This window comes from Lontra canadensis, unplaced genomic scaffold, assembly GCF_010015895.1.
Source record: "Lontra canadensis isolate GAN:19392208 unplaced genomic scaffold, GSC_riverotter_1.0 scaffold42, whole genome shotgun sequence".
Taxonomy (NCBI): Eukaryota; Metazoa; Chordata; class Mammalia; order Carnivora; family Mustelidae; genus Lontra; species Lontra canadensis.
Genome location: NW_022631036.1, coordinates 14,804,766 through 14,948,944, shown reverse-complemented (window position 1 = coordinate 14,948,944; position 144,179 = coordinate 14,804,766). Strand labels below are relative to the sequence as shown.

Below are 144,179 nucleotides of genomic sequence, written 5' to 3'. Positions count from 1 at the left end.
GGACTCTTGCTAAAAATGGGGTTTTAGGATTCTTCAAGAGGAAACATCAGTTTCGTGTATGGCTTTTCAGTCTGCTTAGTCTTTGGTTATGGATTCTACGTATATTACTGAATGGTTAATATACTTAGAACTGGGCATCCCAGTGACCAAGAGGGACTGTAAGAGTCTCTGGACAAACGTTCCTGCTGGGCCAGAAATGCTATCACAATTTTCTTAAGGAAAAATTATCTCAGTGTTTGTCTTTATTCTAATTTAAATCACACGGTGATTTGCTAAAGCTTCAAAATGCAATTTAATCCTGTTCAGTTTCCAAAGAGGGGTGAACACACAATGAAATGAATTAGCGAGGCCAGTCATAATCAAACACTGTAGAAAGCCAGGCAAACCCACCATATGCCAAGGGTTTTGTAAACAGATATTCTGTCTGGGAAAAAATTGACATTCTGTGTGTGTGTGTGTGTGTGTGTGTGTGTGTGTGTGTGCGCGCGTGTGTGTGAACTGGTGGAGGGAAGATATCTCTTAAGGAGCATTACCCCTTTCAGGAAATTTGTTCTTATGACTTTAGAACCACACCAAAATTGTCACTGTATTTTCTGAGTAGTTAAATTCTTCTGGGAGATGAGGACAAAATTTGGTCACTATGAAGGAAGTCTCTTCTCGTCTCATATCTTGGCTAAAGATGGAACCCTTATTCTCTCTAAAGGTAATTTGTTCATCTGATAGAATGTCATTGAATCAGCAATAGTCACAGTTTTCTAAATTCAAGTTAAGAAATGCTGCCTTCAAGAGGCAGCAGTATAGCATTTTGAGTAAGACAGTATAGCCCTGTAGGCTGGCTTGGCTACTAATTACTTATATGGCTTTGGGCAAGTGACTTAACTTCATTGAGCTGTGGTTTTTTTCATCTGTAAAATGGGGATAATAACCATAGGATGTTGATGTTTGGATTAAGTAAGGTAAATAAGTGAAGTGCTTAGCACATATTTACATTGTAAATATTCAGTAAACATTAAAAGTTATTGTTAATATTACTGCTGTTATTACTATAGCAGTCAAAAATACCCCAGCTTTTCTTCATGTAACAAATTGTTATTGTGCATTTACTGTGTGTCAAGCCTTACTAAATACTGGGGATTAAGAATCTGCATCTCTGTTGGTTATAGACAGTGCTTTCTGCTTTCTGACCTTAATTCTTTAAAGACAAAACTTGGAAGGGAATCATTCACTTAAACAGATCAACCCATTACCACATTAAAAAAAAATTAATACTAATATATTTTAGTGATACTTAATAGCAGCAACAAATAAAGACATTCAAAGGGTTTCTGGGTGGCTTAGTCGATTAACTGTCTGCCTTTGGGTTAGGTCATGATCCTGGAGTCCTGGGGTTGAACCCCACATCTGGCTCCCTCCTCAGGAGTCTGCTTCTCCCTCTGCCTCTCCCACCTCCCCACCCCCAATGTGTGCACACTCTCGTGCTCTTTCTCTCTCGCTTACTCTCTGAAATAAATAAAATCTTAAAAGAAAAATTCAAGTACACTTAAATGGACTTCAGTCTCAAATAAAATATTGGTAGTGGGGTTGCAATCGGGATTGTAGAAGAAATGGGCCCAGTATTACATGTCCCTGCAATGCTCTCACATGGATTATTATTTTTCTTTTTGCTCCCCTCCCCTTTTTAAGTCTGATACATGCTAAGATTTTCACATTCATAGCTACCACCTGCTAAGATGTGGTTTTGCCTTTGTACAAGCATGGAATCCCCGTGCCAGTTATGTTTGCTTGTGTACCTCTCGCGGGATGGGGAGTCCCATCAGGCTGTATGCAGGGTGTGAGCTGTCTGTCTCCTACTCTGGGTCTCCCCAGTGAGCACACTTTAAGGTCTACCTTTCTGGAGAATGTGCTCTACAGCAGGGTGGACTGTAGGCCAGGGACTTGTCTGGGCTTCCCATTAATCTCTGAAGGTGGGAGGGTAATCCCTTCACAAATATGGGGATGGGGGCTGCTCTGAGACTGGCAAATAATAAACAATGAGGGTTTTTTTTTTTTTTTTTTAATCCTGGATTCCTCCAGCCCTCCTCTCTGTGGTCCTCAGCAATAATTTAGGCCTTGTCTTCCTCTCTGAAGGATTTAAATGGAATGACCTTAATTCTTGCTTTGTTTGCACTCTTATCTTTTAAGGAGCTGCAGTGAAGACCAAGACAAACAGTAGATTAACAGTGGTACCTTTTATAAAGCTGATTAGGTCCTAAAATATGCTGAAAGGAAACAAAACCAAAAAGGGGGAAAAAAAAAAAGTGGAATCAGGGCTAAGACAGAAGCCTTTGTCGGTGAGTTTGAAACAGCTCCTTTCCTTTCAGTCGTTACAGATATTGACCTTCCAGTAAAATATTTCTTTTGTGTGTGAAGGTTTTGCCAGGATAGCATTTATAGTATTAAGCAGGTACCTAGTAAGTGTTTCTAAACAAATATTACTTTACTGCCTAATTTTTGGTTTAAGGGGAGAGTTGTACTGAGGATGAATTCAGAAAACATTTGATTAGGGCTCATGTGCTGCTCCTTGTAACAGGGGCTATCAAGTGGCTGACCCTGTCAAAACCAGAATTCCAAAGATGCTGTTCCATGTGGAGTCATTAAGAGAAGCACAGGCTCCTCGAATCTCTTTTAGCTCCTGTGGATTTGAAGGAATTTACAAAGAAACTTCCAGAACGCCTCAGCTATATCCAAATGAAAGCCAGAGCATTATCATGTGGCAGAGCTGAAAGTGTGTCTCTGGAAAGAAAAAATATATCTTACAGCTCCACAGAAAATATTTCTAGAATCAGCTTCTGTTTCCTTGAAGGGATGTTACTGAAATTGTTCAATTTAATTTAAAGTTAAACAAAAATGTGAAAGGCTAGGGTACATTAATAAGATGATCCATCTGTTTAGAATAATAGGATAATTCACATCTTCATTGTCAGAGCAGAAAGCCTCCGATAAGGTCAATCATTAAACTCAATATGTTTCATTCTTTGATGCCATCTCACTTAGATTCTCAGTGCCACTTGTCTGTCCTTCTTTTCCACTATGCACCTATATTGCAAATTTAGTTCCATTAGGTAGATGCTTGCACCATTATGAAGCCTGATTCCATCATGTTTAAAGTGCCAAGCCATTTAAATACGGTGCAGTCTTTGGTCATATTTAATCCAAACATTTACACACATCCAGCTCCTTCTTATCTTTTTAAATAGGATGCAGGGCTTATTTTTAAATTACATCCTCATTCATGCTTTATAAAAGCATCAAGAAAAATCATCCATGGGATTTAAATTCTGGTCCACACGTGCTGCTTCCAATTCCTGGCATGGCCATTAAATCCTAGCCCCAGTGTAATAATTCTCGGCATGACACTCGGTGTTGAGGCAGAAAAGATAAAATAGAAACAACCATTTTTTTCCCCTGCTCCTAGGAATTATACCACACTGAAGTGTGCTGTAGCTTTTGCTTTCTTCTCTATACCTAATTTAAAGAGCATTTTTAAATAAGCATCCCCCGAAAAGGGACGTCAGTGGAAAGTTAATGATGCTTGAAATGAAGCAAGTACTTACCCAAAACTGTGAAGTGTGCTTGATTTCTTTCACCATGTCAAGTTGGTTAGAGTTGCAACTATGTGGGGAGGGTTCTGTTGATGTAAGTCTTACCATGGCTTGGGTGCTAGGACTAATCCCAGTATATCCCAACAGTTCTGAATAATCCATGGTTCCCCTAAACCCTTGGGATTGTCTTTCCCACAGATTCCCTCTCTTGTCAGTTTCTAGTGTCAGTATGCCCGAAAAGATATAAGTGCTCTAGCTTTCTTTCTTCCATTGCTGTATGTAGATAATGGTGCAGTAAGAAATCTGTCTTGTCAACAGATTGGAAGAGCAGGTCAGCCAAACTACTTTGTACTTAGACAAGCAGACAACTTGGTCTCCACCTAACTTAACCTCATTGTGTACTTAAAAAAAAAAAAAATTCCTCACGCTGCATGAGGGTTGCTGGGGGCGTCTGTGTGCTAGAGCTCCCCAAATGATCAGAACCGTGCAGTTGTCCTGGGCGCACTTCTTTGTAAGGCTGCCATTGTTCCCACTCACCTAGAGAGCTTGTAGGTAGCCTAAGAGGTTTGTGTGCGTGTGCGTTTTAACAAATTTTCAAAAGTTGCCATGGGGAGAGAATAGAAAGAAAGCCCTTCAAAAAGAAAATTATTTTCAAAGCATCATCACCAGAAAAACACCCCTGCAATGGATATCTTTGAAGGTCGACTGCAATCTGAACTAATTGGGGAGGGAGGGGGCAAGCTTTCAGATTTGCTCACCTTTTGTAACGGGTCTCAGAGAAGTGATTGGTAGCCAAACGCTTCCTGCAATGAGTGGTTTGGGCACTTTCTAAGCAAAAAGAAAGGCTCCTCCAGTTTCTTCTTTCTCGTGTCACTGAGAGAGGTCACCACCTTCCCTCTTTTACTTGCCACTTCTGATTATTGGGTAGGTTCTGCTCCAAAAGTCATCTTTTGTTGCAAGGACATTAATCTTCTCCCCAGTGTTGAAATGCTCAGTAAGAAGGAGGGGTGGAAGCGGGAAAACTGATCTCAAAAGCCTCAAGATCACAGCCGAAGAGTGTTATTTTTAGACCTTTACTGAAAATCAACTTCAATCTGTGTGAATGTACTACATTAAACCAATAACAGACAACAAGCTTATGAATATTTGGCACAGTGATGAAATCGGCTGCAACCCTTCTGCTGTGGGAAGGGAGAGAAACACAATCTAGGAAGTGCTGGTACTCCTCCTTGGAGTGTGTCTGTTGTGATTGCTAGCTGGTTTCCACAGATCCTTGCTGAATATTATGCCATTAAACAGTATGAAAGAAAATCAAAATATATGTTTACAGAGTACTAAATGGTAAGTGCCCTTTCAAATGCCTTTAATGGCTAGGCTTTAAAGTCATCGTGGAGTACCCTCAGAAGGGAGAGCTGCGTGTTTCACAGATTTCTGTGGCTGTAAACCACTATGAGATGCTGGATGAAAGCAGGCTGAGATGTATGAACACCCCACACTCTGTACCCTTAAAGGCATATTCGGAAAGAGAAAACAGCTCTCTGCTATACATATTCTTCAATTGTAGTTTTAACTGAGAAATTGGTGATGTCTCAGCTGTATTTTTTCAGAACTTGAGTGTCAATCAATGTCTGCTTCAATGGAATAATGGATATTTTTCCTGGGACAGGTAAGGAAGGGATATATGTTTGGATGGTGAGTTGGAGTGAGCAGTGACTAAATACAGCAAAATACTTGCAGTGTGAAAATACAAATATCATTAAGAGCATTTAAGAGTAACTATGGTCCTTGTAGTATACTCTTGATTGTGTTTGTATTGTTATGTTAGATGGACTAGTACTCCATGTATGACAGACGCACAGGTCAAGGTACCTGAATAGGAAGTCCAGAAATAGACCAAAAACATAGACTTTAACATCTGGTAAAGGGAGTATATCAACTCAGTGAGGGGAAAAGATGGATTATTCCAGAACTGGAAATAGGATAAGTGGATAGCCATCTGGAAAAATCTAGAGTTGGATCTATATCTTATATCCTCCACAAAGATAAAGCTTAAATATTAATATTAAATATTTTAAAAAGGAAAACATTGAAAAAAGAAACCATACAAGTACTACAAAAATGCATGGGAAGGTTTGGAGTGGAGATGGAGAAAATGGACAGAACCACAAAAGGTGTGTATGACTACATGATCATCAGAATTTCTTTATGGAGAATACCTTCATATGCAAAGTTAAAAGACACATGACAAGTTGGGAAAAATATTTGCCCACTCATAACACAACAAATTTCCAAAAACATGAAGCGCTCCTAGAAATCAGTAAGAAAAATATCAGCACCCTAAAAGAAATATGGGCAAAGTATCTAAAGAGAGGTTTAACAGGAAAAGAAACACAACAGGCTCTAACATATATGAAAAGATATTTGACCTCACTCATAGCAGAAATTTCAATTAAAACTGTAGAATGGTACTATTTTTTAATCTGTTGGATTGGCAGAATTTCAAAAATTTAATATTATCCTTTGTTGGCAAGGTATGTGAAAATAGGTATTTTTGTACACTGTTGAGGGAGTGTAGATTGGAACTATTACAGAGGGTCATTTGACAATTTTCATCACATTTATAAATGCAAATATATTCTTTAATCTAGAATTTCACTTCTGGGAAATTCTAACTTATACCTGTGTTTGTGCACATAAAAATAACAAATATACAAGGTTACTTGTTATAAAAAGCAAAATATTGAGAACAACCTAAATATCCATTCATAGAGGTTGCTTAAATAAATTTTAGTACAGCTATACAGTGAAAAACTATGCTTTTTACAAAAAGAAAGGAAAAGGAGAAGGGGGAAGATCTTTGTGTTCTGATATGGAAAGACTATCTAATATACTGTTAAGTGAAAAGTGTAGAACACTGAATAGCATAATACCACTATGGAAAAGGTAGAATAAAAATCCCTATTAGTGTTTTCTAATATTTGCATAAAGAAATTTTGGAAGACTACGCAAGAATCTAACAACAATGGTTGTATGTAGAGGATTATGAGAGAATTAGATTTCAGGGGGTGAGAGGGAAACTTGTCAGAGTAAACCATTTCATCTCATTTAATTCTTAAATCACATTTTACTAAATGTTATCTACTTAAAAATTTGTATCATTAAAATAAGTGAAGTAGTTAAATAAAAATTAAACCATTCTAAAATCAAGTAAACAAAGAAATGAAAAAGTTTGTAGAGACAAAAATTATACCAATACTGATGAAAGTAATTACTGATTAAGGCAAGTATAGGTCTACCAAGGCAATGATAAAAGAAGATTAGGGGCAGTTTTTCATAGGAACTATTATTATTTTGGTGCCTATCTATGTACTATCCCTTCATTTATCATTTACCTATGACCTGTATCTTCCTTTTCTGGTTACAAAATGTGGAAAATTGAAAATTAAATTGAAGAATGATTATATTTATTTTGGTTGGCTTCAAAAACCTGTTACCTTTTGAATAAAAAGTTCTTTTTTATAGTCAGCTCTAATCTTTAAAAAATCACTTCCACATTCTCCAAGTAGAAATTAACTGTAGTGCTCTTAACCACCAAAAGAAAATTTGCCCGACTCTTAATTCTGCTTCAGTCCTAACTTCCAACTTGGTATCTCTGGGTTAAACAGAACATAAGGTTAAAGTCACAGAGCCTTGAGGATCAAAGAGTTGACGCTACAATTGTAGAGTTAAAAACTATATTTACTCTAAATTGCAAAATGGTAGGTATTGTATGTGATGTTTAAGTTGCCGCAATTGTTCTAGTAATAAATGTAATATTCAGCAGCATTTTTCATAGATTACTCAGTTCGTCATTAGTGCCATTTGCCTCTTTATAATAATGTGCACTTTCCTTTAGAAAGAGCTTGGTTATTTCTTTGGTTGGGCCTATTTGCTCCTTTTTTATGTGAGATTTTTCAATACTATGAAATGATGCAGAGCAAAAAAGGTCCATCCACTTCACTCTCGTGTTGCCTCCTGCGCTACCTAAACCACAACAGAACAATGACAGACAACAGAGCCTTTCTCCTCTCTAACAATTCAATCACCATGACAACCAGCAGAAGAACGTTGGGCCAGAAAAAAGCATTGAGCTTGAGGGACTAGACTAATCAAAAAATGGAATAACATGGCAACAATTACCCTGATGAGTGAGAGGGAAGCCGCGGATGCATTCAGACACCTATGGCACTGCAGACTCCACGCACTCAGCATTTTGTGTTTAGTGTCTTGTGTTTTTGAGAGCAGGTAAATAGACAAGATCGAATTGTGTAACAGAATGTCAGTGCTCTAGTTAAATAGAAAATTCCTTTCCTTTGGCTGTGCTACTTCAAGCGCATTGAAGAGGGTTTAGGGGAGATGAGGTTTTGAAGTGAAATGTGTAATAGATACAATATGAGTGCCACAAGGCAACGTTATTTAGTTTTAAAAAAGTAAACTTGGGGATGTTTTCCCCCCATACACACACACCCCCCTTTTTTTTTCAAATATGTAGGCACAAGTAAAGGGAGAATGGTGTTAGGTTAGTGGCTCACATGGTCTTAAATCCACCTTCATGTCGGGAACATACATGATTCATTCTTCTTAACATGTTTCTGGGCTGTATCGATTCCTTTTGACAAAATCAAGCACTGTGATTTCAGCAGTGTCCATTCTGATGTCTGGAGAAGGACGCTTAAAGGGCATGACAGTTTCGTGGGTCAGAAAGAGGAATATAGGGGTATAGCTACACGTTCTATTCATCGCCTGCCTCCACAGCTGCCTTGGTTTACTTCCAACACAATTCTTGCCATCCTGGAGGAGATGAACATATTGTATATGTCTCTTTCTTTTAAATGGCATTTATATTGGCATTACTTCTTGATTGCAGATAAGAGTAGTTGGATGGTAAATAAATTTTCCATTTGCTGACCTCGGCCTCAATTTCTCTGATTAAATTTTTCCCACAATTAATGATGAGAACTTTTCTATATGAATGAGTGAGTTATTCTCTTCATTTTGGTCTTGGTTAGGCCAATAATTTCCCGCTAGATCGCTCATTGGGAAGATGATTTTAGATTGTTTGCCCTGGGTTAATTTTCTTGTTGCGCAGGTAAGAAGAACAGCACAGTCAGAATAAAGATAGCCACTTTTAAAATGTTTCTTTACTCATAGTTCATCTACTTCTCAAAAAGAGATTGAGGCAAGTTATACAAGAAATGGAATTCTAACAAAACAGAGACTCAGGAGTAGAAGCTAAAGGGCAGCAAACAAACATGAAGTGATAGCTGAAGAGAAATTGGTATCAAGAAATCCTAGCCCCAAAAGAGTACGTCTTCCAACTCTGAGCTTTCTGGCAGCCAGGCAAAGAGAGAAACTCTTATGAATTACAGAGCCCTCCTTGGCTTATCATAAAAATCATGTTAGTTCTTTAAGAGAAACAGCCTTTTACCGTCTCTGAACTCCTCCAGCTGGAATTTGTCCTGAGAAGCGGTATGTGAGAGGCAGCCAGTGAATTTTCACAAGAAGTTGGCTTTCAGCAGCCCCCTGGAGGAGGATTTGTTGTCCTGACTTTGGCTGATATGCATCCTGAACCAGGAGCAAAGTAGAGTCATTTTTTCCCTCTCTGATCCGTGAGGGAAGGGAAAGGGAAAAAGAACAAACTCTTCTGGTCATAACGAAGGGTCCACATCCCCTGAAAGTGAGTTATAACTGCTTGTTTGGAAACCGAAGAGTAGAGGAGGACTTGAATTTGACCAAAGTGTTTTTGTTTTTGTTTTTTAATCAAAGAGCTTCTTACTTCAAAGGTGAGGCAGCTGGTGACCGGATATTTGGAAGGGGCTCATCAGCCGCAGTGGGCCTCCTCCCAGAAAAAGGCCAGTTGAGCTACTGCCAGATCTCATGCCACATTCGAATGAAAAACGAGGGTTTTTTATGAGATTATTGTGAAAAGGTGAGAAAACAACTAAATGGGCTTTGTAGGAGATAAACAGTGATATCTTGAGTAGACCACACTTTACAAAAGCCAGATCTTACTTTAGACAACATAAGCACGATCACTCTGTCTACACAGTCCCTGATATTTTACTGTGCTGCACAGAAAATCTGCTTATCAGTTTTAACACCCTTCTCTGAGTTGCCAGATAAAAGGCCACAGCAATCGAAAGAAATTTATATTTAAAATGTTTCTATTATACTTGGTGACAATGCCGTTTCCACTCAGGACTTCTCTAGTATGTATTTTTTTTCTTCCTATGGATGAAGCAGGAATCAAAAAGGACTTTTGCTCTGCGTCAGGAGAACAATACAGGCATGCAAACACGGAGCCGGGGGTTGCATTACGCTCTGAAAGTGCTTCAGGGAGCTGGTGGTGCTGTGCGTGTGCATCAAGGCAAGAAACTAGATATTCTCGGAAATGCATTGCAGTACAAATTTGTGTGGGGATCCCAAATGGAATTCATTCCTGTCTAGTTCTCCCTCTTTTTATTTCCCTTCAGTGGCCTTTTACATCCTGGAATATGTCTTAAGATGAGGCATCTGTTGAGGTTTCAGACTGAGGGAAAAAGCAGCCCCCTGTTTCAGTTTACCCTCCTGCACACTGTGTTTTCACTGCAGGATTATGAGGCTGACACTTACGGGGCATCTACACTGTGCAGATACCAGCTGTCATTTCACTCACCTCATTGCTAATCCTCACTGCAGCCCTATAGGAACAGAGAGTCTTGTGCCTGAATTCTTGTATTAACCTATCATTCACTCAACACAGTTTTGGAGAACCCATGCTACAGGCCAGAAGACCTAGTTGTAGATGTTGAGGACCGAGTGATAAATAAGATATGGCTCCCTGCAAAGAAATGGAAAAACTAACCAGCAAAAAAATTAAGGGACCTTACTAAGGAAAGTATAAAATCAGAGTATGAAGCCATTTGTAGAATTCTGAAGCTTATGCTGGTTCCTCCCCCACACCACCGCTTCTGTTTACTAGCTCCTGTCTTCTGATTTGTGACTTTCTGAGGTTAAGAGCACTGATTTGGGGCTCAAGGCAAAGTTTGCCACATATAACTGGATGATCTTCAGAAAATTATTTAACCTCTCTGATTTTTATCTGTAAAATAAGAATGCTAACACCTACCCCATAACTTTATTCTGGGACTTAAATGAGATTGTGTATATAAAGCTTAGCACTGGGGTGCCTGGGTGGCTCAGTGGGTTAAAGCCTCTGCCTTCGGCTCAGGTCATGATCCCGGAATCCTGGGATCGAGCCCCAAATCGAGCTCTCTGTTCAGCAGGGAGCCTGCTTCCCTCTCTCTCTCTTCCTGCCTCTGCCTACTTGTGATCTCTGTCTGTCAAATAAATAAAATCTTTAAAAAAAAAAAAAAAGCTGAGCACATAAAACACTTAGTAAATGTAAAATATGATCATCCTCATCTTCATTATGGCTTTCCCTTACACTGTGGGACCTCTGGGCCTGTTTGCTTTCACCCAGAATTAAAGTCTCATCCCTTCCTTCCCTGGCCAGCTTTGCCTCATAGCCTGTCACAGTTTTTGCTCAGGTATAAGTGACAATTGCTGTGATTTTGCTGGTTCGCACTAGGGGTCTACAGGAACAAAGATGGAGAATATCTGTGTGGGAATATCTGTGTGAACTTATATATTACCAAGAAGAGAGGCCCCAAGGGAAGAACTCTGAAGACTTGAGTTTTAGCATCTTTGATTCTTGAGACTCACACAGGAGTGAATTACCGCCCTCTGTCCATATGTCTGCCTTTCTCTTTCAACTGGGGAACATATTAAGGAAATGACATAGTCTTATTCATCTTTGTCTTCCTAGTGTCTGTCATGGTGCTTAGATATAGTAAGTGCTTATTAAATATTGTGTAGTAAATGAAAACCAACTTCAAAAATTCCATTTATTTGTTGCTTTAAGTTGGGTACATTTCTGCATTTCAGCAGTACCAGAAAAACATACCAAAATGTTATGTGAAACACTGGTTTTCTCCATGTGCTGGGATTTGGAAGTGATATATTTTCTTTGTGCTTTTAGAATTTGGTAGATTAATAACATTACCAGCGACTGGTGTTATCGAGAAAAGATAACACTTGTGAGATGTTTGGACTTGACTTGTGAGATGGAAGAGCATGGTATTTCTAGACCAAAGAGTGACTTGAGAGCTGGAGCTTCCAGAAATTCAGGGTGGTGGTGGAGTGCAGAATTGTCCTTGTGCTCTCACCAAATACTGAGCAGGCCATGGTTTATATGGTTTTGGAGTTCAACTTTGTCACTCTTTTATGGAGCTCTTGCCTCTTTGAAGCCACTATTGCCTTCAGCCTTCCAATAAGGGGCCAGAGTGACCAATCCCATTGGGTAGGAGTCAGAAAGTTTATGCTTTTGACCCAAGTTTAAGGTCCTACACTTTGCTCTCCTATAACCTAATCTTCTATACCATAGCTCAGAGCAGTGACATATACCCCCTTCCCCCAGTGCAAATGCTTACTGATAGGAGCAATTGACAGGAGCCAGAATGCCTAATTATATTTAGTTTACAAGTAGTGTCATTTCTTAATGGCTTGAGAAAGTTCCATTCTTTCCTCTTTCCTCTGCTGCAACTGATTCTCATAACTGGCTGTTTTCAGCAGTGATCTGCATGCTCTTACCTCTTCTTCACAATTAGTGAGACATGAAGGTGTGTTTTGTAGACTCAACTCTTCTGCTTCCAAACTGGGCTGTGGTATGGCTATAAAGGTTATGAGTCACTGAGGAACAAGTTCAAGTCAAGCATTTGCCGCTATGGCCTCACAGATTATCTTGAAAAATGCATACTGAATCATCGTGCTTTCGTCTGGGTCTGCACAGGTGATAGCTGTGGTAGGCTGGTAGATTATTTGACTTCCGGGGATCACAGGCACAGGCTAACCCTATCAGCCCTTTATAAAGCTCTTTCTCTGGTAAGAAGTAATTGCTGGAAATTCCACACACCAGATTAGGAAGAAGTGAGTGGGTCTCATAGGCATGAGCAATTTGATTACTGAGTTAGTCTTGACTAGATTTTGTATCTTTTTTTAAAAAAGATTTTATTTATTTATTTGGGCAGCAGGAAGAGAGAATGCACAAGCACTGGGGAGGGGCAGAGGGAGAGGGAGAAGCGGACTCCACACAGAGCAGGGAGCCTGTTGTGGGGCTCGATCCCAGGACCCTGAGATCATGACCTGAGCTGAAGGTAGATGCTTAACCCACTGAGCACCCAGGTGCCCCTAGATTTTATATCTCTTTAAAAAATTTATTAGTGGGGAGGCTGCTGGGAAGATGGCAGAGTAAGAGGACCTTGGGCTCACCTCTTGCCACGTGGCCGCCGAGAGAACACCCACATCGGCATAAATAAGCCGGAAAGATACCAGAAAGCTGTCAGAATAGACTCTCTGCAGCCTGGCGTAGACAAGAGGCCACAGTGAAGCAGATCCACCCACTCTGATTGCTCTTGGCAAGATCCCATCAAAGAGCAGTATCCCAAGCCTGGCAGTGTGTGTGCAGGCCAGACAAAGGCCAGCACCTCTCCAAACTGAATCCTGCTTCAGGGAAAGGGGAGGATAACCACACACCAGTCTGATTGCAAGCCCCGACCACCAACAAAAGCTTCTCAGGGGAATTGCCTGCAGTTTGGTGCTACTTCATCTCTTCATTCAGGTGCTAAACACCTGGTCTGACTCAACTCAAGCCCAAGGCAGCCCCAGACTGGCCCACTAACACCACAGGCAACAGACTCTGCCCACAATAGGCAGAGAGCCATCACAGACTGGACTGAAGGCAAACACAACTCCACTATAATGGAAGGACACCTCTCTAGCAACACATAGAGGAGACACCCCTAAGGGACCATTTACTGATGAAAAGGAGACATTGCACTACAGGACCTCTTCTTCATAAAGCCATGACTTTCAAGTATGGAGACATAGGTGACTTTCCTAACACAGAGAAACAGACACAGCAATAGACAGAATGAGGATACAGAGGAATATGTCCCAAATGAAAGAACAGAAACAAATCACAGCAAAAGACCTAAGCGAAATGGAGATAAGAAACATGTCTGATAGTGAATTTAAAGTAATGCTCAAGAAGATACTCACTGGACTTGAGAAAAGAATACAGGATCTCCATGAGACCCTCCATCAAGAGAGAGGAGATATAAAAAAGAACCAGTTAGAGCTATTGGACTCACCAAATGGAAATAAAAATAGACCACTTAGAATAAATAGCAAACTAGAGGAAGTAGAAGAACAGCTTAGCAACCTGGAGGACAGAGTAGTGGGAAATAATCAAGCTGAGCAGATGAGAGGGCAAAAATATATGCAAAATGAGAATAGACCCAGGGAACTCAGCAACACTATCAAGCATAACAGTCGCATGTTAGGGATCCCAGAAGGAGAAGAGCGAGAAAAGGGGGCAGAAGGTTTTCTAAAGAAATAGTAGCTAAAAACTTGACTCTGGGGAAAGAAAGAGAAATCCAGATCCAGAAGGCACAGAGAGCCCCCAACAAAACCAACCCAAAGAGGTCTTCACCAGGACAAAAAGTAAATAAGATAGCCAAAAGTAGTGATAAAAAGAGAATTTAAAAAGCAACAAGAGAAGGAAAGCACTGATATACAAGGGCGACCCCGAACTATCAGTGGGTTTTTCAGCAGAAACTCTGCAAACCAGAAGGAGTGGCATGATAAATTACAGCTGCTAAAAGGAAAAAAAAATCTACAGCCAAGAATACTCTATCCAGCAAGGCTTTCATTTAGAATAGAAGGAGAGAGAGAGTTTCCCAGAAAAACAGAAGTTAAAAGCAGAACCAGCCACATCCCTGGCACACATGATGTCACCTGTGGGTGCCAAATTCACAGTCCAGCCACCCTCTTGCCCGAGTCAGCATGTATGGCCTGTCACCTGCTCAGTGCCAAGTGAACACACCTTTACCTCAGATTGCCAAGGGCTCAAACTGACATTCTTCCCCTCAAATTCCAGTCCCTGTGTTCAAGTTTGTGCATGAAAGTGGGCATAATTATAATAGCAGAATGAAGGAACACAGTGATACTAATTCTGTGGAATATATAATGGATAAAAGGAGTGTGCTAGGCTGAGAATATCTCCAACAAGCATATCAAAGAACAATACATACAGCGTGATTCTGGTTAGTGAAAGAAACAAACCCGGGAAAAGTAAAACAAGATGAAATCAGAGGGAGACAAACCATTAGAGACTCTCAAGCGTAGGAAACAAACTGAGGGTTGCTGGAAGGGAGTTGGGTGGGGGGATGGGGTATCTGGGTGATGGACATTAAGGGTGGCACTTTATGGAATGAGCACTGGGGGTTCTATGCAACTGATGAATCACCAAACTCTACTTCTGAAACTAATAATACACTATATGGTAATTAATTGAATTTAAATTAAAGGTACCCCTCCAAAAAAACAATTTATTAGTGGTAGCATGAACTAGATTCTCCCACACATATAGTTTATTATTTGGTAGTAATTTAGGCAATTTGGTGAGATAAGTTAATGAAGTAAATTTAATATCTGCTAGTGCTTTAGCCAGCAATGTGTCATCTTTCCCAGGCACATTCTTTTGCTTAGCTAACTTGCCTCTGTTTCTAAGAGACCCTCAAAGGGTGATGCTAATGGTGGGCTTCCAAGTTCCTGAAGATATCTTTTACCAGAAGACACTTTGAGAGGCACCAAGTGCTCTCCTGGAAGGGACTTCTTCCTACCTGAATCCAGGAAATCATCTTTTCAGGCCTTTCAGAAAGTTCAGAGTCAAGCCCCCTGTTACTCTAGACAACTTAAAAATACATTCTGGAAAGTCTGTTTTTTTCTTTTAATATGGGAATAATTGAGTTTGCTTAACTTAATCGGCTCTTAGGAAGTTGTAGTGGTGTAGTGAGTTGAATGGTAACCTCTCAAAAGTTGTGCCCACACAGAACCTCAGAATGTGACCTTACTTGAAAAAAAGGTCTTTGCAAATGTAATTAAAGTAGGCAATCTCAAAATGAGATCATCCTGGATTGCTAGTTGGGCCCTAAATCCAATGATAAATGTCCTTATAAAAGACAGAAAAGGAGAGGACATGGAAACATAGAGGAGAATGTCATATGAAGACAGAGACATAGGTTGGAGTTTTGTTGCGACCAAGCCACGGAATGCCTAGAGCCACTAGAAATAGGAAGAGGTAAGGAAGGATTCTCTCCTAGTTCCTTCAGAGGAAGCTCAGTCCTGCTCATAATTTGATTTCAAACTTCTGGTCTCCAGCATCATTGAGTAAATAAATCTCTGTTGTTTTAAGACAGGCAGTTTGTGATAATTTGTTTTAGTAGCCCTAGAAAACTAATCCAAGCACATTCTTTGAGGTTCATGACCGTAAGTGCACCTAGGGTGGCAGAATGACTTGGGAATGTGTATTACTAAGCGTCATTTTCTGAGAGGTCTGGATTTAGTTGGTTTGTTAGAGTTACATCATATTCTTTTGGCACCTGATGAGGCATCAGCATATTTTAACTCACTCTGGAAAAGACCCCAAAACTAGGACACTAGGTGGCAATTTTTGGTAAAGGACTGATTATGAATGCAATAAGTTCTTTATGCATTTTTTAAGTAAACAAATAGTCCCTAATACCTTTTCCATTGGGAGTTCGCCTTCTTGAAGAACCTGAGGAACACCAAAGGTGTGAACAATAATTAACTTTTGATTGCAGTGTAGAGCCAAAAAGTCCTGTTTTGTTATCAGTTCTCTGAATCTCTAAGAGATTAAACATTTGATTAAACATATTTCAGCAACAGAAACTACTGAAATGGCTTTTGAACCATTTTAGTCACGTAGCTGTGTATTTACCATCTACGCAATGAAACAATATCCTGTACTCTGCCCATTTGTTTATGTGCTTGAAGGAACTGGGCTTCTACATCTATTCATTCCATCCTTTCTTGAACAACAAGGAAATGATTCAATTCAAGAAATATTTAGCCAGGGCCTATTATGTGCCCTGGACACTATTAGATCTGGTGAGTTACAATAAATGTGAAAGGCAAAGTGTTTCCAGGTTAATCTAGGAGGGAGAATGAAATAATCCTGGTTTCAAAGACACCTCAACTACCTAAGAGAGACAGCTGGAGAGACAAACAAGGTTCACTGCACTGCTGATTTTCTCCTTCTCTCTGATAGCTCCTTCTTGGTTTATTACCAGACCTCTACCTCCCCTGCCAGACATTAATTGGAGGAGTCCTACAAGATTTGAGTAGAGGTCTCTTTTCTTCTCTCTCTGTCTCTTCCTAGGCAAGAATGTCCATACCCACTAATGCTTCAATTGCTACCAAGTCCCTCAGATATAGATCTTCTACCCAGAGACTTTCTCACAGCTCTGGACTGCCACATACATGCCCATACAGCATGCCCATACAGAACTCACTCACTAGCATTGACCTCTCCCTCAGATCTGACCATTTATCAATGTTCCCTCTGTCAGAGAATGACCAAGACAGAAACCAAAGAGTTAACTTTGATACTTCCCTCTTCCATATCTTTATCTCTAAACCGTCCTAGAATCCTCTCAGTTTTGCCTTCTGGATTTTTCTCAGTTCTTCTGTTTCTCTTCATTTCCACTGTCACCTCTCTAATACATGGTACAACCTAGTTACAAGAGTGACTTCCCATCATTTTTGCCATATTTTGTTCGTTAGAAGCAAGTGTCAGGTCCTGTTCACACTAAAGGGGAATAGATTATAAAGGTACAACAACCAGGGAGCCAAGGTCATGGGGCCAACTGAGAATTCTCCCTATCATAAATCTCAGCTCCAACTCACTTCCTCAGGAAAACCTCCTCCAACCCCAGAATTGGGTCTTATCCCATTCTTACAAGTTCTCATAGTACCATATACCTCTTCTTCATAGCATTTATCACAGTTGTAATTTTAACTTAGTTAAATGACTGTTTGATTACTCTCTGTCTTCCACATTTGTTGGTCTCATGAGCTTTTGTTTTGTTCATAGTAGCACCAGGACTGGGACATTGTAGAAGCTCAAAACTGTTGAATAAGTGGACAGAAGAGTCATGGAATCTGTCTAGACTTTGTTGTCTTGATTCCTCATGTAGAAATCAGAGAAAATCTCATTTCTACGCTGTTTGCTTAATGGGTTGCTTTTCATTCTGGCTGAAAGAAGGATGTCTGTAATGGAGCAGTGGAAGTTTTTTGAAAAGGGGAGTGGAGGGCATCTGGGTGGATTAGTCGGTTAAACATCTAACTCTTGATTTCGACTCAGGTCATGATCTCATGGTTGTGAGATTGAGCCCCATGTCAGGCTCCATGCTGAGCATGGATGCTTCTTGTCCCTCTCTCTCCCCTAACTTGCGTTCTCTCATTCTCTGTCTCTCAAATAAATAAATAAATAAATAAAATTTTAAAGAAAAGAAAGAAATGGGAAGAAGGGGAGGGAGTGGAGGGAGTGAAGGAAACTAAGTTTTTATCTACCATAATGAAAACAGGCAAATCATGGTTTTTCAGAGTTGTAACCACAAATAAGCATCCCAAATTGACAGTAATGTTAGAGGCAGTCAGGGAAAGAGTGGTAACCTGGGATCACCAATAAAAGTTATTGAAACTAATTTATTTTTATCTTATTTTCTGGAATTTCAGATTAGCTTGTGTTCAGGGGATCTTTGCTAAACCATTGACAGATATAGGTTGATAGGAGAATTATGGCCAGATGCATGTTTGAGCCATTTTAGAAAACAGACATTTGCTTGGTTACCTGTGAGGTACCTGAATGAGCTTTCCCTTTTATGAGAATAGTGTTCTGACTTGTGGCCCAGTATCATAGGATCTTCCTCACCTGCTTCGTGAAGGTGGTTAGCACTACCACCTCCGTCATTATCTCTGGCAATTTGGAGCAGTTATTCTGTGCCAGCCCTGTGCCAAATACTTGAGGTGTGTTATCTTGTTTACTTCTTTTAATCCCTGTAAGTATGTAATGCCTACCATATAATAGTCATTTTCAAATTGTGACTAGTATCAGAATCTGCTGGAGGATGGTTAAAGCACAGATTGCTGGACCCTGCCTGTAGTTTCTGATTCAGTAAATTTGGTGTGGGGCCTGAGAATTTGCATTTTTAACAAGTTCTTTGATGTAGGTTTGATGAGGATGATCTGGGGACCACACTTTAAGTTCTTAAGTTCAAAGAACAGTAGTTCTTTGAGGTAAGTATATCACTCCCCATTTTCCTGATAAAGGAACTGAGGTTTAGAGAAGTAAATAAGGTTACATGGTCAGTTAAGTTATGCAGCAGGATTCAGATCCAACTTGAGTGACCTAAAGTCACCAGGCAATGCTGCCAGAACCAAACATACTTCTAAACTCATAACCAAAGGCCCAGCAATGTTGGAATAAATCAATCTTCAGGTAAATTCAAACTTCTTTTTTTCAGAATTTAAAGATTTTATTTATTTATTTGACAGAGATCACAAGTAGGCAGAGAGACAGGCAGAGAGAGAAGAGGAAGCAGGCTCCCCACTGAGTAGAGAGCCCGATGTGGGGCTGGATCCCAGGACCCTGGGATCATGACCTGAGCTGAAGGCAGAGGCTTTAACCCACTGAGCCACCCAGGTGCCCCAAATTCGAACATTCTTGATCACATTGGTTTGGCTAAAGTAACTACTTAATAAGTCTTAAACAGTTATGTCATTAAGTTTCAGTATGTTTAAAATCTGAAATTATTTAAGAGTTCATTAAAATGGCAGTTTGAAAATCTTAATAAAAAAACAGAGAAATCCAAAAATAATTTGAATAGGTTGACTCTGGAAGAAAATCTCTCATTCACTTCTCATGGAAGATGAAAGTAGTTGGCTAGGATCAGATACAAGCCTAAGCAAGTTCTTTTCTTGATGGGTATGAGAAAGGTCTAGCATGCAGAGACAAAAGCATACCCTCATTATGTTCATTCTCTATGCAAATCTATACCCGGAAGCCTAAAGTTTTGAAGTGGTGGATACTGTAAGTCAGAGGTAATATTCAGGTCTTGCTTAAATATGACCTGGACTGTGCTGTCAGTATTCACTTACTAGAAGTGGGTCCTCCTTTCCATTCCCATCTCCCATCTTTTTCCTCTGGACTTTGCCCCAGGTGCTAACTTTGTCCCAAAGGCTTCAGGCTGGTTTTCTAGCCCGAGGCTTTCCTCCCTAATGATAACCAACAGAGTAACGACTTTATCTTTCTTTAAACGATGTTTTTACAGGATGTTTTTCCCAACCTGCAAGCTTACAGAGTCATTATGTTCAAGATTCATCAAGACATATCCTTTTTTCTTTCTGTCCTTCATCTTACCAAACTTGCTTTTCATTGTTTCATAATGAAATTTTTGCACCAATAAGCAAATCCCCTCTTCCTAAGCCTTTATACATTTTATTCCTGCTTTCTTTCCCCCATACCAGTTACTATAATTCATTATCCTCAAACACCACTCACAATCCCCTTCCTTTAGGCATTCTTTCACGACTGACTTCATCTAACTCTGGTATTGTTCATTGGTCTTAATGGGCCAAGTTGGTACAAAATTGATTTTTTAAGTTTTTAAGTACTTTTTTAAGTTTTTAAGTACTTTTCAGCCATTCAATTAGTGTTTTCTATCTTTCCAAACAGATGATAGGCCCTTTGAGAGCAGGGATTGTCTTTATTTCTTTTGTTAAGTGCCCACTGGACCTCATTCATTCGTTCATTCATTCATTCATCATTCCTTATATTTTCATCAAGTACTTCATATATTCCAGACAGTGGGCTCATCCTCTTGCTTTCAGGAGAGGCCTGGTTGCTTTCATAAACCCTGCACTGCCCAGGAGCTCTCCGATCTAGAGCTTTGAATTTGGATGTGGTGGGTAGTTGTGAATACCTTCCATTTACTTTTTAGGAAAGTCTAAACTATAGGTCAGGAAAAGAGATAGGAGGAGGCTTGCTGGAAAGTCAGAGTGTTTTTGTGGTGGGGGACTTGGTTGGATAGGGTGAGGTAAGGGGAGTCTTTTGAGGAAGTTGAGTTGAGATCTGCATAACATTTCCTTACACACATCCTTTTGGCAAATACTAAATGAAAGGAAAAGTTAACTGTCAAACAGCTTTGACTAAGGCAGGGACAGAACATTTTATTTTCAAGAGGCAGAGGCTAAATAATGAAAATCCAAAGAGAGTGGCTTTCTGAATTCATCCACCTTGGGAATTTGATGACTTCAAGTAGTATCTTTGTTCCTGAGTCTCTCTCATCTTTTGGAAAAGTAGATACTAGAATCGGCACATTGGGATGTGTGGTTGGCTCAGTTGGTAGAGCATATGTCGATGTTGGAATTGGTACATTGGGGTGCCTGGTTGGCTTAGTTGGTAGAGCATGTGACTCTTGGTCTCAGGGTCATGAGTTCAGTTCCCACTTTGGGTATAGAGCTTACTTAGGGAAAAAAAAAAAAAAAGAATTGGCACATTAACGAACCTAGGCAATTGATAAAAGTAAGTTCCTTAAATGATTATAACATTATATATACAGGCATTGATACTGTCTGTACCTGTCTATATATGTAATGTTGTCTATCTGGAACAGTTACAAAGGCAAACAATTCACAGCTCAAGAATTGGTTATGTGGGGTGCCTGGCTGGCTCAGTTGGTGGAACATACAACTCTTGATCTTGGAGCTGTAAGTTCGAGCCCCACTTTGGGCGTCAAGATTACTTAAAAATAAAATCTTAAATAATATTTAGAAGAAAGAAACTTGTGTACATTGAACTAATGTATGTGTTAAAGCTAAGATAAAGAAAATGGGGGTATAAGAAAATTCTGTATTTTTGCTCATTCTGAGCAATTTTGTTTGGCAACCATAAAGGCAAACCATCCCAGTAGTAAAGTGCCAATCACTGCGAGGCAGTTTCAGCTCCTTTGTATCCTGTCTTCTTCTGTGGCTAGAACCATCAGGTTACCCCATCCCCCTGAGAAAGGGGCCAGAGTTTCTAGGTTTGGGTGGGTTTGTCCTGCATGGAGGGGACAAACACAGAGATGACTAAGAGCTGTCTTAGGAGTTAGAGCCTAGTGGTCAGCAGCCCTCTGGGCTGAACATTAGCTCCTGGAAGATAACTTTTTAAAGAGAAAACTAGGAAATCTCTCCCAATGTTTTCTCAGTGTTCATCTTTTTCTTTACTTTCCTTTTTCTTTGCTGTTAACTTCACCCTCTTCAACTTTGTTTCTCTGACCCAAAACTATGCCAAAGCACACACTCATGGCTCCTTCCCTCATTCCATTTCAGCTAGAGGAGCGTTCTCAACATTAACGCTTCCCTTTCCTAGAGCCCTTTATTTAACCCAACTGAAAGGCAGTTCTCTTTGAGTTATCCTGTCCTTCCAAACTGATGGAAGAAGGCAAAAAGCCTCATGCTGACAGAGGCAATAGGCCACCCCAGGGAGGAACAGGCTAAAGAATGTGACAGCCTCACTTTTCCTTTGTGCCCCCCAAGCAATGGGGAAGGCAACTGTGTGAGGTTTCCCCAGCAACCTAGTCCACAAAGACCCAGGGCCAACTGTTTTTAACATATAAGATTTATAGGCATGGTGCAGGGTAAGGACAACATATTTTATTTGGTAATCTTGCAAAGAAAATGATATTAACCACTAAGCCAACCTTGTTCTCTATTTGATGTAAATATTTTAGGTACATTATTATTAAGAGGAGAGGAATTTATTAAAATTTCATCAAGTTTGGGGCACCTGGGTGGCTCAGTAGGTTAAGCGGCTGCCTTCGGCTCCATTCATGATCCCAGAATCCTGGGATTGAGCCCCACATCAGGCTCCCTGCTCACTGGAGAGCCTGCCTCTCCCTCTCCCTCTGCCTGCCACTCTGCCCACTTGTGCTCTCTATCTCTCTGTCAAATAAATAAATAAATCTTTGAAATTTCATCAAATTTTTCAAAGTCTTCATGTTGAAAACTAATTTGTGGGGATTGGGGCAGGGATTAACTAGGAAGGAACATGAAGGAACTTTCTGCAGTAAGGGTAATGTTTTATATTTGATAGGGGTTTGTGTTACACAGGGGTCTGCATTTGTCAAAACTCAGTACATGTACATTTAAGATTTGTACAATTCATCATGTATAAATTTTACTTCAAAAGCAAAAAAAACATAAATATAGAACTCCAGTTAATGATATGCATGCTGAAGTATTTAGAAAGATGTGTACTGCAGTTTACTTTGAAAAGCTTCGGGGCACCTGGGTGGCTCAGTGGGTTAAAGCATCTGCCTTGGGCTCAGGTCATGATCCCAGGGTCCTGGGATCTAGCCCCACATGGGGCTCTCTGCTCAGCAGGGAGCCTGCTCCCCCCCGCCCCGACCCGCCTGCCTCTCTGCCAACTTGTGATCTCTGTATGTCAAATAAATAAATAAAATCTTTAAAAAAAAAAAAAAAGAAAGAAAAGCTTCAGAAAGATGTACCGAGGAATGGGTAAATGGGTAATAGTATGTGATAAGGCAAGTATAGAAATATGTTAATGCTAAAAATCTAGGTGGTGGGTAAATGGGTGCTCATTGTAAAAGTTTTAGAAATTGGATTTATGTTTGAAAATTTTAGTAATGTTGAAAAAAGTCATTGTTGAGAGAATTAAATATCATCCATTAGCCAACTGCTGTCATTTTGTAACACCCCAGTTATTCTGGCTAATAAAGCTAACATTATTATCCAGCTCATTAATGTTTTGTTTAAACAACATTTTAAATGTTGTATTTAAGAAATACCACCTGGCCCTGTGTCATCTCTGGATTAAAAAAAGTCTTTATGGAAATGATGCCTTTCTTCCATTGTATACACATTGATTGAGAACACTAGTTTTGAGGGGGAAAGAAGCAACATTTAATTGTCCACAATTCTGACCTATATTTTTCTATAATCACTGCTACGTTAATCCTACATAATTTTATCTGCTTAAGATATTTCTGTGATTTTCTTCTATAGAATATGAAAAATTTCCAAGGATGTGACAATATAGGATTCTGTATTTTTGATTCATCTTGTCATGTTTGTACTTTGTTTATCTTGTTTAGAAGAGGAAAGAGAATCCTATCTAGATCAGATGTCAAATAATAAGGATTTTAGATGTAAAACATATTACACTTCATAGTCTTTCAGTGACACCTCAATTCAACAGTCTCAGTGCATAGTTCATGTGGAGATTATACGTGGAGTAATATGTAAAATTTTGGTGTCAGATGTCAGTTCAGTGTCTTGGAAGATGTCAAATTGGGTTCTTGGAGGATGAATAGAAGTTCACTAAACATGAGAAGGAGGGAAGGAGAGTGGCTAGTTTCATTTATGTATCTTCCATAATACCTAGCAGAGTAAACACTAGATGAATGTTTAGTCCAAGTTGCAATAGTTTAAAGGTCAAGTTCCTAAACATATTGGAAGTGAACCAACGTGATTAAAAATAAACTGTCATTTTACTTAGTGATCAAATTTCAGTTAAGGAATTCTGAGACAATGAGAAACTTGGGGGTTTTCCCAAGATGTGTGACCCTCCTTGGAGAAACGAGATCCTCTACCATGAAACCAAATATTGTGGTTTGCTTGATTGCCTTAAAATAAATATTCCAGACTTAATCCATCCAAATAAATCAAAATGGTATCCTGGGAGACCTAGGTGTTAACAATTCTCAACAAAGTTTTAGAACCCCTTTCTTGGGGTGGTATTCAAAGCCTACACCACTTTCTCTTGAATATCTTCTAGAGAAAATAGATTTGATTTCTGAAGTAAGAAATTCATGTGGAGGCCAGCCGAATTGAGTGGGACTGGTTTTGGAAAGGGGTGCAGCTGTAAATTGATCCTGATTTTCTTGATATAAATTTGTTCTTCAAATTACCACAGAAGAATTTCAAAAATATTCTTAGGGTCATCAGAATACATGGATAACTACCTGCAGTGATTACTTTGAAAGGGAAGCTTAGAAGAAAAAAAAAAAAAAAAAAAAAAAGCTACAGTCCCTCCTAGAAGCCTGGGAAGCATAAGCACAGCTCCACACCGGGCAGCGCGGGCTCCGAGGGAAACAGGGGCAACTACACCCCCAGCAGGCGTGGGCTTCTGAGGCAGTTTGCAGGCGCTTCCACACCTTGCTCAGGGCCTGACTCTACAAAAGCAGTTCTGGAAATGTGGCTGCTTAACATTTTGCTTTGTGGCAAAGCACGGAGAGGAAGCGGGCTGAGCCCTGTGGTAACTTCAGAAATGCCCCCAAAATTTAGCAAGAAAGAGAAAGCTATCCTTCACCCTGGGGCCCTGGTATTCACCCAAATCCAGCTGGTACGGAAGAGCAGGCAGACGATGGTCCTCCGGGGTGAAAGAGAGAGGTGGAAAATGGAGGCAGCCTGAATCCTGTGTGCTCCACTGAGCTCTGAAGTAGCGGTGAGAGTGTATTGCGAAGGGAGGCTTGAGAGCATGGCGAGGTGTAGGATGAGGTGTAGGATGAGTCAGGACCAGCACCTTGAAAATAAAGAGGGTGTGAGGGATGGTGTGGGTGAGAGAGGGGGAATTCGTTAGTGGGTTGTTAAGTCGAGTAACAAAAGAATAGGAGGAAATCAGGGGCCTTGAACCTTCGGGAATTCTCCCCTGCTGTTTCTTCGCTCCTTTGTTATGAAATAACGTTTTTCAGAGTCTAGTTGCCCTATGCTTGGGCATTCTGACTTTTGGTTTATCCAGATTTATTCTTCTCCTTTAGTAACTGTTTCCCATCTAATTCCTGAGACGTAGCAATTTACTTAGTGCTTCATGTTTAAGTGACATCTTATCACCTTCTGTTTTCCAGACAAATATTATGATGTCCTCAATACCTCGAAACACCACCACCACCTCCTGTTCACCACCACAGCCCCTCTTGTAACCAGAAATTTGCAAAAGGTTTTCTCATGCTTAATTTTTTTTCTTTGCAGTTTCAGCATTTAAACTCAGTTATTTGAAAACACGACAGTTTTAGTGGATGAACTCCCAAATAATTGGCCCTAGTTCTGTCACCATTTCCTAAGGAATTCTCCTCCTCCTCATTCTTTCCCTTTCTTTAAGGATATTGTTCCTTGCGCAGGAGCTGACAGACATTAAGTACTCGATAAATATATCATGAATGAATAAATGAATGAATTGTCACTTGATAACACAAATCTTTATGAGGTGGTTTAACCACCATACCTTCTAGAAGTGTGGAGACAGCTGACTTTGTGAAGCCCCTTTAATTGATATGCCTTGAACATTTAAAGATATGTTGTCAGAGAACTTTGAGTGAAAAAGTGACAAACTGGTAGTCCACTGTCAGCATCATATGAGGTGAGTTGAGTAAGAAGGATGGTGTGTGTAAATAAATGTATGCGTGTGTGTATCCCACCATATAAACACACATAAATCTAACCATCCTTCACGTGGTATTTGTCAGAAGTTCTTTTATAATCAGTACTCAGCACACAGCTCTAAAGCATCCACATTTCATGAAGAATTTTATGCCTTTTTATTCATAAGTGTAATCGCAACTCATGGACAAGATGAAGTCATGGATTGGTTAGAGCTAGAAGTAGGGTGATCTATAGGAGGGTCTCAAGTTATGGATAAGGAGACTCGGACCCAAAAAAGTTCCATGGGCTCCCAAACCCACACGGAAGGCTGATGGCAAGGAGAAACCAGACTTCTGGGTTTCCTGCCTCCTCTCTGGCCATGTCTGAGCAACTTTTTTCTTATGGAGGATTGTCACAGTACTGAGAGTAGTCTCTCTTGGGAAAAGCTCCGAGGAGCAAAAACATAATAGACTATTTTCTTTTCACACAAGAGGGCTTAGTGACTTAATGGAATGGGAAAAATAAATAGAAAGATGTAAAAAACCAATTGTCAGAAATATTCTTTCTTTTAAACTGCCACAAGCAGAGCAGTATATGTGAAGACTACACATACCTAAAGAGTTAGGTGATGTTTTGTTTTGTTTTTTAGGTTAACTAACTTGGTATGCATTGGGGTTAACTATGGGTTCCCTTTTAATAGTAAATACTCTTGGGAAATGTCCCACCTTAAGTCTGTTTCAGTCACTGGCTCACACAAGGAACAAGAACACGAATTTAATAAACATATTGGAATTTGGAATATAAATTAGAAAAATAAGTTTTAAAAAGCATATTCAACAAGAAGGAAAAAAAGCAATTGACTTCACAAATTATTTCAAAGAATGACCTTTTCTTAAAAACCTGTTCCTATTTTTAAATGAAATTACTTTTTTGCAAGTTTTCCTATAGGGAAACAGTATTGTTTTCATTTCTATTGCTGTAATAAAATATTATAGCTGACCAGTTGGTGGAGCAATTACATTTCCATAGCTCTTAATGGCTATTTTGCTTAGGTACTAGTAACTTAATTAGAATCAAGAAACAGACTATTAATATTCTAAGGACTAACCAAACTGATCACAAACTTTCAGGAGAAATGACAGATAAAATCACTTTAACAACATCCGGCCCATTGAAGAAAACCCGTAATTAAATTAAAGTGGTAATTCCACTCATGACAGCTGGAGAGTCCCCTCTTAACTCACCTCCAAGAGGTAGGCCCCCTCTCTGCAAAGTCACAGTTACAGGTAGATATGAGGAAGGAATGCAAAAAGGTCAGCCTTAGTGCTTCAACCACCAGAAATGTGAGGTTAATGCAATTATAATTTTTAATGGCAAACCAGATACCCTTTTATAAGACCATCCAGTACAGGTTTTGATGTAATTATTAGCCTCTTTGGTTTAAGCAGCTGTCCTAGAGAGACTGCCTCTGGGAAAGCAATTTGCTCAAACCAGATTTCTTTCAAGAGAATGGTTAGCCGAATGTTTACCAATTCAGCATTTAAGTCTCCCCAAATCATTGTAGCTACTTAGAGTACTTGAAAACTTTATTCACTTGTGGTATATTCAAATGGAAAATATAAGTATAGTTATGATTATGTGAACAATATACATTTTTGGAATAGACAAAACACTATAAAGAAATATAAAATGCAAACATTGATTTTACTTGCATAGGGAGAAGTGATATTTTTCCTCATATTTTCTTTGATTTTCAAAATTTTCTAAAATAAATGTTTATGAGCTTACCTTAAGAGAAAACTATCTTAAGTTGTTGTTCAAAAGGTAAGAAATTAGTGCCAGTGAATTAGAAGGAATGATGATGTGTATAGATGTAAATGAAAAAATAGTATGATCTTAAAGCTATCTAAATGCATCCTTATCACAGACACCAGGCAATACAGAGTCTGGGTACCTCAAGGACTAACTTGCCCGTGTCGACCAAATTATGTTGCCTGGCAAGCTGAAGAGAGAAGATGACTGACTGGCACAGGTTAGGGTTGGATCGGATGTTTTATTTTCTAAAACCCAAGTTTCTTGCAGACATGTGTCAAATCCAGTTTCAAAACAAATATTTATTAAGTACCTACAATATGCCATGCACTATTCTAGATAGTAAAGTTAAAGCAGTAAACAAAATAGATATCCTTGCTCTCTTGGAGCTCACATTTTAGACTGGGGGAGACTAAGAATAAACATATAAACAAAACTGTAGTATTTTTAAAAAGAATTTATTTATTAGAGAGAGAGAGAAAGCACGTGTGTGCAGGAGCACGGAGTGAGGCAGAGGGGGAGGGAGAAGCAGACTCCTCGCTGAGCAAGACCCACCCTCGATGTGGGTCTTGATCCCAGAACCCTGGGATCTTGACCTGAGCTGAAGGCAGAAGCTCAACCCACTGAGCCACTCAGGTGCTCCAGAAGTGTAGTGTTTTAGATGGTGATAAGAACAACAAAGAAAAATAAGGGGGATAAAGAGTGTCTGCAGTGGGAAGAGGGAGCTCACTTTTTTAAAATGATGGCCAGGGAAATATCACCAATAAGGTGGTATTCAGCTAAGACCAGAAATAGCCAGCCGGTTGGTATCTGGGGCAAGAGTTCTAGATAGAGGAACCAGCAAGTTCAAGCATGCTGGCAGGTGTGGCTGGAGCAGAGTGTGAAGAGGGAGTATTTGAGAAAGGAGGTTAGTGGTGTAATGAGGTACTAGACCACTTAGACCTTGTAGACCATTCAAAGAATTTGAGCTTTTACTGAGAAGGCTGAAAAAGCCATTGAGGAGTTTGGAACAGAGGACTGACTTGATAGGATTTTTAAAGGATCACTCTTGCCGTTTTAATAAGAATAGACTTTGGAGGGAGAAAGCAGTGGTGGGGGCTAGGAGATCAGTTAGAAGGCTATTTAAAGTCAAGAAAAAAAATACTAGTGGCTTGGACCACAGAAATAGCAACTGGAAGTAGTGCAAAATGACAGGATTCTGAATAAATCTTGACGATAGAGCCAACATGATTGCTAACAGGTTAAATATGATACAAGAGAAATAAAGATGTCAAGGACAACTTCAGATTTTTGGTCTGAGTAGCAGAAAGAATAGAGTTGACATTCACTGCAGTGGGGAAGACTGAGAACAAATATAGCTATGGGTGAGGATTTGGTTTTGAATGTGTATGTTAAATGTGAGTTACTTGCAAGATATCTAGATGGACATATCATCATCAAAAGGCAACTGCATATACAAGTGTCAAATTGATGGGCGATCTAGGCTGGAGATATAGAGAAGCTGTCAGCAGGTAGATGGTATTGGAAGTCATAAAGGTACATACTGCTAACAAAGTGAGTATGGATAAAGAGGAAATCCAAGGACTGAGCCCTCCCACCCTTGGGATTTAGAGGTTGAAGGGATGAAAAAATAAGTGCCAAAAGAAACAAAGGAATGGACAGTGAAGTAGAAGGGAAAAAAAACCCCACAATAATCAACAACAACAAAAGCAGGAGAATGTGAATAAAATACAAGCTAGAGATTAATTGGTCCCAGACACTTAAGGAAATGCTTATCCAGTCATTAGCTGACCACTAAACAACTGAAAGGAGACTTCAGTGGCCACACATAACCAAGAATTCAGACTTTGCAAAATTTGTTGGGGAAATCACTAAAAAATGTTATATAAGTGAGCCAAAGATGGCCTCTGTATATCAGCCCCTAGGTTGTTTCTTTCTTCCCTGGAGGCTGAGATTTGTTAGCTCAGAGCCCACTGGCACCACACCCAAGTTTTTACATATCCATTTATTTTAGAAATGGCACAAACAAGCAAAATTTTGAACGATTTAGAACATGCCTGTTCTGCATTCTCTGCAAAACCTCACTGGACAGTCATTACCCATCAGTAAGATAGAGCCTTGTGGTTCTAAGTCTCCAAGTTACTACAACCCTGGAGCACCCTGACCCAGACCCATTGTGTTGCTGAGCGAAGTTATCTAGACCTGTACCATCCATTTTGAATAGTTAACATGAAAATTAACTAACAAAATGTGAATTGAAAATAGATTAAAAAAATAGGAGAAATTGCGCTGTGAAAGGACTAACAGTAAAAATCTGACCCACTTAAAGAATTAAGTTTAAATGATCAATAAAAATATGATCCTTGAAATGAATATAATATATAAAACATTTTTTGAAGAGAAGGCTGAGCATGTGCAGGGAGGCAGTGGAGGCGTAGGGCGCTGGGGGGTATTAAATCAATTAAAAATAAACTTTCTGCTAGAACTGTATACAGATGGAACGGATCTCTGTGATGGTAAGGTTTCCCATTCTGCAAGGACTACTGTACAACTCACAAAACAAACAAAACATTTTTTTAAAGAAGAATATTGTAAAAAATAATTTTTAACATAAAGCCAGATCTAGAGCCACAGAATATATTAATAGCTAAAGCATGTTTTGTGCTGTGTGTCACATATCAAATTCTAATTGCATGTTGCTTAAAAGACACATATGGGAAACAAAATAGGGACCTATAAGAGGATGGATTCACATATAAATCTCAAAACAGAAATCCTGAAAAAAGAAATCCTGACTATAATGTCAACATATTAGCAGCTCCTATTTACTTTGAGAATACAAGAATGGTCTAACATTGGGCAGTGGATCAGTGCTGTTTGTTACATGAACAGGTTAAAGGAAGAAAATAATATGATTGTGTCAAAAGGAATCTAACAGAACTATTCAAAATAAGGAAATTATTAGAACTATGGTAATTAAAGAGTTTGCACCAAATTATGATGAAGAATGTCTCTGTCAGAGTGAGGCATGATAAAAATTCTAGAGGTTTTTACCCTAAACCCAGCAGGAGAAGAGAAATCATAAAGATCAGAGCAGAAATCAATGAAATAGAAACCAAAAAAACAATAGAACAAATCAATGAAACTAGGAGCTGGTTCTTTGAAAGAATTAATAAGATTGATAAACCCCTGGCCAGACTGATCAAAAAGAAAAGAGAAAGGACCCAAATAAATAAAATCATGAATGAAAGAGGAGAGATCACAACTAACACCAAAGAAATACAGACAATTATAAGAACATACGATGAGCAACTCTACGCCAACAAATTTGACAATCTGAAAGAAATGGATGCATTCCTAGAGACATATAAACTACCACAACTGAACCAGGAAGAAATAGAAAGCCTGAACAGATCCATAACCAGTAAGGAGATTGAAACAGTCATCAAAAATCTCCAAAAAAACAAAAGCCCAGGGCCAGACGGCTTCCCGGGGGAATTCTACCAAACATTTAAAGAAGAACTAATTCCTATTCTCCTGAAACTTTTCCAAAAAATAGAAATGGAAGGAAAACTTCCAAACTCCTTTTATGAGGCCAGCATCACCTTGATCCCAAAACCAGACAAGGATCTCATCAAAAAAGAGAACTACAGACCAATATCCTTGATGAACACAGATGCAAAAATTCTCACCAAAATACTACCCAATAGGATTCAACAGTACATTAAAAGGATTATTCACCACGACCAAGTGGGATTTATTCCAGGGCTGCAAGGTTGGTTCAACATCCGCAAATCAATCAATGTGATACAACACACTAATAAAAGAAAGAACAAGAACCATATGCTACTCTCAATAGATGCTGAAAAAGCATTTGACAAAGTACAGCATCCCTTCCTGATCAAAACTCTTCAAAGTGTAGGGATAGAGGGTACATACCTCAATATTATCAAAGCCATCTACAAAAAACCCACCGCAAATATCATTCTCAATGGAGAAAAATTGAAAGCTTTTCCGCTAAGGTCAGGAGCACAGCAGGGATGTCCATTATCACCACTGCTATTCAACATAATACTAGAAGTCCTAGCCTCAGCAATCAGACAACAAAAAGAAATTAAAGGCATCCAAATCGGCAAAGAAGAAGTCAAACTATCGCTCTTTGCAGATGATATGATACTATATGTGGAAAGCCCAAAAGACTCCACTCCAAAACTGCTAGAACTTGTACAGGAATTCAGTAAAGTGTCAGGATATAAAATCAATGCACAGAAATCAGTTGCATTTCTCTACACCAACAATAGGACAGAAGGAAGAGAAATTAAGGAGTCAATCCCATTTACAATTGCACCCAAAACTATAAGATACCTAGGAATAAACCTAACCAAAGAGGCTAAGAATCTATACACAGGAAACTATAAAGTAATCATGAAAGAAATTGAGGAAGACACAAAGAAATGGAAAAATGTTCCATGCTCCTGGATTGGAAGAATAAATATTGTGAAAATGTCTATGCTACCTAAAGCAATCTACACATTTAATGCAATTCCTATCAAAGTACCATCCATTTTTTTCAAAGAAATGGAACAAATAATCCTAAAATTTATATGGAACCAGAAAAGACCTCGAATAGCCAAAGGAATATTGAAAAAGAAAGCCAAAGTTGGTGGCATCACAATTCCGGACTTCAAGCTCTATTACAAAGCTGTCATCATCAAGACGGCATGGTACTGGCACAAAAACAGACACATAGATCAATGGAACAGAATAGAGAGCCCAGAAATAGACCCTCAATTCTATGGTCAACTAATCTTCGACAAAGCAGGAAAGAATGTCCAATGGAAAAAAGACAGCCTCTTCAATAAATGGTGTTGGGAAAATTGGACAGCCACATGCCAAAAAATGAAATTGGACCATTTCCTTATACCACACAGGAAAATAGACTCAAAATGGATGAAGGACCTCAATGTGAGAAAGGAATCCGTCAAAATCCTTGAGGAGAACACAAGCAGCAAACTCTTCGACCTCAGCCGCAGCAACATCTTCCTAGGAACATCGCCAAAGGCAAGGGAAGCAAGGGCAAAAATGAACTATTGGGATTTTATCAAGATCAAAAGCTTTTGCACAGCAAAGGAAACAGTTAACAAAACCAAAAGACAACTGACAGAATGGGAGAAGATATTTGCAAACGACATATCAGATAAAGGGCTGGTGTCCAAAATCTATAAATAACTTAGCAAACTCAACACCCAAAGAACAAATAATCCAATCAAGAAATGGGCAGAAGACATGAACAGACATTTCTGCAAAGAAGACATCCAGATGGCCAACAGACACATGAAAAAGTGCTCCATATCACTCGGCATCAGGGAAATACAAATCAAAATCACAATGAGATATATCACCTCACACCTGTCAGAATGGCTAAAATTAATAAGTCAGGAAACGACAGATGCTGGCGAGGATGCGGAGAAAGGGGAACCCTCCTACACTGTTGGTGGGAATGCAAGCTGGTGCAACCACTCTGGAAAACAGCATGGAGGTTCCTCAAAATGTTGAAAATAGAACTACCCTATGACCCAGCAATTGCACTACTGGGTATTTACCCTAAAGATACAAATGTAGTGATCCGAAGGGGCACGTGCTCCCGAGTGTTTATAGCAGCAATGTCTACAATAGCCAAACTATGGAAAGAACCTAGATGTCCATCAACAGATGAATGGATAAAGAAGAAGTGGTATATATACACAATGGAATACTATGCAGCCATCAAAAGAAATGAAATCTTGCCATTTGCGATGACGTGGATGGAACTAGAGGGTATCATGCTTAGCGAAATAAGTCAATTGGAGAAAGACAACTATCATATATCTCCCTGATATGAGGGAGAGGAGATGCAACATGGGGGATTAAGGGGGCAGGAGAAGAGTAAATGAAGCAAGATGGGATTGGGAGGGAGATAAACCATAAGTGACTCTTAATCTCACAAAACAAACTGAGGGTTGCTGGGGGGAGGGGGGTTGGGAGGGGGGGTGGGGTTATTATGGACATTGGGGAGGGTATGTGCTATGGTGAGTGCTGTGAAGTGTGTAAACCTGGCGATTCACAGACCTGTACCCCTGGGGATAAAAATATATGTTTATAAAAAATAAAAAAAATAAATAAAAATAAAAAAATAAAGCTGTTTTTGGAGAATGAACAGAAATTTTCAAGAAAAAAAATTTTCAGGAAATTTGATTGGGAAATAACGCTCAAAGCAAAAAAGAATAGCAAGTGTAATAAATATCAGAAACAAAAAAGAATTCTAGAGGTTTTTAAAAAATTTTTTTAGAGTTATTTTTATAAAAGGGGACCAAAAGAATGCAAACTGTTAACACTTATTCATATAAATGTTTATTGTTAAAACTTTTTAAAGATTTTATTTATTTATTTGACACAGAGAGAGAGAGAAAGAGAGAGAGAGATCACAAGTAGGCAGAGAGGCAGGCAGAGAGAGAGGGGGAAGCAGGCTTCTTGCTGAGCAGAGAGCCCGATGTAGGGCTCAATCCTAGGACCCTGAGATCATGACCTGAACTGAAGGCAGGGGCTTAACCCACTGAGCCACCCAGGAGGCCAGAGTTATTTTTAACATCTTAACTATGCTGGTAGGTCATGGTAGGTCATAACAATGCTTCATATTGCAGACTGTTTAAGGGAGAGCAGAGCACTTCACTGTAACTTTATCTCATCTAAGTCTGTGACAGTCTGAGACATGTTAGGGGGCAGTGTGGTTTCCAATGCTGAAGGCAGCAAGACTGTTCAGGGACACCTGAGCCCTGACTGTGCTTCCTTCTTTCATATGGGACTGGTCCTTTTTGGTGCATTTGATTCAGAAATGAAGAAATCCTGGTATTTGTAAACATTTTCTTAAAGAGATGCACAAAGTTCATTCAAGTATGCTTTTCTGGCTTAATAGTATAATAAAAATTTGTTTTTTTTCCTTAGTCCTTTTAGCAGTCTGTCTGGAAGGAATGTCAGTGTTAGCTAAAGCAGTCTGCTCCACGAGGAACACAGGGATAAAGGAGAAGCAGAATAGAGGTGTACTGCTTTCACTCCTGCTCTGTGTGAGAGCCTCTAGCAGGTGCGTGTTTTGGTGTGTAGGGACTTTTCTTGTTGTTTAGTAATACACATTGATATTATTGTCTCTATTTTTCTGTCTTTATTTTTTTTTATAGACAAGAAACTGAAGTTCAGAGAGATTAGGTAGGAGAACCAGGACTAGAAGGTATGACACCAGCGCTATGGGTGGAACATAGAGGAGAACAATTTTTCCAAGCATTACTCAAGAGACTTCCCAGTGAAAACTTTAGGTTAGCTAGCACATAAAAGAAACAAACCAAGGGGCACCTGGGTGGCTCAGTGGGTTAGAGCCTCTGCCTTTGGCTCAGGTCATAGTCCCAGGGTCCTGGGATTGAGCCCCGTATCGGGCTCTCTGCTAGACAGGAAGCCTGCTTTCCCCTCTCTCTCTCTCTGCCTGCCTCTCTGCCTACTTGTGATCTTTGTCTGTCTAATAAATAAATAGAATCTTAAAAAAAAAAAAAAAGAAAAAGAAAAAGAGAAAAAAAAGAAACAAACCAAGAGTACTAATTCACACTTGAATTAAAGTTTTAAAAATGTCGGAATGCTGTAAATGCTGCCTTGAGCATTCTAAAAGCTTTTCCCTATGAGGGCAAGACCATATGCATCAAGATGATACATTAGGTGTTCTCTTTTTCCCCAAATGATAGCAGAGAACTTGAAGAAAGAGCTTTGGCATTTGTACTTTTGATTGATGCTCCATTTAAACTGGAACTTTTTTTGTCTGAAGCATGCTGGCTACCTGCCCTATTTATAAAGAGAGGGCAATTCCATCAAAGATAGGCCAAGGAAGAGAGTTTAGAGTGAGTGTGCAAATACATTACCACAAATCAAATAACAATATAATAATAGTATAACATTTTTGGAAAGCCCCTAATGAAAAACCAGTGGGATGGAGGCAACAACATATTTCAGTAGCCCAAAACCTTTACTCTGAAAAAAGATTCTACTCCAAAGTTTGGATTCAACAAAATCTTTTCAAGCCAATACCAGCATAGACGAACTTTTTCTAATTCATGCCTTCAAAGTTATAAATAGTCCAGAATAGAGTACATCTTTGTTTGGTTAAATTCTATTAAATGGAGTAAGTCCTGACTTTACTGATCCAAGGGCCCCTCCTGCGGCAGCCCTAGAGCTAAGGGGCCTAGCCCACTGCCTGTTCTTGAGTCAACGGCAATTGAGATATTAGCTGCTTCTTCAACTTTCCAGGTTGTCACAGTCTTATCTGAGGACTTTGAAGAAAAAACTCCAGAGAAGCAATGTCATGTCCATTTTTTCCAAATATTGAAGCCCACCAGGTCACCCCAAAATCTGCATTTCCAGTTTATCTCCCAAAGTCTGCGTGCAACCCATGGCCTACTTTGGGTAGAGCCTAGCTAACTGCTGAGGGCAGAGTTGACCGGGGAGAAGACTGCTCACTCCAGAATTTCAGGGCTCTAAACAAGGCCTGCCTCTTTGCTTTTGCTTCCCCCTTGATATTTCTCCAACTTCAGGGTTGCCTGAAATCATTCAGTCATTCAGTCATTCAGTCAAACTGATCATTCAATCAGTTTACTCCTTGAACTTGGCTTCTATTAAAATACAGTACCACTGGTGGAGTTAGTAGCAGCTTGCAACTTAATGTGAAGGTGAGTTTTTTTGCTTTTTGTTTTTTTAAAGATTTTATTTTTTTTACAGAGGTCACAACTAGGCAGAGAAGCAGAAGTGGTGGGGGAGAGGAGAGAGGCAGAGAGCCCAATGCAGGGCTCGATCCCAGGACTCTGAGATCATGACTGGCGTCAAAGGCAGAGGCTTAACCCACTGAGCCACCCAGGAGCCCCAAGTGTAAGATGTTTATCAGATGCCCTTAGGAAGAAAGTTGTAATGGAGCAGAACAATACCTGTGCCCCTTCAGGAAAGCAGGAAAGCAATGAGGAGGAGCAGAAGTTTCCAGGAGGGGAAGCTGGGAATATGGACATCTTTGGATTACACCGTTTTCTCCAGCTGCCCTTAGTCTTAAATGTTAAAATGCTCTCCATGTCTATCATGAAATCTTACCTACTTACCTGATTAACTATTCCAGTCAAAAAACCACATCAAATTTGTATGTGCCCAATATTTCTCTATCTTGACCAAATAAAGGAAATGAATCACTTTGCAAAGCACACAGAGACCAGCCAAAGCAATCTGCAAATTGTGTAACTCTGTCCCAGCTCTCGGCTCTATGTATTCAGCAAGGACTTTAAGAGAACCTCATTCTTGTTCCCCCTCTCAAATGCACACGCCCAGATTTTTTTGGTAGATTTGCAACCTGTAGTTTGGGAAAGAGGGAGGGAATAGTAACTCCATTTGTTTTGTGCTTTTTCCTAGTGTTTTGTCTTCATATTGAGATACACTGGAATAGGCTTTTGACCAGGCAAATATAGAGGGTAAGACAGTAACTCTTTTCTTTGTACACACGCACAGAGGCTCATAAGAGTTGGTGGCCCCTGTAACTGTTTTTAGCATGGAATGAAGAAACCTGGGGGACAGGAGAGGGAACTGATTTTCCTGAGTCACTCAAGCTCTTGGCAAAGCTTGGAACTAGGCTCTGGTTTCAGATATTCTGTTTTATTGTTGTTTACTGAGTTGTACCAACTGTGGAGACTTACTCTACTTTCTGTTTCTGAAGCTGTTTTAAAAGCAGACAAAGTAAGCAGGTATATTATCTTTGCTAAGAGATGGTGTGATGTTCTCTCAAACTATACTTATCACTGAATTCAAGTACAGGATCTTTATAAAGTCTCTGTGCCATTATTAAACTTTTAACTTCAAAAGCATACGAGGTAGACATGATAGTATACTGTAAATGGAATTTAAAGGCAAATTCAATTTTCTTCTTAGAGCTGTCATGAACTTCAATTCTGCTGGCCATATTTCATTTGTCACAGGATCTGAAATGAGTACATATTGTGTGCAGTTGTGCAATGTAGTTGTCCTAAAGTTTAATACATTTACCTTTGAGTACCGTTTACAGATTGTTTCTCTAACACGTACAACCCGAGTTATTAAAGTTTAAAAGTGCACAAGGCCCTTATGAAGACCCTGTTTGTAGCTCAAGTACAGAGCACAGGAATTCTGGCTAAATTACCTCTTTTGCTGACAGCCCATTTTCCTTTAGGCTACAATATCAAGAGAACTGTATGTTCCTTTTCAATGAAAAGGAGAAATTCTTAAAGTCTAGTGAATAACTGGTGCTAAAAGGCATGGCTTCCTTTTTAAAGTGCTTCCTGCTTAGAACACACACATAACGTCACGATCTAACATAGGGAGACTAGGTATTGACAGAAGGCACTGAAGAAAAGTACAAACGGTAAATCAGATGATTAGAAGGCCAACTGTTCTATAGATGCGTGCCATTCAGCAGCTACCAAATTAGATTTTAGCATTTCTTTAAGCCCTGTGCAAGCGCATATTGTGTTTCCTGAACATTCTTCATTCATAAGGATACAGTTCTTCTCTGAATTCCTAAAGCCTCTTTAAAGTGGTCCTGAACTCAGGATCATCGGGCCAATTCATGGAAGAGTTGGCCTAGAACCCAGGACTGTTCTCTTTCTGCCAGACCCTGCCTTAGTCCTGATTTTCAAAGAAATGAAAAAGTAACATTTTTGTGGATCCTTAAAAGTGTTGTGGGCCTTGGGGCGCCTGGGTGGCTCAGTGGGTTAAAGCCACTGCCTTTGGCTCAGGTCATGGTCTCAGGGTCCTGGGATCGAGCCCCACATCGGGTTCTCTCTGCTCAGCAGGGAGCCTGCTTCCCCCTCTCTCTCTGCCTGCCTCTCTACTTGTGATCTCTCACTGTCAAATAAATAAATAAAATCTTTAAAAAAAAAAAAAGTGTTGTGGGCCCAAGGCACTGTGCCTACCGTGCTCACTGGATACCTCAGCCTTGGCTAGAAACTGTCAATTCTTCTAGTGGAGGGGGACCCCCGCCAGCCAGGGGAGAGCCCAGAAGCATGGATCCAGTACCTGAGGGCTGAGCCTAAATCCCCCCATCAAGTTCTTATTTATAAAGAGAAATACAAGCTGTGCCCCTACGGCTCTAGCTCCTTCAGTGACTCCCAGCACCTGTGAACCAAACTAATGTCTCCCACTTTTAGGTATCATGTCTAGTTGGGCTCCTCAATAGACTTATTTTATTTTATTTTGGGGAGGAGAGAGGGTAAGAGAAAGAGGGAGGAGGAGAGAAAGAATCTTAAGCAGGGGCTCCAACTCACAGTCCTGAGCTGAAATCAAGAATTGGGTGCCCAACTGACTGAGCCACCCAGGAGCCCCTAGACTTTTTTTAAATTAGAATTTTATAATTTTATCATTTAAAAAAATCTGTTTGGTAATAGAAATCATCGATGGAGTTCATATTGGAATTTCCCATTGATAAAGTTGACTCTAGGCATATAATGTGTATAGCACGTTCATATAATTTGGGATCTGTATCTACTAGAGCAGGACCATATTATACTTTTAAGAGTCTGTTGGCTTCACATATGAAAGACAAGTTGGTTTTCATTTAATATGATCTACTTGGACCATAACCTACTGTCCCTTCTCACTCTGTATAATTTGGGTATTTACTTTGAAGAATGGAAATAGGAGGCCGCACTTTTTTCTTCTCTGTAGAAAATTTTGCCTTTTTCGGTTTGAAGGAGTGTGAAGAGGAGAGTGTTTTGGATATCATCCATGAAGGATGAATCAAAGTGGTGGCTTTTTTTTTTTAGCCATGATACACTTAGGTGAGCTCTTCTACCTCCCTCTAGCACCCCGTTTGCTGACTGCAAACAGTGAAACCCCCAGGCGTCTCTCTCTGCAGCAGCTTCTGTTCCTCCCCACTTGCCCTGCTGTGCCCCAGCCTCTACTGCTTATTGGTAGGGAGTGCCCTTGCCAGGACTCTGCCTACCACTGCCCACACGAATTTCTAACACATTCAACTTTGTTTTTTTTTTTTTTTTTAAGGTTTTTTTATTCATTTATTTGTTGGAGAGAGACACAGAGAGAGAGGGAACACAATCAGGGGGAGTGGGAGAAGGAGAAGCAGGCTTCCTGCCAAGCAGGAAGCGGGATGTGGGCCTTGATCTGGGATCATGACCTGAGCCAAAGGCAGATGCTTAACAACTGAGCCACCCAGGTGCCCAACTCTGTTTCTTTTTTTTTTTTTGTAAGTTTCTGGCAAAGGCATTTTGTAAATGTACATAGTTGAGGAAATAAGGGGTCAGTGGGGAACAGTATTTTGTCTTCCTCCAGATGCATTCCAGTTTCAGGGAAATGGATATTCTTACACTGTTAGCAGGAGTGCAAGGTATTACAATGGTTTCGGACAACCATTTAAAAATACTTTAAAAGCTTTAAAAATGTAAATGCTCAAATTGTACACGTATCATGATGAGCACTGAGTAATATATAGATTTGTTGAATCACTATATTGTACACCTGAGACTAATGTAACACTGTATGTTAATAATAATGGAATTAAAATTAAAAACTTAATTTAAAAAAATGTAGGGACTGGGACGCCTGGGTGGCTCAGTGGGTAAAGCCTTTGTCTTTGGCTCAGGTCATGATCTCAGGGTCCTGGGATCCAGCCCCGTATGGGGCTCTCTGCTCAGCAGGGAGCCTGCTTCCCCCTCTCTCTCTCTGCCTGCCTCTCTGCCTACTTGTGATTTCTCTCCACCAAATAAATAAAATCTTAAAAAAAAAAAAAAACTAGGGATGCCTGGGTGGCTCAGTTGGTTAAGCATCTGCCTTCAGCTTGGGTCATGATCTCAGGGTCCTGGGATTGAGCTCTGCAGCAGGATTCCTGGGGAATAGGGAGCTTCTCCCTGTTCTTCTTCCCTACTTCTCCCTCTCCCTGTTGTTCTACCTGCTTGTACTTGCTCTCTCTCTCTCTCTCTCTCTGACCAATAAATAAATAAATAAAATCTTTTTTTTTTTAATTTAAATATTCTTTTTGACCCCAGTAATTCTACTTTTAGGAATATACCTTAAGAAAATTATCTTGGGGTGCCTGGGTGGCTCAGTGGATTAAGCTGCTCCCTTCAGCTCAGGTTATGATCTCAGGGTCCTGGGATCGAGTCCCACATCGGGCTCTCTGCTCAGCAGGGAGCCTGCTTCCCTCTCTCTCTCTGCCTGCTTGTCTGTCTACTTGTGATCTCTCTCTATCAAATAAATAAATAAAATCTTAAAAAAAGAAAAAAAATTATCTTGGACATATGTAAATAATTTTGTTTTGGGTTGGTGACTTTTTGCAACGAAAGTTGGGAATAGTCTAAATGACTAACAGAGATACTGATTAAATGCTAATATTCCCAAATAGCAAAGTATCATAAAGCCATTAAGATAATATAATGAGCACAAGGTGTTATATGCAACTGATGAATCACTGAACTCTACCTATGAAACTAATATTACACTATATGTTAATTAAATGAATTTAAATAAAATAAATTTTTTTAAAAATACTAGTTATAGAACCTAATCCTTAAAAAATGCAATAGATAAATATATAAAATATTAATTAGTAGAAAAAGATAATCAAACCTGCAAGCACAGCATTATGTGAAATTTTTTTTAAATTTGAAAAGGATATATGTGTATTTATATGTAGATGGAAGTATATATTTATGTTTTTGTACCAAGAGAAGTATATGTATCTTATGTATATAATTGAATGCCAAATGCTGTTTTTTAATATCTAAAATTTTTAGATGTTAAAATAAACTTGGGTATCACCATCCAGTGAAACTCTATACAGTCAAATGTATATCCATGCAAATAGATGTTGATTAGCATGGAAATATCTTCAACATATATTAAAAGAGAAAATACAGTTGAATGGATTAGAATGATTTCATTTTATGAAGTAATGTGTGTACATATTTATGCATGATTTATATACCTGTAGTTTGACAGAGGGAAACGAGAAATGTATGCTTCTGATTTTTAACAATTTAAGAGAGGTGTATATAGGAAAATATTCATAGCTGTTATCTCTAAGTAGTGAGATTATGGTGATTTTCTCTTTCCTTTGTGTATTTCTGGACTTCATATATTTTCTTACGCACTGATTCCTTTTGTGTTATCAGAGACATAAAAATGATTTATTATAAAATGTAATATCTGCACAGTAGTGGAGAGCTTCCCAGTTATATCTGTCCTGAGCCAGAGAAGATATGTAACTATGGTGAAGCTATGTTCCTTCCCACCATTTTCTGTGTGATATTTCAGTTAGGAATATTTTCACCTACAAGTAACAAAAACCTAACAGTTTAAAGACTGTAACGTTTGTTTACCCATTATGCCTATGGGTGGGCAGTTTCAGGATTGGACTGGCAGTTCAACTATTACCAACTTCCTTTCTTTCCGTTCTGTGATCCTGAGAGTATTGGTTTTTTATCTACATTCGTGTCCTCACGTGGTTTTAAGAGCCAGTCTCTAAGTTTTCCAGTGGAGGCACAAGGAAGAAGAACGAGACCACATTGGCATGTCTGCAGAGCTAGTGTTTCTGGGGCAGGGGAGAGGGGGCTTGGGAACAGTGTTGAATAAGCCAGTCAGAAATGTCGGCCGTAGGTGAGAAAGGGCTGTTGAGTTTGTTGAAACATATCATAGGCTGATTATTATTTATCTCATTATAGCTTTCTCAGTCTTATACTTCTCTACGGAAAGTAAGTAAAGTTTTAGTAAATATAATTCTCTAAGATGCCGGCACTGAGTTGTTGGTTTTTTAGGCAGCGTAAGTTTTCCTTTCTTTGTGTTTAGGGGAGTTTGGAGTATGCTGTGCAGAAGACAGCTGAAACTGAGTTGAGTTTTCAAACATTCACCACCTTTATCTCATATAAGCATGTGAGATAAGTATGTATGGTTAATAACTAAGTATGAAATTATTCTGCAAATTTTATATGTGGTAACACTAAAGGCCATAGAAACTAAACAATAAAACAAATGGTCATAAATCAGGACATTTTTACAGTGTTGAAGGATAATTAACGATGAGCCAGACACAGCACATTGGGTCCTTAGTACTTGCTACAGATCAGACACGATAGATCTATTGAGTCTGATTCCACTTTGATTACCGGTCTAATGGCAAAAGAACATCTTATTTCTTTTATTTTTAAGATTTTATTTATTTATTTGAGAGAGAGCAAGAGAGACTGAGAGAGGACATGAGCTGGGGGTGGGGACCAGAGGGAGAGGCAGACTGCCGGCTGAGCAGGGAGCCTGACCCAGGGCTCCATCCTGGGACCCTGGGATCATGACTGAACAGAAGGCAGATGATTAATCAACTGAGTCCCCCAGGTGCCCCAAAAGAGTATTTTAAAAATAAAAGACATACAGTCCGCAACACATTTTGGGGATCTAAGAATTTCATTTCATTGTGGCCATGACCACTTCAACCCCCACCTTTCTCTGGTGTCAGTGTTGCCTTGAGTTAAGCAATTTTGCCATATTCTCCCATCTGTAAAATAGGCATTACTTTATATACTGCCTGCCTTGCTAATGTTATTTGAATTAAGTTGGTGATGTGCATAAAGGCCTCAAAATGAAAAGTTCTAGGCATTAATATTTGTTCTTCTAATGGTGTATTTAGTGTGCAGTGACTATTCCAACAAAACAAAATGAAGGAAAAAACCCTAATAAGAGTTGAAATTCCCTATAATAGGTAGCTGGTGATGTTACTGGCTAAGTGGTTATGAGTCATTTTAGTATTCTCCCAGGTGTAATTCTCACAGAAAATAAAAATTAAGTGAGTTTCACTTAGAAACTGAATTTAGAGTTTAATTGACCTACAGGGTTTGAATATTCAAACAGCAAGATTTTACATTTGCTGTATTACTCAATTCATCCTAGGTTAATATTCCTCCTTACTTTTCCCTGTCATATCCTACAGGTAACCACTGTTGAATGAATGAATTATACTCCATCATATATATTACTTCATTTTCAATGAAAATGCTTCCTCAGCATTTATGAGCTATCTCTCTGCACAGTTTAAATCTTTTTATCATGCCAGTCTGCATTAAAACTTACCCCAGTGGTACCTCCTTTACTTTCTTTGGAAATCCTAATGAAAATGTGTTAATATAACAAACATAATACAACCCTTTATGTGTATGTTTACATAATACTTAATGCCATCTTCAAAGCATTTTTCAAATCTGTTCATTTGATCTTCATTTGTGTGTGTAATTCTCCTATAAAAAATATCTGAATCATATATATTTATAGCATTTTTCCTTGCCAAATGAAAAAAATTCTACAGTCAATTCATGATTTATAAAGTCTTTAGAAAAACATAATATTTTCATAATATTAACTTATGCTGAGAGGCAGGCACTAAGTGGTTGACCCAAGCCTTCCTCTTTTTGGAGAGCCAAGCATAGAAACTGAGTGAAGTTTTGGTTTGCTGACACTGAGCTTGGCATGAGCAGCTACTGCTTGGGCCTAATATGGTTATTTTAACATGACTTCTGGGTGAACAAGTGACTCTAGAATAAATTCTACATCTCCCAGTTCCATGTTGCTAAGTATGTGACTAAATGCTGGCAAATAAATAAATTCTGGACTCTTGGTTAAGAGTCAAAGATGCTGGATGCATTTAATTTAGAGAAAACACCAGTAAATTTTCCAACCTCCAGTGAGAAAGTGTGGCCAAACGGAAGAAGAACTAGTTGATTGCACTAGCTATAAAGGAAGGCATTGGAATCTCTGATCCTGATAGTTTTTAAAATAAGGAGAGCCAATATAAAATATGAAGATTGATTATGAAGATTTTATAAAACATTTGTATCACTTACTATATACATATTCTTCTAAACCGTTTCTATAATTTACACACGTGTACATCAATTCTGAATGCCTTCTCTGCCTTTTTTTCAACCTTGTCTGTATGGAAACTCTTCCACCTCCTCGAAGATCTCACTCCAGTGTCTCTCTGTCATGAAACTCCTGAACCCTCACTCTGCCCCTTTTCTGAGTGCAGTTGACTAGAGGGAGTTTGGAAATTTGTGGCCCTCATAGACATTTCTAGTCAAGACAGAAGTCAGTGCAAGGTGCCAATAGTCAGATGGGTTGTTGGGTTGTAACCAACAGTTCTCTCTTTAGAGAAGTCACCTACTGACTTTGCTGTCTGTAGCCAGCACACATCAGTGTTGATTCTTTGACGTTTGTCCTTAAAAAGGTGAGGAAAACATCCCTAGCACAGTACTCAGAACAATTGGAAAAAGTGGGAAATTTGACTCTGCTCTTCATAGTTTCCTTGAGAATTTTTAGTAGTTTTATTGTGCCACCTTAGTGCTTTGGCTTTGACCTCTGTGTATCCCAAGGTCAGATCAGCCTTGCTCATAGCTTATTGATTAAAGCCTTCAGACCATCTAGAGCCTGATCTTTAACTGGTCTTCAGGACATGCACCCACACCTGCATCTTTGTTTCTTCGCTTTGCAGGGGCTGGGGGCTCCTTTTCAAACCTGAATTTCAAAAGATGGTAGCTAGAATTGATGCTGAAGTAGAGTAACAGGCTTTGGATTGGAGCAGTGTCCTAATACAGGTGAAAAGCATGTATTGATTACCAAAAGAAAGTTAAAATAAAAGCAATTTTTCTCCCCATTTCGGCACACTGCAGCTTTTGGCCTATCCACTCGTAGCTAAAAAAGCATTCTTTCCTGATAATCAAGCTTCAGCTGTCTGAATTTCAGGCCGAGCCTCTCCTCCTGAGCTCTGCTGAAGAGCTGCTTTAATTAACCATTATACCACAGATGTTATTGATTTTTTTTTTTTTTTTCAAATCTGGTTGAAACATCATTGTGCTGGATCATGGCCAAAACTAAGGCCTGAATTTGTGTGTGTGCGCTGCTTTTACTCCTTCTGCATACCTTATTAGTCTCCATGTCTGTTAAGTGCAATCCGTAGTATTAACTCAGAAAATATAGAATTGATTTTTAGCCTAGCAGCTGTGATCTAAGGGCTCCTAATTTGAAATCTGAAAACCTTAGTTGCTGAGGAAGTCTTTCTGCTGTTACTCTACACTTCCTTGAAGTAAGCTTTTTATTCTTTAATTTAAAAAAGAAATCTCCCTCTGCCTTTTACTCCTCTCTTGTTTCTTTCACACACATTTGGAAGTGTCACAGGAACATGACCCATTCTCTGCATTTTGGACATGTTTGTGGTGAAACGTCCCTGCCCTTTACTCTTGCCGCTCCAGAATGCGTGGACCATATGAAATTTTGAAATTGAAGTGTCTCAGCACTCTCCGTAGTTCCAAGAAAATTTGGAAGAAGTTGGGCAACATCCACTTTGCGCAAATGGCAGGAGATCAGAAACAATGGGGTACCTGCATTCCTTTTGCAGTCCCAGTCCCAGTGATGATAAACTCAAGGACCAATCACAGTAGGTTCCTCAATTCTGATAAGGTTTCTCTGAGTTTAGTGATATGTTCTTTAAGCATAATTTGAAGCTTTTAAAATACTGTAATGGCAGCTCTTGACCTTTAAAAAAAAATCACATGGAGCAAGAGGTGGTGAAAAATGTTTATTTACTCTGCATTAGTGGTTAAACTCCCGTACCCTTCTAGAACTGGTAGTTCTTTTATACTGGGGAACTCACGCATGTCACCCCTATTCTTCCAACCCGAACCAGACAGGCCCACTTGAGCTTTAGAAACAATGGCCTGCAGTCGGTCCTATGCCTCAGTGAGAAACAACAATGCAGGCCTCTTGACGGACCTGGCGTTGCGAGTGGAATCTTGCAGTTCAACATGTCTGCTGAACAGAAGTTGGAAAAAGAAAAGATCATCTTGTAAACAATTAATTAATGTTTGTCATGAATTATCATTTTTACTTCCTTCTCAAGAGGCTCAAAGGGAATAAAAAGGCATTTTTGCAGGTGGTGGCATTCAAAGTAAGGGCAATCAAAGGTTTGAGAGCTGAGGCACAGCACTCTGAGTCTCTAAGGGTGAATGGTGCCAGGATTAGAGCACAGCGGGGGGCTGAGGGCTTCAGGTGTGAAGCTTAATGTTTGTGATCAGCAAAAAAAGTCTTGAATTTATCTAAACTGCTCTTCTGCTAACAGTACTTCTAGCACATAAATGTTCTGAAACTGACAAGTGTTCTCATTGCTCTTCTAATGCAAACATGATCTGCATTTGAAAGATTCATCCCTTTTGCCTAATTTAGAATGTGCATCACAAAGAGCGTTAGATGATGACCCCACAAAGAGATAACACACATACACACACACACACACACACACACTTCAGATGTGCATGCCTCATGTGAATACACACATGCAAACCGCCTCTTTCTTGCCTGGATCTTCTCTGAAGCTCCCAGCAAGGATCCTGCAGGATTTTCTGTGGATTCCTAAACCAGATGTTGAAAACTAGGAGATTCAGTAGCCTTCTGACCAGTGAGTTTCTGTGAATGCTCTACAGGAATAATTCCTTTTCCTTTGGTTTGGATAATTGGCTAGAATGTATCATGCTGCATTTTAATTTGCAGTCCCTCTCCTGCCTTCTCCCCACCCCTTCTATCGGGAGCAAGATATAGAAGGGTATCCAATACGTAGAAATTTTAAACACGCACACACATACACACTCAACCAATGATACTAAAATTTCCTAAAGAATTCTAAGGAATATTGGCAACCCCCAGAACCAGTTACCAAGGCAGGCATTGTTGACGGTTAGAAGGTTGCTAATGTCCATGCAAATCTGATTGCTTAATGAATCCTCTCTATAAGTGCCATGGAAGTCTAACGAAATACCCATTTCTCTCTATATATATCATAGATAGATGCCACCTACTTGAAGAACTCCAAAAAGAAAGACTAAGTGAAAGGTTGATAAGACAGGACTTAGTGAAAATCAGTCATAAGCAAAACTTGGAAGGACCAAGATGGATTTGAGATTCTTGAGTTAATTTTAACCTAACCTTCCAAAATTCTTTGCCATCCCCTTGGTACTCACCCATTTTCTTTTCTGCATTTGTATTTTGTATTGCTTTTAGTATTCACTTACCATAGTCTGATAAACACAAGTTCTTGGGGCATCAGTTCTCCTCTTTCTTACTGGAGGCACTGAGATGTCTAAGATGACAAAGGGAAATGTAGGCACATGCTTGCTAACAAAGCCTAGTGTCACCCTGAGCTTTGTGGCCACCATCCTAGACCGTGTCGTGCTGTTTTCCCTTGAATCCAAGCATGTGATAGAAACCTGTGGGCTAAATTTAGGGAAATTTAGGGAAAGGTCCCTAGAAACTATAGTAAAATTTGGGCAGAAAGGGCCAATCTGGAATATCTTCAGATAAGAGACATGAAAGGTGTTTAAGAAGGTTTAGAAGAGAAAGGGACCTAGAAAGAAAAAAAAAACCACCACAACGTCTGAGACAGAATGGAGGTGAAGGAGCCCCTTTCCTGAAATTTCTGGCAACATCTGGTTTAATTTTGAAGAGTGAATAAAATGACTTACCAGAAAAAGTAAATTCATTTATCATAATTATCACAGTTATTCAAACTCAGAAGTCTATCAAAGTATTGAGTTTGGCTCCACACTTTTTGTAAAGATGTTAAAATACCATTAAAAGCCTAATGGCACCTGCTTCAGAATCGCATATAAAAATAGTACAAATAGAAATGCCTGGCTGGGGTACCTGGGTGGCTCAGTGGGTTAAGCCTCTGCCTTTGGCTCAGGTCATGATCTCAGTGCCCTGGGATGGAGCCCCACATTGGGCTCTCTGCTCAGCAGAGAGCCTGCTTTCCCCCCTCTCTCTGCTGCCTCTCTGCCTACTTGTGACCTCGCTGTCAAATAAATAAATAAAATCTTAAAAAAAAAAAAAAAACCAAAAAAAACCTGCCTGGCTGCCTTGGACAATGCAACTCTTGAGTCAGTGTGCAATTTCTGATCTCAGGGTTGTGAGCTCCAGCCCCGCATTGGGCATAGGGTTTAAGAAAATTGTGCAAAGAAACTAGAAATGGTTGTGCTTAAACTGAAAAGGAAGAGAGTTCATGACCCCCAGTATGTGGTATGGAAGGGAACAGCTCAGACTGACAGGTCTGTGGTTCTGCTTGGTGGCCTGGCCCATGCCCACACTGTCTGTCTGAACCTATCCAATGTGCTCTAGCCCCTTGCTGAACGATGCTCTGGATGTGTCACTATCTCCAAGACAGATAATGTGGGGAGAGGAGGCCCGCCTTTATTCCATGCTTGCCTCATGTGAGGCTTGATGTCACACGCTGCCGTTCATTGTGGTAGCTTTGTGTTGAGATGGCACTCACTAGGGCTTGGTTGGAGGGGGTGGTGCAGCTGAAAAGGGAAAAAATAAAAACCTGTGTGGCTTTTTATTGGTATTGGATCAAGTAGTCTAGATCTAACTGGAAAATGTTTTAGTGTAGGATGTTTTTACAAAATTAAGAGCATTTAGCTTTAAAATAAATAACAATCCAACCATAGGAAAAAAATGTGCAAAGAATTATCAGTCTAATTCCCTCTCCCTGCCAGGAATGACAGAAATAGATGACAGTAGTTTCTCATATCCTTTTTTTTTTTTTCTCAAAGTACACAAATAGATTCCCCCCAGGTGTTTAGGGGCAAGTTGTGCTAACCCAGAGCAAAGTAGTTTGAAAAAATGTTCCTAGGAATATATCTACTTTCCTCTGTAGCAGGAAAACAGGGTTTTTGAAATAAAGTCTTCCTTTAAATTGCTAATAAATGCCACCCCCAACCACCCAAGAATGAGTTGATGATGAAAGAATTAAAAATTACCACTTGAATGGCTCTCCTGGTTGGATCTGTCTTTTCCAAAGGGATTGACCTTTCTAGGACTTCTGTCTTCCTGAGAGGTCCCACCTACCCTGTTACTATTTTAAGGAGATCTGTGAAAGGCTCCTTCTTCTGCTTCCCTACCCCCACCCCCATTATGCCACCACTGTGTGCTAGTGCTTGAAATTAATCAAGGGCCCCTTCTGGGAAAGAGATTCCTCTTTAAGAGAAACGGAACTGGACACTTCTCTGCCTTCCCGCGTCCTCTCGCCTTGCCAGGACCTGCTCCCCAAAGCTCCCCCAGACAAAGCCTCAGAATTCTGGGGGAAGCTGCTAGAAGCCTCAGACCTGTCTTTGCCAGACAGCTGCTGTTTGAACCCAGTTCTGACCGTAAAATCAAAAGTGGGTCCGAGGGAAGCGGTAAACACTGTGCAATGAGCCTTTTGAAGGCAGCTGATGCCTCATTTGGGGTGACATGTTGTGGCTGATGAGTGTGGATGATGTGGGGTTTTCGATAAGTGCCTCATCAGTATCCTCATCATGCCCGTGTTGCTCCGCCGCGGCGTGTGCCCTGACTTGATTGTAATTGCCCGAATCTGCTCCCGCTGCTCAGGCGCGCACAGTAATATGCAATAAAACAGCAAGAAGTGAATGTTAACCATCTGAGTTCTGACACGGCGGCTCTGCAGTTCAAGATCTCCATTAAGGACCAAAAAAAAAAAAAAAGGGCCTGTAAGAAAAGAAGGAATCGAGAAATTCCCAGGGTCTGCTTCTGTGATCAAAGGGAAAGTCTAGAAATTAAGGTGTTTAGCTTTCCTAGTCCTCACAGGTAAAGCTCACAGATAGCTTGCTGGTGTTTGTACTTTAATTACCAGGTGCCCCTGTTTTAGGACATTCGCTTTATGAGTGGGCACTGCTGTTGCCTTTTTCCCAAGTGTCCACTGGGTCTATGCTCTTTAGAGCGTGAGAGCCCAGATCTGTCAGTGCTCCGGTATGCAGTGGGTTGTTTCAGATGCTGAATTCCTCAGACCCAATTTTCAGCAACTAGAAGAGGCAGACACCTGAAACAGTGCTTAATCAAATTGCCCGTGGCTGAATGGCTTGGTTGTCCACATCATTTCCATGCAGAAAGACCGAGTTGTCGCGTCTTGCTACTGTTGCCGCACACCAGTGGAGGCCCCACTCAGTACTTTTGAGATGAAACTCTGATAGTGTCCCAGGCACCTGGGAAACCCAGTGCTTGGAAGGGTTAGATGATCCCCAGGACTGTGCATTTAGTCTTCAATTGTAAGAAAGACCATCTGGAAAAGGAGACATTGGTCAAGTATGTGTGGACTGAGCACCTTTCCCTTCTCAGGTGAAGGGTGGGTGGTGGTGGTGGTTGTATTTATTTTTAAAGAAGTAAGTAATTTTCATAGCCACGTTAAGTTAGATATCATTTTCAGTCTGGATTTTAGCATAGGTCTAATGATAAATATGTACACTTAAAAACATAATTGTCATATTATAAACCTTCTTTTCTTATCCTTTTCTTCTACCCTGGAATGAACAGCAATTGCTTATCATTTGGAAGGAAAAGCTACTATCCAACCTCTTGTCTACTTAGGAGCATTTGTTAAAGCATCTCAAAGAAGATCTCATATTCTTGGCAGTTCCCTGTTAATTGAGTCCTTTGGAAGCCAGTGACAGTGCTAACTTCAGAATGAGATTTTAATTACATATGGAAACCTTTACCATTGTTTTTCATTTTAAACACAGTAGGGTTTGCTTGAAAGCATTTTTTTCCTCCCCATTTCCAATAGCAGTGTCTTTTCAGAACTTTACAAATACTGTTTGTTCGAACTGTGGGTTTTTTCCTTGCTTTAAGAAGAAAAAAGCCTCACATCTGAAATTAATGAATTCAGCCCACACTTTCACTTGCAAGCTCCTATACAGATGGAGTTTCATTTACTGTTTGAATATCTATCAGTAACTGCTCAAGAGAAACAGTTCCTGCCCACATGGATAATTAATAGAGCACTTCACAGGAAAAGACCATCTCTTACTGAAACTACCTGGCCCTTGCTTAGCAGACCTGTCAGGTTTCACCTCTTCCCGCCTATGCCAGTCCTTCCCAAAAGCAGCCAGAAAGCTTCTCTTCATTTGGAATGACTAACCGATCCCCTACGACTGCGGCAGCCCACCAGCTCTCGCAAATGTTCCTGGTAGGTTCTACTTGGGTCTGCACAGAGAGAATGTAATTACCTTGCAGCTGGTACCCTCAATAATGCTGTAGGAGGCAGCCTTTTCTCCCCATGAAGGACATGTCCTAGCCTGCTGCTAGGCAGACCCTCTCTCTAATAATGGCCTTATCCATCTTTTATTGTAAGTGTTCAATCTTGAACGCTGAATTTTTGGTTCAGATTCACATGTAGGGTCATTGCATTCCAGCTTTTAAGCATCCCTTTTCCCTCCTTCTTACCCTGCAAATTCAGGTAGAGAATTTCCATTTCTTGCCTGCCCAGGTGTGCAATGTTAGCAGCACTGCGCTTTCTCACAGCTGCTGCTGCTTATCCAAGGAGTGGCTGAATTTCAGAGGTGGGTGATTCCAGGATAGGGTTCTGGCTCTTCTAACTAACTTGGCATTCTCTTGTAGTTTATAAAAGATATTCCCTTAACAGGTGACATACAAATAAAAGAGCTTTAGGGTTTTTAAACTCTTAAAGACGGACACATTAGATGAGTGTAGTTTTTAAAACAAGGGTTTTTTGTTTTTGTTTTTGTTTTTTTGTTTGTTGTTTTTTTAGGGATGCCGGGGTGGCTCAGTCCTTAAGCATCTGCCTTCGGCTCAGGTCATGATCCCAGAGTGCTGGGATCCAGCCCCACATCAGGCTCTCTGCTCAGCGGGAAGCCTGCTTCTCTCTCTCCCACTTGTGTTCTGTTTCTTGCTGTCTCTCTCTGTGTCAAATAAATAAATAAAAACAAAAGGGTTTTTTTAAGATTTCATTTATTTATTTGAGAGAGAGAGGAAGAGCACAAGCGGGTTGGGAGTGAGGCAGAGATAGAAACAGACTCTCCACCGAGCAGGGAGCCTGATGCAGGGCTCGATCCCAGGATTCTGGGATCATGACCTGAGCTGAAGGCAGACAGATGCTTAACTGACTGAGCAACCAGGGGCCCCTTAAACAAGGTTTAAAAAAGCTTGAAGGATAATTGTTAGAGAAGCAAGAATGGAAAAATGAGTAAATATACCATTTCCAGTGAAAGTAAGAGTACTCTAAAGAAGGATACTACAGGGAAGAAAGTTAAAGCAGAAAATGTTATCAAATATATCAAATGTTACTTGGCACTAGCAAATTTCTTCACAGAAATTGATGTTTGTGTCATTTTTTTCAGAAGCTGATAATAAAGAATTTGCAAGTAAGTGACTTGGAGAATATTTTGGTGCAGAGGGGGTTTTTAAGGTTCTGTCCTCAACCAGTATCAGTTGGTTAATATGATAGCCCAAAGAAATGGTAAATTGTAAAGAAACGACATAGAATTTTCTGGATGTAGAATATGAGCTTTAAAATGCTTATTCCTTCTAAGTATTGCATGTATGCATGTGCTTAGATAAGTGTGTGTGTGTGTGTGTGTGTGTGTGTGTGTGTGTTCACATAAATCGAAGGTAAGAGTTTGCAAGAGTTTGCTCCCAAAAGTAGTTTTCTGCTATGGCAATTAAGAAAAAATAGTGAAAGGAGGAAAGTGAGTTTTGAAATACAAAAACGCTTTTGTTAAATGGCAGGTTTAATCAGTAAGAGTGTGTAAGTCAGCTTTTAGATGGTGTGTCTCAGAGAACTTGATTGGATTCAGGCTGGTGAGTTCCGGCTGTGAATTCTGCATAAGTTGAAGGATGTGCAAAAACTGCAGCATCAACAGTTCATTTCAGAACTGTTCTAGAAAAAAAAAAAAAAAACCTGCAGTAACATTTCAGCATTAATAGATGGGGTTGCCATGGGCACCAGAGAGAAGCTCAGGATCAGGACCGCTGTCTGAGGTTACTTGTGGGGGATGGGCACAAGCAGGAGGCACAATATATGGGGTCTGGCCTCATCAGCTCAGCGGTAGTTTGTTCATTCCATGGGGCCTCAATGAATCCTGTGTACTGTTGGTCAGTGGAAGAGAATGTCTCGATATGCTTGTAATATGCTTGTAAAGTGAAAAAAAACTGGTGCCCTTGAAGTTATAAAGAGAGAAACTGAGGTCCCTTGCCCAGGTAATAGGACAATCACTTGGTGACCTGATTCAGTTGCCTCAGTCTTGGTTCTGCTCCCAAGTGCTGTAGTTTAGGGAAGTGGCTGGCCAGGTGTCCTTCCTGATTGCAGGTTAGCTCAGGGTAGAATTAGCCCCCAGCTGTAAATATGGACAGAATTCCATAAGCTTCATCACGCTGGGCCAAAACCAGCAAAAAAGGGAAGGATTTAGATTGTTCCAGAGTCAAATCTGGAATTTGACTTTATTCAAGAAGAGGTTTAGGGGGCCTGAATAAATCACCCCTCCTGATGGTTGGGTCTTTCTGCTGCAGCCTTGATTGACCCCAAATGGCCAGAAATATATATATCCTCAGATTAGAACCACAGCCCTTGGGTTGAAAAGAGCAGTTCAACTTACTGTATTCGATTACATAAACATACAGAAGGAGCTTTCTTGATTAATGGTAAATTCTTAAGAGTCTTAGTATTAGCATCATAAGGAGAGGGTCTTAAAGACAATGAAAATGGTGGTGGTTCTGTGTGCAGCAGAGAAAATGAGCAAATATGGAAGTTGATGACTAAGACATTCCCATATTTCCAAAACTTGGGTCAAAAGAAACTAAGCAAGGATCTGATTTTTATTCCTTTCTTTTAGCCAATAAGGAGAATTTTTTTTAAAGAAGAAGAAATCCATGGAATAAACCAGAAATGTGCCTTTAGACAGACAAAGGGAATGCAAAATTAAATTCTTGATGTGAAAGGGAAGGCACAATGAAGCCTTCTAGATAAGATACCTTTGGAAAAAATTTCAATTTCACTGTTTCTTTTCTTGCTTGCTTGTTTTATTTTTTTTCACAGACATGCTCTGTGGAACACCTGAAAGCCTTTTTATTATTTCTTATTTTCTTTTTCTATTACTATGTGGTATACATTTTTTTTTATCTCCTTTCCAGTGTTGAAGCAGTTACCATTTTTCTAGTTTTGTTTCTGACACCTAGCTGTGACCAACAATACCTTCCATTGAATCTTTTCTTTCACCTGCTCAGTTTTTCTTATTTCCCTCATCTCTCCTTTCTCTTCACCTCCTACTTACCTCTTATTAACTCTTGCAGTTCCAGGCATAGTGTGACTCTAGTAAAGATATACTTCTCCCCCCTCCCCGCCCCCGGCCCCCAAGCCTAACCTGTTTTTCTACATACACCCAAATTTCTATCCATGATTCTAATTAACTAGATTTATGGACTCAGTCTTTTTAGCAAACAGGGAATTCTATTAATTTATTATATATTACATAGTTTTGTATTTTGTTTTGAGGGTGTTTGTAAAATACTGTTTTCCTTAGAAGAATATAGCATATTGTAGCCTGGGCATAGAACAGCTCCACAAAATACTATATCACCTTGCTAAGACACTGACTTCCAATAATACTGAATTCTAATAATACTGGATTATGATATGATTTGAAATTGATATGATGTCCTCTGTCATTTTTTTCATATGGTTTTTCTTATGGGAAGGTGATGAGTATACCATTGAATGTCACTTATATCAGGAAAACAGATCTTTAGGAAGCTAAACTTACGAGAGATGAACTAAAATTTTAAATCTGCCAGATAATTTTCATATCTTAAGCTTTTCTTCCAGACACATAAATGGCCATGATATTTGGGTGCATTTATAATTTCTCACCATTAAAATCCCAAATTTATGAAGGAAAGTTATCTCATTTACAGTACCTTCCCTATTTGTGGATATTTGCTTTTTTATTGTATTCTTCCATGAGTTCGTATTTTGATGTTTATTTTTCTGTACAATGCTCTGAAACATGAAAAAAATAGTGTCCTTAAAAACTAGGGAGTATGTTTACTTGTGGATATAAAAGTTATACTTTTTAAAACGAGGGAGTATGTTTACTTGTGGATATAAAAGTTAAACTTTTTAAAATAATAAAAGTCAGAAAAAATTTTAAAATAAATAAAGTCAGAGAAAATGTAAAATCCCAGTGTGATTGTTTATCAAAAAAATGTTTTCCTTTAAGTCTACCCAGAGAAGATTTTTTTTAAAAATTTATATTTAGACTAAATATTCAGAGTTTGTATAACACAAGAATCTCTGCAAGTTGAGGAGTTTATTGAAGCATTGATGAATGGGACAATATATTTTGGTATCAATCAACAACGAAATTTTTTACACACTTAACTTGGAAATTTCTTTTTTGGTGGTCTTTTCCACTTAGAAGTAAGGCTTAAGGCGAGCACTTTTATTTTTTTCTTTTCCAAGGCAAGACTTGCTTGTAGTACAACATAGAAGCGAATCTTTATTTTTTAAAAACATTTATAGAGGTAAAGCCTTCAGTGAATGGAAACTTTGAAAAACTTAGGGAAAAACTTTCTGAGTGTATGTCAGTGACAAAGGAATGTTATTTTTGTAACAATACAGTCATTAATTCCACCCAACTTACTTTAGGTCATTAAGTAGAGCAAATTTAACAGAAATGAAGTAATTTGATCTTGAGGAAAAGACGATAATCAGAATTGAATTGAAATGTGAAATATTTACAAAATCCTAGAGATTTTGTGTAGTATTTTAAAAAACATTTTGAAAGTTATGTTTTCCAAATTCAGGAAATGCATTCACTCTGCAGGCTCATGTACCCCTAAAAATCATGGAATTCAAAACTGATCTCCACCACACAATTTTAAAGTACTCATAAAGCCAAAAATAGAGTCATGCATCCAGAATCTTTTTCATGCATCTCATGTGATTTTTTTTGATCCAAGTGTCCTATTTAACATCAACATATGTATTTTTAAAAAGTTAGTAGAAAGTTATGGCAAATTATCTCTTTTCTTAGAAACAGTTTCATTTTTCATTTTAGCATTCTCTTCCTGTCTTTTCTTAGTTGTCAGTTACAGCATCAACTTTCATTTTCATCAATTGGCCCTAAACAATAATATTTTTATTTCCACCACATTCCAGGAGGATTTTTAGCATAAATGAATTGCAAAGCTTGAGTCTGGCACATGGCTTTTCTTTTATTCATGAATTCGGAGGTATTGTTCCAGGAAAATATGCTTTCAGGATTGCTGAGGATATCATATTCTCTTAATAGGCAACAGTAATTTTCTCTATCTCCATTATGTCTGTCTGTGTCAGTCTAATAATTATATGCTATCAGTTTTGTGTCATTTCCTCCGGGATTCCCTGTCCACTGTGCACCACTTTTGACTGTTTCACTTCATTCGGCATACTCTCTAATTGCCATATCAAAGGTTTACTTGAACTCATTTTTAAGTATAATGCATTTGACCATAAAAGCATGCATTTGCAGTTGAGTATGCATTTATATCAAACTTATAGCTTAAATTTCACTTCGGAGAAAAGCCTCATATTTTAATGCAGGTTTTGAATGCAGATTTACTATAAAATAAGTGAATAATAATGCCAGGTTATTTTGGAAAGTGTTCTTTTATGCAATTGCTGCATTTAATACAATCACAAAATGGCTGCCCAACAGGTGGTCTTTTCAGAATGTTAAGCCACAACAATCAGAACAAAAAGGACACCAGAATCTAATGTTCTTCAGAATTTAAAAAGCTGTTCACTTTCTTTTGTTAATTTTCAGATTTAGCCATGTTCATTATTGTTGCGCCCCAAATGCAGGACATTCTTTTTTGACATTTTGCCCTAAATAGACACTGACCGAGGCTGACTCTCCCAACTAGCTGTTTTGTCACAAGCAAGCGGAAACTAGTCGTGAACAATGAGTGTGCATTCTTGGTACTTAAATGGCTAAGGAAAGGACCAGTTTTGACATGCTGCAAATCTGGCAAAGTCTGGGTTAACAAAAGTGTGTTTGACAAAAGATAAAGTTCCTTTTCCTATATTTTCCCCAGAAGTAAGTATTTAATTATGTCCTAACACATTTTCCTCTTCTTTGCCAGGAGGATTATATGCCTTAGTGACAAGCTCATTCACCCTCTGAGGTGATCGGCTGGCATTATGGACATACCATTCAAAAACCTTCTTAGGAAGAACCTATTCTTTACCTAATGATTATTCATGTAAGGGAAAAGGATTACAAATACATAATTTCATTGTGGAGTTAGCATTACGCTGTGGTTTTAGCATTTTATAAGGTAAAGTTATTGTAACTTCACAGAAAATTGATGAATACTGCGATCTGTTTTTCCAAAGCATAAGCAAAAGATGAAGCTGTATTAAATACGAGAAGAAAAACATTCCAAGGGTTTTGCATTTATAAATACTCAAGTGAATAAAAGAAAATAATTTTTATATTTAAATGCTAGACTTAAAGTACACCTTAGAGGAAGTTGTTGAACATCTTATCTTTCCCGTAAAACCTGTAGCCTTTCAAAGTGAGGTTTTAAATATTAATATGAACAGAACATGGCATTGTTTATATTGCCATAAAGCTAAATAATCCTCCTTCATTTAGAGAAAGAGGCTAGTTACAGGCGTTCACAAGAAGGACATAAATATAGATCTTAGGATATGAATAAATTGAATTAATATATATTTAATAAATTTCCATTCATCTGCAGTAACTAGTAGGAAAGTTAAAATAACCAAAGTGTTTTTGTCTGGGTACTGTCACAGAAAGAAAGAAGCAATAAAAAAAAAAAATCTTGCTTTTCAGGCTTTTGTTTAAAAATACAACATAAATGTCATGGGCTGCTCTGGATTCAGCCAAGTCACCCTTACCTTCTGCATCAGTTGTACTATTTAAAGAACGTACTATTTAAAGAACACTGATGTGCAGAATGCTGAACAGCATTTAGAATTCTGACTTGTCTGCACAGTCATCAAAAAAAGATTGCATTACATCTGGTAGAGTTTTTTAAAACCTCTTTACATTATTGTATCTTAATCCTTGACACTCTGTAATGCACGATAAGTAGAACTTTCAGTTTTTAAGATACACGGTCTTCAAAAAATGGAAGTTTATTGTGATGCTCATAGCTTTTATTAGACTGACCTAAACAACTTTAATTCTTTAAGGATTCCAAAGCTTTCTGGTTTTGAGAATGTCAGCCTAAAATTCTGTCTGGTTTTTAAAGTAGACCTACGTGACCTCAGAGAAAATCTGGTAAGAAGAGGGTTATGCCAGAACAGAAAATGGCTCACATCATGTCCATGCCTTATATGACTTCTACCCACGCACATTCCCTTACCCAGAACTCAATCGCTTGATCCCTGTCTAACTGCATGGAGTCTGAAAAATGTAGTCTTCCCTTATGCCCAGAGAAATAAAATGATATTGGCAAATCTCTGACAGATCTCAGCCACAGGGATCTTTAGCAAAAGATCAGAGATCATTTGCTTTTTCTCTTCATCACTTAGGGATAAACATTTCACATTTCCAAACTTGGCCTTTTTGTGCACACATCTTAAGTGTCTTGACATCTCTGTCTCGTAGACTGAGTTGATTATTACCACTAGAGGAGAAAAAATTAAAATGCTCAGTTCTTCCAAAGCATTATTTTAACTGCTCTGGATTTTAGGGAAACCCCTTTAATTAGCATGGAGTGGCATAAAGAAAAAAGTGTCCTGCTATTTACATAACAAACACTGACTCTTAAACTTACTTAGATTTATCCAAATACCAAGTCTAAACACAGGGGGCGGGGAATACACACACACACACACACACACACACACACACGTGTGTGTGTGTGTATATATATATGTATATACATATATACATATATATATATATTTTTTTTTTTTTTTTTTAGAAAAAAACAGTGAAATGTTCTAAATAGACATTGTGGTATTTCAGTGGTACTAATTGTAACTCAAAGCAAGACTTTAAAGGTGTGAGGTTCAACATTACTAAAGTAGGTAAAAAAAAAAAATTCATTGAAAAAAATTAGAATCACTGCTATCTGTGAAGTATTCTAGTAGATTATGGCTCTCTGGATTATCAAGTGTATATCTCTTTACTTATTTTAAACAGATGATTATAATTTTTTATCCTCTGGTTCAAAAGTGTGAGAAGTGTAAGTCTTCAGTGTGAAATTTAATATCACGTAGCATTGGAGATGACCTTTTATTATGCTCTTGCAAAGTTTGCAGTCTATTGTACAACTAGAACGCTGTGCCATAATTAATTTGGGTAGCTAGTCCAGGCACACAGACAGAAGTAATTCACTTGCACTTATGAAACTGATTGGTAGAGGGAATCTATTTTACTGCTGAGACCAAATAGATTTTTCATGATATTGTTATGCTAAGTTGAACATCACACCTTTTATGTTCTCTCCATTTGGCCTTGAATAAACATCAGTACAAAATTAATCTAAATGGTTTGCAAGTGGTCATAAGCAGTTGCCCATCTGCTTTGGACAGAATTATACAAATCAATTACATGGACATAAAAGCCAAACAACTGTAGGGGAATCAACAACAAAAATAAAATGGATGAACTCTTAAGTTTTGTTCATCATATATAACCCCTTTAGTAACCAAAGATGGGTAAATTACACTCATTAACCTTGAAAAATTAGGTGATTTGTACATAATAGGTTTGAAACAATACCCTTCTATTCCCGATTATGATGAGTATTTTGTCTGTGACACAACATAGTTTAATAGAAGGTCTGCAAAGGGAATTGTCCTGATAAGGTTTGTTCCTTCCCAGAGAGACCGTTCCATAAAACTAGCTTGTTACTTTTTTTTCCCTTTAGAACCCAAGCTTAAAACTTCAGTTGCCTAGGTGAAAATGGACATTGGCTATCTAGAGTGAAGTTCGTATTTAGTGTAAAGAAATCAGCACTGGAGCGCCTGGGTGGCTCAGTTGGTTAAGCGTCTGACTTCCTGATTTTGGCTCAGGTCGTGATCTCAGTTTTGTGAAGTAAAGCCATACATCCAGGGCCATGCTGGGTGTGGAGCCTGCTTAAGATTCTCTTGCTCTCTTTCACTGTACCTCCACCCCTTTCTCTCTGTAAAAAAGTAAAAGAGGAAGGAAGGAGGGAGGGTGGGAGAGGAGAAGGAGAGAGAAAAGGGAGGAAAGGAAGGGAAGGCAGGGAGAGAGGGAAGGGAAAAAAAGAAATCACTGAACTTGCAGGCAGGGGCTTACCTTGAAAGAAGTCAAAGGAAACACTGTTTAAGCTTTCAACTGGGTATTGTCAAGAAAGTCTTAAAGTGTTTATCACTGCTATGAAAAACCTATCAATGAAGAAAACTTGCATGTTGGTATGAAGTTAGGCAAAATCTGAAACATTTAGCTTTTTTGAGGCCGATCTTCTTCCATAAAAGTAAAATTTACTGAGATTACTCTTCTAGCCATGAGACTGTTAAAATCATTACTAGAGAGCCCTGAGGGACAGATTCTGGGTCCTGGTTCTCTCTTCTAAGATGAGACATTTCAGTATCACTGCATGTTGGTTGTCCCCTCCCCTGTCGGGGAAGCCTCCAATTTACGGGATCTGGACTGAAAATTCCAGTGGCCATCTTCTCAGAATGCCTTTGGAGGAAGAAATTGGCTATAAGTTCTCCCAACTGAGAAAAGCCTGTGCATTAAAAAAAAAACAGGGCTGTATTACAGAAAGAGAGTATTATGTTGACATAGAAAGAATGATTTTATTGCTTGACTGATTAAACGGAAATAGGCTGTGTAAGTCGATAGTAATATGTGATGGTTAGTTCTGTGTCAACTTGACTGGGCCAAGGCATAACCAGATAGCTGGTAAAATGTTTCAAGGTGTATCTGTGAGGCTGTTTCTTAAAGAGATGAACGTTTAAATTGGTAGACAGTAAAGATCATCTTTACTATTGTTCGGTGGCATCATCCATTCTATTGAAGAGTTAAAAGATAGGGGAAGGGCAAGTTTGTTTCCTGTTGAGCTGGGAAATCCATCTTCTCCTGCCTTTGGACATCAATACTTCGGGTTCTCAGTCTTTTGGGTTGGGAGAGGAACTACACCACAGACTTTTCTAAGCCTCTAGCTTGCAGAGGTCAGATCATTGGACCTCACTCTCCATAATCATGTGAGCCATTCACTCCTGATAAGTCCCTTTCTGTCTGTCTGTTTCTCCTACTGGCTCTGTTTCTTTGGAGAACCCTGACTAATACACATGCCTGAGATACTCATCAGATGTTACCGACTTGAACAAAAAAATGCCTTTCTGTGCTGCACTTCTACTTAAAATGACGACAGAAAAATTATTCTCTTTCCATCTCTATCTTTTGTCACTATTTTTTATTTGTTTCATGCTAACTTGTTTTGAGCATTTATCCGAGAAGCTTTGCATCTTTTATATGCTTCATACCCTCCTGCCTCCCTTACTTTCTTCTAAAGTGAGATGTGATATAAATCTAGCATATTCGAAGACTTAAACTTTTAGTGTGTTCTGACATTACATCTGGGCAATCTTTCTCATTTCCATTTGCCATCTTTCTGCATTTTTTTTATCAGCATCTGCACACATCTTGATTTCTTAATCACCCTGGGTTATTGCTTACCATTGTTATGTTTTCAGAGCTCTTCATGCATCAGGAATAATCCAGAGGACTTAAACTTGGCACTGGGGGAGTTAAAACACTTGAGGAATAGTGTACGTTCTTAATTAATACAGAAAGAAGAATCACTTATAATTTATTAAAAAATATCCAGTGCTGATCCAAATACTATTTTGGAGTAAATGGGTATGTAGTGAACAGTCTTCCAAGGTTCCTCATTCACTGATTCTTCCTGCTGGTGTGAGGGCTGTTCAAAATAGCACTTCACTTTTTGGTTTACTTATTAAGATCCTGCACTCAACTCTAAGAAATTAGCCTCCTAGAGGTGAATCACTTCCTACACAGCCAAGGAGAAATCTGTTCCTATAGCAAAGAAGAAAATCCTGCATGCATTCCTGAAACAGACAATAAAGAAAAGATTAAATAGATTTATTGTATAGCCTGTTCCAAATGTGAAATACGGCAGCCTGATGTTTAAATAATGCGGGCGGTAGCGTCTGAAAGGGTGATCTCGTTACTACCCATTAGACAAGGGGTATGTCCGAAATAGGAACATGATGGGTTTTTTTGTGAACTTTTAAACTCAAAGCTCTGTAGTAATTGAAAAATAGAATAGCTCAAGGAAAAGCGTTTTTCCCCACATAGGATATTCTGAAAGCTAATAGCATAACTGCACTGGAAGAGACATTGAGAGAGCTCTAGTCAAGCCCCGTGTCAGGTGTGTTCAAATCATCCTGCTGCGAGTCAGTCTTGGCTTTAATTATCTGCAAAATGCTCTGGCAGTGGGAACATTTCTCTTCCCTCCTGTTCTCATCCAGGGTACTGGCTGTTGGTTTATTGAATCAGAATTTTCAGAGACTTCCCACTTCCCTTTCCAGGTAGCTAATCCCAGTTAGACTCTGAGTTTCTCAGAAAAAAATGTATTCCTCAGTAAAGTCCACCTTGGGGACAAAGGTGTACTGATTTGCTCTTGACTTGCCTGCTTAAGTGGTTCTGTCCCCAAGCCCAAAGAGGCCAGACAGGGGCTTAGAGAATTACTAAATTTTGTCTTATCTCTCTTCCTCTCCTCCTCTACCATCTTATTTTCTTTGCTTCTTTGTCCATTATAATAGAAGGACACAAAAACATCTACCCATATTTAGAAGAGTATTAAAAAATTCAAATGAATAAATTTGAAGATCTAATTGGGTTTATTCAATGATTCATGAATCGGGCAGCGTCTGATCTGGCAAGGAGAAAGGTGCTCTGAGGAGCTGTACAAAATGGATAGCTTTTATAGGCAGAAGAGGGGGAAAGAATGGATTGTCTCAGGAAAGATCATTTTGTTTTAGGGGATGAAAAGGGCCTATCAGTCAGATACCTCCTAGTGCTGACCAGGAAATTCCAATCTGACCCGTTAAGATTATGTTCTTGGGAGGGACTGATGTTGTAATTAGGTTAGGTATTACTAAGTCTTGTGGAGCTGATGTGGAGCTCAGCACAAGTGACTCCATTTTATTTTGGACCTGTTGTTTTTTTTTAACAACAACAACAACAACAACAACAAAAGTGCTCAACATAGCTCACACCATGCCCCATGGAAAGGGGGTGTATATATATACACATACATATATAAAACTTACACTGCATCCTCACTTTGTTTGACTAAGCAGTTTTCTGCCTGTTCAGATATAGGCAGTAGAAAAGGTATTAGTGTGAGGGCTTTCCCCTCATCCCAACTTCTCATAACACTTCAACAATTATTCAAGAAACACGGAGGGACACCTGGGTGGCTCAGTGAGTTAAAGCCTCTGCCTTCAGCTCAGGTCATGATCTCAGGGTCCTGGGATGGAGCCCCGCATCAGGCTTTCTGCTCAGCGGGGAGCCTGCTTCCCCTCACCCCCCACGCTCCTAGCTGGCCTCTCTGCCTACTTGTGATCTCTCTTTCTGTGTCAAATAAATAAATAAAATCTTAAAAAAAAAAAAAAAGGAAAGAAAAGAAACACTGAGTAGTGACTGTGGACAAAGCATCCCATGGTATGTTGAATACACAGACCCTGTCTTCTTTACCTCAAAAGATTCACCTGCCTCCTGGCTAGCTAACCTTCTCTTTGAGATATATTACCCTGGGCCAGCTTTCTCCCCTTGCACCCTCCCTGTCAGAGTGCAACAAATTTCTGTTCCTTCCATTTCCTGTTGTTTTTGGTAGGTGATTGGCCAGTTTAATGAGTTAAGTGGGTACTGACACAACCATGCATATTAATCCAAGATTTCTACCAAGTAGAGATTTCAGGAAGGAGTCATTGCCTGTGTTCCTCACATCTTAGTATGTGAGTGACCATTGGCTGCCGAACTGGCTCCGGATTACACTGTGTCTTTGAAAAGACACGAAGTCATGCTACAGAGTGACTGGATCTCTCTCCGAGAACAGTTGCTATCTTAGAATGTTTGACACAAACCTGGATGAAAGTTTCTTTTGGTGACAAGAGACCCCTCTGTTCCTCGCACCAGGGAGTGTTACTTTGCCAGGTAACCGAATCTATGACAAGTAGCTGGCTGTCAGGGGTCTGTGTGCTGATCAGGCTTTCTTGGCCAAAAGCAAATACCAGGCTAGATGAGAGGGGTTGTATTAAATAAGTTAATAAGTGGATTTCTTTTCTGTAGCATTTCATCTTTAACATGAGCACCTCAGCAAGAAGGCCACCTCTTGAATTCTGTAGTTTAGTAGAAAGTATGTTTGTTTGTGGTATTCCAAAAATTGCAAAGTTGATATTTTCGTAGCTTTATATCTCTCCATTTGGGAAGCAAAATTGCCTTTTTTTGCTCTTACCAAAAGGGAAATTCCTCAATTTTATTTTTCCAGTTAATTTTTTGCCTCTGCTCTAGCTGACCATTTTCACTCTTTATTCTATTTTTATTTAAGGTTACCTCAGCCTTTCCCCTACCCAGCTGCTGTCTAACTTGGCCGTACTATTAATATATTTGCAGCTTTTTGTAGAGGCAAGAACATGGGCTTGAGAGAGCAGCCTTCTCTCAGGTTAACCAACCCTGCCTTATATGGAGGGCAGGACTCACCTTTCTGAGTCTCAAATCCCTGATTTGCAAAGAGAGATAATAATACAATAACCTCTCATCTTATTATAAAAATTAAATGCAATAATGCATGAGAAAGCCTTTATCCTTTGTGTGGTTTGAGGAAGTACTCACAGTTGTTAGTTCATGCCAGCTTTTCCTTTTTCTCCTTTCATTAGTAGAAATTCACAGGATTGAATGAAATTGCAGATGTTTGTTATACAGATAGTAACTTTAAAAAGTGCATTTAAATAGACCATGATAAGATATTTTAAACAGATCTACTGTGGTTTCTTCAAAGGGGTCCTTTCCTGAAATTTTTACTTTGAGGCCCAGAGGTGAAGGTTATGACCCTGTTTATAACAATAACTTCTTAATCAAGTGTAATGTACCTAAGCATAGTAATCTCTTCTCCACACTGTAGCCAGAAGCTAGAGTAATTTTTTCTAACCTGCAGGTCTGATGGGGCCATCCCCCTGCTCCTCCCCGGGGCTCTTTAAACTGATTTACCAGGCCCTTTGGACGTGAGCTCTTCTTCCCTCTCAAGAATGTCTCTCCTACCCTCCCCTCCCCAAGTGCCTGACAGTGCTCTACCCAAGGTGGCTACACAAGGACAGTGTGTTGAATGAATAAGTAAACGAATGAATCAACAAAGAACAAGGTGGGTGGTTACTTATTCTAGAGCGCTTACTGAACTATAGAATCCAGCAGATGGCCTTTTTGCTGCTGCAGAAAAAAAGTTTTTTAAAAAATATATATATTTGGGGTGCCTGGGTAGCTCAGCTAGTTAAGCAACCACCTTCTGCTCAGGTCATGATCCCAGGGTCCTGGGATCGAGCCCCATGTCAGGCTCCTTACTCAGCGAGTAAGAGGTTTCTCCCTCTCGCTCTGCCTGCCACTCCGCCTGCTTGTGCTCGCTCGCTCTCTCTCTGTCAAATAAATAAATAAAATTAAAAAAATATATATATGCATATATATGTTTGACTGCTTTCAAAGAAAGGATCTAATTGGGAAACACCACAGTGTTTGACTTTTTTTTAAGGTAGTTTTCCCTCCATGGGAATTTTCTATCTTGACAGTTATGTGTCTGGTGCATTTTCTGGAGGACAGACTTCTACAGTTTCTAGCAAAGGGTTAGCTTTAAATGGGAATCAGTCACATTAACATATGTGTGTATACATTAGATATGGAAGAATAGTAAAAGCGAAGAGATAGACATGCCTGGTTTCCCCAAGGGTTTTCATGAGAAACTTCCAACTGTTTCAACTCTTCAAAACAGTGGAAAAGAAATATGCCAAAAAATAAAATTCTTTGACCACAAATTCAATCTTACTTTTATCTTGGAACATGATTTTCCACAGGAGGGAGACAGACAGTAAATCTGATATTTAAGTAAATTATGTAGTTGGTTAGAAGAAACTGAGTGTTATGAGAAAAGAAAAATAGAGCAGGTGAGAGAAATCTGGAGTCTGGGGGGGAGAGGGAAGACATGATATATTTGGATGGGGGTAGAACTCATTGTAGGTTTGCTAGATTTAGAAAAAAACGAAACACAGGATTTCCAGTTAAATGTAAATTTCAGATAAACAATGAATAATTTTTTTAAATATACGGTTTTTTCCATGCAGTATTTGGGACATACTTATGCTGAGATGCTATTCATTGCCTATCTGAAATTCTGCAATTCAAATGCAACCCGCGCCTTGTTGGTTTGCTGGCACAATTGACCCCCCTCCCCATATTAAGAGTGAGATTTGAGCACAGATATGAAGGGGCTCTGGGACAGCAGTCTAGCGGAAGAATGTTTCATGCTAATTGGCAGGAGTATGGCAGGTGCATTCCCGGCAGCAAGGTGCTGAGGAGTAATGAGGAGATGAGAAAGAATGGAGTGGGCAGATCAGGGGACCTTACAGGCCTTTGGAGAGATTTTGCTGTCTCTCTTGAGTGAACTAAGTAAAAATCCATTGTAGGGTTTTCAGCAAAGAGGTGATGTGAACTGACTTTTTATTTTAAAGGATCACTCTGGCTGCCGTAAATAGAGAACAGAGGGGCAAGGGACAGAAGCAGGGGGACCCCTCGAGGACTTTGATGTAATGTAGGAGAATGGTGTGGGGTGTCTCATACTGAGGTGATAGTGATGTGGGAATGTTGGGGTTCAGAGCAAATGGTCAAGAAAGAATTCCTGAAGCATCTTCCGTGCAAAAGGTGGTTTCATTAAAGCACAGGAACAGGACCCGTGGGCAGGAAGAGCTGCACAGGGAGCGGGGACAGGTGACTGATTATATACTTTCAAGTTGGGAGGGGGTTCGGGATAGCATAAGTCTCTATGGAATTTTGGAAGCAAGGTCTCCGGGACCTTGAGGGGGCTAGCTGTTGTTAGGAAAACATCATTTCCTATCACCTATCCATCACTTTTCAAAGATTTGAGGTAAGGGGTGATAGATTTAAAACATTTCTTCATTTTTTTAATCCTCCTGAAATCCAGGAAAGTAGGAAGAGTTGTTTTTCCTACACAAGGTCCTGTCTGGTGAGATTTTTCTCAAATTTGTTATTGAGGGTCTTATTATATATAATCCTTTTTTTTCCCCCTCTTTTCTTCTTTTTTTTTTTTTTCCTGTTTCTATCTTTCTTTTTTGTAATCCTATTCTTTTTTTAGATTTGACTTTGGCTCTTTCAGAATCAGGACATAAATAGAATTTAAAATCACAAGTGTCTAGGCCAAGGCCTGCTGGATTCTGAGTTTATATGAAACATAAAGCAGTTTCTAATAGGGGAGGTAATAGGACCATTTTTTAAATTTTATTATTTATTTATTTATTTTATTTGATAGGACCATTTGAAAAAAAGGAACATTTTGAACCTAATATATCTAAGGCCCTGAGATTTCAGGTACCTAACAACTATGTCTAGGTTGAAAAAGATAAGATCTAAAAGATGTTATATTTTTATTTATTCACAGGAGAGATTCCACTTTTTTTTTTTTACAGTTTTTTAACTAGGTTTTTAACAGTATCAAATAATTTTGTTAAATGAAAGTTCGTTAAATAGCTCCAAAAGCATGGAATTAGGACTGAAGTAATTTGATTTTAATCCTGATTATTTAACTACTTAGCTGTGAAGTCTTTGGGCAGATCTTTTAACTTTTGACATGTCCCAGTTCTCACATTTAAAAAATGAGGAATTAATTTCGCAGCTGTTTACCCCTTCCTAGAGTAAATGAGATATAATTCAGATTAACATATGAGAAAGCACTTTGAAAGCATAAAGTACACTACAAATTCAAGGGATTATTTCCCTATTGTCAGCAGTATTATTTAATCCAAGAAGAATTCCTTCTAATCATCCACATAAAATGTAAAATTTGGCTATTTGCAAAATATAAAACAGTCAGGGATGTACTTGTATTTCTTGAAAGAAGAAAGTGTTCTTTCGGTAATGGTGTTTCATTGATGAAATGAGTAGGAGTTTAAATATTGAGTGATGGCTAATTTCTGTTACATTTCCCATTTGAAATTTTAGATTTGTAGTTATTTTGCTGAGAGCAAGAAATTATCAGTAAGACTTTATTGGGGAATAGACACCTTCCAACATTGATCTTGTTTCCCAGTAGCAGATAGCTAGTGTAGTCTCACGGGAACACTAAAAAGAAATTATTCGATCAGTTTATTAACACAGGGATTTAAATTTTGCATCTATATCACTGTATGCATATTTCTGAGCTTTACCTAATACTTGGCCTTTGGTTTGTTTGTATTTGTCTTTTCAGTTAAAAGTAAGAAAACATTTGGCATGTGTGTGCTCAATATATATATTTTTTAAAGATTTTATTTATTTATTTGACAAAGAGAGACACACCCAGAGAGAGGGAACAGAAGCAGGGGTAGTGGGAGAGGGAGAAGCAGGCTTTTTGCCGAGCAGGGAGCCCAATGCAGGGCACATTCCCAGGAGCCTGGGATCATGACTGGAGCCGAAGGCAGACGCTTAACGACTGAGCCACCCAGGCGCCTCTGTGCTCGATATTTTTAATTGAACTAAAGTAGTCTAAGTCAGGTATGGAAATGTAATTCCTCTTGCCGGTGATTGGTTTAGGAAGGCATGGGTGATACAGTTCTGGCCAATGAAATGTAAGAGCGCGTCTCCTAAGAAAAGAGACACCTGAAAAGAATTGCTGCCATTGTCCCACAATGCTGCTTCTGCTGTCCTGTTGCAGATGTGACACCTGGAAGTGTGGCAGCCATGCTGCCGCTATGAAGACTTGAGGTGACAGCAGAGAGATGGGAATCTAGGTCTTCAGTGACAGTTACTGAACTAGTGCATTAAGCAATCTTAATTTTTTTTCTTTATGTGTAATAATAAACCCTCATTGTTTAAGCCATTTGAGTAGAAGTTTTCTGTAATTTTTATAAAAAGATTCTCTTGATTATGTTAGTTATTCTTCTTGAGCATTCCAGATACCCCTAGTTTTCTTGAAAAGGAGCCACTGGGGCTGTTGTCAGTGCTGTGGATAAGGGCATACATTGGTTAAAGCTTGAGGGCAGAGATTCCATCAGTTTTATGTATCTGTGTATATACCCAGCCCCATTGTAGTGCTTCTTACTCAATAAATGTTCAGTGAATAAATTTTCCATAATTCCTTTTTTGTTATTTTTCCATCTTGGTACACTGGACTGACAGCCTCAGATGACAGGCTAAGGTTAACAGAATGCCCTTTCAATTCTCTTTTCCCAACTTTACCTTATAAAGGCAAATAAAGGTCAGAGGCCAGGACTTTTCAAGCTTCAGTCATATTTTTTTTTTCTCCAGATTTGTTCATTGGCATGAGAGTTCATCTATGCTCGTCTTTGTATTGAGATCAGGATTCCAAGAGCAGTGAATAGCAGCTATTTAATAGGCTGCTACATGAAGGCTAAAGTTCTTTAGCAACAGTGAATTTCAAAGCGCACTTCCCATGCTATTAAGCCCTAAATGTTAAAATCAGCTGAGATGGTACAGGAAAGAAACAGAATTGTCACAGTTAAACATGAACATACATTTTATGCTTTGTTATACTTTCCTGTCAACTGCTAGATATGTCCAGTTCTATCTGTAATATTTTTATTTAGAAATAATTTGCATCCCTTTTTAAAAATAACATTCAAGTAAACCTCTAGGGTAGCTTGTTTTCCAAGGTAGGAAGCTATGTGCATGAAAAGCTACCACTCCAGAAGCTGCATCGCAAAGTTCGGGGTACCATCCAAGAACTAAAAAGAGAAGAAACAATTTTAGTGTCCCTCATGAGGTCCCCCAAATGAAGGACACAATCTAGTTTACTTATACATTTGCAATATTAAATAGTAGTTAAAATAGGCAAGCTATAGTTACAAAAATCAATGTGGTTAAAACTCAAAAACAGTGTTCAGTGAAAAGTAGCAAATACAAGGATGATACAATTAATGTAATATGTTAAAAAATAGTAAAAAAGATGCATAAGAATGATGCCTACGAACTTTAGGATTATGGTTCCATCTGATAAAATAGAGAGGGAGAGAGGAAGGACAGAGGAAGGAGTGAGAGGCAATTGGGTTTTGCTATAACTGTACCTGGTCTGTTCCTTTAAAAATAAGAAGTGAGGGATGCCTTGGTGGCTCAGTGGGTTAAAGCCTCTGCCTTTGGCTCAGGTCATGATCCCAGGGTCCTGGGATGAATCCCACATTGGGCTCCTTGCTAGACAGGGAGCCTGCCTCTCCCTCTGCTTGGTTTGCGCTGGTGCGCGCGCTCTCTCGCTCTCTGACAAATAAATAAATAATCTTAAAAAAAAAAAAATATATATATATATAAACTTGAAATATATAATGCAAGTGTTAACACCTGTTAAAACTGGGTGGTGGTTTGATATTTATTATTGCCTATACTCTTCTGTTTGTTTTAAATAGTTCATACTTTACAAAAGCTAATTCCACAATTCTAGAGTAGCAAAATCTATTAATAACCCTTCTGTTTGATAATCTAAACCTATATCAATATTCATGCTTTTAAGATAACTTGGGGGGGGGTGCCTGGGTGACTCAGTGGATTAAAGCCTCTGCCTTCAGCTCAGGTCATGATTCCAGGGTCCTGGGATCGAGCCCTGCATCAGGCTCTCTGCTCAGTGGGGAGCCTGCTTCTCTCTCTCTTTCTCTCTCTCACCTGCCTCTCTGCCTGCTTGTGGTCTCTGTCAAATAAATAAAATCTTAAAAAAAAAAAAAAACTTGGAAAAAAATTATTTCCTAGTGATTTATAGCAGTATAAAGGACATCCTAGAAAGGCCATTTAAAAAGACACGAAAATAGTACTCACAGTAATAAATTCCTCTGACAGTTCTGTGCTTACCAAGAGCTGCAAGTTTTAAGAGGTAAGTAAGAACATTTGAAGCATTTTGTCCTATAAGGAAGGGTTATTTTTGGAATGATCCCAACTTTTTACACAGGGAAAGCAGTGTGCCAGCTACTTCAATTACTTTTTTAAAAAGCAGAAGCATGCGATCCTCTTGCAGTCTAAGGATTTTCTCACAGTTTTATTCATTCCTTTTGACTAAAGTTTCCTAGAAGTGTGTGAGGAAGTGATCTCATAGGTCTTAAATTTCTTGGAACCATTTTTTAAAATTAAATCTTTGAAAGTAATTTTAGCTTGCCCCTTGCCTATGTATATGATTTTTTTTTTTTTTACTTTGGTACCATTATAAGAAATTGTTAGGCATATATGAATTTTACAAAGATCTTCGGATTTTAAAAATGCAGCTTAACTTTCAATATAACAGGAAAAATAGTCATTGGCATTTACCATCTGGATCCAGTGAATCTTCAAATAAAAAAAAATATATATATATATATTTAATTCATTTAATGAATAATTTACCAAGTATAAGGGGGTAGTTCAATTAGAAACTTTAATAAGAATTTAAGCTGTAAACACAATTTTTATTTCATATATTTTGGCTTTGAAGATACATATATACATACATATATATTATATATATATACACACACACACACATATTTTAGAGGTGTATGTATATGTGAAATGAAATATATATATAGACAATGTCAGTTGAATGTGACCAACCACTCATCACTTGCCATGTGTGAACCTGGAACATATCCAGCTTATAAATAGTAACTCCAGATTTCAAATACATTTTTATTAGGTTCAAGCTTATTTATACTGCTGGTTCTTCTTACACTTGCATCATGAAAATGCAAAACTGATGACATGATTTTGTTGAAGGATGGCAATTATTTCAAAACATTTTAATTTTTAGATTTATAAGCAATGTCACTGACCAGTCCAGTAATATTTTCATTTCCACATCAGTTGTTTCCTTTCAGTCACCTTTGTATACATAGCTGTCTTCAGCATTTTTCAACTTAAGAATTTTATCAAGTGGGGGCACCTGGGTGGCTCAGTGGGTTAAGCCTCTGCCTTCGGCTCAGGTCATGATCCCAGGGTCCTGGGATCGAGCCCCATATCAGGCTCTCTGCTCAGCAAGGAGCCTGCTTCCTCCTCTCTCTCTGCCTGCCTCTCTGCCTACTTGTGATCTCTATCTGTCAAATAAATAAATAAAATCTTTTAAAAATAAATAAACATTCCTTTAAAAAAAAAAAAGAATTGTATCAAGTAAATTTTGGTGCATAAACTCATAAAAAATGAAAGAATATAGCCACACCGCCCATTTAGCAAAATTAGATGGTCCAGGTCCTTGTAAAATTTGCATGATGAAGCCCATCCTGTTGAATAAGTGGATAAGAATACCAGATTTTCTAACTGTTCTTAGAAATATATGGTTCACTCATCCATTCTTAAGTTTGAGAAAACGATTTAGAATATACACTCTATGAATGTACTAAAAATATGATAAAAATAATTTAAAAAAAATAGAGTATACAACCTAGACTTCATAGTCTGAGATTTTGCTTGCATGCCAATCTCATCAGCATTATTAGGGTGTCAAGTACTGCCCTCTGTCTCTTTGCATTTACTTTTTGATTCCTTTAATAACTGTAGAAATTCTTCTGTTAATTTCCTTCTACTCGCCACTGTATCAAAACAAAGAATTCTAAAGTATTAACTATAATCAACCAAAAGCCTTAAAAAAAAACCCAAAACAATAAATTCTAAAGATGGTGTCTCCCCAAATTTTTATATCTTCTTGAAATATAATGCAATACTTTGGGCGATGCTATATGAAAACTGAAGGATGATCATTTATTTTACTATTATATACTATTACATTCTTCTTCTAGGGTATTCCATCATTTTTCCATTTCTTTACTATTTTAGTCTTTTAAAGTCTAGTTGGAAATAATTGATTAGTAATGATTAAATAATTCCTGGGATGATGAAATAAAATATTTGAAAATATGTAGGAAGAATTAAATCACTGAGATCCCATAATGTATCTTAGAGTTATAAAAGGGTCCAGTGGACCTATATGGGAATTAAAGGATATTTTATTCTGTTTTTAAAAGCACAGTTTCTCTTTATTCATTGGAGAATATTAAGACTAAAAGTCATGAAATACAAATCTTTATAAAGTTAGAACTGCTCAAAAAAAGAAACCCAGAGCTAAAATTTTGTTCAGTGGACCCACGTAGTATCTCAGGTAAAGTCATGGAGGTGGGGGAGTATTTCCTAGAGAACTAAAAACTTTATAAAGCCTTGGATCACAGGACTTTTCATCAGCCTGGGTCACAGGGGCAGAGTTTTGGCCCATGCTTTCTTTGCCGGAAGTTCCCCTCATTCCTCAAAGGACTGGGTGCACGTGCCTCGCCTCTTTTTGTTCTTGGATATCCTAACACTCAGGCCACAGGTAATTGGTGCAGGGGTAGACAGTTTTGAATATAAATTCCTCTTTTTTCAGATTTTGAATCATAATAAATAAATATGGGGCACCAGAGCCAAAGAGCTAGATCAGAGATAGCAGCACCACAGACCTCAAAGTCTTACGCAAAACTAGACTGCAAAGCAGCAGAAAAGAAGACATTTTCAGAGAGGTCAAGCAAAATGAAAAGGATATTCAGAATCCAGGCAACATGACCCAGTGAGGGGGAGATGGTGACAAAATCTGGCTGAACTTCCTACAATTTTAATTACTGTTGAAGACGAGGTTCAGATACTCCTCATGAATTTGGAGAAGCTCAGGGCTCAGGAGCCTAGCAATTGAGGATATCTAGCAGTAGCTACAATAGTCTGTGAAACCTAGCCCTTTTTTGCAGGATAAACATGTTGATTACTATCACCCATGCTAACTCCTGACCCCTAGTAAATCGCTTCCTTAGGTTGGAATGTAATCTGTGGAGGGAAGGGATTTTTAGGGCTAGACTATGGAAGAAGTGCTTCCTGTTCTGCAGCCTTTTTCCACTTTGCCTCCTTTATTCTCTTGAGGACAAAGCCATTAAGAACAATGGGTCTAAGAAGAGCCAAAATAACAAAAAACCTGAGGGAATGGTCATTAGGTAGCCTGGTAATCAAGGAAGCAGGCTTAACCCCACAGAAATTCTTGGCATTGCCTTTTAGTCAAGGATGTACTACTCAAGAAAGACAAGGACTGAAAGCTCACTAAAATTCTGGGGCAGTTATCAGAACAAGGCACCTATACCAACTCACAACAATATGGTGTTGGTCCTAGTCTCTTCTGGAGATTCTGACTCAAGTAGAAAGGTTGCTGGTCCCAGACAATACTTAATGAAGTGGAGAGAGATCAACTCTAATGCCTTTCAGAAGGTCTGAAGGATGATGGGAAAAGGAAATCCTTCTAATGGGCAGATCCTGGGACCGTCAGGCATGATTTAGGAATTTATTCTACTGCCAAGAGGGTTAAGAAACAGACTGGGGACATTTATTTAAGGGCAGACTAGTGACCACTATTTGACCCTTTTTTCTAGATTTTTTCCCTACCTCTAAGTCAACCTCTTTTTCTAATTGATCATTTTTATGACGTCTTTCCTATTGTATCTTTGGCGTGGTGGTAGTAAAATGTGCTGATACACCCAGAGGAGGTCATTCAGGCAGGATGGTGATTACAACCAGATGGAGACTTGAGGAGCAGCCGCTTGTAGCTGTACCTCTAAAACTGGATCAAATCAGGCGAGACTGTGTCTTGAAGGAGGAGTTGTTTTGCAGAGAATAAAGATGTTCAGGGAATATACCTAGTCCATATCCACTTCTTGGGAATGATTCCAAAGCCCCCATTTTCTACCAGGTGACTCCACTGTCAAGGCTTCTGCAAATGCTTGCGTGAGGTCATGTGCATATTGCCTGTTTCTGTGAGAAGGTCCTGCCCCGTCATCCTGGCCACAACTGCCCGAGACCCCTGATCACGCTGAGTGAGCTTCAGTCTCAGGAGCTGAGCTGAGAGATACCAAGAGGTAAGTGGGTCAGTGGAGTTGTGAGGTTCGACAGAGCTGGATTCGGAGTTTGCACCATGGCAACTCAAAGGCATGAATGCCAAGGCTACGGAGACAGGGCTAGCATGTTGCCCTGTGTGGAGAAGCAGTAATGTAGAGGCCTTCAGAGGAATCAGTCCACATAGAATAAACCAGACGCACGGATGCTTAGGTGTAAGAGAAAAAGAACAAAGGAGAGAGAGAGAGAGGGAAAGAGACAGAGGAAGAGGGCGAGCAGAAAAGAAGGAAGGTAGGAGACAGAGACAGAACTAGTCATAGAAACAGCCAGAGGCCACTGCAGACACAGAGAAAGAGATGACCTGTTGGTGACCTCCTGGACACCACAATGTCTGGCTATACTTCTTGCAGTTAAATTCCAGATTTCTGATTCTTTTTAACAACTTCCTATTTACAGGCTATTTTAGGTAGATTTCTGATCTCTTGCAGCCAAACAATTCTTGACCTAAATATCTGCTCCTTGACTGTAGCTGCATCTTATTAAATGTTTAATTTGCAATTACGGAAATACATACACTAACATAACTGGGACACTAAAAAAGTGAGGCTCTTGAGAGAGGGACATTTATGACATCTAAAGACTTTCAAAGACAGACTTGGTTTTATACAGTAGTAACAGCTAACATTTACTGATCACTTCCCTTGGGCCAGTTTCGAAAGCTGTGCATGCATGATCTCACCTGTTCATGACAACTCCAGGTTTTATTATTATTACTGCCGTTTTGTAGATACGGAAATTAAGGTAGAAAGAGATTAACTTGCTCAAGGACACACAGGAAGGGAATAAAGGTGGGATCTACTGTTTATTTACATTAAAACTGACATTTAAAAAAAGTGTATGCATTCATTTAATATTCAGTTGATAAATTTTTGTGAATCCTCTTATGTACAAAGTTGGATTTAAACTAATGAACTGGTTAACGCTGATGTTACAAATATAAAGTCCTTTTAAATATTATTATTAAAAATAAATCTTGCTTTCTGTGGTATACACACACACACACACACACACACACACACAGATGTGCTTTCAATTTAAGTTTCTCAATTTCCAGAATACCTCCTTTAAAACAGAAGGGAACACATACTGACAATGCTGTTTTTAATGCCTAACCATTTCAAAATCCACTGGAATATCTGAAGGTAACGTGCTGCACATGGACTCACACGAAAAGAAACACTGCCTTCAGAGGGAAGCTACACCGATGACTACACAGCCATTGAATTAACTACAGGGTAAGTTACACGTATATAAAAAAGTCAAATGACAAGAATGAGAAGAGTTTTTCATGGAAGGTGGTGAGTAGCCAGGGATTCTGCTTCTCTTGATTTTCTGAGCAGGGCTTGTTTGAGGGCACTAATTTTTTCATCAAGTTCAGCCAGTGAATAGTTCTGCTGTAAACAACAAGAATACAGATTGCTGAATATGACTCTGAAGTATCTTAATGCAGATAAAGTGCTAAATGAACTATATCTAAAATATGGTAAATGTCTTTTTTTTCTTCATGAGAATAATTTTTAAACTGAACTATATATGTTGACTATATCATAAACTTAAAGGAATAAAATAACTAAGGTTATTAAGTTATTGATTTTGATAACAATGTTTCTTTCTCTTTTCTGATGACAAAGATCTGGACCTCTCTACTCTCTGAAAGGACTGTAAAAACTTTTTCTTTAACCAACTATTCTCATAATCAGCAGTAAAAAAATTAAACTTTAGGATTAGCTTAACTGCTAGAAATTCTCTTTTGATGGGTCAACTGCAAATCAACTAACTCTCCTGGAAAAAATGGATGCTCTCAAAAATATACTCAAAATTCTACAATTAAAAAAATAAGTAGTATGCTACTCTTAAAAAATCAAAGGCGGGGTACGTGGGTGGCTCAGTGGGTTAGGTCTCTGCCTTCGGCTTGGGTCATGATCTCAGGGTCCTGGGATCAAGCCCCATATTGGGCTCTCTGCTCAGCAGGCAGCCGTCTTCCCCCCTCCCTGTGCGTGCCTCTCTGCCTACTTGTGATCTCTCTCTGTCAAATAAAATAAATAAAATCTTTTAAAAAAAGTAATCAAAGGGGCATCTCGGTGACTCAGTGGGTTAAGCATCTGCCTTCGGCTCTGATCAAGACCTCAGGGTCCGAAGATGGAGTCCTGCATCGGGCTCCTCAGGGAGCCCGCTTCTCCCTCTCCCTAGGCCTGCTGTTCCCCCTGCTTGTATTCTCTCTCTCTGTCAAATAAGTAAAAATCTTTCAAGGAAAAAATAAATAAATAAATAAATTTTCAAAGTTTTCTCTAACTTTAATTTCACATTACTGCCATTAATAGCTACCAGAACCTCACTATTTAAGATTCAACTAATTCATATAGTGGTACTATGGACAGTGGTGGGCTGAAGTCAACCTCGCCCAAACACCCTTTTTTTATTTAGATGCTAATTAGTAGTGTCAGCAAAGCAGGGAGGGGGACAGGATGCCTGGCTGGCTCAGTAGATAGAGAATGCAGCTCTTGATCCAGGGGTCCTGAGTCTGACTGCCAAACTGGGTGTAGAGATTACTTAAAAGGTTGGGGGGGGTGGTGTGCAGCAGGGCGCTGGGGCATCTGTCAATTAAATGTCAGACTCTTGGTTTCAGCTCATGTGATTTCAGGGTCATGAGATCAAACTTCATGGGCACAGGGCTCTGGACTCTGCTCTCAGCAGTGGGGGTGGGGGATGTCTGCTTGATATTCTCTCTCCCTCCTCTTCTGCCCCTCCTTGTGCTCTCTTTCTATCTCAAATAAATAAATAAATCTTTTAAAAAAGGCGGGGGATTAAATCACCTGAGCATTTATTATTTTTCAGCATTTTGTAACTGATACATTTTGCTCCAAGTAACAGCTAGATAGACACTTTCATATTTGGCCCCTCTGAATCATTCCATGCCCCTCAAATAAAATTATTTCTTTAATTCAAGTTCATAAATTTATGCTGTCCCCCTTTTTTTCCCCCAGTCCTAAATGCCAGGTATGATCTAAAAGTAACCAGAGTAAGAACTTTTATTGATAAGGGAGGTGTAAAACTAATCAAACTACTTCAGAAGCCACAAAGAGAATTCAGTAACTTACTTGAGGTGGTTGAACTTTTCTTCTTTTTCCAGAAAAGCTCTAGATTAAAAGTGAAAAAAGTAAGCAATCAATGCTTAGAAAATCTACACAATTTTCATTTACAGACTACTGAACAAAATACAGAGAACCCTGGCAGAAACAAAGCCCGTAAGTCTCAGCAAGCGCTAGCTGCCACTGACATCTGCCTTCTTGTGTCTTGGAAGGTACCCTCCAAACAATGATATTAAAAGTACATAGTAGTAACACTGAAGCACTGTTTAAGTCAGTTTGAGTAAAAATGTCTGTAACTTAAGTGGACAACATTCTCGCTGACATGCTGCTGAAACATTTAAAGCCTGACCAGGTGAATTTTTTTAGATTTTGTCCTTTGTCTCACAGAACCACAAACTTCGGAATAGCAAATTAGCATATTGGTACATTTGACAAAGAAACTGCCAATGTAGGCGGCAAAATGTTCTCATGAACATTTCTGACCACTGGGATTTAGAAGGGAAGGTAAAAATTCACATTTCCTTTTGTGTCAAAAAGTGTTTCAAAGAGTTTCAAGATATGCCTCTTATCAGTAGTTACAGTAAGTGGGAAATCATTAAGTGTTGGAATTATTAAATATGGGGGGAAAGGTGCTTATATAAACAGCTTCCTTCCTTTGCCAAACTGACCTGGCTACCTGTGATGGGGCCCATAGGCAGGTTAAGGGCTTAATGTTTAATTTTAGTCAGAAGGCTTCTCAGTCTTCTACCTTTCCAAGAGGTGCCTTTTTACACACCTGATTAAAATATACTTCCCCTTGTTTGTCTGTTTATAAGATACTGATAGTTTCCATGTCACTGAGCAATCAGATTATTAACGTATCACAAAACCAAACTGAGAAGTATAAGAATCAGGAGAATAAGGACATCAATGATTCAGTACCTTGAAAACAGTAAAATGTGGTCTTTGGGGCTTATTTTAGGTGTAGTGTCTTAAATATTTCCTCCCTTTGAGTCCCATCCCACCACCCTGATTCAGATCTTCATTTCTCCCCAGTGTGGACAATGATGTTTCCTAAACTATCTTCCTTGATTCTAATCTCTCTCCAACTCAGAGTTCATAATGCCACCATACAGGAACCTAAATTATAGGTTTCTTTTTCTCAGAAACTTAATTGTGCACTAGTGACACTGGCATTACAAACTGGTTAGTGTGCCCTTCAAGGCCCTCCAAAATATGTTTGCAATTTAATTTTCCACCCAGATCCAGCTCTCACCTCATGTTTCAGGCCCACCACGTACTTGGACACGTGGGCCTGTGTACATGCAGCTGACTCTCCCCTCCCTCATTATAGACTAGAGCTAAGATTCTACCTAGTCAGTGCTTTGGAAGAAAGTTAACAGACCTTCAAAAGTCCGACAGTGAATTATCAGCCAAATGCTATTCATTTGTACATTTATTCAATGCCTACTATAGTCTATGTGTTCAAAGACGAACACATAGTTGCCCTTCAGAGGCTCAAAATATAGTGTGAAAAACAGATGTGTAAACATATAAGTGATAGATGCTACAAAATGAACAGAGTGCTATAAAAATGTACTTGTGAAGCATGTTATATTTACTGTTTCAAGGTCATAATTTAAAATCAGTAAGTAATTCTTTGGAAATAACTCATAAGGATTGTATGTTTTAAATGGTTTATTAAGTTATGCCCTTAAAAATGTTTAAACATTACCACATTCAAGTCTTTCCATGTTAAATGTTAAGAGTAAAGTTCTTTAGAATGATTACATTAAAAGGTACAATAAAACACTAATCTTTGTTATAATTCCTGTTTTATATACATTTTTTTGGAGTTTTATGTGTTTCATAACTGAAAAGAAATTCATATAGTCAGTCTGCTTTTGTTCTATGAACCAAATACAATTTATATATTTTTCCTGTCAGCTTTTCTTTTCATATGCTGTGGTTTAATGTTACCCATAATAACGAATCTCTATTCAACTATGAGTCTTCCCTGTGTTTAGAGTTCACCTACATTTCAATCTGAATTAAACACATTTCATTTAAAATCTTTTTAGAGTTCAGAATTCAGTTTCTACAAAAATTCAATCCTTAAGAAATTCAATGGGCTCGAATTTTCCTTACTAACTTTAGAAGCTAGAAGACTGTACAGCCTATATAGCCTTTTCTGCACACCTTTGAAGATATGTAAAAATATGTAATTGCCACACATGTACTCCTAGCATGAGGATAGTAAGAGTGATAAATTACATGTTACATCCTCTGCAGGGTATGTGTATAACTCCTCTCATGCGCACGGACATTCCTAGCGCTGGATCTACTGCAAGCAAGGAGTGCAGCTCCTAAAGATGGCACATTCATTCTATTATGTATGGGTGACTATGAGATCTTCCTTCCCTTTGGGCCTGTGCCGTATTTATTCAGAGGCCTTGAGGACAGAGTTAATTTTAAAGCTTTTCAGTGTTTTGTGCTTTCTTGCAGCTCACTATTGACTTGACATGTCATTTCCAATACTAATCCAAAAGAGATCCTTCTAATAAAATATATATTGTTTAATAGAACTGGAAATATTTTTTTAAAGTACCAGTTTTATCACAGGTATGGTAACCTAACACATCCAGGCCAATCCTGTTTACATTTGTAATGCTGCCAGCTGCTGAAGTTAGGCAGTCACTGAGTTGCAGACTTCAGGCCTCTGATAGTCTTAAGTGTTCTTACCTATTCTGTGTTTTAACCATCACCTCTACAGACTCTCCCAATTATACAAGTCCTACTCTTGAAAAACTTACCTGATATTTCTATCTGCATATCCTGATAGGACTTTAAATTCACATTTCCTCCCCAAGTATCTCCTTCAGATTTTATTTCTGTCAATGACGGTATATAATTTTTCCAATCAGAAAGTGGATTCACCCTTGCTCTATGTCTCTTTCCACAGCCAATCAATTATCAGTATTTGTCAACTTTTTATTTCCTACTCTCTCTTGGATTAATCTTTTCTATTCTCACTCTCTTGTCCTTAATTTGGGATCTCACTTCACATCTAAGCTAGTATAATACTGTCTCCTTAATCTTAATCGCTTCCTTCTCATCTACCTTCCAGAACAGTATTAGATAAATCTTCCAAATAATGTGCTCAAGTTACCTCCCTGCTCAAATGCTTTCAACAGCATTTAAACTTTAAATATTTTAAACTTCTGGGTATAGCAGTTAAGGTCCTCTATAATCTGACTATTTTACCTCTAACCAAATACTCTAAACATTTTATGCTGTGTATAAGAGATCCCCCAAAACAAGATAATGATTTGAAAGGCTGTTCTTTTGCTAACCAAGTTCAATAACAGGTAGATGTTAAGCTTTGTAAGTCAAAATCAAAGAGATTAATGAAGAAGCAAGATCTCTCTGGAGGCATCTAATACTGTGATACTCTCTTGTAAGATCAATTCTACCTTAACAAGGACTACATTAACAAAGTATGAAATTGAACTAGAAAAGTAACCTGCCTAGGGATTACTTAATGAAGGCAGCTTGAATGGGAACAATGTATAGTAGACTGTTTTAAGAAAAAGCATACTTTATCAAGTTTTCTGGGAAGATACATTCAAAGAATAATCCTAAAATTGGAAAGACCTTTGTAATTATTTAGTACAACCAAGAAATCTAAATTAGACAACTGAGAGCCAGAGGAACTGTATGATTTTTCTACATTTATACAGCTACTTCATTCGTGGTTTCTGAAACTAAATAAATACTAATGGTTACTGAGGTTTTACCATGTGCTAGGCAGTGTGCTAAGTGCTTGACTGGTATTATCTCATTTAATCCTTGCTTCAGCCCTTAGAACTCTAGTAAACCTCATTTGAGGGGAATAAATCACTGAAATTCTTTCTCTAAATTTTTGAACTTTGGGTTTCACTGCTCACATTTGTTATATAACCTGCCTTCTTCATCTGGAAATACTTCTTTTCTGTACCTTACTCTAATACCCAGTTTGCCACTTTAGAAAAACTGCTGGTGTACCTAAAATAATTTTAATTTTATTTTTACCAGTGACTTATAATGATTCATGCTAATGAGTTACTTTACATAGTTTTTCAGATAGGAGTTTTAGTAAAATTTTCACTAAAAACTTAGTAAATTAAAAAATTGTGTTCCCTTTTACATGATTTAGTTTTCTAATATGGTGCTGATTAAAAAAAGAAAGAAAACCAAAAATAAAGAAATAAAATTTAAAAATAATCAAAAACAAAGAAGAAGAAAGAAGAAAACCAATCCTCAGAAAAGGCAGGTGTTATGTATAATCACCCCAAAAGACTGAGGAAAATAACACAATCAGCTCAGGATCGCTTGTCTAAAACCTGCTGATGCGACAAAGAGACACTTATCAGCACAACATTGTTTCTTAATGTCCCTAGAAAAGAGAATAAGAATGAATGAATAAATAAGTGCTAGAATGAGGAATTAAACAAATATTGACTAGTCTTTCAAAAAGTTTGGTGGTTAAGGTAAAGAAAAAGATAGGGTGGCAGATTCAGGTGTTTGTCTAGTATGGAGGAGAATGCAAACATGTGTGAGCTGAGGGAAGGAGTCTGTGGACAGGGAGGGATTAAAGAGACAGAAGAGTAACTGACAGAGGAGGGTCCCAGAGGAAGCCTTTTTTCTACAAGACGGCATGTTCATAATGACAGGATTGACAACTACCTAGGCTGATTTATTATGCTATGGAAATGGCTCAAGTTTGAGAATCTGGGTAACATATAATAAAAGGACCCCTTTAAAAAAAAAAAGTGAGTCTACAAATAATACAATGTTTAGAATCACAATTTTTTTTAAAAACTAGGTAACTCCCTACATAGGACTATGTTCATTGTTGAATTATTAAAATGGCGTTTCACCTGTAAGCAGATAAATGAACATGATGAAGCATCGCAAAATAAACTCTACATATAGATAGATATAGATATAGTTTTTTTTTAAAGGACACTTATACTTACTACAGATTGGAAATATTCAGGAGAGATTCCTTCCAGTTCCAGGATTTTATCCTCAAGTTTTTTAATTCTCTGATAAATGTCTCTTGGCACTGGACCACCTAAATACATTAAAAAAAATTCTGAAGTACTATTAAATAATTCTTCTTACAAATTCTGTTCTTAAAATTCCATGTAGGGGCACTGGATGGCTCAGTCAGTTAAGTAGCCAACTCCTGATTTTGGCTCAGGTCATGATCTCAGGGTCCTGGAATCGAGCCCTGTGTCGGGCTCCCTGCTCAGTGGGGAGTCTGCTTCAGGATTCTCTCCCCCTCTGCTCCTCCCACTGCTCTCTCTCTCTCTCCAAAACAAAAAACAAAACAAACAAACAAATGTGCAAAGAAGATACTTATGCAGAGGAATGGGAAATATTTAAGCTTGAGAAGATAATGAACAAGAGTAAAATAAAACGAAATCCTTAGTTCACATTTTCAATATTATACACCATGGGGTGTAGTATTCTTTTGCACCGCTCCTCCAGCCCCATTTATGCTTCCTATTTTGCCAGTTTTACTTGTAAACTCATTACAAGCTACTGAAGAGTTCCTGTATAGAACAGTGTGTACTTCTGATAGATTTGGATAGTTACTTGAGAGGAAAAATGCATAGGGACACCTAACAGTCCAATTCAGTGACTGCTGTATGTATTTATCACTTTCTTTAATTTCTGTTTCTCCTTACATGCCCCATTTCCTCCTTTAACCTAAAGTAATATTAAGGAGGAGCTTTATCATAATTCTTACCTAACAACCTTTCTGTGGAGGGGGAAGATGAATTAAGGTTACTCAAATTTCAGGTTATGATTATATTCCAAATCCTCTTATTTCTCACACCACAACATGACCATTCTGTCTAGACTCCCACCATCTCTTTATGGATACCACCATCTCCAAATTGGTCTCCATGTTTCTACCTTGCTCTCATAGCCTATTCTCAATACAGCAGTGACCCTTTTTAAACGTAAAAGTCAGAGAGTGTCATTCTCTGCTCAAAACCTTCTAGTACTTTTGCATCTCACTCAGATTAAAAACCAGAGCCTTTACAGTAGTATCCAAGGTTCTCCACAATTTGGACATTCTCTCCATACCCTTATCATTCTAGCCACTTGATTCCTTTTTTCTGTTATTCAAGTAGGCCAAGTACTCTCACACCTGTGATTCCTCTACCTCCATATTCACAAGGCTTGCTCTCACCAACTTCAGGTCTGGGCTCAAAAGTTACCTTATCAGCAAGAACTTCTCTGACCACCCTTTAAAAAGTACTAATGATACCACCTACCCCACCCCACTGCAATCCCTATCCTTTCTCTTATTTTTTTTCAAACCATTCTTATTACCTGACAGCCCTATTTTTTTTTTAATTTATTGCCCATTTCTCCACTTTAATATAAGCTCTAGGAAGGCATAATTTTGTTCTGTTCATTAGGTATGGCTGTGCACCTTGTGCACTGCACAAACCTAGGAACCATCAGTTCACAAACTACACAGGTGCTCAATATTTACTGACTAAATACATAATTAGATAATCATTATGCAATTAAAACATATGGGCAAATTTCATATCAAAAGTATCAACTTGTTAAGTATGAAAACTCTAGAAATAGATTTCTTTTTTGAGAATGTTTATTTCAGGATCTGGGTCATTCTTACTCTTGAGTAAGGTAAAATGAGTAATGTATTTAATTGACTTTGCTCTTGCTGCCCCCTTTACCTAGAATGCTCTATGGCTCATCTCTGTATCTTTCAAGAGCCAGTTCAAGCTTCACTGAGTCAGTGGAGCATTGCCTAAAATGCCTTCACATGGAGGCTCCTTGTGCCCCACCATATATGCTTACTTCATAGCACCATAACATTCTACTTCAATATTATTCTTTCTTCCAGATAACAAGGTTCTTGAAGCTAGGGACTGCAACTATATCATTTAAGTATCCCTTGTGTCTGAAACAGCATTTGGCACACAGCAGGCATTCAAAAGATATTTTTCATAATTAACTACTTGATACTATTAGACTTTTAAAAATACATATATAGAGAGAGAATGAGAGAGCCCGTGCAAGCCGGGGGAGGGAGGGGAGTGGCAGAAAGAAAAGAGAGGTGGCTCGGGGGTTGGGGCGCAGAATCCCAAGCAGGCACCATGCCCAGTGTGCAGAACCCAACGGTGCTCAATCTCATGACCCTGAGATCATGACCTGAGCCAAAAATTGAGTCGGACGCTTAACCGACTGAGTCACCATGCCCTGATACTGTTAGACTTAATAAGCTAGTCCATCTTTTTATACAGTTGTTTTGTTAAAAATGCATTTCGTTATGGGGGAGAGGATTAATTTTTAATGCTAACCTCTTATTACCCTTGAAGTTTTACTCAGTCTTATCTTCTTCTACTTCCACTCGGGAAATACTCCAGTGAGACTGGACTCAGAAATTCCTTAATTTATGTAACTCAGTGCTTTTTGCAGATGTTGTTCCCTCTTTTTGGAATAATTTGCTCCTGCCTGCTGAAAAATTCCCAACTAATCCTTCAAGAGTGCAAATGTCACTTTACCAGGGGTACCATCTCTTGACTTCCCCTGAGAGAGCTAAACACTAACTTTGTGTACCCACTGTACTTTGCATATGATGTGAAAAGGTGAGATGAACAATCGTTCATTTAAAAACTCATGAATACCTGTTTTGTACCAGAAACTGCACAAGCACAAAGTTAATGAACATGACTGCTCTTGCAGACCTTACTCTCTAGCAAAGGAAACAGGTATTAAACGCACGCAACTGTGAAAACTGCTATAAAGGATGACAGGGAGTACCAAGTGCTATTGAGACTACAAGAAAGGGGAGTCCGTATCATCTGGGATCAAGAGGGGAAAGTGTGGGCATGAGAGAAAGCCTGGGTCAGGGCCCTAGGACAGCAAAATGAGTGGAAGTTAGGAAACCCAGAGATGGCGCTGGAACTATAGATGTAGATCATGCCACTTAAAATTATAATCCCCTCCCATCCCAAGATCCCTTCTCTTCACTTTATCAAGCTGCTTTATCTGTAGCTCTTCTTGTGTAACATATAATTTATATACTAGAATTTTTGTTCACACGTATTCCCGGTGCCTAGATAGCACCTGGCTTATTTTTATGGAATGAATGAATAAATACTAAGTTTGGTATGCATATAAGGGTAACAGGAAACTATGAAAGAATTTTTAGCTGGGGAGTGGCAATATCAGCAAATCAGAACTTCAGGAAAAGCAATTTGGCTACTGGTATAGAATTTGTCTTGAGGAAGAAGTCTAGTGGCAGAGCAACCAACTGATATCCTTTCATCAGTCCGAGGTAGAGAACACAGTGACTTCAACTAAAGTAGTAGCTGTGGAAGTAGAAGTGGGTAGATCTGAGCAATATTTAGAAGACAGAATCAACAGGATCTGGTAACTAAATGGGGAGGGAGCCAGTTAAGACTGAGGTTTGATTCCTACTTGTCATTACTACCTTGGGCATGGCTTGAGGTCTCTGAACTCATTTTCTTTATCTGACAATAACGGCACCAACAACTCACAAGGGTACTGTTAACTTTTAAGTGAGTTGACAGGGATAATACTCTGAGAGTAACTGGCACTTAGTATTATTCAATAAATGTTAGTTCACTTCCCCTAAGGCATTTACTGATCTATATGCTTATCCTGACTGAAAGATCCTTGAGGACTAGGATCACACTTAGCAATACTTTGTACCTAGCACAGTGAGTGATAAGAATGAGACACAGTCATTAAGTTATGAAATTGGTGGCAGGAAAAAGATTATGTTAATTTTCAGCTGTGACTTAATAAACTGAGAATGTCAGGATCTACTTGGAATCTATTCCCATTCTACTAACAGTCTCAAGTTGGTGAGAAGTATAAGAGTAGGAAGAAGAGCATAAACACATGAACTGTAGATTCCTTGAGAGTACGGGCTATGCCTATTCATTTTTGTACCAACCAGAACAATGTTCTGTACATGGCAGATGCTCAATGGAAATTCTGTAACTAAATAAACTGAGTTTAACTATTTGCAAAGGTACATTTATGGGGCACCACCCAGCACTCTGCTTACCTGTCTGCAATCGCAAGTGAGCCTCAATATTTTGTAGTCGTTCTTCAACAGCCTGATTGCCACAATCTCGGAGCAAGCTGTTAGGTTTATGACCTGACCCCTGAATTCCTTCAGGTCTGGTCTGTGGTCCATATGTATTCACAACTCTAGAAACTATATTAAGAAACTTTTGAAATATAAATTTAATAGGCTTAAAAGTCAGAAATTCTAACAGTATTTCATATTCTTTTCATAAAATCCATCTGACCATCAACCCAAGTAAGAAGGCAAGGCTTTTTGTTTTAAAATATATAAAATTTAGATAGGAAGTGATATCTATTTCATTTTGCTTATAATTTAGAACAAGCTTCTGTCAATGATGAAGATATATAGTGGGTTCTTACCTTTTACATGACTTTTAAATCCCGGGTAAGGAGTAAAAACAGCATCAGTTCTTGCACAACTGTTTTCTAAGGAGAATTTAGATGAGTATAAGTATATTCTTAACTTCAAATGTAAGAGATTTTGATAAACTCCTAATAATTCATATTAACATACTACTAGTAAGAGAATTATCATTTTAAAGAATAGTAATTAAATCACCATTTCATACAGGAGAAAATACAGTGAACTTCCCCCTCTAAAATTTATAATCTTTAATCTTACCTAATCTTCAGATTTGCATACAGAAAAGTCCTTAGCACTCAATGGCACAATTTAATTTTTAATAAATACCAATATTCCCCCAAACCATCTGGGTCTTTAGAGAAAATATTTTATAGAGAGCACTTAATTCTCTATATGCCAAAGAGACATTATTCCATTTATTTCATCACAGAAATAAATTGAACTCATTACTTTTACTGAAAAACCTTAAAAAATTCAACATTTTAATATTATTTACTGATCAAATTAAGGATCATCTAATAAAGATTAATTATACATTTAACACATTTTTATTTCAGAACTCCACACAAAAAAAGATCTTAAAACCTCAAGAATAACACATACTTTTCCACTTTACTTAGGTTTCCAATGCTAACTTAAAAAAATCTCTACCAAAAGTTAGCTATCTCTTTCCAGACCACTCTTTTCAAAAAATGCAATTTTAGGAAAAATAAGTTGTAAAAATTTGTTCCAATATTTCTCTAAGTTGAAAAGTGGTTTTTTTTTTGTTTTTTTTTTTTCCCAAATTAGGTATCAAAAGATAAATTACGAACCCAGGGGGAAAACTGGAAAAATGTTAACATAATATAAAAATGTTTCATAATATTTAAAATGACATTAAGTAAAACCATGCACTGCAGTAAATTTCCTGAAAAATTCCCTTGATTTTTAATAAAAAAATAGATGGTAAAAGAGATACGGAAAGAAAATTTTTTCCCTATGGAATTTAAAAGAAATCTATTGTTTATACTTAAGTCAGATTGACAGGTATCAAAGAAATACACTAACACATTACAATACATTCATGGTTTTTTTTTTTTTCAGTCTGAGTTTCCTACATGGGTCTGCTGACAAATCAAATTGTGTGAACATAATTCCAAATTCATCTTTTATATATAGGTACTAAACAGGATAATTTTCTTCTTCTTTCCTTTTTCTTTTTAGACACCTCAATATACGTTTAAAGGGCCATCGCTTCTCCATTCTCTTCCTCCCATTTCATGGGGCTAAGGGTTAAAAAAAGAAGCTCTCATCCATTCCAGAGTTATATTCCAAGTATATAGATTAACTGACCCATCAGTGAGAAATTCAGCATGGTGTGAAGACGGTGAATGTGTGAGTGCTAGTCACTCTCCACAGCAATTCTCGCTAGCACTGTTTTGAGCCAGCAAGGGACTGAATGGGCCAAGGAATCCTGCTGAGCATTTCAATTCTTGTCAATTTCTATCCCCTGGTGGTTTATAATAATAGAGTTAGCAGGGAGAACAGAGGAATAACATTAGTGACACATGTGCTTGCTCCCTCAACAAACCCTTTCTCATGGGTTGCCTGCAGTTGGATGGATTGTAGTACCTGAGATTGTGCCACTACTGTACCTATTCTGAAAAGCTAACAGGAAAATAATACTAAGTCTACGCATGTATAATGTTAATAGCAGAAAAGGCTGAATTTAGGACCCACTTGAGCCTGTATTATTTCATTATTAAGAGAATCAGTATACCAATGTAAGAGTCAATTCTAGGTTCATTTGACAATTCTGTATTCATAATAATTAGCTAAGAGATGTCAGAGGCAACAAGAAAAATGTTCATTCCAATTAGGAACTCTTTTCCATAATTTTTTCTAAGAACTACTTGTTCTGATTATTACTATGATGCCTGAGAAAGATCTATGCCAGTGCTTTGCAGTATTTTGTATTCTACAGCATACTTACAGATCTGTAACTACACTATAGCATCAAGTAGAGAGGAAAAGGAGAATCTCAAGAAAAATAGCAAATGTATACACTATGAAAAAAAGGAAAAAAGCACAAGACACCATAGTCTTGATGACAGATTGCTTTTATCATGACAAAACATTTCATAAAGCTCAGGAGTAGTGAGAAAACTGCTCCCTCTTGAGGAGTATTAACTTTACTAAGTTTACTTATATATTAACATAATTTCAAAAACACATTTACGGGCTCAAAATTTATATAGTTTAGTTCCTTCTTATTAGTGAGACTGAAAAATGCTGCCACCCATACTTCATCTTCATTTCCCAAAGGAACTTTAAAAAAGAATCTTCACCTGTGGTAAACATTAGCCCTTTTATGTCCACAATTATTTGATTTTGGCATAACCAAAACGAAACCCATTTTTGCAATGTAGTCTTATTAAACAGAAAGAATTTCCACTGCTTTAGTTTCTAAATAAATCTGTGAAATAAATTGTGACTTAATGTTATTCATTTTTAAAAACAAATGAAAAATCAGAGCAACTCTAAAAACTGTGCTTAAAATCCTATGAAAATTAACTTCTTCCAGGTAGTTACCTTGATTACAATCAATAACATTGCAAAATTCCCTGACGTTGTTTTCATTGATTTCGGCTTGCTTTCTTTCAATAAATGCAGATATTCGTCTGTCAATCTATAAACAATAAGTATGCACGTTTTAACAGCTTGAGCATAAAATTTAAAATAATACTACCCCCCCCCAATAAAACCTTCTTACTTCTGCTTTTCCAGCCTTTATTTGAACTACTTCTGGATCATAATGGATCTGTGTCTTTTTCACATCTCCTAAATCACAATCTTTGTGCTTTTCTTCCTCTTGTAGGTCACTAATGGGAAATTTGGCATTTACTTCATTCTTGTTCCCCGTTTCTGTTTTTTCTATCTCTCCAACAACAGTTGTATTCTCCTCTTTAATCAGAGGCTGCAGCTTTGCTAAAAAAGGCTGAGAAGAACAGAATTCCATCTGCAGAGGTTCAAACTAATCAAAATTAATTATACATTTAACATTTATATAAATTTCTGTTAAGTAAATGCAATATTTAATATCAGTTACATATAAAAAGTTAGCATATCAGTATACATAGATCTGATCACATGTAAGTGTTTGCTGTTCTCTGCTATTGTGACCATTATCATTTGGTATAAATCTGTTAAAAAAAAGATAGAAAGAAAGAAAACCTGAGGAAATTTAAAATTTTCTTTGAGGGAATCATTCTGTCACTCATCTTTTATTTTGTGCCAAATCAAAGCCTCAGCCTCTGGCACCAATGCCACTTAATTAACATGTCATTCAAATGCCTCCTCAGAACACTAAGGCTTAGTATTTTTCCTCCTTAACATGAGAGCCAGTGCTCGCTCTCAGCAAAGCCCTGCATTATCACTGGATCACTGAAGATTCTCCACTTGAAACTGCAGTTGGCCAAAGTGAAGGAGAGAGCAGAGACATGAAATATATAGGTGTTATGCTGAGTGAACACTTAGGCTTTTCCTGACATGGCAAGATATCTTCTTGGGTCATGAAATTAAATTTTTAAAAAAGAAAATGAACAAGGGAAAAAAAAAAAAACCTACCAAGATCCACAGCTGGGAAGAGATATATGCCTATCACTATAGTAGAGTGGGTTAAAAAAACAACAAAAAACAACCCTATTGTATAATGTAAATTATACTACTCAAAACCACCCCCCCCTTAATCAGGCCTCAATTGAGTTCTATCGCTCATTATTTCTGTCCATTAATATCAGGGTTAACTATTTCAACATGAAACAGAGTTAAAATTTCCCATAAAGTCACTAAACAGAGGGCTGAAAATTAATGTTTATTCCATTAATCAAAACACACCCATAGTTGTCAATGTTCCAGTTATTTTTTTCATACCTATAATTTTGCTTCTGTTGTTTACTATACCAAGTACTCTTCTGGAACCTTAGAACATCTTAATAGCAGTAAAATGACCAATCCAACAGTTCTTCCACTTACCTTCTGACACTTCATATTTTATACTTTGGTTAGAGATAAACTGCAAACTTAACAACAATTATAATTGCAGAGATGTTCAATTGGAAACCAGCAAGGTCATAATACTGTTCAGTTACTGAACTGAAATATTAAAAACTATAACAGTACTATTATAAATAACTCAATGTTGATTTCTAATGTAGAGGATGAATTATTTCAAACTGTTAAGAAAAAGAAAAGATAAAATAGTGACTGGCTACTTACTAAGATGAGACATTAATGTCACAGAAATTACTTTCTTTTTAAAAACTATGCTGAAACTGTTTAATTGCAATAGACACTCCAGGATGTGTCATGCTGGGATAATGCCACTTCTTGAACCACTGAAAGCACTCCATGAGCCTCCAAACTCACCCAAGGCATGGAATCATTATCATAGCATGACACACACCTGCCGTGTCTTATTGCTTAATTATAACCCACCATAGATGCAACTGTATTGAATTTTCAGTGCAAGTCTAGAATTGAATAGAACTGCATTCATTCAGTCTTCACAGCCACATCGGCCTATTGGACTATATTCCTGAGACTGTCCAGATCACTATATAAATTAACAGATTTGGATCTAATCTGGCTGAAGTAACCATTTATTGATAACACTGTTAATACAGTGGTAAGACAGAACTGACAAATACTCTAGCTTATAATTTAACTACAATTAATTTCTATTCTCAATACTGACTTAATGTTTTTAACAAGAAATTTACCTGTAAATATAAAACATGTTGCTCAAGTGCACTAAAGAGCAAAGCGGGCTGGAATGCCGAGAGGCTCTGGAGCTTGTTCCAATCGATTGTAATTTTCACCACATCATCTCTGAGGTTAAGCTTCAAAGGGGCAAACCAGCAACATCACAAAAATTACATGATTAAGCTGTGTATATGGGATGTCACAAAAATAATATTCTTTAGAGTAACATGCCTATTTAGCTCAAAGTTACCAGATTTTTAATGATACATTAAAATGCTCTCATTACTGTTTTAAAGGGCCAAGAAAGGTGTAATCTTCATTAAAAAACCAATGACCTCTCATTCTAATTCATTTCTTGGGTCTGTGTAATGGGACCATCTTACAGGTGAAACCATCCACGAAAGATGGAAAGATGAGGCTTTTTTGATACTTCATTTTCTAAAACCTTTGGATGAGGGCCAAGATAGGCTTGCCCTATTCAGTACTTCTAGCTCAGACCATTAAACAGAAGGGGAGGCACATTTATGAAACTTCTGATATAAACATTCCTTTTTGTTAAATATGTACACAAAGACATAACTGATATATTTCACTACTCTAATGTTTTCTGAATCACATTTTTATTATTTTCAACTTTAAACAATTTTAAAATAATTTAAAAATCAACATTATTCATACATATTATAAAGTCTAGGGATAAATGGCAACATGTTTATCTACTTCAAATAAAAAACTACAATTTAGCTGTGGAAATTTAAAGTGAAAAACAAATACTCTTCCACAATAGTGAAATAAATGGTCAGAGACTGAATAAAATGGCCAGATCTTTCACTAAAAGTATTTTCTAATACTGTGTGAGGGCTTGTCATATAAAACTTCTTATAAGTTGGCTATGTGTGACCTATTAGAATAAAATTAATCTATAGAAAACTACCAAGAACCTACATATAAAATTAATATCAAAATCAGTGGATATTTTAGAGGGAAAGCCTCTATCTCCAGGCTTTCAAGCAAATAAAAGTGAACCTCCCAAAAAAAGAAAAAAAAAAAAAAAAAAGTGAAACTCCGAAAACTTTTCTAGGGATATGCATTTATAGCATACTATAAAGATACACTGCATGGTAGGATTAAGTTTATTGTTTTTTCAGAAATCTTTTATTAAAAGTCATGTTTTCTAAAACAAAATAAAGGCAAATAGTACATTAGTTCAAATATAGATGTTATGAGTTGTGATTAGAAAACAAAAAGATGAATCACTGTACAAAGAACCAAAGATCCAAAGTTACCAAAAAAGGCACTGTATTGAATAAATACTAGATGACAAAAATTTACCACCCTTTGCATAAGACAAGACAAGAAACATTTAAAGTACATATCAGATAAGTATAAAGAAATAGGAAGTTTCGGATAGGCTGTACTGGCAAAGCTTAGTTTATAATCACTACGGTTTCACATTAGATTACTGCATTAATCTTAATTTATATTAATGCTCATAAAAATTTCATTAGACAACAACTTACATATGGAAGTAAACTATAACTGTATTTCTACAGTCCTCTAAGACTATTAAAATCAGTTGATAACAAATTTATGAATAGAGTTTAGGGATAACACAGACAAATCCTTAACCAAAATAAAGCATCAAGTTTTCTAGAGAAAATAATAACTTACAGAAAATAAACCGTAATGTTGGGATCATACTTTCCTTTCAATTTAACATAATTATGTAAGCCTTTCAAACACAATTAAAGATACTTGGTTTTTTTAAGAAAACCACATAATAATGATACAGATTAACTTTAAAATTGTCCCAATATATCCAACTATTTATTCAACAAATTCCCTATTAGTAATGAGTTCTCTGCACTTTTACCTTTTGTACTTGTAATTGTAAATCATTCATTCAAAAATGTATTAGTCTCACATTAATATAGACTATTTAAGTATGCATTTTCAGTAAAAACTTAAAATTAGTATGAAACTCCAAGCTAACAATAAATAATGCTCCCAACTTGATAAAATGAGCCATGCAGAGGCAAGCAATAATGTTAAAATCCATAAATTTGAAATATGGAATACTTTTTAACATTCAGTTTTAGGTTTCCTATTGAGGAGAGCCAACAATATAATGATAGTATGCAGGATGAAATTTTGGCATATTGAAACTTTTTTTAACTTACATTTTAAAAAAACATCCTGTAAACTTGTTGCAAAAGTAAATAGTGATTTCCTCCAGGGGCAATTTTATAAGTATTGTGGCTTTCATTCTTACCTTTAAACAATACATCTCAAAATATAGAGAATATAAAAATGGTTAGCATTTAATTAATGAGAATGATTTAATTTCTTGACATTTGTACAGATGGTTCCTTTACTGTATCACGTAAACTTTCCAAATATTTACTCTAAACATTTTTGACAGGTGACAAAAGTGAACTTAAATCATGAAATATATATATATATATATATATATATATATATATATATAGATTTGTAAATGAGATTTTAAAATTCAGTATTTAATTTTCAAAAGAAATGTTTAAATTGTTTCTTAATGTTACTTTAAAAAAATATCTCACCACTGAAAATAAAACTTCCGTAAATTATAGGTGAGCATAAACTTTTTTCATCCTGACATTAAAACACAAATAAACCTTAAAATTCTAATGTCCAGCACATAAAACGTTCTTAAACTATTAAACTATTACAGGTCTTGGGTGATAAAACTAAAATATTAATGTCCCAGGTCTTTAAAAAATTTTAGTAAGTCCGTGGCAAACAACTGAGCTCAAAAGTTAGAACTTTTAGCAGATCTATTAATAATTGTTGTTACACCAAACAAAATTTTAACTTAGAGTAATGACAAACATATTAGGATTTTTAAAAATATTGAAGTAACGTTTTAAAAAATTTATTCTCCATCCACCCACGACTTTAAAATTTTTTTTTTTTTTTTTACCAATCAGACAAATGTTCGCCTTCATAAAGGAAGTTAACACTGTGCCTCCTACAGGCACTAGTACCAACCCCATAACAAACTTTTTGAACTGGAAAATATTCCAGGATACAAGAGAAAAGATTTCCTTTTTAAAAGCAAGCAAACTTATTTTCACGTTTCTAATTTATAGTATGCTTTCCATTTTACTTAATGAAACAAAATAGTGACTTGACCGGAATAGAGTGTAAGGAGTACTTTCATTTAAATCCAATTTATTATGACATTTCTGCAGAAGCTATTTAATCAGCCAGTTAAATTAGTTAATAATTAAATGATTAAACAACAGTTCTGATGCAAACTGTATCAACCATGGATAACTCATCCAACTTTATGCAAGAAGTATCTACATTAATTCCTTTTATTTTCCTCCCTCTATGAAAGGGTAAGAGATGCACAAAACATCCAGAAGGAAAAAAAGAAATAAACTAAGTGACTCCTAAAAGCAAGTCATCCAAAAAAAAAAAAAAAAAAAAAGCGGAGAGACCTTTTCCAAAACTCTCAGATCGTACAAACCTATCAATTTCTATAATGAATTCACTGAAGGAAAGGGGATCGTGAGCGCCGGGCACCTTCCCAAACCCACAAAGCTTTTTACACATTCCTTCTCTCAAAGCATGTTCTTCTCGGAGCCAGGTTTTTCACTTACACTATACTCTCTCACTTTTGGGGAGAAGAGTTGCAAGGAAATCTGATCTGCAACCCATCCTGAACTAAGCCCGTATGGCGATCCTTACTCCGACTGCAGACGCCTGGGCTCGGGCTCCTCCTCCGGCCTCAGACACTGTCCCGGTCCCAGGCAGCCCTCCGCAGCCCCCCGCCTCCGCTAGAGGAAAAAAGGGGGGAGGGGCCGGATAGTTTCCATACCGCTACTCCCACAGATCACCACTCACTTGTCCCACCAGGCTATGCAGAGAGCGAAAGATTTCGCAGAGCACCTCTTGGGAGAGATTGGGGCTGCAGCTCCGCTCCAGACTCCTGTCACCACTGCTCGAGAGACTAAGCTCAACGGCAGCAGCCATGACACCTTCGCAAGCTACCCCCGCCACCACCAACTTGTGCTCACAAGCCCCCCCTCCAGCTTTTGTCGCCGGAAGATGACGTAAAAACACAGCGTCTAATTTAGAACGGGCCTTTGAGGACCCACCTCTCGTTATGATTGACAAGCCGATGCGCCAATCAGGTGCAACTATATCGTCACGCCAAAGACTTGGAGCAGGTAATTGCCGACCCGAGCGAAGCTGGCGTATAGTATTTGGGATGGTGGTTGGAGCGGTGGTCTACTGAGGGTTAGCATCTGAAGACTATCTTGATTTTTAGATGTTCTTTATGAGCGTTGGTAAGAGGAGACTTAAAGTTAAATGTTAGAATTTTAGAAGTTAAATTTTTGGAATTAAAAGAATTTTAACATGGCGCTGTGGAGTTGTCTGAGGAGAGACTGCTGGTCGGGGATGCAGCAGTACCCACACCAGCTTCTAAACTTCGGAAAACTCTTTCACATAGAATAGTCATATTTAGAACATTTTCATCTCTACAGTTGTTTAAAACTTAGGTAAGTTAATGTCACTAATTTTTCATGTGAGAGCGGAGAATATGAAAAAACAATAAAATGCCCTACGTTTCCTCGTGTACTATCAAGGGAATGGCATTAATTACTTTAAAATATGTTAGGTTTTAAAACATCCATCAGTTGCTACTCTCTGGATGATACTGTAGAGACACTTACCCTAAAGCTTTCAAAGAAGTGAGACACATCAATAGGTTCTAACAGTTTAACCCAAGTAAGTAATTACATGCAACACAATCTTTGAAACTAGAAGGAAGACAAATCAGAAGTGAAATTTGGCAACGTATTATTCATCAGATTTATTAAAAGGTATTTGAAGGACTTATATGGTATATAGTCACTCTAACATTAAAAAGTTTTGTTGTCCAACTGAAAAAAAAATTTTTAGAAGAATTTAAAATGTTAAGCTCTTTTCAGAAATAAAGCCCATCAGTTTGTAGATAAGGGAGGAGGTCTTTAAAATTCCTAACTCTAATAGTCTAATGCATTTACAGTAGAGGCAGCAAAGGTGGAAACTTGCATTATATGTATTCTTCAGTTTTAGAGAGGCTGAATGAAAGGAGCAGAATAGGCATCAAGGAACTGGAATAGGGGCAGTAGGGATAAAAGAACTCCTTTGACCTGTCCCTAGGGAGCCTCTTAATTAGGCTTTCATTTCCAAAGATCACCAGGCTTGACAGGATCTTGAGAAATCTTGTCTGATCCCTTGCTCACAGCAAGATACACAATTTATAATCCGCCTATGTCTAGAAACATCCAGAAAAAGATTTCACAATATGTAATCCAAAATCGAGCAACCTTCTCATTCAAGGCACTCATCTCCATATCTAACTAAAATTCATGATTCTTTGCAGTGCAAGCATATTTTCTTTCCCTCTGGTTCTCTTTTTAGAGAATAATTATAACAGGGTAACTAGATTTTTTTTTTTTTTTTTGTAACAAGTTAGCAACTGGTTTCAGATCATTTGTTTTCATCTAGGTGTGAAGGTTTTTTTGTACCAGTATTCAGGACACTGGTAGGAAACAGTTGGGGACATGCTTTGTATAAGAATACCATCTTGAATAAGGTACTGCTCGTTCCTGTCTATGCCATCACTGATTTTGAAATTTCAAGTTTTACTTGTTCCCTTGAACCTCTATTATAGAAGTGATGGCCATTTGACTTTTATATGTTATCTCTGTAATTCTGTGTTTTGATATCCAGACTTCCACTTTTATCTTAGTATTGCTTACTGAGATAATACTTGGAATTCAACTCTTTTATGCATTATTTCTACTTTCCAGGGATCTTTCTGATTCCTTCCTGACTTCCTGGCTTACTACCTTCATTTTGGAAAATTTCTCATTTTCTTCTATTTATTTTAAATAGAAGAGTTTGTAGGCTGAAAAAATGTGGATTTCTTTGGGCTAATTTTAAATAGAGATATGTAGATAGTAATGTACAACAAAAATATGAAAGCTATGACGTTTAGAAAGGGAATAAAGGAAATAATTTTCCCCTTATAGAAGACTAAGTTTAGTTTATAAAGTGGGTTCCTGAAAAAAATCTGCTGCCTGGCAGAAATGATTCAAAGTGTTGGTCTTAGCATTACCAACAGAATTAGAAATACTGTCCTGCAGCAAGTTTATGATAAGATCAATTGAAAGGATGGAAAATATAAATGAAATCTGGCCTATCTGTCTTAACAACAAAAATGTCCTTTATGAAGTGCCTTTAAGGTACAACCCCATGAAATAATCCAGCGCACAGTAAAATGCTTGCAGTATTAATAGTGCTCAAGAGATGTTTGTTCCATGTATATAGTACACATTTTAACCAATGCAGCAAAGGAAAAATCTTCTCTGGCTCCACATAACCTGATTGATAAGTTTAAGTTCCTTAGAATGGCATCTTAGGCTCTTCTCATGATTTGGCCTTTGCCTAAATTTCCAGCCTCATTTTCTGCCACAAACCGCCTGGTGGGTAATGCTCCTGAAACTGTTCTTAGTTCTTCAAAATTTTACTATTTTTTGCCTCCATGTTTTTGTTTTTGTTTTTAATTTATGCCCTTGCCTCTGGTCAGCTTAAAGAACTCCTATTCTTCCTTCAAACTCCAGCTCAGAAATATCTGGGAAGTCTTCTTAATTCTTCTCATAAAGAGTTTATCCTTTCTGCTAAACAACTCCTACAACTTGTGTATACTTTTCATTATCGTACTTATCATATTGATAGTAAAATTTCCCTGACTCTGAGTCTGTCTCCCCACTGAACTATGAGCATTTATACGTATCATGTTTGTATATTTAAGGTTTGCTATAGTACCTGGCATACAGGAGTTACTCAGTATATTCTTATTGAACTGAATTTATTTGCCTGTCTAGGGTGAACAAAAGTGTAAAATGAGACAAAAACAAGTTTCTACTCTTGAGGGGAAATTGTACCACATGAGAAGAATGATAGACAAATTCATTTCAAATAACAAAGCATGTCTGTTTATCCTCTTCTGGAATAACACCAAATTCAAAGTGCTCAAATTTTTCTTAATACATATAGCTAGCCTCCGTAACCATTCTCATGAATGATAGCCATACCAATTAATTGTACCTTGTATATGCCAGACACTCTGATCATCATGAGATATATAAAGAGGAATCAGACAAGGACTCTCTCAAAGAGCTCCAATTTTAGTAGGCTAGGCATATATGTAAACAAACAACTATGATATAATGTGAGAATGATCATTTTAGAAGTATGTATAGGCAATACAACCAGTTAATTCCTGTGGGGAGGTGTTTGGATTCAGTGTCAGGAAAAGCTCTAAACACTTGATGTATAACAGATTGAGGATCAAATGATGAGTACATTTCTTAATTTAGATAAAGCATGAGCATCAACTTGAACGTACTTAATGTGTTTAGGGAGGATTCACTGAATAGAGAAGTATGGCTAAGCCAGCATTTCCCAAAGTTTGTTCTGCTGAACACTAGTCCTGTGAGATGCTTCTTTTAACAAAAGTTTCCATGGCCAAATAAGTGGGAGTAATACTGACTAATTGTGTTACCATGTCATGAAATGGATCACAACATTCCACTTTCTATTAGCAAGGAGCTTACACTATAATCAAGTCCAACAACACAACTCAACAAATCCCAGAATCCTGTCTTCGAGGATTTGTTTACTGGGACTCTCCATACCAATTTCTGAGTCAGTCAGGGTTTAGTTAGAAAACAGAAACCATACGTGCTATTTGAACAGATAAAATGTTAATAAAAATTGTTATTAGGGTAAATTGTTAAGAGATAATAAGAAAACAATACTAGATCACAAAGATAGCAAATTCAGGAAGCAGCTAACCCCTCTAGGGCTGGGGGAACAAAGGGAAGAATTTGGAATTATTAAAATTTAGGAGCTTAGAGGCACATCCCTGTGGAGTCCCTCAGAGAAGGGAGTGGTGCTCACCTGGGATTGATGTCTTAAGAGGTGAGGGGACGTGATGAGGCTGATTTGGCAAGTGTTTAAAACTGCAAAGAAAGCATCCAAGCACTGCAGAACAACACCATGCAGACTAACATACATGCAACTGAGATCCCTGAAGGAGAATAGAGAGAGATCGGAGCAGAAGAAATATTTCAAAAAATGATGGCTGAGAAATTGCCCAAAATAATGAAAGCATCAAATGACAGATCCAAGAAACCCAGAGAACTCCAGTAGTAGTTGTATACTGCTGTGTAACAAATTCTCCCAAATTTAGTGGCTTAAAACAACAAAAATTTCTTGTCTGCTAGTTTCCGTGGGTTAGAAATTTAGAAGTGGCTTTGCTTGGTGGTTCTGTCACCCACTGTAGAGAAAGCCAGCAAGGCAGAAGCCATGGTGCCTTTTAACACCTAGTCTTTCAAGTCCCACACGGTCACTTCCATCCGATTCTGTTTGTCAGTACCAAATTATGGTGGTTGGCCCATACTCAAGAGGAGGGAAATTAGGCTCCACACCTCCATTTCAAATAACAAGGGGAAATGAATATTTTTTAATGTAAACAAAACGAAGATACTTGATTATCAATAGACTGCACTATTAGAAATGTGAAAGGAAGTCTTTCAGGCAAAAGGACCATGGTACTAGCAAGAAATTTGTATCTAGAGGCGCCTGGGTGGCTCAGGGGGTTAAGCCTCTGCCTTCAGCTCAGGTCATGATCTTAGGGTCCTGGGATCAAGCCCTGCATTGGGCTCTCGGCTCAGCAGGGAGCCTGCTTCCCCCCTCTCTCTGCCTGCCTCTCTGCCTATTTGTGATCTCTCTCTGTCAAATAAGTAAATAAAATTTAAAAAAAAAGAAATTTGTATCTATACAATGAAATAAAGATCTTAAGAAGTAATTAAACTAAAATGACATATAAAAGACATTTCTTTCCTAGGGTGACGGGGTGGCTATGTCAGTTACATAGCCCTTGTAAACTCCTTGCTAATAGAAAGTGGAATGTTGTGATCCATTTCATGACATGGTAACATACAGTTACAAGAGTCCCACTCTTGATTTCAGCTTAGGTCTTGATCTCAGGGTCATGAGTTTGGGCCCCAAGTTGGGCTCCACACTGGGTGCCGAGCCTACTTAAAAAAAAAAAAAAAAAGGTAATTTTTTCCCTTATTTTTACTTGTTCTAAGGATAGTTAACAGTCTAAAACAATAATAGTTGCAAATTTATTGTGGATTTATAGCATATATAAAAAGAATGTGTGACAACAATAACAAAAATTGGGAAGGAGGAATTTTATGTGTACACTCGTAAGGTTTCTAGCTTGTACATGGAACAATCTAATATTTGAAATAGACTGTGCTAAAGATGTAAATTATAAGCCCTAAGATAACCACTAAAATATTTTCATAGAAATATAGTTAATAAGCTAATGAAATATGAAGGAATCATAAAAATAATTCAAAAAAGAGAAGAAGAAAGAAAAAAGACATGGGGCAAATAGAAAATAACTAACAAGGTAGTAGACTTTAATCCAACCATATTAATAATTACATTATATTTTTAATATCAGAAAATGTAGGTATCACAAGAGCAGTATGTAATGTTAAAAAGGTCAGTTCACCAAGAAGACTTGTTTGTGTACCAACAACAGTTCTTCCAAAATACTTAATACTTCCAGAAAAACTGATAGAATCGAAAGGAGAAAGATACAAATCCACAATTATATTTAGAGACTTCAACACCCTTCTCTCAATAATTAGTAAAAAATATAGAAAAACAGTATATAGGCTGCTAATTTTAGTAGAAGATACACCAACTTAAAGAAAATGGCTTATTCAAGTGAAGAAAGGTATATTTTGCATTTCTTCTTTTATTTTATTATAGTTATTAATAATCTTATTTATTTTTATAAATGCTTACCTTATATTAAAAATGTTTTTCCTTGAAAATCATGTAAATCAAGCTTTACAAATTCAGTCCCACTTTTCCCCTTTGACCTGTAATTTAACTTCAGAAACAGTCTTCATTTCTAATTCATTTTCACAAGTCAGTAGTTCTTAATATTTAAGATTTAAGTTTCCCGATAAATGTACAAAATCTATATGAAGAAAATTGCAAAATGCTTCTGAGAAACACAAAGTAAACCAGTAGACTTGAAAAAATTAAAAGATCTACATTCTTGGCTAAGGACTAAGTATCATGAGGCTGACAGTTCTTCCCATATGAATGTATAAAGTTAATACAATTCCAATAAAATATCAAAAATATTTTTTTCTGGATCTGGAAAGTTCATTTTAAAGTTAATATGGAAAAATAAAAAGAGAAGAATTGTCAGAAAAATCTACATATGTTATACTACCACAAAAATTATTCTTGAACCTTGCACTGTCATTTATCCTTTAAAGAACACAAAAAATATATATTTTATATTAACCCCCATATCCATCCTTTCTGCTGCTCTTCATTCCTTTGTGTGGATCCAGATTTTCATCTGGTATCATTTTCCACTTGCTTGAAAAGCTTCTTTTAACTTTTCCTGAGTGAAGATCTGTTGGTAATGACTTCTCTTCAGTTTTTGTTTTTCTGAAAAATTATTTTGCTTTCAATTTTCCATATATTTGCTGGACAAAGAAATGAGTTTTTTTTTTTCTTTCAGTACTTTAGAGATGTGTCTCCATTATTTTTTTGGTTTGCATCATTTATTGAGAAGTCTGATGTATATGTTCCTTTTTTCCTTTGGCTGCTTTTAACATTTTTCTTTTTGCAGCTGGTTTTCAGCAATTTTGTTAATACTGTGCCTTGGCATAGTTTTCTTTATTTTTATTTCTACTGGAGTTCATTAAGCTTCCTGGATCTGTGGGTTTATAGTTTTTATCAATTTTAGAAATTTTAAACTTTTATTCCTCAAATATTTTTTTCTATCACCTCCTGTCTCTATTTTCCTTTTGGGACTCCAGTTATATATCTGTTAGGCCACCTGGTATTATCCCAGAAGTCTATTCATTTCTTTTCCAGTCTTTTTCTGTAGGTGCTGCCTTTTGGATAATTTCTGTTGCTGTCTTCAAGTTCACTGGTATTATCTTCTGAAGTGTTTCATTTGTTTTAAATCCCATTCAGTGTACTTTCATTTTTTATATTGTATTTCTCTACAGGTTCCATTTGAATTGTTGTTATATCTTTGATATCTCTTCTCATCATGGTCATGTTTGCTCGTATGTTCTTGAACATACAGAGTATATTTATATTAATTATTTTAAATATCTTTGTTATTTACATCATCTCTTATTTCTGTATCTGTTTCTACTGATTTATTTTCTTATGGTTGTGGGTCATATTTTCCTGATTTTTTTGATTGCCAGACATTATAGATTTTACATTGTTGCTTTATGGATTTTGAAGCATTTGTTTAAATAAGATTTCATTTTGATACACAGTTAAGTTACATGTAATCGGTTAGATCTTTTGAGGCTTGATTTTAAGCTTTGTCTTGGCCTATACAGTAGCCTTAGCGCAGGGCTAAATTAGCCCCACAATGAAGGTGATACCCATTCTGAGTGTTCTAGTTAATGTTCTTATATTGCGAGAGCTTTTCACTCTTGTTGGTGCAAACAAAATATACTTATCCCTTTCCCTCTGTGAACGGTGGGAACTGTTTTGCCTATTAATTTCCAGTCTTGATTACTTTCCTCTCACATATACCTGAATCAATACTCAACCAAAGACACAAGGAGACCCCTCTGCAGATCTCCAGAACTCTCTTTGCAGAACTCCCTTTTCATTAGTACTCTGTTCCACCGACTCTCACTGCCTTGACTCCTCAAACTCTGTTTGCTGTCTCCTCAACCCAGTGAGACAACCAGACTTTATTTGCATTCTACCTTCCAGACCGGCAGCCTGGAAACTGTCTATATACAGTAAATTGGTGCAATTATTGGACTCAGCTTATTCGTTTCCTTTCTCTCCAGGATCACGGGCCTATACTTCCTATTATCCAATATCTAAAACCAGTTGCTTTTTTTTTTTTTCTGTTTTAGCTATTTTTTCCCCTAGATTTTTAAGTGGAAGGATAAATCTGGACCCAATTACTCCATTTTGGTCAGATGTAGAGGTCTGACACTGCTTTTATTAGGCCTTTTGATTCCCTCATGGGTCATGCAGTGGTTGTGACACTTGGCATAGGTAATACCCTTCAGATGAGAAAGCCAGATTTGTGCTAAGCGATTAGTACCAACAAGGCTACGTTTTCATGTAGGGAGTGGATGTTGGGCAAAGCACAGATGATTCCCAGATGTCCCTGACAATAGCACGACCTCTCATTTTCTACTGTTCTTAAAAGTTCATTCTCTGACTGATTTAATACCCCTTAATGAGTGGTTCTGTTTGTTTCAAGAACTACAATTACAAGTCTACTTCTCCAAACATCTTAAAGGGAAGATCTGTGGGTGTTAAACTTTCTGTATTCTCATGTGTCTGAAAAATCTTTATTTTGTCATCATACTTGAGTGATAATTTGACTTGCCAAAGGTTTCTAGGTTCAAATTTTTTTTTTGTTATTTTTGCTCAGTATCTTGAAAGTATTTTTCTGGGTTTTGTTTTTTTCCTATGACTAATTTTATTGATGAGAAATATAATGACAACATTTCCTCACTTTTTCCAGTATTAAGTATTTTCCCTTTGGAAGCTTGACAATATATTTTACTTTCCACGAGTTTCACCATGAACTTAGATATAAGTTTTTTAAACTTACTTTTGACCAGCATTTGATAATTATTTTATTTTATTTTTTATAAAGATTTTATTTATTTGTCAGAGAGAGAGAGCACAAGCAAGGGGAGGGGCAGGCAGAGGGAGAAGCAGGTTCCCCGCAAGGAGCTCAATGCAGAACTTGATCCTAGAACCCTAAGATCACGACCTCAGCCAAAGGCATACACTTAACCAACTGAGCCACCCAGATGTCCCTTGATAAATATTTTAAATTTTAAATCTGTACACATGGGTCTCTTAAGAATTCTGCCAAATTGTTAGTCATTTTATTTTAAGCCATTGCCCACCTACCGTTCTCTCTACTTTTCCCTCCTGAAAATATGTAATCTAGTGTCATTTCTCATATATATATTACATTTTTCTTTTATCTTGGTGTTGGGAGCTTTCCTCAGTTCCATCTTACTACTCATTAATTTACTTTTTATCTGTATTTTCTCTGCCATTTAGCTCATTTTCTGAGTTTTTGAAATATACAGTTTTTATTTCTGAGCTGTTTGGTTATTTTTCTTAACTATTAGGTTATTTTGTGTGTTTCATCACCTATTTTTATTTGTTGATTTCCTCTTTTATCTCTTTGAAAATATTAAGTGTATTCACTTAATATTTCTAACCCAGACTTCTATATTCTGTTAAGCATTTGCAGGTCAATTTCTTGCTTGGATTGTGTGGGGATAATCCCACTGACTTCATACAGTTGGATGAAATTAGATAATATAAAAAAATTCACAGTACAGTAGTAGCACAAACAATAAGCCTACTTTTTTAAAAATCACTTTTCTCATCATTTAACTATGTTCTGTTCTTTGATTCTCATTGATATTCTCATTTTTACCCCTTCGATTTTCAGCCATCTATTACTTTAAAAAGAAAGAAATTAAAAGTGCACATGTCATTCATTCCTTCTCCCAATTGTTTTCTTTTTCCATTTTTGATCTTCCCTAATTAGAGATTCTGTAATATCCCTCAAGATCAGAAAGTCTCTCTTGGTATATCTCCTGGTTGACTAAAAGCAATTTTTCTTATATTCTACGTTTATTTAAGGGAAGCCTATACCTACTTCCTGTGTTGACAAATTGGCTCACTAAACCTAGTTGTTGAAGTGAATACTCATTTCTTTTCTCAATTGAGTAATTATCTTTATTAAATTAATGCATGTAAAATGCTAGCACACATGCACATATTGAGTTCTCAGTAAAGTTAGTGATCATTATTTTAACTTCTTTATCTTTCAGAAAAGAGAATAATTTAAAATTGATGATATTTTTAAAATATGCTATTATACTAAGATAGCAACTAACTGTTTTCTTTATTCACTAGGAAATGTAATGAGAAGAGAAAACAAAAACTGATTTGAGGGTTTCTGTCTTATTTAAGGGAGATGCAAGTAAAACTTTTTATAGGTTTTTAAGGATTATAAAAATAAGATTGTCCTCAAAGGCAATAACATTGACTACATAAAATCAAATTCCTTCTGATCCTTTCCCTGCTTCTAGTATTTGGTAAATGTAACCTTGTCATCTATTCTAAGAAATTATTCTAAAACACAAAGTTTTGAGCATAAGGATATCCAAAATACCTTTCTTTCTTTTTTTTTTTTTTAAATACCTATTTATATGTGTTTAAAAACTAGAAGTATCTGGGCGCCTGGGTGGCTCAGTGGGTTAAGCCTCTGCCTTCGGCTCAGGTCATGATCTCAGGGTCCTGGAATCAAGCCCTGCATCGGGCTCTCTGCTCAGCAGGGACCCTGCTTCCTTCTCTCTCTCTCTCTCTGCCTGCCTCTCTTCCTATTTGTGATCTCTCTCTCTCTGTCAAATAAATAAATAAAATCTTTAAAAAAAATAAAAATAAAAGCTAGAAGTATCTTGTGAATTTATTCAGATGATACTTAAAGACTCAAACAAAATGGGAACATGCTGGTAATGTCAGAAGAAAAATGTAGGATAATAAATTGTAAAGATTGTTAACTCAAATATTGGAATAATGCACAGAAAAAAGACTGAAAGGAAATTCACCAGAATATTAACTATGATTGGTTTAGAGTGATCTTTTTCTGTATACTCTCCTGACAATTTTTCCTATAATTTTCTACAATGAATGAATTGCTTTAAAAATCAAGGAAATAGGAAAAAAAAAATCAATGGTCTGGTATTAGCTGCATGACTTAACTTACAAGTTGTTCAAATCAATTGAGATAGAGTATGTGAAAGCATGTTGTAAACTATAAACTGAAGTAGTAAGCTAAATTATTGTTATTATCAATAACTGAAGAGTAATATAATTCATCTTTTGAACTCTTCATATGGAGAGCTCTCTTTTCGACCAATTTCGTCTAATTTATTTTTGTCAATACAAATGGGGTTCCAAAACACTTGGAAAATCTCCCTAAGGATAATAAACTGTTTTATCTTTTTTGATATTGGTTTGAACTATTACTGTGATAATAATAAACAAAACCCTTTAAGCTTATTTTGCCTCCTGCTTTTTACCCAGGCAGCAGCAATATCTCCCTTAAAAAAAAAAAAAAAAAAAAAAAGAAAGATAAAACTATTGACATTTAAAACCTACAACTTTCTCTAAAAGGTGAGTTAGTTAAGTCATGGGCAACGAAAATACCAAATTTACAAGAACAAATGTATGCTTATTAAGCAACAATTAACTGCTAGTGATTTTATATGTAGATTATCTATAATTTGAATGCAATTTTCTAAAATTTTTTTAACATGAGTAGTTTCAGAAGTCCTTTGGTGTTTAATAACATGTGCTATTATTAAGACAATTGTTAAAATGCAGATGTTTTGTTCAGGCCCGACCCTTTCAAGATACTGCCTAGGAGAATGTTATTACTTGCGATTGAACTATTTTGGTGCCTCCCAGCTTCTTTCCTCCTTAATACCAGTTTTGTGACTGATGCTTTGGTAGACAATGGAGATTCCACTGTGAACAGGCCAGATACAGATCCACCCTTGGGTTGTTTGGAGTCTAGTCACACAAGTATTTGAGTGTCTAGTGTGCACCTAGCCCTATCCTGAGAATTTTAGGGTTCCCAAAGGAAAAGATACTCTGTATATGCTGAAGAGCTTTTGAGTTCTTACCCTGTAGAATGGTATTTTCCTGACTGCTACAAACTAGCTTATTTTGACTTTACCTGAGTTCTGAAAGAGAAGAATTGAGAATAACAAGTCAGTCAGCTTCTTTTCATCTAAGACTAGGAACCCATCTAAACTGAGGAAAATCCAGGTGTCAGAAGATTCATTTAAAATGAAAGATACTAATTCTGCCATAGAGTTTTAGAATTGTGATGTAGTCAATCATATCATTTTTGAATAAACTAATGCTGTTGTGCCATATTTTCTTATGGTCATTTCAGATATGCAGATATATAGGATATATAAATTCTGACTAGCTAATGAGCATCACAAATGAATGTGGTAATAGCTAAATCAGTAGAGGCTATTCTTTAATTTGTATAAATTAAATGTTATCCAAAAGGATCTCCCATTTATTTTTAAAAAATAATTTAGAAGGTTTATAATATGGGATTTTTCACATACAAAATCTCACAATGGAAAAGTAAATGTTATTTATTTAATGTCAATTTTATAACATCTTGCATTTAATATTTGTATAGTTTTATGAAAATTAGGACAGGAGTTTATCATAAGAGGACACTTCTGTGGACTTCTGTGGACTGCTTGATATAAATAAAACAATTCTAAAACAGGTTTACTAATCATACAACTATTTCAGAAGTCATGTTAGAATGTGATTTTTAGAATAGGAAAGTTTAGAATATAATTCTAATTCATTTTTTATGGTTTAAGTATATGAGAGAAGTGTCATGTAACACCACATTACTTGGAGGAGAGAGGCCTTGCTTTTAGGGAAGTGAGAAACTCCATTTTGCAATTATTAAACCTCTATCTTTCCATCATGCCAACCCTGACCTTTAGTCACCAGCCTACCCCTATATGTTTCACTCATCCTTATCCTGTTCTGTAGAGAATTTTGTTCAAATAGTATTCTTGGAGAAAGTCATATCTGTTCCTCTGGCCCAATGGAAAATCAATCTAGCCTACTCCAACTGGGTTCTCATTGCTTCTTCACAATCTTGATATTGATCTCCCATTTATTCCCCAGCACACTTCCCTCAGCAGGTGCTTCAGATCTTTCTGCTCACACATCTAATTCACTGCTTACACTTCCCATTCTCACCAGATAATTCTCACCAGATAATATCCATCCTACTTTACTGAGAAATTTATAGATACCTAGTGCTCTTTCATTTTGCCTTTTCTCTACTTTAAAGCAGCAAACTTTGAGTATCAACCATGTGGCAGGCTCTTGTGCTTATTTCTGGCACATAGTAGGTGCTCAGTAAATGTTACAATGAATGTATCTGTTGATGAAAAGATAGGTTTAGAGGCTGAAAACAGGCTCCTTAAGTAGAGGAGAAGGAAAGAAAGGAAGCGTGCATTAGCTTTTATGACCTTGGATGTTCTTTCTTAGTAAAGTAGGATGGTTTCCTCTCTCAAAAGGAAGGGGTGTTTTTTATTTTCAGGGCTAGACTCTTCATACCATTCCTTTTTTTCTTCCTCTGAAAGTGATTCAGCTCCCTCAAAGGAGGACAATTTCGCTACATTAAAACACCCCCCCCCCACTGAAACCCATCACCATCATCAACAACTAAAATTCTGACCCTGCTGACTATAACTATCCTGTTTTCATACTTCCATTTTGCTCAAATGCTCTGCAGTTACTACAGTATACTCATTTCCTTGTCATCTGTATTGTCCTCTTCATTCACTTTTATCTGTTTTATTCTCATCTACACCAACTAAAATCTCACCCCCCCTTTTTTAATCTCACCTATTTTTTAAGACTCACCTCTCACACTAAGCTTCCCTGGCCCCTGTAACTAGAAGCTTTCTCAAGGGGCCAGCATTGTCTGTGCTGCTCCTATGACATGTATCCTAACCTGCCTTCTATTTCTATCCAATGCCATGGGTTTCATTTCCCTAACATAGTCAGGGTTCAGTAGATATTGGTTGAATGAGCAAAGGTAAGTTGAACACCTTAACTGGGCATGGCAAAAGAAAAAATGGTTAATCTTTTTACAAAATAAATTTTTTTCTTTGCTCACTCTAATAATTCATTTTAAGTACTGTTTCCATCCGTGTCTTGCCACTCCAGTGAATGAAATTGTCAGGAATTTGGCTAGTTTCAGTTTTTAGTTAGCAGGCTGTTACTAGAAATGGTGATGGTGGTATAGCCTTGGTTCCCTGCTTTTATTGCGGGAAGAAACTAATACTGCCTTATATCATACGTATTACTAAAGTCTAGATTTCTCCAATGAAACTTAAAGGGAATTGTGAGACACCTCCGAAAGACTGGTTTCTGAACTGATTCCAAGGAGGATTTTTAAGACTACAAATGGGAATTTCTGGTTTGCTTTCAAATGGTTCTGATATTCTTCATTTTGTCATGTTTTTCAGCTGGTACTGGTTATCACTGCACTTTATCAAATAGCATCCCTATTTCAATTGAGAATGAAGAGGTTCTTAGATAAAGAACTTGTAAAAATCAGGTACAATAATAAAGTCATGGATGATTCTTGGAATTTGCTAAAATGAAATGCTGCATCTAAGTGCGATGTAAGTGCAACATCTTAGCCATACAAGATCATTATCATAAAGTAATCATCATGATTAAAAAAAACTCTAATTGAATCATTATTCTTTCCAAAAGATCTGAATTCTAAGAATACTTCTCAGAAGCTCTCAAACTTAATATGGAGCAGGAAATATTGCAATGAGTCCTCAAGAGTGAGAAATAAAAAAACAGTTGTGCTGTTCTTTCATTGTGCTTTTTAAATTTCATTATTCATAACTATATAGTACTTATGTGTGGTGAAGAATGTAGTCATAGGGGAATGCATCTGTCAGCATATTAGTATATAAAAAAGAATAAAAGTAAAAACAAAACAAGCACACTCAGTAGGTTCTCATATTTCATATTTGAAGCTTTAGCTGTATATTCCTTTTTAAAACAAATCTAAGAAAACAATAAAATTTTTAAAGGCTTATTTATTTATTAGAGAGAGACACACACACAAACAGAGAGGACAAGCAGGGGTAAGGGCACAGCGCTGGTGGGGGACGGAAAGCAGACTCCCTGCTGAGCTGGGAGCCCAATGTGGGGCTTGATCCCAGGCCCTGGAGATCACAATCTGAGCCTAAGGCAGACACTTAACCATCTGAGCCACCCAGGCCCAATAAAAAATAAAATTTTTAAAGTGTGTATTTGTGACATAGCTAGGTTAAAGAAACTTTTATGTAGTTGAATAAAGCTTGATCTGTGATTTCTTCTTTTAACTGCTGGATGATACCAATAGCAAAATAATGCCCAAAATATGCATATCATTTTGTAGCTATAGCTACAAGGACACAAATGATATTTTAAAATTCAATCAGAAATATTACATATATAAATTTTAAAGAAATCTAACACTAAATTTTGTGATGGGTAAGATTTTTTAGTGGAGTCTATGGTCAGTATAAAATTTCAAAATTTAAAAATAATGTTCAGAGATTGAAAGTACAATGGATGTCAAAGAAGAGAAAGAAAAGAGATTATAAACAACTCAATAAGATGTTCAAGGGATCTTTTGAGCTTGATTCTTCACCTACCACATTAAAAAATGAAATGCCTAATCCTATATATTTACAGATTCTATATTAAAGTCTTTTAATTTAGTCATTCTGTTTTTCAGTCTTCTTGTATCTTGGCATTCTGAATCCCATACTGACCTAAGAAAGCTGTTACATCAGGCAGCATAGGCTACACTGCAGTGATGTAGGCCAACGCTGCAGGCTAGGCCTAGTGGCTTCAAACAAGTTGGTTTCTTCCTCCTGTTACATGTGCATCGTTAGTTGGCTGGGGACTCTGCTGTACATTATCCTCATTTAGAGACCCTGGCTGAGGAAGGGGGTCTACTCTTTCACAATTACTGCAGGAAGGAAAAAGTAAAATGGAAAACAGCACAAAATATTAAAGCTTCTCCCTAAAAGTGATACGTGTTACTTCTGATCACATTTATTGACTAATGCCATGGATATGGCCATGCTAACTTCAAATGGGGTCAAGAATGATAATCCCCTCATGTGCTCAGAAAGAGAAAAGCCAGAAATATTTTGTGTACTACTGAGTTCCACATCTACTTAAAAAAGATTAGAAATGGCAATTATTTTAGCTCATTCTCTGTTCAAGTCAGATTTGAGTGTTCCTTCCTTTTCTAGTTGCAGAACTAGAAGAATATCAATGGATGATAACTTTCTTCAAGGATTAAATATAAGAGAATGTTATATGGAACATTAGAGTGAACTGTTTTATTCTTCTCTCATTTGTTGAAGACTCATGGTCTTCTTTTGCCCCCAGGGGGGCTATAATTTGGCGGGAAACATAAGTCTAGGCTCCATGAAACAACTGGAGGATGAGACAGACTATCATATCATTCCAGTGAATGGTGATAAGCCACATAATAAAATCAAAATGGTAGATGAAATTAAGTGAAAGATCAGTGTTGAGTGAGTTAAAATTTCCTTGAAGAAAGTATACCTACCATTAGATGGACATGAAATACTAGGTTTAGGTTGATAGAAAGAAGAGAAACGTAGGAACTAGGAAGTCAGAGACAGGAATGAGCAAGGATGAAGCAGAGATGAGATTTGCTCAGCCGGAGTAAAGCGTAAAATTAAAAGTTGAAGTGGCACATTAGCGTTAGTTTTTTGTGAACTTGAACACCAAGCTAAAACATTTATATTTGACCTGATGGGAAATAGCAATAAACTGTGGATTCAACCAAAGCCAGAATAAAAGAGTGTTTTAAGTTATAGGAGTTTTTAGGGCACACCTGGAGAAGAAACTACTAAGAGGTTATGTTTCGTTACAAAAATTTTTTTTTAATTTTATTTTTATTTTTATTTTTTATAAACATATATATTTTTTTTCCCCAGGGGTACAGGTCTGTGAATCTCCAGGTTTACACACTTCACAGCACTCACCATAGCACATACCCTACCCAATGTCCATAACCCCACCCCCCCTCTCCCAACCCCCCTCCCCCCAGCAACCCTCAGTTTGTTTTGTGAGATTAAGAGTCACTTATGGTTTGTCTCCCTCCCAATCCCAACTTGTTTCATTTACTCTTCTCCTACCCCATTAACCCCTCATGTTGCATCTCCTCTCCCTCTTATCAGGGAGATCATATGATAGTTGTCTTTCTCTGACTGACTTATTTCGCTAAGCCTGATACCCTCTAGTTCCATCCACGTCGTCGCAAATGGCAAGATTTCATTTCTTTTGATGGCTGCATAGTATTCCATTGTATATATATACCACATCTTTATCCATTCATCTGTTGATGGACATCTAGGTTCTTTCCATAGTTTGGCTATTGTAGACATTGCTGCTATAAACATTCGGGTGCACGTGCCCCTTCGGATCACTACGTTTGTATCTTTAGGGTAAATACCCAGCAGTGCAATTGCTGGGTCATAGGGCAGTTCTATTTTCAACATTTTGAGGAACCTCCATGCTGTTTTCCAGAGTGGTTGCACCAGCTTGCATTCCCACCAACAGTGTAGGAGGGTACCCCTTTCTCCGCATCCTCGCCAGCATCTGTCATTTCCGGACTTGTTAATTTTAGCCATTCTGACTGGTGTGAGGTGGTATCTCATTGTGGTTTTGATTTGTATTTCCCTGATGCCGAGTGATATGGAGCACTTTTTCATGTGTCTGTTGGCCATCTGGATGTCTTCTTTGCAGAAATGTCTGTTCATGTCTTCTGCCCATTTCTTGATTGGATTATTTGTTCTTTGGGTGTTGAGTTTGCTAAGTTCTTTATAGATTCTGGACACTAGCCCTTTATCTGATATGTCGTTTTCAAATATCTTCTCCCATTCTGTCAGTTGTCTTTTGGTTTTGTTAACTGTTTCCTTTGCTGTGCAAAAGCTTTTGATCTTGATAAAATCCCAATAGTTCATTTTTGCCCTTGCTTCCCTTGCCTTTGGTGATGTTCCTAGGAAGATGTTGCTGCGGCTGAGGTCAAAGAGGTTGCTGCCTGTGTTCTCCTCAAGGATGTTGATGGATTCCTTTCTCACATTGAGGTCCTTCATCCATTTTGAGTCTATTTTCGTGTGTGGTGTAAGGAAATGATCCAATTTCATTTTTCTGCATGTGGCTGTCCAATTTTCCCAACACCATTTATTGAAGAGGCTGTCTTTTTTCCATTGGACATTCTTTCCTGCTTTCGTTACAAAAATTTTTTGAGAAAGCTGAAGACTGGGTTCCTTTTTGACCTTAAGGAGTTTCAATTTGGTTGGTGAGATAGACCATGCCTTTGAGATAAAAGTAGTCTTCGGTTAAAATTTCAGGTATAAATTTGGTCACTGATGGAAATGCTTTCTCTAGAAATAGTTAAGAAAAATAAACTCAAATTCAATTATTCAAAAAAGTTTTGGTTATCCTACCTAGAGGTAAGAGGTTGATTTAATTTATGTTACGGTGGTTAAGAAACCCACACTTATTACCATATTTTGTTTTCAAATCATGAAAAAATAAAAATTCATTTTGTCCTATTAAAACATGAACCATGGTTTCATAGGGAAAGCATGGTCTTTGGAAGGAGACATATCCAAAGTCTGCAATTTGATAGAGAAGTAGAGAAGATTAAACTACTCTACCTTCTAGAGCCTCAATTTCCCCAACTACAAAATGGCAATGATAGGGATACCTAGGTGGCTTAGTTGGTAGACCATGCTATTCTTGATTTTAGGTTGTGAGTTCAAGCCCCTTGTATAGGTAGAGTTTAATTTAAAAGAAATTTTTTTTAAAGATTTTATTTATTTATTTGTCAGAGAGAGAGAGAGCATAAGCAGGGGGAGAGGCAGGCAGAGAGAGAAGCAGGCTCCCTGCTGAGCCAGGAGCCCGATGTGGGACTCGATCCCAGGACCCTGAGATCATGACCTGAGCCAAAGACAGACGCTTAACTGACTGAACCACCCAGGAATCCCTAAAAAATTTTTTTAATAAATAAAATAGCAATAATAATTGTAATCTATCTCAGAGTTGTCATTAAATAATGAAACATATATAAAGTGCCTAGTATGTAATAGGTATGATAGTAATGTCAATGATTGTATATAAGCAAACACTAAATATTATTGAATTGAAATTTAAGGAAAATTTTCTATCTTCATATATTTGTAAAAATTATAAAATCAATAAATTGTAACTTAATGATTTATTAACTAAACTCTACCTCATAATATTATTTTATTCTAGAAATAAGTAAAAAGAAGAAATAAGGAAAAAAAAACATTTTAGATGAGAGAATGCAAGGTTATATTTCTAAAGTGTTCATGATCCTTGATTGGTTTGTTCCAGTTAGCAGATGTTCTCTCTTTCTACACCAAAGGCAGCAACTTTCATTGGTGACTACTCACAAAACTTTGTGGTAAGCAGTGCACTCCTATTTTTCAGATGAGGAAGCTATATAAAATAAGTAGCACTCAAGAAGTTAGTTGAAAAAGTAGTAGTTTAATTCATGGCATTTGGTTTATATCACTATGTTGGACTTTGTGGCTCCCCAGTAGCTTTATAGTACCTTGCCTTTCAGAGGAAAATATGGTTATGAGTGTGTCAGATCTTCAAACTGTATCGCAAGGACCACATTTAGTCAATCTGAGGTCCCTGAGGATTTAATCACTACCCAAAATTGTACTCCTGGTTCTTTCCCATATCTGTACCATACATTGAGTATAGGAGATCTGAGAGTATGATAATAAATAAAATGAAAATGAAGAAATAAAATAGAAATTCATGTTTAACAGCCTTAAGGTGGTGATCATGAAATTTTAATCTGAAATTGTCTTATTAAATTTTAATTTGAAAATGCCCTATATGTAGACTGATGAAGCCTTTGGCTTAATGGAGTATTAAGGTCTGATACTCTGTCTAACTGGGTAGATCAGAGCAGTGGGATACCAATGTTCTTAGTCTTAAGCAGTTATGAAGAAATGAACAATGGTAATCAATTTCCTGAATGTTTATTTTGGTGGCTCCTCAAGAGATAGTCAGAGTTTGTGCTTTACTGGACAATCATCTACCCCATTACCACTTTGGCATCACTGGTCACAGATCTTAAAATGGAGTGTGTATGTGTGTGTGAGTGTGGTGTGTGTGTGTGTGTGTGTGTGTGTAGAAAAAAAAATCACTTAAGGTGACAAAGTAAATTCTCTGTTACTCAATTAGACCAGGTAAGTATTTCAGCCTGCGTGTGAAGGGATGTTTGGACAAATGCATTTGACAAACCACTGAGGAAGACAGACCTTTGCTATTAGACACGAGTGCTCTATGCCATACAAACAAACAAACAAACACATCCACTCCTCCTAAAAAATAAATAAATAAATAAATAAATAAAGAGAAAAGAAAAGGGAAAAAACAGCACAGCTTAAATGATAGGTTTTGTAAATGTTCTGCTATTTTACAGTTTTTCAATTGAAGCCACAGTTTCCTTTTTCTTCTTTCTACTTTTATACACACAGCCTGGAAGATGGACATTTGGCAAGCCATAATAGACTGCTCCTTTCCCAGGTATCTCCTGCTTGTTTCCTTTATCTGTGAATAGGAAATGGCTTAAAGGCACCTGTGTGATGAAGGTCCCAGGGGCAGCTGCCTGACTAGTGAATGCCTGATTATGTGTTAACATGCTTTGTCAGATATTGGCAGAATCTGTTCTCTTCTTTTGCCTTTTCAGCAAGGGTACCATTGACAGCCTGGCTACCCATTTATAGAAATGTTGTCCATCAAACTGTGAGGAAGGACAATAGTGTTTTTCTGTGGCCAGTGACTGTGGGAAACTTTTCTTTGGCTATTCACGCAATTTTTGTAGCTTGCTCTGAAGAGGAGAGACTGATGAGTGCAAAAAGTACAATTAAGCAAAGCCAGACTTCAATTGAAGGCTCTAGTGTAGTCTGCTGTTCTCATTTTTTTTTTTTTTAATTTAGAGGGGGGAAAAACCCTATGGGTTTTCACGTTGCTGTGTGGCATTCAGCAGGGGGCTATTACAATCCTAAATTTTTTTTCTAGACCACCTAATTCTAAGTTAAAATTAAATGTAATGAGAGCCACTTGGAGTTCTGAATATTTTAAAGCATAATTCCCACAGAAGGGATTCGACCTAAACTGCAGTGAGCATCAGTTGGCTAATTATAGCTGCATTTTATATTACAGCAGGTGTCAGATGCAGTCATCTCAATAAAGTCCACATAATACTCTGGGAAATAACAAAGACTTTTCTTTGAATGTGGGTACTAATTTCTGCTAGGTGTCATATGAGCTTTGATACTTCTTATTGGCATTAACAAGAGCACTGCAGCACTCAGAAATGCTTTTTGCTTGGGATGAATTGATACTGTAAAGCACTTACCAGTCAGACTTGGCAGATGTCAGTAGTTAATACTAATGTTGCAGAGGTCGGAATATAATGCAAAGAGTCTTATGTAAATACTCTTAGATGATGGGCTGGTTTTGAGAAGGCGCCTGAGCACTGCACCAACTCACTTAATGAAAGTTAAATAGATAGCAGTGGGGTATCTGCTTTTACTTTGGCTCCTGCTTTATTGCAAGTCCTTCAGAAGTGAAGGGCAGATGGTAAGGCAGTAAACTAGGTGAACAAAATACACTGGACTTGGGTAAGGACTTGTTATGTTCGTGGTACTTTCCTTGAACTTGGGTGGGTGATTCAAATTACTAAAGCGATAGGGCAAAAGCATGCCAGAAGATAAGGGCTCCTGTGCATTTCCCGTGGATGAAAAATAAATTTTAGAAAATATGTCTGCTGCTGAAATACAATTAGACAATGGGCTAGGCAAGAGGGATGTCACTTTGAAATCATGATAATTGTTCGGCACTGCTCCTTTCTTTTAGGAGTTTTACAGTTTGTCCAACCTATTGTAGTCACATTGGATCACAGCAAATGAGATCAAAATGGAAGACCTATTAAAATCTTGTTATAAAATACCAGATAAGCTAATAGAAATATGAACTCTTTACACACATTCCATTCTGGGATCAACACTGTTTATTTTAAACCTAATTCAGAGCTAAACCTATATATATATTTTTAAACCTAACTCAGAGCTAAAAAGTGAAAGCAGTTGTCCTTAATTATATCTCCCAAATCAACTTTGGGGTCTTATTTTGGCAGGTTACAGTTTATGTACATCTCACAGCAAATTCTGTAGGGTGCTTTCAGCAATTAGAGAGGACTTCAGGAATTTAATATTCATTTAACATTGATTCAATGAATGAATGAACACTGGCAGGAGTACAGCACTGTTAAGCCCAGCAGTAAAATCTGAGATAAGAAGGAGGACACATTGGGGCACCTGTGTGGCTCAGGGCATAATCTCAGGATCCTGGGATCAAGTCCTATATCAGGCTCCCTGCTCAGCAGGGAGTCTGCTTCTCCCTCCTGCTCATACTCTTTCTCTCTCAATTAAATAAATAAAATCTTTTAAAAAAAAGAAAGAAAGTGCACACATTGTCCCCAGAGTGCTAATCATCAGTTCACAAAAGCAATATTCCTCATAGCTATTTTGAAGATCGTATATGTTCATGGGTTTTGATAAAGTTCAGGACCAAATTGTGAAATAGTATGAAGCGTTGCAGAGAAATCACTACAAAGAAGAACAAGTAATCTGCTAATGGCAATTGTTTCCTTACAATCCTCAATAATGTTCAAGTGTTTTTAATACTTAATACTTTAATACTTAACTTTAATACTTAAGCCTCTGTATTCACTTAAGTGAATAATAATTTTATTGATTTTTTCTTACATAAATTATTTCTTTATTATAAAAATTTAGAAAACATAAGATACAGACAAGAATTTACATACATATAAAATATGTACGTACATTTTAAATAATACAATTTTAAATAATGGGATTTAAATATTTTATAACTATCTTTTTAAACAAAGCATGTGATATACTAAGAGTGTTTATATTATTGCATATTCTTCATAACACAATTTTTTCTGATCATATTCTAGTACATGGATATGCCATACTTTCTTTTTAAATTTGTGATTATTGTACATTTAGATCGTTTCCCATCTTAGTTTTAAAGTCTGTTTTGTCAAATATAAGTATTGTTACCCCAGCTTTCTTTTCACTTCCGTTTGCATGAAAAATGCTTCTCCATCTGGTCACTTCAATCTGCATGTGTATTTAGGTCTGAAATAAATCTCTTGTAGACATGTACAGATGGGTCTTGTTTTTTATCCAGTTCATCACCCTATGTCTTTTGATTGGAGCATTTAGTCTATTTACATTCAAAGTAATTATTATTGATAAGTATGCATTTATTGCCATGTTGTTACTTGTTTTATAGTTGTTTTTGTATTTCTTCTCCATTCCTTTCTTCTCTTGATCTCTCATGATTAGTTGGCTTTCTTTAGTGATATACTTGGATTACTTTCTCTTTATTTTTTCGCATCTCTACTACTGATTTTTGATTTGTGGTTACGCTTCAGTTTGTATATAACATCTTCTGTACAGCAGTCAGTATTAAGTTGATGATTGCTTAAGCTTGAACTCATTCTTTACTCCTCCCCATGTTTTAGGTATATGGTGTCATACTTTATATCCTTTTATTTTTTGAGTCCCCTGACTGATTTTTACACATACACTTATTTTTACTGCTTTTGTGCTTCCTACTTTCCTTACCCTTACTTATGGTCTTTCCTTTCCACTTAAAGAGTTCCCTTCAGCATTTCTTGTAGGGCTGATTTAGTGGTCATGAATTCCTCTAACTTTTGTTTGTCTGGGAAACTCTTCATTTCTCCCTCTATTCTGAATGATAGACTTGCTGGATAGAATGTTCTTGCCTGCAGATTTTTTTCCTTTCAGCACTTTGAATATATCATGCCACTCTCTTCTGACCTGCAAAATTTCTGTTGAAAAATCAGCTGATCACCTTTTTGGGTTGCCCCTTCTCTGTAAATGCTTTCTTTTCTTTTGCTAATTTAAAGTTCTTTCTTTATCACTAATTCTTGCCATCTAAATTACATTGGTATGGACGTTCTTGGGTCAATTTTGGTGGGAGGGGTATCTCTATACCTCCTGGATCTAGATTTCTATTTCCTTCCCCAGATTAGGGAAATTTTCAGCTATTAATTCTTCAAATAAATTTTGTGCCCCCTTTTCTTTCTCTCCTCCATCTGGGATCCCTAATGTACCATGAATGTTATTATACTTGATGGTATTGCTGAGTTCTCTAAGTCTGTCCTCATTTTCCATAATTATTTTTTTCTCTCAGCTGCTCAACTTGATGACTTTCCATTACTGTCTTCCAGGTCACTGATTTGTTCTTCTGCTGCTTCTGGTCTACCATTTATTTAATCCAGTGTATTTTTAATTTCATTTTTATGTTCTTCATCTCTTTTTCTTTTTTACCTCATGTAAAAAGGTACTGATGTACTCCACTCTTTTCTCAAGCCCAGTGAGATCTTTATGATCATTACTTTAAATTCTCTGTCAAGTGTGTTACTTATCTCCATTTTGCTTAGGTCTCTTGCTATGATTTTGTCTTGTTCTTTCATTTGGGACATATGCCCCTGTCTCTTTAGGTCTGTTTCTGTGTGTTAGGAAAGACAGCTACATCTCCTGTATTTGAAAGTAATGGCTTTGTGAAGAAGAGGTCCTATAGTGCCCTGCCATGCAGTGTTCCCTGTTCATAAGAACATGGCACTTCAGGGATATCTCCTACGTGTGATGTGCATGCCCTGCTGTTGTAGCTGAGCTGCTTTTTCCTTCAGTCCAGTTGTCTACAATGGCTCTTTTTGCCTGTTGTGGGCAGTGTTTGGTTATTGTGGTGTTAGTGAGCCAGTCTAGGGATGCCTTGGGCTTGAGTTCACTGTGGCTTAGAAATCTTTTGGTACATCAGTTCTTATCATGCTTCACATAATAATTATACCGAGCCTTCCTCACCCTCCCCCAGGCTAATCTGGTAAGATTCACAAAAACCAGAGAGAGATTTAAGGCACTAATTTCTATGTTTTGCATTGATAATAAAACAATGTACATTTTGCTTTAATAGAAAATTAGGGATAGTAAGTGATCTTGGAAGTATCTTTAGGCTTTACCTTTTTCCAGGTAGAGTACCATCACTGTAATCATTGAACTTAAAAGAAGTAGGAGAGGTTAGCTGATCACATTAATACTGTATGTAATCCTCATAGAGAGCTAAGATATTCATGTTTTGGGATATTTTCAGTTAAGTATATAGGTCCTACCTTAGTAATGTATTCCATAATTTAATATTCCGTAATTTAATACAATCCCTTAAATTATTTGATATATTAGATACAAACTGAGATAGTTCCCTGATATTTGGCATTCCTAAAGTCTGTCTGGGCTGTCTACATGGTTTTGGGGGAACCACTTTTTCACCTCTAGACGTTAGTGGGTTTTAACAGCTGGGTGTGGTCATGGAAAGAGTAACTATAGGCATACCATGAGGTATAAAATCAGACACTGGAAGAATAAAGAATTCACCAAAGTAATCCTAACAGTCTGAATAAACAAACAAATAACAATAACAAACCCTGGAATCAGGAGACCAGTGCCTGTTTTATATAATACTTCTCTCTAGGGATGGACACAATACCTAAAGAGGGCCTGAGAAAGCCTTCCATGGCATCTTTTATAATGAGAGATGTTGGGTAAGATTTCTCTCCTCTCTGAGAGGATCTGAGGATATGTGTTTAGGACTGCTGGCAGCCATGTCACCTTCCTACACAGAAACTGCCTGCAGTGGGAGAGAATAAAGCCAACATGGAAGAAAGAAACAGAACAAGAGACAGAGTGAGGAGAGAAACCAAGAGAGAGCATACCTCCAGAAATAGCTGGGCAGACAGACTGACCCATCTGATTCTAGGCATCCCAAAGGCCAGTGTCAGGACCTCTCCCTGTATTATGGCTACATGAGCCATCTGCATCTCCTTTTCTTCTTTTACATGAACTGCTTAGAATTGGAGTTCTCTTACTTTCATATAGAGTCCTGGCTAACATTCTAAATTTCTTATTTGTGTATCCAGTAAAATCTCTAGAATTACAGTTAAAAGTTAGAAGTGGGTTCCTCTTCTCAGAGTTCTTATTACTAGGGAACCAAAGAGAAATACTGAGAGTTCACACTAGAGAGTTCATACATGATAGTCCATGAAACCTTCTAATTTTTGTTTTAGTGACTATGTAGGAAGGATTTTAACTTCAGTTCTCAGATTAATTAAACCTGTCATTCATTCTAGAATCATTGATTGATTTTTTTTTTATATGCAAGGGATAGTAGTACTACAGAGGAGTAAATAAAATAGCTCCCTTACCTTGAAGAGGCTGCCAACTTGGTAATGATCATAATAGCAAACACTTACATATCTGGGCATTGTCTAAGTGCTTGATATTTAATCCTTACCACAACCCTATAAAACAGGGAGTTAGTACTGCCTCCATTTTATGGATGGAGAGACTGAACCACAGAGGCTATAAGTAGCTTGTTCACTATCCCACAGCTACTAAGTGATGGAGCTGAGGTTTGCACCTGAGCCGTGTGGTCCCAGAGCCTAAGCTCTTAACCTCTACTCTACTGCCCCTTCTGGTAATAAAGACTAACACTTCATAACAAGAAGTCTTTACATAAAAAAATAAGATGAAATCAAAGAAGGAGACAAACCATAAGAGACTCTTAACTATGGGAAACAAACTGAGGGTTGCTGGAGCAGAGGTGGGTAGAGGGAAGAGGTAACTGGGTGATGGGCCTTAAGGAGGGCATATGATGTAGTGAGCACTGGGTGTTATATGCCCATGAATCACTGAATCACTGAACTCTACCTCTGAAACTAATAATACACTATATGTTAATTATGAATTTAAATAAAATTTTTAACAAAGGTGAAGTAGAGACATCCATTTGTATTATTTATATAGTATGTTTCAGAAATAGTAGATCTTTACCGTACCTGTGTAGAATGAATCTATAAATTATTAAAGTATTTACATATATAAAAACATCTGTATTATCCCTTACACATAGAAAAACAACATGGAGATAAATAGGTTTAGTTACATGTTTAGCAATTAAAGCTTCTCCTTATGAACACAAACTTCTTTAGTGTTTTCTAACATTTAACCAGCTTTTGTGCTGATTCCAAAAATGATACATTTATTTGAATATATAGAAAATATAGAAAATTTTAAATAATCCATAATTGCACTATTTATATATACCCATTGATAATATTTATTATTTAATTTATGGTATAATCATACAATTTTTATTTCTGTTAAGTCAGACAGTAGTATCATTAAGTCCTATTTTTCCATTTCACTGGGTATGGAAATGTTGATTTTAATACATCTTTTTAAGTTTCCATTCCAGTTTAGCTTTATGGGGATGCTTTTCATGGGGTTTTTGATTATTTATACTGAGATTGGTCAATAAAACACCCAACTGCATTAACATGATTCCTAGAAACTAAGAGTGTGTAACTAACTATACATTTCACAGCTGTTATACCTCATTTAATTTAGTGAATGTTGCTGGATACTCATAAACAGGGCAGATAAGCCACTCCTTGTTTGAGAAGCACCAATCAAATTTCTTTTTTTGGAGAAATAATTCTCTCTATGTCCTGCTGGAAATATTACCTAAAAAAACTCAAAGATATTTGATTTTTAAGATTTCATCATTAAAATGTGATTATTATGGAATCTTAATCCTAACTAGTATCAGCCTATGTCTTTTTAACATGTTAGCTGGAATTAGCTGAGTTAGTACTCTGGAGAGGAAACCAGTATCTGGGAGTGAGGAGAATGAGACTGAATGGAAGTTTAATCTAATAGTCATGTGGCATGGGTTCAAATCCTACCTTTACCATGGCCTCATTGTGTTCATTATCTGTACCTCAGTTTCTGTGTCTGGAGAGTAGGAAGCATTATTATTAGCTATCAGTTACTCTCACAATTTACAATCATCAATCTACATTAGATGAGTTAATACATGTAAGATGTTAAGAAATTCTTTTAACTTTCTTTTCTTTAGTGTCTACTATGTGCAGAACACTTTAAGGTGCTACGGATTCAGTAGTGAACAAAAGAAGTTTAAGAATAAAGTCTCTGGGGGCGTCTGGGTGGCTCAGTTGGTTAAGCATCTGACTCTTGATTTTGGCTTAGGTCATGATCTCAGGGTTGTGAGATTGAGCCCTGAGACAGGCTCTACTTTGGGCATGGAACCTGCTTGAGATTTTCTTCCTCTTTGCCCCTTTCTCTCTCTCTCTTTCTGTCCCTCCCTCTCTAATAATAATAATAATAATAATAAAGTCTGTGACCAAAAAAGAAAAAAAAATTGCAAAAGGGGATAAGTATGCCAGTTTTGGCAGGGAGGAATTCAGTGTTAAATAGGATGGTGAAAGAAAGCCTTGCTAAAAAGACGATTCTCAAACAATTATCTGAAGGAAGAGAGGGAGTAAACCTTGCAAATATCTGGAGAAAGGGAGTCCTAGGCAGAGAACAGACAATGCAGAGGTCTGGCAAAAGTTGCAGTTACAGATAATATAAAAGAATTCTGATGTGTAGAAACTCTGAAATATATATGGGCTATAGGTCATGTCTACACAAAAACAACATAGTTAAATTAAAAATTTAGTTTAAAATTTTTAAAATGCTGTACAATTAATTGCTGGCATGACAACATGAGGAGTTCTAATGATTTGCTCCCCAGTGAAAATGGTCCAAAAAAAATTTTTTTTGAAGATTTTGTTTGACAGACAGAGATCACAAGTAGGCAGAGAGGCAGGCAGAGAGAGAGAGGGGGAAGCAGGTTCCCTGCTGAGCAGAAAGCCTGATGTGGGGCTCGATGCGGGGCTTGATCCAGGATCAAAATTACAAACAACAGGCAAACAAAAATAGATCATTCAAAACTTCTGGAAATGATCCTAAGGCAAATGACAAATGAAAAAAAAAAATCCACTGAAGAAAATCTAGGTTAAAAAAAGAAAAACAACTAGGTATGAAAAGCAAGTGTATGGTATTTGAACTACTCCCTCTTTTTCCCCTCCCAAATCACGCAGGCAGATTCTGCACCCTCACCCTCCTAGCTCCCAGCTAGAGGGCTTTCTTCCTAGGACTACCAGGACCCTAGCATTTCTCACCTTGCCCCCAACTGCCTGTTGCCCAGGCTAATTCCTGAGTGAGTGTAGCAAGAGGTAGGAAATCCCATCTGCCCAGTCCCAGCTTCTAGTCCAGAGGCTCTACTTTGGGAGTAGCATGCTAGAAGTACTGAGGTCCTGGTAACCCTTCCCTCAGCTCCTGACATGGTAGTTCCCCATCAGAAGAAGCAAGGTAAGAGGACCTATTGTCCCTACTCTCAGCTCCTAAGCCCTGACTCAGAGAGTTTATCTTAAAAGAGGCAGGCCATGAACCATATATCTCCTAATCTCTTCCCAAAGTAACTGTCTTCATTTGCAATAGCTAAGTAGAAAAATTTAAGCCTAAGGATGCTCTTAAAAATAGTAGATGTGTAATAAAAGGCAGTTGGGAAGGAATTTGATTTATGAATCTAATGAAGATATAGCCAAGACTGAGGCTGGTTAGTTTGCAGGAAAGAAAGGAGGATAAGACAGCTGGGAGGAACCCTCCTGGGGTTAGAACAAATATTAAATGCTGACATCAAAAACTGTTCCTTCAGTGGGGCACCTGGGTAGCTCAGTGGGTTGAGCCTCTGCCTTCAGCTCAGGTCATGATATCAAGGTCCTGGGATCAAGCTCCACCAGGGAGCCTGCTTCTGCCTCTCTGCCTACTTGTGATCTCTTTCTGTCAAATAAATAAATAAAATCTTAAAACAAAAACAAAAACAACAAAATTTTCTTTCAAAAGAGCCACAATTTGATTAGATTTGTTTGTACAGGAATGGCATTATGAAAACAATAGAGCAATCAGCCTGCAATTAGTGGAGGTTAACAGCCGGATGTGGTCTGAGAGAGAGCAGATATGAGCATTCCCAAAGTTGTGCTTCCTTGAGGAACAACATCAGCAGTGTAATAATGTGGGAGAAAGATAGACTTCACTAAAATAATCCAGCTTATCCATAAACAAGTAATGAAATAATGAGCTCACTATGGGAGAGGGGATGGGGTAGCAATACCCAGAGCTGCTACAATATATTATCCAAAATGTTCAGTTTCCAATAAAAATTATGAGGTATACAAAAAAATAAGACAATGTGATTCATACATCAGGGAAAAAAGCAATCACTATAAACGACCTGTGAGAGCAACCAGATGTCAAATTAATAAAAAACATTGACATTTTTACAGAAATCAGTGGCTTTCTTATACACTAACAATGAAAATACAGAAAGGGAAATTAGAGAATCGATTCCATTTACTATAGCACCAAGAACCATAAGATATCTGGGAATAAACCTAACCAAAGAGGTAAAGGATCTGTACTCAAGGAACTACAGAACACTCATGAAAGAAATTGAAGAAGACACAAAAAGATGGAAGACCATTCCATGCTCTTGGATCGGAAGAGTAAACATTGTTAAAATGTCTATACTGCCTAGAGCAATCTATACTTATAATGCCATTCCGATCAAAATTCCACTGGTATTTTTGAAAGAGCTGGAGCAAATAATCCCAAAATTTGTATGGAATCAGAAGAGACCCCGAATCGCTAAGGAAATGTTGAAAAACAAAAATAAAACTGGCGGCATCACGTTACCTGATTTCAAGCTTTACTACAAAGCTGTGATCACCAAGACAGCATGGTACTGGCATAAAAACAGACACATAGACCAGTGGAACAGAGTAGAGAGCCCAGATATGGACCCTCAACTCTATGGTCAAATAATCTTCGACAAAGCAGGAAAAAATATACAGTGGGAAAAAGACAGTCTCTTCAATAAATGGTGCTGGGAAAATTGGACAGCTATATGTAGAAGAATGAAACTCGACCATTCTCTTACACTGTACACAAAGATAAACTTGAAATGGATAAAAGACTTCAACGTGAGGCAGGAATCCATCAGAATCCTAGAGGAGAACATAGGCAGTAACCTCTTCGGTATCAGCCACAGCAACTTCTTTCAAGACATGTCTCCTTTAAAGGCAAAGGAAACAAAAGCAAAAATGAACTTTGGGGACTTCATCAAGATCAAAAGCTTCTGCACAGCAAAGGAAACAGTCAACAAAACAAAGAGGCAACCCACAGAATGGGAGAAGATATTTGCAAATGACAGTACAGACAAAAGGTTGATATCCAAGATCTATAAAGAACTTCTCAAACTCAACACACACAAAACAGACAATCATATCAAAAAATGGGCAGAAGATATGAACAGACACTTCTCCAATGAAGACATACAAATGGCTATCAGACACATGAAAAAATGTTCATCATCACTAGCCATCAGGGAGATTCAAATTAAAACCACATTGAGATACCACCTTTCACCAGTTAAAATGGCCAAAATTAGCAAGACAGGGAACAACGTGTGTTGGAGAGGATGTGGAGAAAGGGGAACCCTCTTACACTGTTGGTGGGAATGCAAGTTGGTGCAGCCACTTTGGAGAACAGTGTGGAGATTCCTCAAGAAATTAAAAATAGAGCTTCCCTATGACCCTGCAGTTGCACTACTGGGTATTTACCCCAAAGATACAGATGTAGTGAAAAGAAGGGCCATCTGTACCCCAATGTTTATAGCAGCAATGGCCACGGTCACCAAACTGTGAAAGAACCAAGATGCCCTTCAACAGACAAATGGATAAGGAAGATGTGGTCCATATACACTATGGAGTATCATGCCTCTGTCAGAAAGGATGAATACCCAACTTTTGTAGCAACATGGACGGGACTGGAAGAGATTATGCTGAGTGAAATAAGTCAAGCAGAGAGAGTCAATTATCATATGGTTTCACTTATTTGTGGAGCATAACAAATAACATGGAGGACATGGGGAGATGGAGAGGAGAAGGGAGTTGAGGGAAATTGGAAGGGGAGGTGAACCATGAGAGACTGTGGACACTGAAAAACAATCTGAGGGTTTTGAAGGGGCGGGGGTGGGAGGTTGGGGGAACCAGGTGGTGGGTATTGGGGAGGGCACTTATTGCATGGAGCACTGGGTGTGGTGCAAAAACAATAAATACTGTTAGGCTGAAAAGAAATTTAAAAAAAATTGACATTTAAAAAATATTTTTATAAATATTAATAGAAGAATATTTCAGAGTAGCCTTTATATATATGTGTGTATATGATGACAATGTCACATCAGATAGGAAATATCAATAAAGAGGAATTATAAAAATGAACTAAATGGAAATTCTGAAGTTGAAAAGTACAATAACTGAAGTAAAATACTCACTAGAGGGTCTCAACAGATTTGAATTAGCAAAAGAAAGAATTAGTGAACTTGAAGATAGGTTGATAGGGATCATACAAGCTGAAGAACAGAGAAAGAAAAGAATGAAGAAAAATGAACAGAGCCTCAGAGATATGGGACACCATTAGATACACCAACATACAAGTAATGGAAGTATCAGAAGGAAAAGAGAATAGGAAGAAAAAATGTTCAAAGAAGTAATGGCCCAAAAGTTCTCAAATATATTGAAAAACAATAACCTACACATCCAGAAAGCTTAACAAAATCCAAATAAGATAAACTCAAAGAAAACCACAGACACAACATAGTAAAAATGATGAAAGTCAAAGATGAGAAATCTTGAAAGCAGCAAGATAAAAGAAATTAGTCAGTTATAGGGGCTCTCAAGAACATCATAAGCTGACTTTTCAGTGATGAAGGCCAGAAGGCAGTGGGTTGAAATATTTAAAGTACTCTAAGATTAAAAAAAAAAAAGTTCAATCTAGAATTCTATATCCAGCAATGCTATCTTTCAAAAAATGAAGGCAAAATAAAGACACCCAAATAAACAAAAATGGAGAGAATTTGTTGCCAGCAGACCCATCTTATAAGAAATACTAAAGGAAGTTCCTCGGGCTGAGAGCAAGTGATCCCAGACGGTAATTTGAATCTGCATGAAGAGCACTGGTAAAGGGCTCCTCAGAGTAATGGCTGATATCACCACTGGGGCAAGGAAAGTGCATGAGCCTGGATATCTTATTATGTCAGAAAGTAAGAAAGTACTCTAAAAGAATGATGGTGTCATATTAAAATAACACGTAAGCCAACTTGAAGGAATTTCCACTGGCTAAATCTGGAACAAATGGGCACCAAAATAAATAATTTTAGTAATTATAGCTCATTGCATCAAACAGTAAACCATAAGCCCTTACTGGTTAAATATGTAACAAATTTTTAAAATTTAGTTATTAAATACCTAAATTGATTGAAAGTAAGGAGGAAGGGTATAGTTACATAGTTTTAAAGCATCTTTCCACAAAACAATTACTAATTACATGAGGGAAAAGAGTAACTTTATAGTGAGGATGCATGGCAGATATCACTTAATTCAAATTATCAATATGAATATCAATAATAGGACAAATTGAAATCATGAGACACCAAGCAATGTGAAGAGTTCAATACCTCTGTGATATTCTAGAAAAATATTCTTTACCTAATCATGATAGAATCATAAGGGAATATCAAACAAATCCAAACTGAAGAACGTCTTATAAAAACCCAAAATGAGGAATATTCTACAAAGTAATTTTCAGAAGTGCCAAGGTCACTTTGGTGGACAGAACCTATGACCACCCCACACATACAAAAATCCCTGTCCTTTGGTGTTCACACTTCTGTGTAATATACTTCCCTTCAGTTTGAACAGGACTTGTGACTTGCTTTTAACCAATACAATATGGCAGAGGTGATAGGATGTCACTCCGTAATTATATGTGATGTATATAAGACTCCATCTTATTAGCAGAGTTGCTAGAGACACTCCCACTTACTATCCTTGAGGTAAGCTGCCATGAGGTATGTGGCCATGTTGGAGAAGCTTACATGGCAGGAAACTGTGCATAGCTTCTGCGAGCTATAGGTGGCTTCCATTAAGAAACTAAAGCTTAGTCCTGAAGCAGCAAGAAAATGAATTCTGCTAACAACGTGAGGGAGCTTGGAAGCAGGTATTTGCCCTGTATGCCCTCTGATGAGACTGCAGCATTGGCTAACAAACACAGTTCAGCCTACTGAGATCCCGAAGCATAGAACCCAGCTAAGCCAGGCCTGGGTTCCTGATCCACAGGAACTTTAAAATCGTAAATGTGTATTGATTTAAACTGCTAATTTTGTAGCAATTGTTATATGGTGTATAAAACTAGAACAGTTATGAAAGTCAATTAAAGATTAAGAAACTTTCAGACTAAAGCATATTAATGTGTTAGACAACTAAACACATGATTTTTTAAATTTTATTTTTCTAAATAATCTCTACACCCAATGAGGAGCTTGACCTCACAACCTGAGATCAAGAATCACATGTTTCATTGACTGAGCCAGCCAAGCACCTCTGCATTGCATGATCCTGAACTGGATCCTTTAGACAATTCTTTGGAAAACTTGAACAGGGTCTGAGAATCAGGCAGTCACAGTGTGTCAGTGTTATCTTCCTGATTTTGGTGATTATTTTGCAGTTAAGTAGGAGGAAATGTGGTAGGAAATAAACATTAAAAATCCAAGGATGAAATAAAAATTAGTTCATGAAGGTGTTTTTTTCTTCACTTTGCCTAACAAGATTGATTATACTTCTACTTAATTAAAGAAAGGAAGCATTGCTTCCTTCTGCTTTTCCCCTAATGGGTAGGGTTAATGGGAAGGGGATAAAGTATGTGGGCAGAAGCGATGTGAATCAAAGATTAATCGTGCTTATGTGAATTGGTTTCTTTCTTATATTTCTGCTGTTCACCACGAAAAGAACCTGCCTGCCCAGCTCCTGTTCTGAAAAGAACAAGGAAAAACATAAAGTAGATCTGAACCTAATTCAAACCTGGAGCCAGTCCAAGTCAATCTTGGCTAGAAAGAATCACAATCTGCCCAAAGACTTGGTTATTGTCATAAGTCTCTGAAATTTGGGGGTTCTTTATATAACATTACAGTGGTAACTGACTCAAATTCATTCACTTACTTAATTGCTTTGCCCGATTCTAAAACTTATACTCTATTTTTTATTATACTACCACAATTCAATTATATTTACAAGGAAAAAAAAAACCTAGTTTTATTTGGAATCTTTTCAAATGTCTTGGTAAATTTATTTTTGCTTCCTACATTATAAATTTATATTTTTAAACTACCATTTCTTAATAGTGTCCTCAGGCATTTATCATAAAGTCTAATAAACAATATATCTAAACTGGTAACTTCAGGTATCTTGGTATAGGCTATATTGGTCACACTTTGTAAGTCAGAAGTCTTTAAAATATTAGGATCTGTGGTATTAAGGTATGATATTATGGTTAGGATCTATATTTTGATTGTTTAGGATTTTTTGTAAAGATTTTCTTTATTTGAGAGAGAGCGTGCACACAAGTGGGGGGAGGGGCAGTGGGAGAGGAAGAAACAGACTCCCTGCTGAGCACAGAGCCTCATGGGGGACTTAGTCCCAGGACCCTGAGATCATGACCTGAACTGAAGTCAGAAGCTTAACTGACTGAGCCACCCAGGCACCCCTAGGATTTCTTAGGATGTACCAGAGTTACAATCCAAAGAATGCACCAGGAATGCACCAGTTTCACACACTGATCTTGAGAGGAGATCTCCTCATCTCAAACCCAGTTTTTTGGCACCTGCTTCTCTTTGTTTTTATTGTGGGAATATACCGCTGTGACTCCTTGCAGCAGGCAAAAGGAACGACTGCTAGTGCTCAATTCCTCTCTCTAACTCACTGGGTAACTTGGGGCCTGCCACTACGCCTCAGTTGCCATATGTGAAATGAAAATCGGGTAAGTAAAAGTCTTTATAGATTGTGAAACACCTTAACATTAGAGCCAGCGTAGTATATGCAGTAAGAGTTTCAGTTGAGCCCAGCTTATTTGTTCTGTAACCTCGGGCAGATAACTCTTTGTGCCTCAGTTTCTTCATCCCTTAATAGGGGTAATGATAATTCCTTCTTCGGAGAGTTCTTGAGAAGACAGAATGATGTAACACATGTGTAGCATTTAAATAGCACTTAAAACATAGCAGTTAAGAAATGTTAAATAATAATACTACTAAATATTTGTATAATTAAATTATTGAGTGCATAAAATAAGCAAAGCTCTGCACAGAAAACAATATGGTATTGTAATATATTGTAATCAGCTAACTTTTTAAGTTTTTATTTAAGTTGCAGTTAACATACTTGTAATATTAGTTTCAGGTGTACAATTTAGTGATTCAGCACGTCCATAGAACACTTGGTCCTCATCACAAGTGCCCTCCTTAATCCCTACTATCTATTTAACCCACCACCTCACCCACCCCATTTCTGGTAACCCTCAGTTCTCTGTAGTTAAGAGTCTGTTTCATGGTTCTCTCTTTTCTTCCCTATGCTCATTTTGTTTCTTAAATTCCACATGAGTGAAATCATATATATTTGTCTTTCTCCTGATTAACTTATTTCACTCAGCATTATACTCTCTAGCTCCATCCATGTCATTGCAAATGGCAAGATTTCATTCTTTTTATTTTATTTATTTGACAGAGATCACAAGTAGGCAGAGAGGCAGACAGAGAGAGAGAGGGGGAAGCAGACTCCCCGCCGAGCAGAGAGCCCGACGCGGGGCTCCATCCCAGGACCCTGAGATCATGACCTGAGCTTAAGGCAGAGGCTTTAACCCACTGAGCCACTCAGGCGCCCCAGATTTCATTCTTTTTTATATCTGAGTAATATTCCTCTGTGTGTGTGTGTGTGTGTGTGTGTGTGTGTATGCACCACATTTTCTTTATCCATTCATCAGTCAATGGACATTTGAGCTGTTTCCATAATTAGGCTATCATAAATAATAGTAAGCAGCTAATGTTACTTACCCTGAGGATATAGCCATGTACTCAGATATGTGTAGTACCAAGCCGTATGCACAGAATGTTGGGGGGAGGTTTGGAGTTGAGCTGGGCAGGCACTGAAGGATGGTTTCTGTTTTGATACATGAAAATGAGGATGAAGTGAGAGATGCATAAGCAAAGCCACAGTCATAGGAGTGTTGTGGGATTTAAGACTAGAAGAGTGTGTTCGGTCCAGGTTGCGAAGAGTCCAGAATGGCAGTCTGTGGAGTCTGGATTCTCTTTAGACATCAGGAAAGAGCCTCTCGTGGACTTTAAGCAGTGATGTTAACAGAGCACTGAATTAGGAAAGTTAGTCCGATAGTGGTTTGTGTAAAAGCACAGAAGAGTGAAGCGTAGATATCAAGAGATCATCTGGAAGAAATGATCTAGTTCTCTAGTAGTGAAGGGATAAGAGCCTGAACCAAGGTATGGCCATAGAACCAGAAAAGTCAAGACAGATGTGAGAGGCATTTTGTCAAACAATTCAAGAAGATGATATGTTCTGTGCCCTTTACCGATGGGAAAGAGCTTACCTGACTGGTTCGCCCCAACATGGCATCCAGTACACAGCCAGTGATCTGCTCACAGTTCTACAGTGCACTCATCCTTATGGAACACTTCTGTAGGGTTTGCCAAAGGTAACCTTTCTGTTCTAGGCTTATACTTTATCACTCCGAAGTGTTGTGAAAGGTGACTGTGGAAATCTAAACAATGCATTAATAATAGGCAGTGGCAAGGGTATACATTCCTTGACAAGTAACTGTTGCTTCTAAACTATCCATGAAGTTGGGTTGATCCTGTAAATCATTATTGTAGAATGGCCTGTAAGAACTACTATTATCCCTATTTTACAGATGAGAACTTTGAGGGACAAAAAGAATTTTATAAGCTCTCTTTACAAATTTCTCTCATCCTTCTAGTCTTAGCTCTAATGTCTTCTCCTCTTGAGGACTTTTCAGAGCCTTGAGGAAATCTGAGCTCCTTGAATATAGTTTATAGTTATAGTTTATAGTTTTTCATGAAATTTACAGTTTATATTAGAGTCATTTTTCTTCATTTTACCTCACTTATTCAAGCACAAGTTTCTTTAAGGGAGAGGCTATTGTATTCATCTTTATGTTCCCCATACAGCATAGTCCTGGCGCCTTACACATAGTAGGGGCTCAATAAATGTTTGTTGAATTGATTGAACTATGTACACTAATAAGCCCTAGTCTGCTATGGGTATGGTTTATTTGAATGTGTAATTGGTAGTTTCCCCATGGATCCCTTGAAGAGTGTGTTGATACCTTAGTAGCTCTTTGAAGTTTGATGCATTTAATTAATTGTGCAATCTTTTCAGAGTTCTTGTATCAAGAAGGTAGACTGCATATTATAATGTGTCCATTGCTTATTTTTTTAAAAAAAGACCTTTTTATCTATTCCAGTTAACAAAGACAACAAAGAAGAGAAATACCTGGGTTCAAAATATTAACCAATTATATTCTCCCTAAAATTAAATATTTGAAGATCTTCTCTGTTCTATTTCATTATTCCTTTTTCCCTGCTTTTGGTCAGAAAGGAGCCATTCCCAGGTAATTCCACCTGGTTCTATTTTTCTTGTGTTTTTACTCCATGTAAGTATTTATAAAGAATGCTGATTTCTCTGAACTGCAGTGTATAAGAGGACTGGTTTTGAGCCAGGGAGAGTGTGCTTCCATGAGACGGAGCCAGGAGATGTGTCTTACAGGCAAATATATGGCTACAGCCTCATAGACTAATACTGCTGTGGGGGCTCTAGGCTTTCAGCCTCTTTAAGGGTAGATATACTGTACCTCCCATCACACAGCCTTCCAGCTTCCGGCACTCTCTAGGGTTTGGAATATAGTAAACCTGGTATTAGAACGCTGTTTCTCAAACAAGGCTGATCATAAAACTGAGTCAGGGTGTTTGTAAAAGAATTTTAGTCTCAGTCCCTGTCCTAGAATCTACTTCCTAAAAACTTCAGAGGAGGGGATAGATGTTTTTATACCACACCCCTGATTAAAACTTATGATCAGGTAAACTGGGACACTTTTGTATAGTGGTTTAAAATAACTATGTCTAGTACCTTTCACTTACTGGCTGTGTGAATATTAATTTAGTTTCCTCAAATGTAAAATGAGGATTATTACATATTACAACTATTAGAATTTTAGAGAGGATTAAAGTAAATGATAATGTATGTTAAATGCTTAGCATAGTATCTGAGACATAGCCCTCAATAAACATCAGCTATATTGTGAACGCTTTTCCCCTTTTACTTATATCTGTCTTGCCTTGTAGAGGATGTTGTACATCTCTAAGTCACTTTTTCCAGGCAATCTTTGCTAATTAGAAGAGATTATCTGAAGTCCTGTGCTTACTAAACCTGCAGTATCTCTTCTAGGAAATCACAATATTTTAGATTTGAAAAGGACTTAAGGGTGTATAGTCCAATACCCTAATGTCATTCTCCTATTTTTGGTCTCTATCTTGTTCATTTTCAGTTAGCTCCCTATTCATGTATAATTGTGTATTACCCTTTTGGGATCATCTCCCTCCTACTTTCTTTTCGGACTGGGCAAACTATATGACCTCCCAGATGGTTCCAGGATCCCTCTCACACCCAGAAAATGTCCTGGTGTGCTTATTCCTTTTACAGTTATAAGATTTACCCATCCACCAAACATCTTTCCATGATAGCTTTCCCACTGCTGCCCAAAGAGAAACTATGAATGCTCATCCTGGATTTTAAAAACCAACATGTTTTCCTCACTACTAGCAATCTAAGAGTCAACCTTACTAAGTTTTCAGTTTATGTTTTTCTAGTTTTTTGTCTACTTATCTGAATCAGTCTCATCTCTTAGACTATATATTCCTGAAAGGAGTTTTCATGTTTTCCCACTGTCTTAGGAAAAATTCTGCACAACTACGTAATAAATGCCAAAATAATACAATGCTGATGTTTGTAGTAAATACAACGGAGTCGAGTTAGACTGTTATAGTGTCCTTGTTCCAATAAAATTCTTTTGGTCCACCCCATTGTGGAGACGCTGCGGCAGAAGGCAGAGGCGGACAAGAACGACAAGGCTGTCAAGGACCTGGTGGTGCTGCTGTTTGAAACAGCTCTGCTCTCTTCTGGCTTCTCACTCGAGGATCCCCAGACTCACTCCAACCGCATCTACCGCATGATCAAGCTAGGCCTGGGCATTGATGAAGATGAAGTGACAGCAGAGGAACCCAGTGCTGCTGTTCCTGATGAGATCCCCCCCCTTGAGGGTGATGAGGATGCCTCTCGCATGGAAGAAGTAGATTAGTTCTACGTGCAGACCTTGAGCTCTCTGTATAGTGTCCCCATGACTCCCCAGCAGCCCGGAGTGGCCCTGTTCACCTGGTTCCCTCTGCTGATGTCTAGTGGTTTTTTTTTTTCTCCTTCTTTCTTTGAGGCGGGAAAGAAGGCCCTCAAGCCCTATCCCTTTTGATTATTTGACAAGGGGTTTGGATGTGTATTGTGTTTTTTTTTTCTGTTTATTTTGTTCCGAGATTAAAGTATGCAAAATAAAGAAGATACAGTTTTATACAAAAAAAAAAAAAAAAAATTCTTTTGGTCCTAAGGTATATTTGCCTGATTTCTTTTCACTTTAAAAACAATTTAATGCACCATCAATCTTTGTCTCTGCATTTCTCCAATTTTAAGAAACGACTTCTTTGTGCTAATTTGTCAAGCAAAACTTTAATAAACGACTCCTGGAAATTTAGAACACAAAATTTTGAAGCATTCATTTGCTTTTCTTGGCATTTACTTCCTTAAAGAAGTCAAGAAATTATCGAAGCATGACTTTTTCATTCCGGAGACTGCATTGGCTACCTTTAATCAAGCTGTGCTTTTCTCAGTGTTCCCCATTTAATCTCCTAAAATACTTCCTAAGACTTTGCCCCCCACAATGGAATCAAAACTAAATGGTCTGTAATTTCCTCAAGTGTTCCCAGATCCTGTTGTAAATAATGACATTGTGCTGGCCACTTTCCAGTCTGAATGAAGTGACCTTGTAAAAATGTCTGCTCACTCTTCTATAATGTCTTTTTCTACTTTCTGTAGGGCTCTTGGATACAGCTTGGCAAACAATACCTATTCCAAGAAACACCATTCTTCACGTCAGTATGTTATTTCCTTCATATAGGCAGTACTGTATCCAGAGCTAAAAGACTTATGTCTAAAAGTTAATTAATATTTTAAAATAAGGAATTATAGGTGCACTATGACAGAAGGCCAGACTGGATGACCTATGAATATCTGAATTGACAGAAAGAAAATCTATTGTGGTTTTGCAAACTCTTTAAGAAAATGTTGAATTTCCATTTAGTCATTAGATAGCTTTTATTGTAATGATGTTCAATGCCTTTTTTTTTTTTCTTAGAAAAGAAACCATTCCAACTCTATAATACAAAAACACTTAAAATTAGTTATTTCAGTCTGGCAGTTAGAAAGGAATATTTCACAATATCAGTAAAGATAGATGTTCTTTCTGAGCAATTATGTTGCATTCAAATGAGACATATGTGATGTTTTGGTTGTCCCAATGGTCGTCCTCCCCCTACCCCTATTAAAAAAAAAAAAAAAAGAATCAGGACATCTGGCAAGGCCTAGGGAAAAGCAGCTAAACTCACTGAAGGGACAGGGTACTTCTCCCATGAAGACAGACTAAAAATACAAAAACCTATTAGTGTGAAATAACAAAGGCTGAAAGGGGAGAAGTAACTGGGACTTCTGAATCCCCAGCCATGTGGGACCACCAGCTAGACAAGCTAATTAAAATTAGCAACCCATTTTTGTTTATGGCCTCCATGAGCATACAAGTTTTATAAATTATATACAAGCGCTACAACTAAGAGTAATTAAAGAGAGGGAGATAGTGGTAGTTTTCAACAGATGGCAGTGATTTTATTATTTTCTTTAAGAAAATCCAAAGGGTAACCAACTTATGAGAGCATTTTGAACTTCAGAAATCGAATCAAGATTTAAAAGCATTTTGGAAGTTGTAAAGCTAGGAAATAAGCTGACAAAGTTTTTTCCTCATAAAATAGAGGCAAAATAACAGTATTTAAAATTTGGTTGTTTGGTTCTTACTTTGAGTAGAGCAACTGCTTTTGCTCATGCTTTCATAACTATAAACATCGCATGCATTAGTGGGGTCAGCATGTATTCATTTACCTTCCCTCGGCTTTGTTCAGCTCTGTCAAACACCTGTAACACAGTATGCTCCATTGTAGGAGACTGGCAGCAAGGTCCTATTTAATTAACTAATTAGATGACTCATCCTACACGTAAATTAGCATTATTAGGTCTTTTATAATGATTGTTGAAGCATTGTAAATTAATTTTCTTACTGGCTATGACCATCATTTGCTGCTATCACAGTATTAAGAGATAATGCCATGCACAGTAGGAAATCTCTATCAGCAGAAAATGAACATGGTCATCCTTGGATCACCAATTAGAAAACCTATTGTGTAACAAAAACATCATTTCTATGCTGTAATATGATCAACTAACCATTAATTACCTTCACTAGTGAGAATTACCTTCTTTGTTGGAGGAGTATTACATTCCATATTATAGTTCAAAAATGTCAGGAGAAACCAGCAACAAAAACATCAATTTCTAAAAAGGATACATATAATCCAAATTATATTAACCTAACATGCTACATGTCAGGTAAAATTAGCATAAGCTTTGTTACTGAGTCTGAATAATATAGCTTACCTCTTAGCCTTTAGATGTATTGATTAAATAGGCCATCCTCACCTGCCCATAAATACAAATATAATCAGACTGCACTGTTCTCTAGGGAACTGAACGGCAAAAAAACCTTGGTAAGTATCCAGTCCAGATTCATGATAATTAAGAGCCTGTTTCCTTGCCTAATGCAGAGATGACAGAATGAAGATAAGCAGATCCCTGGAGGCTGTGCTTACAGCTGGTACATGGTTTTGTGTGTGTGTGTGTGTGTGTGTGTGTGTGCGCGCGCGCACGTGCACGCATGTGTGTGTGTGCGTGCATCCCCACATACACATGTGTTTGTGTCTCTGTGTGTAAAAATGCATGCTTCCTATGACCAGTGTTCTAAACTTTCTTTCATGAGATTCTCAAGGGGGATCTGTGACACCCACCTACCCTCCAAGCGGCACTGCCTTAGAAAGCTCGTGTGGAAGCAGCCAGTGGGCATGAAGGTTCAGCCATGAATGAATGGGAATGCCAATTTGAGGTCTCTGTCTTGCTCAGCATGGCCTGTTACACCTTCACTGGGCAGGGATATGGTGTGATGGTCAGGAGATGAAACCCTGGTTTAGGTGGCCAGGATTTGGTCCCAACTCCTACCCTGTAGAAGTTATGTCCCCTTGGGCAAGGTACCCCAACTTCTTCGTGGCATGGTTTTACTCATCTTAAAATAGTCACCTCAGAAGTCTGTTGTAACTTTGTAGATTCTCAGGGAGTTTCTGGTGATCTAAATAGCAGAATCACAGAGTGAAAAACTAGTAAGTTTGACTACATAAAAATTAAAGTCACTGCAGGACTATAATTATCATAGATAAAAAATAATATAAAATGGTATATTTTATTTTAAAATAATCCAGCAGGGCAGAAGAAGAGAGGTGATAGAGGCATGGTGATAAATGAATTGAGATTGTGTGTATATTGATAATGCTGGGTATTTAGTCCATACAAATTTATTAACCTATTCTCTTTATTTTTGTATGTGTTTGAAATTTTCTGAAATAAAAAATTAAAAAAAAATACCATGGACAGTATCAAAAGAATAAGGACAAATTAAGGGAAAAAATATTTGTAGGTCATATCATGTTAAGGGGCTAATTTCCCCTAATACTAAAGAGGCCATACAAGTCAATAAAAAAGACCAACAAAACAACATTTCAAAAAAAGAAAATGAACACAATTAAGAAAAAAGGAAAAATATATCAAGTAATGATTATTTTTATAAAATATCACATATACTTAATTTTTATATTACATTCTAATTTATTTAAAGAAATATTAAAATTTAATATATTATATATGTTTAGTATATTTAAATAAATATTTAAATTTACTTTATAAGTCTTATATTTTTACAAAATAAGATCATTCTATTTAAAATATATCAAGTAATGCTCATTTTATTTATAGTAGGAGAAAATACAAATTAGAAACAATAGTGAAAAATCCATTTTTGATCTATCAAATTGGCAAAGATCAAAAAGTTTGATAAGACATGTGGTTAAGAGTATAAGATAGTATAACTTCTTTGGGGAGCAATTTTATAGTATCTGTGCAAAGTTAAAATGTACCTTCCTTTTAACCCATCAGGCATTTGCCCACAAATATATTCATACATGAGTTCAAAGCAAAGCATATAAGGATATTTGATGTAGTTGATTGTAATAGCAAAAGATTTGCAACATCCTACATGTCTGTTAAGAAGGAATTGGTTAAATAGATTATAGTACGTCCACAGAATGGAATACTAAGAGGTAGTTAAAAAGAAAGAGGCAGCTCTGTAATTTGAGTTGATCTCTAATGCATTCAATGTGGAAAAAAAAGGGGGGGGGAGTAGAAAAGTAGAAGAATATGTGCCCGTGTAAAAAAATATATCCATATGTTTCCATATGCACAGAATAAGAATCTGTAGAAGGATATAGAAAAACCACTTACAGTGGTGTCTCAGGAGAGGGGAGATGAGGTGGACAAAGATACAGGCAAAGGAGGGAGTCTTACTCTTGACTGTACATTCAGTTTCTCTAAACTTTTTTTTTTTTTTTTTACTATGGGCATGTATTAGCTATTCACAAATGTATTTTTTACATATGAATGCTTAGAATTATATTGGCATATATTAAATGCTCAATGTTATCTACTCATATTGTGACTGTATTTTTACTCCAACCTTATCTTCCACTACGCCACTGCACATACCTTTTTGCAACCCAGAGTGAATCATAACCAGTCCCCAAATGTGCTCTGTGTTTTGCTGTTTCCATACTTCTATTCATGTGCTTACCTCATCTTAAAAGGTCCCTCTTCCATCTTTACCCGTTGTAATTCTACCTACCCTTCAAGGCCCAATTCAATTCAAATACCTCCTCTTCTTATATTATATACTTGCTAGGTAATCTTGAGAAATTTATGTATTTGCCTCAGCCTTGGTTTTCACATCAGTTAAATGGGTGGTAATAATAGAAGTTGTAGGGACGCCTGGGTGGCTCACTTGGTTAAGTGGCTGCCTTCGGCTTGGGTCATGATCCCTGCATCCTGGGATCAAGTCCCACATCAGGCTCCTTACTCCGCCGGGAGCCTGCTTCTCCCTCTGCCTCTGCCTGCCACTCTGCCTGCCTGTATTTTCTCTCTCTGACAAATAAATAAATAAAATCTTTAAAAAATAATAATAATAGAAGTTGTAAGGATTAAATGTGATAAGGTAAGTAGATCTATTCATAAATTTATCTAACATGTAGCTCTTGTTTACCTATTTTCTACAGGCACAGTGATATGCACTAGGGCTAGAACCATGAAAAAACTGACAGTATCCCTGCCCTCATGCAGCTCACTGTTTAGAAAGGAAATTTCCATTCTATTGATAAATGCTATAGCAAGTGGGATTACGGGCTGTGGAAGTACAGAGAAGGGGCACTCACCCAAAAGAGACAAACCCTCAAGGAAGAAGTGGTTGAGTTGGAAGTCAGAAACAAAACATGATTTTAACTGTGAGTAACCCCAAAGAAATTGTAGGCAGGGAGAAGCAGAGAATTGAGAAAGATTAGTCTTGGCACTTCTCATGCTTGTGACCATCTTGAGTCATGTTTCTGATAATGAAAGGCAACCCACAGAAAAGAAGCAGTGTTCCTCCTGCTCTTTAGCTCCGAAAGCTTTCAAGGTTGTTGTTTTTCTGTTGCCCCAGTCCTGTCAACCTTTGTGAAACCAAGCCCTTTCCACTATAATCCAGAAAAACAAAGTTCTTTACTGAAGAGTCAGGCAGTTCTCTAAATAGTATTGTAGGGAGAAATAAAAGTTTAATTTAGATGTTCCCTTGCACTGACCAAAGGCCACAGCCTTCCAGAATTAGGGGTGCCAAAGGATAGTGCCTCTCCAGCCCGCTAAACTGTTCACTTCTGCCACAGGTGTCTTCCCAATCTAGTTCCCTCTCCCTGGCCTCATCTCCCTACCCCAGCCCCCATCTCAAACCGTTCTTCAAGACTGCCAGTTAGGTGATCCCCCACTGTTCTCTCTGGGAGCAACTATCCCTCACCCCTCAGGAGGGAAGCTGCTTCTGGCTTCTTCTAGCACTTCCAAACTGAAGCAAAGCCTCAGGTTTGATCTAGATATGAGCTGAAGTTCTGAACTCAGTCTATAGCATCCAGAGGAATATTTTCATTCCCTGAAGAGAATGTAATGAGAGTATAGTCCTCCCCACTGGTGAAAAATATGTCACTGGTAAAGTAAATGCAAAGTAAATAACAACAATCATTTATCTTATGAGACTAATTATCCACAAAGGAAAGAATATTTCTCCTATTAGCTTGCTTTGGTCTTGACCTTTAGGGACCACTGCTACCATCAACCCCAACTATCACTGTGCTGAGAAACATTTTCCTCTTACAGCTGAAACCTGACAGCTTTACAAGAGCAACCACTGGAGCTAGTTGGAAGAATAAGTTATAATAATACCTAATAAGATCCCTTGGACTCAGATATCCTTCTGATGGTGTAAGGAAAAAGGTTTGCCAGTTTATATAGCCACTAGTTGAATTTCTCTTTCAAGAATTTGTGTGGTTTACCTTTTTCAGGACAAAGCTCTCCCCATCCACACACACACAGCCCAGAAACAAAAACAGAGAGAAAATAAAGAACTCTGAGTCAAAAATGAAATTCTGTGATTCTTCAGAGAATTGTAGGGTAAAGGCAAGTGTCTCCCCATGGCCTCTGCAACCATGCCCAGTTGAAACAGTAGGCAAGAGAAGCTTTCATTAGTTTTGATCAAGTAGCCATGAACTGGACATGTGATTGGGTTCAACAGCACAAAGAATCACCTGGCGACCCGGTGGCACCTACCAGACAACCCCAGGGCCTAGTTTCCCTCTAGAGGAGGGTCAAGTCCAGAGCCTCTCTGAGCATGTGCAT

At 37.6% G+C, this 144,179-nt stretch overlaps 2 protein-coding genes and 1 long non-coding RNA gene across 8 annotated transcripts; 2 read left to right on the top strand and 1 right to left on the bottom strand.

The window, feature by feature from the left end:
• Window positions 1–77,033: 77,033 nt before the first annotated feature.
• Window positions 77,034–97,163, bottom strand: MBIP (MAP3K12 binding inhibitory protein 1). Of its 6 annotated transcripts, none has more exons than XM_032871251.1 (9): window positions 97,058–97,163; window positions 93,142–93,261; window positions 91,134–91,358; window positions 90,953–91,049; window positions 88,378–88,443; window positions 87,995–88,147; window positions 83,883–83,980; window positions 78,895–78,933; window positions 77,034–77,190 (listed from the first exon to the last, which is right to left on the bottom strand). In XM_032871251.1, exons 1-9 carry the CDS (start codon window positions 97,139–97,141, stop codon window positions 77,083–77,085), a joined length of 990 nt encoding a protein of 329 aa, XP_032727142.1. In that variant the 5' UTR covers window positions 97,142–97,163; the 3' UTR covers window positions 77,034–77,082. The 6 variants fall into 6 exon arrangements, with proteins under 6 accessions (XP_032727142.1, XP_032727140.1, XP_032727141.1 ...); XM_032871249.1 differs by having other exon boundaries at window positions 97,013–97,162; XM_032871250.1 differs by having other exon boundaries at window positions 77,034–77,187; window positions 97,013–97,162.
• Window positions 97,164–97,197: 34 nt separating this feature from the next.
• On the top strand, window positions 97,198–118,007 carry LOC116875619. The gene is made up of 4 exons (XR_004384234.1): window positions 97,198–97,338; window positions 111,391–111,549; window positions 116,342–116,411; window positions 117,505–118,007. It is a non-coding gene; the product is annotated as an uncharacterized LOC116875619 (long non-coding RNA).
• A 16,550-nt stretch (window positions 118,008–134,557) lies between these two features.
• LOC116875660 (heat shock protein HSP 90-beta-like) lies at window positions 134,558–137,434 on the top strand. Its single transcript, XM_032871302.1, has 2 exons — window positions 134,558–134,632; window positions 137,011–137,434. Exons 1-2 carry the CDS (start codon window positions 134,558–134,560, stop codon window positions 137,320–137,322), a joined length of 387 nt encoding a protein of 128 aa, XP_032727193.1. The 3' UTR covers window positions 137,323–137,434.
• The last annotated feature ends 6,745 nt before the right edge of the window (window positions 137,435–144,179 follow it).

Coding starts and splice junctions, on each gene's coding strand:
- MBIP (XM_032871249.1), bottom strand. CDS start 97,141: ATGGCTGCTGCCGTTGAGCTTAGTCTCTCGAGCAGTGGTGACAGGAGT. Junction 88,444..90,952: donor TGTTATTGATTGTAATCAAG/GTAACTACCTGG, acceptor AATTCTCCTTAG/AAAACAGTTGTGCAAGAACT. Junction 88,148..88,377: donor ATTTAAAAGTCATGTAAAAG/GTAAGAACCCAC, acceptor TTCTTAATATAG/TTTCTAGAGTTGTGAATACA.
- LOC116875660 (XM_032871302.1), top strand. CDS start 134,558: ATGGCATCCAGTACACAGCCAGTGATCTGCTCACAGTTCTACAGTGCA. Junction 134,633..137,010: donor TTATGGAACACTTCTGTAGG/GTTTGCCAAAGG, acceptor AGACTGTTATAG/TGTCCTTGTTCCAATAAAAT.